Raw genomic sequence first — 139,765 nt, forward strand, 5'->3', positions numbered from 1 at the left:
AAAATCTCTATGGCGTGAGCACTTACTGTGTTGTGCTCTTGAGCCTTGAGCCTGCAAAAGGAACAACTCTTCAAGGCCACCTCAAAATTTGTCTGCTGTGCAAAGAAGTGCTTTTGTAATCACTTCAGCACTCTCTTGGCTCCTGAGAGAGTTGATGCCTTTGCACAAGACAGTTAATAACAGCTAATGATATCGGGGCCCTGCCAGGAGCCTAGACAAGCACCTGGTTGCGTAACTCTAACTTGATAGGCACTCTTTTGTTTTGTTTTTTTCCACCACAGAGAGTACCCGCTGGCTATGCCTATATAATTGGTTTGACCTCATGAGAGATGAGAATTGTCTCATTAATTTCAGTGGGTAGTTCAATTTTGGAGCACAATGCAAAGTGCAGCAGGATTTCGTGGCTGATCAGTTAGCAATGTGCTGAATATGCTTGCACAATGCGGTTGGATAATTTAGATGTCTGAGATCAAAAAAAACCAATTAGGTATTTTTATCTATTCCCTGGGGGCTTCTGAGGGATTGCGCTGTGTTACCTCATCCCAGGATTCCTCCAGTTCAGTTTTGAATATTCCCAGGATGCATTATTATCTCTTGCTTTGAAAGACTATGGCATCGATTAACAGCTCTGACTCTTCAGTATTTTTCTCTGCTTCTTTCAATTTGAATTTCTTTTTTAATCCAGGTATGGGCCTCGTTTCTAGGTGAAAGGAAAAAATAGACAGATGTGAATCTCTAAGTATGGAGATGATGACAGCAGGAGGAAGAGGAAGAGGAAGAAAACTGGAAATCAATTAGAAAAGCAGTATGTTGCATACAGAATATTTAGACTGCTGTCATTTCCCTCTTCTTTTGCCCTGCTTTTAGACTTGAAAGGCAGAGTAGTTGTGTTTTGTACCTGCACTGTAATCTAATACGCACCTTATGTGAGTGATACCACTTCACTCCTTAATACAGCAGCAGTCACAGTTTTCCTGCAGCAAAAAGTCCTTGATTGATGCTATTAAGGGAAGGGCTCGGGGTGGTGGATAGAGCAGAGTGGGACTAGTCACGTGGGCTGCATTAAACCCAGCAGGGATGCATTCAGACAAAAGCACCAGTACTCCAGGCAAAGGCAAGGCTGGGGAAATGCCTCACCTAAAGAATGGAGAGCTTTTTCTTACTTTAACTCCTCGGCCTTCAATAAAATTGTAGAAAAGGTTTTCAAGAGCAAGCAGAAGAGCCATGCTGGCACCGGAGGAGTTCATCCTCTGCCAGTGAGGGTGCATGGTGCGGGGGTGCTCCTCCTTCCTCTATGGGCACTTGGAAGCATGAGATTTTCATCTGTTTTCCACTGTGACCTGACTCTGTCTCCAAAAAGAGAAAAGATGATGATGCAGACACAAACCTGAGCTGTGAGTGATATTGAGAACGCAAGGGATGGCAGCCAAAGCCTGAACCACCACACATGCGTGAGCCACCACACTCCAGCCTGCACCAGCCCGAGTCTGCAGAGGAGCAGGCAGCAACTGTGGACAGAAAGCCTGCTCTGCCAAGCGGGGTCACCTCTGGGAAGCCCTGGAGCCCTGTGGCTGTGAGGCAGCGGGGGCTGCCAGGGCTTGGGCAGGTGCTGAGAGGAACCTTGCGGTGCCGCGGGCACCAAGAGGGTCAGAGCTGGGGGTGTCACAGGCACCAAGGGACCCTGCAGAGCCATGGGTGTCACGGGCATAGAATCATAGAACAGTTTGGGTTGGAAGGGACCTTAAACATCATCCAATTCCAACCCCCTACCATGGGCAGGGGCATCCCACTGGCTCAGGCTGCCCAAGGCCCCATCCAACCTGGCCCTGAATGCCTCCAGGGATGGGGCAGCCACAGCTTCCCTGGGCAGCCTGTGCCAGTGCCTCACCACCCTCATGGTGAAGAAATTCTTCCTTATATTTAGTCTAAACCTGCCCCTCTCCAGTTTATAGCCATTCACATCATCCCCCACCCTGTACCAGGGAACCCTGCGGAGCCGGGGGTGTCACAGACACGGGGGATCCTGCGGCTGGGGGTGTCACAGGCACGGGGGACCCTGTGAAGAAGGGGTGTGACAGGCACTGAGAGGGTCAGAGCCGGGGCTGTCACGGGCAGTGGGGACCCTGCAGAGCCAGGGGTGTCACAGGCAGTGAGGGCCCTGCGGACTGGGGGCGTCACAGGCACCGAGAGGGTTGGAGTTGGGGGTGTCAGGGGCACTCAGGACCCTGTGGAGATGGGGGCGTCGCGGGCACCGAGAGGGTGAGAGCCAGAGGTGCCACGGGCAGCGGGGACCCTGCAGGGCCCGGGGTGTCGCGGGCAGCGGGGACCCCGCAGGGCCGGGTTGGTGGCGGGCGCGGGGCGGGCGGTGCTGCCCTGACCCGGCGGCGGAAGCGCGGCTCGCGGCGCCCACTTCCTGGCCGAGCAGCGCGGCGAGCCCAGAGCCGGGGGCGGCGGGGCCAGCGCGCCCCGCGCCCGCCACCAACATGCCCTTTGACCTCCGGAGGTGAGACCGGCACCGCCTGGGCCGAGCCCCGCTGGGGGGGGGCGGAGGGGGGGGGGGGGGCGGGAGAGGGACGGGGGATGGAGAGAAGATGGATGGAAGGGTGAATGGAGGGGAGGAGGGAGGGATGCAAGGAGGGATGAAGGGTTCGGTGGATGGATAGATCGAGGGGTGGATGGAAAGATAGGTGGATGGAGGAATGGATGGGTGGATGGAAGGAGGGATGGATGGGAAGATGGATGGAGGGGTGGGTGGAAGGATGGATGGAGGGAAGGATGGATTGATGGATGGATGGAAGGAAGAAAGGAAGGATAAATGGATGGGTTGAAGGAGGAATGGAGGGAGGGATGGAAGGATATCTGGAGAGAGAGGGAGGGAAGGAAGGATAGGTGGATGGAGGAATGAATGGTGGGAGGGACGAAGGGATGGATGGAAGGATGGACAGAGGGAGGGAGGGAGGGAGGGAGGGAGGGAGGGAGGGATGGATGGATGGATGCGTGAGTGGAAGAAGTAGGTCTGGGCAGCAAAGGGACATGGGAAGCTGAGAGTCTTTGCCCAGTGAGCGGCTGTTGTACAAAACTGCTGTCGTGCAAATCAAAAAGGAGGGGTGAGGAGTCTGACAGGAGGGGTGAGCAGTGGGAGTGAGGGCACCGGGGGCTGCACAGGCCCTGCGGTGGGGAAGGTGCCGGGTTCCTTCTCTTCCCACAGCCCCCCAGGTCCCACTGCATCTCCAGGAGGTCCCTCTCTACAGTGAGGCTACACATGAGTGAAACCACTTGCCCTGGCTCTGATGGCTGGGAAACCAGGCTGGCAGCTCCACCTTGGCATTTGGAGCAGGTGTGAGCCATGGGATTTGGGCTTGTTGCGGGGCTTCTGCATCCTGTGTGCCATAGCAGTGCATCGCCGGTACCAAAGCACAAACGAAAGAGGCCTCTTTGACTCGAATAGAGCTGAAATAGTAACTGCAGATTTGTTTCCTTTTTGAGCCATTCCAGCAAAGATTTTTAACTTTCCAAATTCGTAGGTGCTCTGAGGAAGACACACAGATACCTTTTCTCACATAGGTTTTACAGGAGCATTAGTATTGCAATAAAGAATTCACACCTTTTGGGGAATTGAGAGGCACAGTTGGTGCTCCTTCTCATGTAGGAGCATCGTGAACCGTACATTTGCACCCCTTTGAGATGATAGATGAATGGTGATATTGCAGTTTTTTTAGTTCTCCCAAACAAAAGCTGTGCATTGTATTTTTGCTGTAATTCTAAATTGGGCCTCTCATTTATACAGGCTAACAGGATCTTGTATGTGATCCATGGGGCACTGTTGAACGTGGAGGCAGTTGCTTCTGAATGAAAACTTGCTGAAGCTGGAAACAGCATCTGCTGGATCATGTGGGATTCGGGGCCCAGAGCCCCATGTCTGCTTTTCTGTAAAACTTGGTAGAAAATTTCTTCTCAGCTTTGGAGACATTCATCTAGCTGCAAATCCCATTGCCGTCTATTTTCAGACTTGTGCAATACATGAACAATAAGGGATTCCAGGTTGTGTCTGTCACTTTATAATAGCAGATAAGTGTTATTTCAGATATCTTTGAAAATGTTTTTTTTTTGGATCTCAGAACGTGCACGTGGAAATAGTAGCTCACCAAGATAAATCATCTTAAGAGACAGCACTAGTGCTTCACTCGGGATGGAAGTAAAGGCATTAAGTAAAGGCTGAGTTTGCATAGTTTGTTTTAGTGAGTTACAAAAAACAGAGGCGTCAGTTCAGATCTGCATTTTAAAGATTCACAATTGCAAATACTGTCTTTGTCATTCAGGTTGAAGGGTTAGAAATAGATGCTTCAAAGCACCTTCTCAATGATGTAAGCTTACTGAAGTTCTGCTTTTCTGCAAAAATTAGTTTTTAGAAGACTGCCAATGACAGCAAGAACTTTATATTGAAAAGTACAGAGACACTATTGTCACACGCAAAAACCACTTTCCTGTTTTAGGAAACATGAACAGAGTTCAGGACCAAAATTTTTGCAAAGGTTAGAGACTGTTTTTAGCTGTTGTGGTTTTTGTTCATTTGTTCATTGTGCAGTCAGTGGAACAAAATCTGCTGAGGTTGGAAAATTTTACTGTCGTAGGTAAAGAATGATGCATACATTAAAAAAAGCATACAGTTACTTCCTGACAAGTATAGAACATATGATACAGTTCTCTTTGAGAAATAAAGTTACCGATTGTAGTAGGTCTCTGAATGAAGGGGTGATGGTTTTCATCATGTATTACAGAGATTTCAATTGGACATTCTTTTTGGTAGGTCCTGTTAGGCACCCTGTCTTTAGCAAACACTTAAAGAGAGTATTATGCCTGTGCATGGTTAGATGGTTGGTTATTAAGAAACTTTTAAAATTGCCCCTACATATCTTCTAGAGTCCAAGATTCAGAAGTTCCAGGTTGAAAGGCATTGTGTTCTGGGTGCCACAGATTTTGCAGGTCTGTGTTGCTAATGCACCTGAAGAAATTGCTGTCCTTTACTGCTCTGCTAGAGCGTTTGGGAAGGAAAGTTCTTTTTTTGTTGTGTCCTCCCCTCACTTAGATCTTCTATTTTTGATGTTTTAGAGTGACAGGACACTGACAGTTCACATCAGTTGTACAGAGGGACAAAGTAGACCAACTAGCAGTTTGAGACTTGAGCTCTGTTTCCACAAAAAATAGCTCCAGAAGAAACAAGTGGCCCCATCTGGAGAAGACAGAAACACAAATGGCAAATAATGAAAATGGCCCATGACCAAACAATCTCTATTTTTCACCAACGCAAAGTTAAAGAAAGCATTTCCATCCATGTGACTGAATCTCTTTCCTATTTCCCAGACGTAATGTGTTCCTATTTGGTCAGACTGAAGGACCCAAAGTGCTTGAACATGTTTCTTGAAAGTTGTCTCCATGGGTCAGAATCTGAGGCATGTTGGTTGGTATCAGATATGGAAATAGCTTCTTTTGTTACTTGTACTTTTTTGTATTGTACTTTTTTTTTTTCTGTAGGACTCTTGTTTTCTTGGCTTATCAATGGCTCACTTTGCTAACTATAAAATTAATTTAATTTATAAATAAAAGAATCTTTTCACAGTAAAGTAATTTCAAGTGAATAGTAATTATTCTGTCCCAAGTATCTTTAGGATTTTAATAATCCTGAGTACTTAATACTTTTCATTTTTCAAAGCATTTCCTTCACATTAATCTCTGCAGTCCTGCTGTGATGTTGGTAAGGAACCAAAGTTTCAGCTTCCGGATTGGAGCCTTCAGTACAGGTCTGTTCAGTCCATGTCACGAGGCACCAGCCTTCCCCCAGAACTACTAAGTCAGTTTGTATTTGCGGAAGGCCTGGTTCTTTCTGATTTTTTAAAACCTCTTTGGCTGCAAGACAGAGACAGATTTTACCTTATTGCTTCTCCTCCTGGTGTGTTACAGCTTGTGTCAACAAAGCAGCTTCATACCTCTTTGACTGAGGATTTTGAGGTATATTGCTGGAGCTGAGTTTTTCCTCCTTGAGCCTCTAAGACCTGGTGTCACCTGTGTATTTGCAGCATCTGTGGATGATTAAAATCATAATTAGATTAAACTGTAAGCCTGGGTCATCTTGAGTGGTGATTGTGGGCGAGAAGGTTTCTTACATGTTGGGTGATGCAGTTAGCAGGGAGGCTTAGCTTCAGCAGTGAATGCCAGTGCTGGACTTCAGACTGCTCTGGTGTTGAGAATTACAGAAGTAAAAATGAAGTGACTGCCTGCAGTGGACGTGGACATGGTAGAGAGAAATGTTGCTGCAAGTTCTTGTGATTCTGTTGGCTTTTCTTGGTGTCTGTTTGCATGAAAGAGTTACTGAGGGCTTTGTCACAGATACTGAAACTCCTGAATTATTTTGGTAGGTTTAACTGGTTAAACTGAGAAAAACTAAAATAGACCACTCTGAAATCAAGTTTTTGTTCTAATTCTGGGCAGTTCTCTTTTGTGCCCTGGTCATGTTTTTGGCATAGAGTGGCAGACACCTGTGAATCCTTGTTTTTATATTTGACTGAGAAATTCAGAATACATTTCCCACATTTAATCATCATGGTGTTTTCAGTAGGTTTTTTGGTTGGTTGGTCGGTTTGGTGTTTTTGTTGTTTTTTTTTATCGGCTTGATAACTTGAATGAAGTAATATTATATTGTACCTGGATTTTGGAGGTCATGGGAAAAGAGCCAGGCTTAGAAGAGATTTAGATTTAAATGCTGATTTAGAGTGGAAGTTCTTTGCAGCAAAGGCTCTTATTCTATCTGCACAGTGCATGCCCCCCCCCCAGTCAGCTGTTCTTTGGCACTTCTGTGATGAATTATACTTTTTATGTGTGTGATTCAGATACAAACAATATTTTTACTGTTTCGGGACACAGGCAAGTCTTTGCTTTGGTCTCCATATGTGTTTTTTAAGTCAACCAGTCTTAACCAACCTTGTTTCTTATAGGAGAGGTGGTATGTTTGGTTTTAATTTAGATCTAAGAGTTGTGATACACAATACACAAAACTGATGCTCAAGACATCTGACCTGGCATAGTTGCAAAGCTGGTGATACAGACTGCTTCAGCAGCATCAGAGAGGTCTATTTGTCTACCTTCAATTCCTCACCAGATTAGTGAGGGCAAACTGGTACATCTTAGGCTGTTTGGAGTCTTAAGGAGAAAAATCTTTTCGGAACTAAGCAACCCCTTGGACAACAATTTCTCATTCACTTGTGAGCCTAAGGAAAATAGGTTTATTTTAGTCTTCAGCCTTAAGAAAAGAAGGAACAAAGCTCTCTTTCATAATCCTACCATTTATCTTTCAACTGGTTTGTGAGGGGCATGACTGAAAAATCTTTCTGTAACCCCTGAAATCTCACTTCAACTTGTACGGAAGTTGTTTGGCCTCTGTTTAAACATTAAGCAGAAATGGTGATTGTGTGTTGTTTTAGCACTGCCTAATAAATATCAAATGTCAGTGGTAACGTACACATTTGCTCAGGAGCTTTAATTTGGAATCTGTTTGTGAAGTCTGAACCAGCTTTGTGTTTCTCATCGGATCGTGGTGCTCCGTACTCCATCCCCATGCTTGCTCTCTCCCCGGGCGTTGTTTAACTAGCTGCATTAACACACACTAGTTCATGTGGCAAAATTACTCACTGAACTTACTTTACAAATGAGCTCATGGTGCCTCTCCTATAGAAGGTACACGGTGGTGATAGCAGCAGGTAGGTATGTTCCTGGCTGACCCACTGTAGGGAGGACAAGAGAGAAGAATGAATGGCTAAGGTTGGCTGGTGTGGCTTCTCCTGAGTGGATAAGTTGTGCCTACTACTTTATGTGTAGCAATGGCATATCATAAAAGTTTGGTTGTGCCCTGTACTGAGCTGTGCATGATTATGCTCACTTCCACAGCCATAGATGATGCCATTTGTACAATGATTTTGTTCAGAAATTTAAATCACTTAAGTGATGGAGCTGGCAGCCCTTGCGTCCTAAATTGACATCTACATTTGTCACTGGTGGCTGCAACGTTGTTCTGTGTTGGTTAGATAGTTGCCTCTTTACCTCTTGCAGGGACCTACGCTTTTTCTCTCTACCTACTGAGTGATCACTGACCTCCTCAGAGTGCCTGGTAACTCTGCAAGCATATTTCCATCTCAAACTGCAGCCGCGTCTGGCAAGCATGTTCCACTTTGCATTGTGCAATGTTGCTGGTAAACATGCCTTCCAAGTGGTATTGCTGCCACCTTACGTAATTACCAAAGTTGATTTCAGTGCCAGGCAGTACCATGACTAACTTTGTTTCAACAATAGCCCTTTGAGGGCACCTGAGAAATTATTCTGCAGTCACAGCAGTCAGATAGGCGAGCAGAGTTGTACAGAGAGAGTCTGTTGATGTTTCTGCCACAAATAACTGATTATACATAGTGAACGTATTTCTTCCTTAATACGTTATTGCTCTTAAAATGTAGTTGGAGTAGAAAACTTTTCCTGAGTAAGTACAGAAATATTAAGGTTTGGCTTTGTAGGAAAGTTTTGTATTGTTCCTTCTGAACTTTAACTGTTCTCCTTTGTTCACTCATTGATGACACAGATGCTTTCTTCATGCCATCATAGTTCACTGCTCTGAAAATGACTAAATCACACTGTAAACAAGAGTTGAAGCAACACGACCAGTGTGGATTGAGAAGCTGTGGAAGTTGTTAAGCTTGTATTTTGAAGCGTGCATGTGTATTTTTTAGGCATGTAATTCATGGTGGAGGTGGTGAGAAATGAGTAGTCTTGGTATGAAATAAGAAATAGTGGAATCATCTGGGGTTTTTGTTTTCTATCCAAGCACAAACCCTGAATTGTTGTCTAGGTATTCCTGTATGGAGGCAGCTGTCTCCAAAGTGGAAAACTTGTTCTGCCAAAAAATTAACCACAGCGTTGCCACAATCTGCAAAATCTTCCTTGTGCTGAAATGTTTGAGTATTTTAGTGGGACTCTAAAGGCTCCAGTTAGAAAGGAGCATTTGAATTCTGTGTGTTTGGATGTGTGCTTTTTGTTTGTTTGTTTCATTTTTAAGGATGTTTCCAAATAATATGTATCTAGTTTAATCCAGAGAAGCCAGAAAGATTGGCCTTTACTAGAAGGGCCTTCAAAATGCTCTGTTAATATAGACAGGCATGTGTTAGTGCTAGCAGGATTACAGGCAGTCATGGTTGCTCAGTATTTATTTAATAGTCATATCCTCAGGCTTTTTCTGTCCATTTCTGTAGACCACTGTGTGCTGTGAATGAAACAAAATTGGAGAGCCTGCTAAAACACCAGTGCAACCAGTAGTGCAAATATGACTGTTTTCTGAGAAAGGTGAATTTTTGGAGCCTCACTCGGATTCCACATCACTGTAGATCAAGCTGAACTGAACTGAAATCTGAATCTGACTGCTGCATTATAGCAGGTTATAGCTGGACTGATAAGTGCTGGTAAACCTGGTCCCCAGCTACAAGTTGAGGCTCTGCATTGTGTCTGTATCGGTCACCTTTTTGCAGTGGGGTAGCATCAACATGGATTTTTCTGGGAAACTGAGTCACAACCAGGAAGTTCACGTGGAAGCCAGATGATACATTTGAACAGTACTTGGTTATGTGTGATACAGTTATATGCAATTGAAAAATAGGACTGAGTTGGAGAAATTCTCATCTCTTAGAATGGAATATAAATAGGAGAACCTGAACTGGTCACTGCAGGTTTACTGCAAAACTACAGTGTGTTTGAACCCCTGCTGGGCGCTCTGGGAAGCGTACATTTTTGCTCCTAAATCTTGTGTATTAAGAATTAATTTTGTCCTATATAGTTTAGGAGGAAAAGGAACACTTGGTGGTGTGTGTACAGCAGTGAGCTTCATGGTCTGCTATTTGTAACTTTTCGGTTTCAGGCAAGTAGTGATCCCTTTGTGAGCTTCAGTTGCTGGTTTGTTTCAAAGGGGCCTTACTTCTCTCACTCACTTAGCAGAGTAGAGGCTGAGTTTTGACTTGGAGTGGTTTTCTTGGCCTGGTCCAGCATGAGGTGGTGAACCTAGCAGGCACCTAGGAGTTTCTCTTATTAATGTGGAGAAATCTCAGTCGTGCAGTAGGGTATGGACTGGCCTGTGTGCTTTTGAGGGAAGCCTTAGGAAGGTGGAACTATTTTCTTCAGACATCTCTCTTTTTTTTTTTTTTTTTTTTCCCCCTTCCCTGGGCGTTATATTTGTTCATGCTTTTTTGTACGGATCTGATTTATGTGCTATCCTAGTGCAGCTGTGACAAACCTTTCAGAAAGCAGCATCCACAAATAGAATTTACACTGTTCTGATGCTAAATTAATCTCAGCAGATCTTGTTTCAAGGTGTTCAGGAGTACAAGGCAGCAGGAGTCTTAATGTGTTGTGATTCCTAGAAGCTATGGGAAAGACTGCAGTACAGCTCTTTTTTTTCCATAGCTGTGTCCTTGTTTTAGCTCTAGGTTGGGTGTAGGTGATTTCTTGGAAATCAGAGTCCAGGTTTGAATTTTGTTATGTGTCTGCTGGAGGTCGGGACTTTGCGTCTGCAGAGAGAGCTGAGGAGCTGGCTGCTGAGTCCAGTAATGCTGCCAAGACTGGGAACCAGCAGCTCTGGGCAGTGGGATGGAGCTGGGGGGAATATGGCAGGAGGTAGAGGAACCCGAAACTGGCAGATAGAATCATAGAGTAGTTAGATTTAGAAGGGAACTTAAAGATCATCCAGTTCCAACCCCCCTGCCACAGGCAGGGACGTCCCACTAAATCAGGCTGCCCAAGGCCCCATGCAGCCTGGCCTCGAACACCTCCAGGGATAGGGGATCCACAGCTTCCCTGGGCAACCTGTGTCTCATCACTCTCACAGTGAAGAAATTCTTCCTAATGTCTAGTCTAAACCTTCCCCTCTCCAGTTTATACCCATCCTCCCTTGTCCTATCCCCACAAGCCTTTGTGAATAGCCCCCCTCCAGCTTTCCTGTAGCCCCTTCAGGTACTGGGAGGTCGCTATAAAATCTCCTCTGAGCCTTCTCTTCTCCAGGCTGAACAATCCCAACTCTCTCAGCCCGTCCTTGTACGGGAGGTGCTCCAGCCCTCTGCTCATCCTTGTAGCCTCCTCTGGACCCATTCCAACAACTCCATCTCCTTCTTATGTTGAGGATTCCAAACCTGGACACAGTACTCCAAATGAGGCCTCACAAGAGAGGAATAGAGGGGCAGAATCACTTCCCTCAACACTTTTTTTGATGCATCCCAGGGAACGGGTCTCAGATTGGGAAAGGGAGAGCTGCTCAAGACTAGGAAGCTCACAGGGAGGGACTGGATGAGGGACAGTGCTGGAGGACGTGTCTCCGGGAGCGCTGTGGTGGAAGGGACTGGAATGTGCTGGAGAGCTGCAAGAGCCAGAATCTCTGATCTTAGGGAGGATGAAGTCTCTGGGACAGGAAGGGTTACAGTTTGCTTACAACATTCAAGTATCTGAACTATTTTCTTAGCTTGGGGTGCAGCCATATGTTTCTGTTCTCTCTTTCTGATCTCCAGAACACAGCACTAGCGCTCAGAAGTACTATCACTTTTGCTTACAGTCCAGCAAAGGGCCGGATCCCTTTAAATGCCAGTCCCCTTACTTGAACATTTTTTCTTCATGACACATTTCTCCTTTTTTGATGAAGAAGAATATAGTTTGCTCACTTTATTAAAAATACATTTCTCTTCTATCCTTCATTTTGACACCTCTTCACTGCCTAAAAGGAAATAAAATGCTTTCTGGCAAGACTCCACCATTGAGTATCTGAGATTATAAATAGTTTCCTTCTCCTAATTACTTTGAAATATGTTTGAGCCTAACATTTTGATTTGAAAAAGAAGTGTAGTGCCGCTTCCTCTTTTCATACTTCAGTGCCACGTAAAATAGTTTGCACTTTTGGCGTATTTCAGCAGTAGCAATTGCTGTGTATTCCTGGGCAATATAGAAAAACTTACTGAAAGAATAAGAGCACGGAATTTAGAACATGGTTGACAGAAAGGTGCTATGCAGGACAGCACAGTGGAGGGGGAGGCTGGCAGAAAGAGAAAACGGGGCTAGCTCCTTGGAAAGAAATCAGTTTGAATGGGAGCAGAATCTATTCATTTTTTTGTGCCCTCTTTCTGCAAATGCTGTGAAGATTCATAGTCTTTTGTCCTAGAAATAAATGGGTTTGTTGTGTTTTCTTTTTTCCCCCCTATACAAATCCTGTGCCTAATAAGTAACTAGCAGACCAGATGACATAATGCCACAGAGGCTGATGCCTCCAGTGTTCTCTCGGCCCCTTTCCCTAGATGTCCAGTTGCCTAAAGGCTGCATTATATAATTACTGACAGTCCTCCTCGCTAACCTTGTTTTCTTGTTCTCAGTACTCCTCCTCATTTCAGAAACTTCCTCTGTTAGTTTCATTATGTTCTTGGAACTAGAATTAAGAGGGAGGAGCTGGCTGGCAAGGAAACCTATTCCTGCATTTCACTCCTGGGCTTAAAAATGTGGCACGTCAGCAGGTAAAAAAATATATATTTGGAGGATAGTGCCTTGAAAGCTAATGTGATGTTGGGAGTGAAAAGTCAGTCATACAGAATTTGAGAATTGCTGTCTTCACCCGTTTGTGGTATAGACAAACTGGTTTAAAACCACACTAGCCTCTCCGCCTCCTTGTCACATTCTTTGCATATCAGAGCTTGCTTAAAGTAGTTCAGGATTGAACAGTTTCCAATGTCATTTTGAAGCCTTAAGAGTGTGTCCATTCAAACTCGGCTTCTGCAGTATGTGTTAATACCCTATTGTGTGCAAATGAGGACTAGCTGATTACTTAATGATATTTGTATATTATCTGCTGTTACGCAGGTGTTAATATTATAAAATGTGTTAATAACTGCTTGGTATTTACAAGTATCGGCTTATTAGTCCTGCTTTGAATCTTTATTTGCATTGAACTCATATTCAGTGCCAAGCTTTGGTAGCTGTATATTCAGTGTTTGTTTTCCATGTAAGACTTGGATTAACAGGATCACTTATTTTACTTTCCATATGCTTTGAAGTTTGTGTCTCAATTCACAAAACCGTTCCCTATCAAGATTTTTCATAAACATGCACTCTAGGCACAGCCCTGTTACTGAACCAAGGCTTAGCTCTTGCTGTGCGCATCCAGTTTGTTTTCATAAGCTTATCTTCCTGGAGCTTTCCTTGTACAGACCTTCAAAGAAGTTAGAACTTTGAACAGTAATACTTCACGTTTTGCAGAGTTTTTCCATCTGTAGATTTCAATGTGCTTGATGAAAAGTGGGCAGATCTCACCAGGTGCCACTCTGCAAAATGAAGAAGCTGAAGAAGAAAGATTCAATTGACTGGAACAGAATTTATGCAGTCAGTGAGTCAGTGCTCAGAGCAGAACAGAATTCATGTCTGTTGGTTCCTAGTGCTGCATCCCGTTGCGGGATCACAGTGTGGCTGTCGCAGGAGCTGGCCTGAGCAGCTCTCTGAACATTATGTTCTCATCTGCTGTCAGACAGGAAACATAGAAATTTTGTTTAAACAAAGAATTAACAATCGTGAAATGAAGCTCTCAGAGTCAGTAGTTCCTATTTTCTTTCCATGCTGCTGAATTCCTGCTGTTATTTTCCCTCTATAAAACAGGGGGCTAGATTTCACCTGTGTTGTTGGAAGCAGAGTTACTACTTTATATCTGTGCTGGATGGTGCAGGAGCTAAATGTTCTTGTAGAATTGTCAGAGCATGCATTTGCCTGTGTCTGGGAAGAAAAGCAACATGATCTAAAGAAAGGATTTCAGAATGAAATCTTGAACTAATATTTCTCTATAAAAATAGAAGAAGTAGTGATTCCTATATATGTATAGAGGAGGGCATTAGAATAAGGCATCTCTACTTCCTTTGGACTGTTTTAGAATGAGTTTACTGTTGTATACAAATTCTTCTTTGTTTGGTACATCTGTGGAATGAAATTCCAGATTTTTGTCAGAACGGTTACAGCAAGGACCATAAGAAGTTGAAGAGGCATAGGGAGTTGGAACTCACTGCTTTTTTAGATTAAAGTAAGAGAGGTTTTACTGAAAAAGACATGCTGTTCTTGATGTTTCCCCAATTAAAACCAAAATAAAATAACCCAAGATAATTCGTTCTGACAGAATTTCTACTCTGTTGTTTGATTTTAATACTTTTCCCAAGTGTCGCTGAGAGAAAGACACTCTCTTGCACTCTGAGGTTACTCTCTTACTCAGAGGTTGCATCTTCTCTCAAGTCCATGCTTTCCTAGTTAAGGGACTTGTTCCAAATTGCTAGTCAGACCAGGTCTGACTTCTTTTTTTTGTAGCAGCTTTCAAGCATTTGCAGTACATAATCCAGCCCACAAAATTGTAGAGGAGTCTCCTGTGTCACCTGTCCAGCTGTCATCTCATTTCCTCTCTTCTCTCCCAGGGGAGTCTTATGTCCATCCCGTCTCAGGGTCACCAGGCAGAGGGGCGTCTTGCCCTACTTGTTCCGTTGCCATTGTTGCCCCAGATATTAGCTGTTCTCCAGGGCCACCTTCTTTATCATTAGGCACAGGGAATGAGGTAACTTGTCTTTCAGGCCATCTCTGCATCCCGTAGGAGTCAGCCTGCTGTTAGACAGTTGAATAAAATCAATTTAACAAGTAAAGAGGTTAATCTCTTTCTCTCTCGTCTTGGTCACAGTAGTTCTAGGTATGGTTTAAAAAACTGAATAAAAGTCCTCCCAACAACTTAAACACATGCTTGGGATTTTATTTTTATTTTTAAAGTAGATGGTCTTTTGTTAATCAAAGGAGTGCTCTGTGTGCAAACTTGACTCAGCTGCGCTGTTTGTTCTGCCTTTACATTTCCCTCAGCTTGAGCAGTCACACTGAAAATTAACTGAGATTAGATTTATCCATTATTCAAAAGTAGCAGTTCTTCTTTTAAAGATCTTACTGTGGATGTCTGTGCTTCGTAGGAAGTAACAAAGCTAGAAAGGTATGCCTTGTGTTAGAGGTACCTGCCTGCACTTGATGGAGTGAAGGGTATGTGTAAGCTTGTTTTTATTTAGAGTTAAATGGCTTCTGAAGAGGTTAAAAGCCACCACAGTGGCTACCTCAGCTGAGTGCCTGGTGGCTTGTGCTGTCCAGTTGGTGATGCTGGCCTGCTCCCACTGCCCTGCGCTCAAACACTGTTAAGGCAGCTTTGTTGATAAAGCAGGGATGAATTGTCCCAAAGTCATTATTTGAGCGCAGTGACCCAAGGAAACAGAGGAACAGCTGCTGCCTGTTAAACAGCTTCTTTTTTTTTTTTTCCCCCTCTAAGCTCTTAGGTAAGTGATTTGATTTTCTGGTTAGATATCTTTTGTTCTTAGAGTAGTAGTGGAGTATTTTGTCCTAGTTTCTCTTTGGTTTTGTAGCATCTTGTAATTTAATTTTTTTTTAAGTTAAAGAAGCATGGAGATACAAAGTGCTGGAGCAGTGATTTCTTCCCTTCTCAGTCTAGTAGCTACAGCTTGAGAATCTGTTTTACTTCATTTTTGTGTTGTGGAGAATGGAGAGGCAGACAGGGAGTGCCGGTTTACTACATGTTTCAGTGGGTGCTCTCTGCAAGCCAGTTATTCTGCAGAATTTCTTCGTGAAACGTCTAAGACATTGGAGAATATGGACCCTGCAAGTACCTTGAGCTGTTGTGCAGGCAGATTTTTTTCTTATGCACTTGTACTTCTGATTTTTAAGCTTTGGTTGGATGGTGGATTTATCTTTGCCTGAGCAGTCAGCAGATGACAAAGATGTACATACTCCTTGACACAAACCAGCATGCCTTTGATGGGAGGGTTTCTCTAGAAATATCACTGGCTGCTAAAGAAAGGGTGTTTCCCTTCTGCCATTAGTCTCCAGCCTGAACAATCTTGCTCTAACCACAGTCACTCCATTGCTTCCTTTTGGTTCCTTGGATTCACACAAAAGATATCCAATGGGACCTCTTTTTCTGTTTTTTCTTTATTTTCCCTTCTGCTGGACTCCTCTGCTGTCTCTAGGCATGCTTCTTCCACAGGTGGTAGCAGCGATAATATGAGGAAAGGAAGTTGTGCAGTAGCCCATACTGCGGACCAGTTGAGAGCTCTTCAGAGCCATCGTTCCAGCTCATTTTGTGTGCACTCCAATGTATTTCCTGAAGTGGGATTGATGTTGTTCATTTTCCTCTCCTCACTTCACACCCCACTTGGTTTCCTGAACTGCTAGTGCACCTCTTCTGTCGTGAAATGACAAACTTGAAAATAGACACAGCTATACATATCTTGTGGGAAGAGCTGATTGTCTGTCTCTGCATCAGACCTACAGCCCCTGTGGGAAACCAAGCAAAGATGACTGAACCAGCCTTCTCTGATGTCTGAATCGTGTGTTTGTAATACAGCAATAAAACAGTAACGTTTGAGGAGGCAGGTAGGAAACGGTAAGAGGAAGAATATAAGTGTGTAAAGTGACAAACCCCAAGGTTATGTCCTTGTTTCCAGGGAAAATTAATCCTTCTCAAAGTTAAGGATGCTTTGTCTCTTCAGTGGCAGCTGAACAGAAATAGTTGGCTGAATTCACTGATGTCTACATTAAGTAAAGAGTCTGGTATAATTCAGAAGGATGTGGCTTAAGAATGAATTTATTCAGAATGTCTAAAAGGTAGATGCTCTCAAAGAAGAGAAGACGCTGTATGTTTTCTAACCTGTTATCAGACAGAGCTGCCTCAAGGTGACTCCAAGGGAAGATGAAATGGATACCTCCATAGGCTTGACTATCCAAGGTTATGTTTGACAGCTACCGTACTCTGTGTACTTTCCATGGTGTATGTAGTTTTCATCAAAAGCAGTTTGTGGTGGTTGTTTTGAATGAATATACGTTATTAGAAACGCACTGTGGAGCTGAAGTTTTTTTTCTATCCATCTGAACACCATCATCCCCTCAGTATAATTAACATCTTTTAACAAAAAGCACCTATTTTTTCAAAACAATGAGTTTCTTAAGAGTTAATGTGTGTAATCTGCGTGGATACCTCTGTGGTGTTGTGTATCTTGAATGTGGCAAGTACAATGTGTAATGGCAGTAATTCTCTTTACCACATTGTAACTCCATTTTCTGGTGGGTACGTAATGAATGGACTTCGTAAGGAACAGGCCAGCTCTTTGTTAGTCAGGAATTGGCCTGGGTGGAGAAATACTGACATCAAACCTTCTCGGATTCTTGATATTTGAGGCATGCAGCCATACTCTGATTCACTTTTCTTTGGTTTGCAAGGAGGACTTGACAAATAGGGAAAACCATCAGCAATATTGCAGTTGAGTATATCTCCAGTTTACAGGAGCTGTGCTACTTGTTGTTAAACTGGATAAGGACATTGCCAGCACGTGGGCAGAAACAGAAGGGGAAACAAGTTTTGAAAATGCTTTAACTGGCTTGTATTCCCCTGTGCAGTGGCAAAGAAAAAATTTTCACTTGAAATAGTTCTTAAAAGGCCAACCTGATCTTGTTTTGCTTTGTAGACCAGAGAGCTTGGTCAACAAAATCAGCATTAGCGAGCATGCCAGGTTTAGAGCTCGTGTTCCTGGTATATGAAAGGGTCAGTGGTTTTAGTGTGACACAGTTATGGTTTTGAAAAGGTTCTGAAAAGACAGACTTGCTCCTGCTTTCTGACTTAGCAGCGCTCCTAGGAGGAGTGAATTAACCTATACTGCAGATACGCAAGTACTGTGTGAAAAGAAGCAATTTCAACAGAAATTGAGTGATAAGACTCCATATCAATGCCCCACAGCTTCCCACTGAAGTGCTGACTGCCGCTGAAGACAGAGTTTATTATTTCTTCCGCTCCTTTGTGCGGTATGATTTAACCTTGACATTATGTTTCACCAGGGGCTTTTGTTGATCCAGGAAGCCATCTCAGCTGAGGAAGGTGTATTATTCTTCATTTCTTCAGACAACCAACCTGTCCCTCTGTATACGTATGTTATAGATGCCTCGCCTTACTCCTTTTCAGTCTGCAGCTCCTCTGTTTCTCAGAGCAGAAAGATTGCTTTCTTACCAAGAAGATAGCAATCGGAGATGGAGTTTTTGCTGGCCCTAAAGCCCGTTGTGACAGCTCATGTTGTGAGGCTTCACCAGTTGGCTTTTCTCATCCAGGTTTTCCTCTGTATCTTGGAAACTTCTGGGTCATCGCCCCCTCACTGTTTTTCTTTTATTTGAGAGTCATTATGGCATCTGATAGAGGTGATGGAAATGTTACTCCCTTCTTATAAGGAATGAGCACTTGTCCAGCACTGGGTCTCTACCACGCAGCATGTTGGAATACAAGCATTGGCTCCGCAGTTCTTCAAATTTCTCATTGTAGCAGCAACATAATCTTTATAGTTAATTGTATCTGTACTCAGTAATCCCCCCTTTGTCTAGTTTAGTGAAATCTGCTGTAAAATTTTTGGTTATTTGGTTAATTTAATAGTGAAGTTACATTTCTGCTGTTAAATGTGTTGTTCTTGCAAGTTACTTCAAGTAGATTTATTTGGTAATGAAGCAAATTGGTTCAGCTGCACCAGGCCATCTCTTTTTTTCAAACAGATCTCAAAGCTACTGATGTGTAATAAAGTTAAGGTAGTTGTTCACTGTGCTCATTATTGAGAGTGAGTAATGTCACCAGGAATTAGCCATCTCAACTCCAAATGTGGTATCTACTGAAAAATAGATGCCACTTCTGAAAGCTGGTTAATACGGGAGTGGAGAATCAAACATTGTTTCAACACCCACATTCTTCTTTCTGAATCACAGCCGTGGACCCTTGCTGCTAAGATAAGATTACATGATGTATTTACGCCACTACTGACCTGATAAAGGTGGAATGTCAGACATGATACTGATTTTTTTTATTTTAATCATCTTTGACATTAGAAATTTAATTTGCTGTAATGAATTATTATGTCCATCTCCTTTCAGTACATGCTGCAGCTGTACCTACGATAGAGCCAGCATGCTTCAAAAAAACTGTTTCGATATTCCGTTCTTCTGGGGAAAACCACAGTCTGCCTGAAGAACAAAAGCATTTTTCCTAGTCCTTGCGCATTAAAGCTAAATTTCTCAGTCATTTGAGGAGTGGAAAGGGATGAAAATTAGTCTGCTGCTGGCTTACAGTGCCTGAATTCTGTTCTGTGACCATGTGAACATGGGGCACTTTTGCTTGACTGCTTGATTAATTGGAATCCAAAATACAGTCTAAAAGCTGCAAATTAGTCTTTCGCTTGCCTCTTTGTTAAATCAGGAAGAACAGACCTTGCAGAAGGGTACATGAAAGCATCCCGCTGCTCCTCGCATCGAAGTGGTGTTTCAGTGCTCCACAGACAGAGCTGAAGCATCTGCTTTCTCTTTGCAGTGACTCCAGGCAGTGAGTCAGTAGTATAGAGAGGTTTATAAGCTGTGTTCTGCATGACTGCCCTATGTGACAGGGCTAGTGCATTGCCCCTTTGTTTTCTCCCTATTCGTGTACAAGGGATAGGTGGGCATGCTTGAGGGTTGCAACCAATGCTGTAAACTAAAGGAGGAAATCATGTTCTTCCTTCTCTGAGCTGAACTCCTTTATATCCTGCAGTTTGCCTTTGCTACAAGACACTCATATTTATCCACTGTCTAGTTAGGTCTGTGTACAAATATTTTTTTGTTTTTTAATTTCCTAAGGTTCTTTGCTTCTTGCTCATGAAAAAGTTAACAGCACTTTATGGAGGTGTTACTATAGTATTTTATTGAAGCTCTTTTCCGACTCCAGAGATATCAGAGAGGATTTTTCTGTTTGGGGACCTGGGAATCTTCAGTGAAATTATGTATTTATTACTTCATTTCCTGAAATGTTTCATATCCAGACTTGAAACTGTTCAGGTGTGTATAAAGCATGCCCTGGCAGGAAGCCCTGCCCATGGCAGCTCCTGCTGAGGGAGTGAGCTCATCCCTGCTCTCGGGGCAGGCAGTTGAGGTATCTGCTCTAGAAAAAAATGTAGTGTTTGGGTAGACATCTGCCCTTCCTGTCACCCATCTTGCGCTGTCGATCAGACAGATTTGAGAGGAGAATCGGGAATCATCCGTAGGGCTGCTGATGTCAACATTCTTTGTCCTATTGGGTTTGACCTTCTGCTTAGCCAGCCTTGGACGTGATTTTTTGTGGCTATCCCACTCAGATGAGCGTTGCTGCATCTGCCTCTGGCTTATTATACACTTTGCCTTCTGTGGCTCTAGGAGATCCTGAAAAGTGAACATGAAGAGCATATACTTCTGTCTGAAGGAAAGAAGTGAATAGCAACAGCCTATATTAGCCTAGATATAGTTTTTGAAGTCATTCTAATGCTTGCAGGTGCTTGAAATGTGCCATCCTTTTGCGTAATTCAACTGGGATGCACCCCTCTGAAATTTTACCTCACTGTCCACTTGTGCAACTGCAATAAGGTGAGACCAGACATGTAATTTCTGTATTTCTGAGAGGACTATTGCCTGCCTGTCTGTCAGACAGCCAGAGTTCTGCCTCAGACCTCTCTTCATCATGCTAAGGTTTGTGAATTCTCTGTTTAAGCCTATTTAAGAATGACCCTGTGCTGCTGCTGCTCTTTACAATGCTGTTTGACTGGTTTTTTGGCATTTCTGTCAGGGAGGCGAGAAAGTCTTTGGTTATGTCCTTTCAGCACTGGATTGAGGAAAAAAGTATTGTAGCGTTCCCTCATGTTATTTAGGAATGCTGGTTCCTGTAAAACTCTGACATTGCCAAACAGCCTTTCTTTATTTCTTTGTTTGCATCCATGTTCTCCATTGAAAGAAAAGACAATAGATACACTAGATGTGTCAGGAAATTCCTTTGTTATACTGATGACAGCCTAATTCTATCTTTAGCCTTTCATTCTGATATTGCCAGGTCCAGCCCTTCCTTTATAAGGATGTGTATGACCTGGAGGAAGAGCTTTTCTAGCAAAAAAGCTTGTTGTTCCCATTGTGCAACTATGTCGGTTGATTGACTCAAAGATATTGCTTCAACTCACAAGTCAGTCTTGGGTTTTGGAGTGAAGGAACAAAAGTGCCAAAAGCTAAATATAAATAATGTGCTGATCATCCTGTGGAAACTGTAAATGCGTGTGCTTTGTAAGTCTAAATTAACGTATCTCTGTGTGAATGCAGGATAAACTGCTGCACGGTACTGCAGGTTGAGAGAGTTCATGTAACAGTTACTGCAGTGAACACGCTGTAACTCTACACCCTGGCGTCTTGTGGTCGTTTTGGCTATGACTTGCAATACTATCAAAGTGGGTATTCAGAATGCAGTACAGTATGTCTTGCTGTGTCATGAGCTGGCTGACAGAACCTTTCTGAACATCTAGTCTTCCTCCAGCGTTAGTAATATCTTCCACTGCTTTGAACGTGACAGTGTCAGAAATCTGTAAGGGATCTTTTGCAATATATACAGCACAAGGTTCTCTGTTCCTAGGGTGCAGATACTCTTCCAAGTGACCAATGCCTCAGGGACCTGGAGGCTTATTGGAATTTTTACTGTAGGTGCTTGCACGAACATCTGACCCGAGGGCAAGTAAAACCTGTTCCCCTTCACCATGCATACAGCTTCGTGGCCTCCTCCCTTATGTATTACAAATCATGTGTGGTGTCTAATTCTCATTCTTTTCTCTTCTTAGGCTGGTGTAAGTGATCCCCTGGACCAAGAAGCCAGTGGGAAAAGGAGAGAGGATTTCCTAGTGGAATCTAGAAGTTAATGAGATTTTTAACCCTTAGGTCTGCTAGGAGCTATGGCTTTCACAAATCTCTGATTTCTTGGGGCTGAGGGTCTCCTGTTACAACAACTTGTGTCAACTTCATTAGTTTGTTTGAGAAGTTTTCTTGATTTACGTGTTTATTAGAACTGTACGTAATTAATGAGGCCGCCTTTGGGGTTTAGTCTTCTATTTACTCCTGGAATCTTATCACTTCTGGTGTCTCTCAGACATACTTCTCAAGCTGTCATTGAACCCTCTGCTACTTTTATCTTCTTTTAACTCAGAATTTAAATCAGAGTTAACACGGTAGCCCTGATCATGGCCATGCCAGCATCTCCTTCATTCTCTTCAAAGTCTGATGTTGTGCTATCCTTTTGGGCTTCCAACTTGCTCTTCTGCGAATGCATAAACCCAGCTACCGTTCTTGCCATCTTGGAGCAGACTAAATAAATTGTATTTTCTCAAGCTGCAGCCTGTATCAAATACTTCATGGGAAGATGGCTGGTACCCTAAAGAGTACTTGTCCTTTACCAAAGCGTATACCCTCCTAATCCTGAGCAGGTATTTTCCAACCAGATGAATGTCCTCCCAGGATACATGCAAGTACCCAGTCCTTTTTCTTTTGGTTTTGTAATTTCTTGGACACATTGGTATTGCATGTCGGTGAGCAAAAGCTAGTCAGAAGTGTTTCTCTCTTTCCAAACCTGTCTCTTCCCTTTCTCTTGCTGCTAATGTTAATTATGTTCATCATTTCAGCATCCTTCTGCAAGCTTAAATACACTTTCCCTGCTCGCCTTCCTTTCTACTGCCTGAGTCGGGTTCTTCAAACTTCTGCCTTCATCCATGAGATCTCAACTGAGCTTTCCTCCTCCCACCCTACCATCCATTGCCTCTTTTTTATATGTTGTCCACTCCTGATTCTGTTTTATTCCTTAGTGCCTGTCATTATCTGAAGATGTGTTAATTCTACAAAACAAAGCCATTAAGATTTATGGCGTCCTTCTGGGTTGTTCTGTACTCTTTTCGTATGTGCCTTTGGACGGTAAGTTCAAGGCTGGGACACTGTTTGCTGTTCTTTGCCTAGCGAGCTGGGTATGCTCACTGTGCTCATACATTAAATGATCCTTAAAGTGCTTTAAGGCCCTCACATGATAACTGTGGCAAATGTGCTCTACTGTGCTTGCAGGGAGCCTTGAGCCTCTTAAGTGTAGACCCAAGAGTTCTCCAAACTCCAGTCAAATCAGATCCAGAGATATGCTTAAAGCCCTTTCTAGATGTGTGTCATGGTAGTAGGAGGGAGAGGGATTGTATCGTCGTGGTAGAAGAGATGACAAGCAGAATAGCACAGAGGGGGTGGGCTGCCTTTTAAGCACTTAAAGCCAGGCAGTAAATGTGATTGGGAGCCTTTGATGGCTTTTGGTAGTGTCTTTGCCTAATCCTAGCTTACTTACGCCATGTAAAGCTTAGTTTCTAGGGTCTGGGTGCTACTTATGGCATTAAAGAGGCAGTGTGAGAGGAGAGAACCTTACCATGACATCAACTTTCCATTGAGGCATTTAAAAAGCTAGATTTTTTTTTTTTTCCTAATCCTGTGATGGGTCATCATTTTAAAAGCTAGTAAATATTTCTCATTGTAAGAACAAACTTCCTTTTATAGTATCCACATGCTGCTGTTTTGACTGAGTCCAGCACAGAGCTATTTTCTATTTCTTATTGTTCACTCACGCTCAGCAGTGCCTGTGTGTTCATACGTGTGCTTGCTCTCTCTCTCATTTTCCTTCTCTCTCAGCTTTTTTAGCCTTGTTGATCTATTATTTTGACTCTTGTGAGACGATGCCAGCTTTCAGCATTTTAATGGACTGTGAGCAGGACCGATCGACAACTTCCTCTGCCTGTGACACTGTGATGTCATCAGCTGCTTTGGGTTGCTTTACCATCTGCTGCTGCTGTTGCTTTGGTGTATGTGGAAAGAATGTAAACAGTACTTTCCAGATGTTCCCAGGGAAGCTGGAGAGCCATAAATGGACTGTTTTGTTCAGGAATATTGCTAATCTGTTTAGGAGATGGCAGTGGATAGTCATAAAAAGCACAGAGCTCCAGTGCGTATTCTGTGCAGCGTGCTCTGTCAAGTGTATCGCAGTGGGTTATTGGAATGGTTAAGTGATTACATATCATGTTCAGGACTTGAGCTAGGGGATGAACTACCTTTATACCCACTCTTCTTCCCTCTCTTACCCTTCCTTCTTACAGCTTCAACTCCTGAACGAAACACAGCAGCAGTGTCCTTCTTATCTTACACAAGGCAAATGCTGTTTTGTTCACCCAGAGTGCCCCCAAGTTGTAAGTTATATCAACAGATGATGAGTGAAGAAAAGAAAGATGATCTAGTTTTTAATCTCTCAGTATAATATTTGGTGTAGTTGGCACTACTGAGTAAACATGGGGGTGTTTCAATATAGAACAGGAATTTGGAAGCCAATCTCTCTCATGCCTCTCTAGGGCTGGAAAAAGCATCAAATCTCACCCACTTGTGGCATATCCAAAAAAACTCTATTTAAGGGGGAGAAGCAGTCACTTCCTTCTTTAGGGTGTGTGTGTGTTTTTAATGCATTAATTAATTTTTATTGAGGGGTGGAAAAACTGATGTCAGAGCTGCATTGCGGCTAGGCATGCAGGAACGAAAGGTTGTAGGAAATAATACAGCTAACATCATAAGGGCAGTGAAAGTTTAACCATGGAGAGCTTAAAATAGCAAAGCTGAGCCTTATGGATATTAAAAGATATGACTGAATCAAACCAATGGTCTAACATTAAACTAGATTTTACTGAGGGAGTAGCAAACTTCTTGGGTTGATTCCTCTCGTGTATCCAGTGTCAAAGGCTAGATTTGTTGTCTCAACACCTTGATTTCTGAGTTTGGTATTGTCACTTTCTCGCTATTGCACAATGCAGACTATAAGGGACAATGTAGTTTGTCTCTCACTGTGGTTTTGCCTGGTGTCTTTATTCAGGACTTTGTAGAGCATCCTTCCCCTTTTACGGTGGTCTGTAAACTTGTCCAACATGACTTCTTCCCTGGCACCTCTCACAGTTCAGGTTGCACAGATCCATGACAGCAAGGCGGAGGGAGGTGGACAAAAATGCTTTGGAAACTGGATCCAAGAAGGAATGCAGTTACATAATTGTACAAAAAAAAAAAGATTTTTTGTTTTGGTTTGGTTTTCCTTCTCATACTCTTCAGCAAACTGAAAAAAAAATTGTTGGAAAGCTGGATGGAAAAACGTCAGCTTCATTCATCCCTGTGGGGACATGAAATGAGTTGAATTGTTCCACTTGTTTTATGGCTGTTGCGTTTCCTCTTTCAGGTTTGACATCTACAGGAAGGTGCCAAAAGACCTTACACAGCCAACCTACACAGGGGCTATTAGTAAGTAAAACTTCTTTTTTATGTCCTTGCATACCCCTGGTCTAAAATTAAAGATATTTTGGCTTCTCTGTCTCCAGGGAATTTTTGTAAAGGGATATTAAACACTGAAAAGGGTACCATTTGTTGCTGAGAAAGTTCATTTTGCCTAATCTGTCAGGTTGTACTAGATGATGGAGTAGTTTGCCTGGATTCAGAATCTCAATACCGAAAAGTAGTAAAGATATACTATAATGAAAGGGAGCTCCTAAAAGCTAGTGCTGAAATACCCACACTGCTAGCTACTAAAGTAGCTAGAGAGGTTTTTTGCTAGTGTCTTTCCATGAACAGAAGCGGTGAGTCTGCTTCAAACCCCTTGATGACTGCAGATTTTTTTTTACCCTTTCCTGATAGGTATCCCCTCAGTCACCTGAAAACACCTGGTAACAGTTGCATTCGCAGTTCAGAAATAAATGTTTGGCTTGATGAATAGACTTCAGGAACCAAACTACTGCAAACAGTCCAGATTCTGGATTCTGAATCAGAAACGAGCAGCGTAGGCGCAACATGCATTGTGTGGTGGTGAGGATGATTTGGGAAACGTGTATTTCTCTCAGTGTGCTCAAGAGATTCGTCTGATGTTGTAGATGGGACTAATGAGCATAGTTCTTGTTTTGTTGTTATTTGTCATGCTTTTAAAGAAGAAAAGTTACTTTGTCAGAAACCATCGATAGCGATCCACTCTCACTCCCAGGTATCAATGCACAGAGTTTGAATGATATAAATCTCTTGCCTTGGGCTCCTTTTCCTTCCTTCCTCCTCCTCCTGAGGGAGGCTGTAGGCTGAGTAATGCAATTTGACACAGTTACATGCAGTGAGCATGCTGTATGGAGTGGTAAACATTGATCAGGTTGATCCTGCCAGGCCTGCAATTAGATGCCTAACGCAGCTTTCCTGTTCGCTGAACAGTGACTTCCTTTGATCGTGTAGCTGTGCTCCATTCATCCATTCTGTAGATGGGTCAGTAGCCTTGTATGTCATTGCTGACGTGAGTGATGTCATATCCCTTGGTGACAGCAGGCATCAAATGGAATTGAGTCAGTAGCAGTGAATCAGTGGACACAAAGGAAAGCCCTTTGTGAGCCAAAGAAACTTCTCACTCTTTACTGTGAGGATGGTTGAAGACTGGAACAGGTTGCCCAAGGTGGTGTGGAGTCTTCATCCTTGGAGATACTCAAAGCAACTACACCCACCTCTGAGCAGCCTGCTTTAGCTGACCCTGCTTTGAGCAGGGGAGTTGGACAGGGTGATCTCCAGAGGTTCCTGCCAGCCTCAACTATTCTGTGTTTCGGTGAAGATAGCACATTACTTTAAATATTTACTTACAGAGAGTCCTTGTTCTCTGTGTTCTCCTGAGCACTGAATTTCTTGTATGTTGTCTCCCTTTTAGGTTTGCTGAAACTGTGAATGAAGGGCTTGAATAAAACTGTTTGCTAATTTAAAGGCGTATGAGAGTGAGTGTTTTGAAAGAACACTTTGAACTTGTTAGTGATCCTGCCTTTTCTTCTGTTTTGGAAACTAAGAGTTCCCACACTATAACTGGGCTCCCTTTGAGAGTTTGTCTTGTTATGAATCACCTGCAAAAGAGTATGTTTTAGAAACATAAAAACCATCAAAGGCCGTCCAGTGCTAGTTTTTCTGATCTGCAGTAAACAGCTCAAGCGATAAGTCTCTTGTGGGAAGGCTTGAAAGCTGTGACTCTTACTTAAAATTATTAGCTGACTTATTTCTCTCTATTGTTATTTGCAACTTCTCAGGCTTTGATTTTCTTCTCTAACTGGTTCTCCCTCTTTGTCAGTGTTTTTAGACGGGCTGATATAAGCTTTTGAACCACACAGGCAGCCAACGCGCTGTGGTGGCTTTGCATGTGAAGATCTTGTGTGCGGCTTTCCTAATAGGCTTTCTGTCTGACCAAGCCTGTGACTTGTAATTTGAAAGGCAGTAATCTTGCATGTTGTAGGAGGCCATGAATGAGACCAACCCATTGCCATGCTAGTTTGAAGCCTGGGAACGCTGCATGATTTCAAGATAAATGCTTTAGGAAAGTCAGCTTGTAATAACACTGGGGGCTTGAGGATAGGGGAGGGTTCTGTCTCTCAAGGAATCTTTTAGGGTCTAGTAAATATGTGAAATGACTATGGCTGCAACTGTATTGTGGCTTTCTTTAAGTCTGGCAACTTTTACTGAGCAGATGTAAAATAGACCAGAGTAGCCAACTACTAAGTCGGGCCCTTCCAATGTGACTTCTGCTGAAACTTTAGTTCAGTATCACTTCTAGTACTGAAGTTTTTCAGGAATAGGAATGGATTTACTGCAGGATTCCTATGGTTGCTTTTGGATCATTAAAAAGGCCTTTTTTGAGAAGCGTGAGGATTATTAGGGAAGAAGGCATAGATCAAATTACAGAAGAAAGGAGATGGAAAGTACCAGCTCTTCTTCTGGCCACCAAGAGTGAAGTGGCCAGCCCCTTTTAGGAAAGAAGCATATCAGGGAAAGTAAACGTTGAGGGTATTTGTAATTTGTTGGAGGAGAGCAGGCAATCTTGAACACAAGCAAGTTCAGAAGCCACATGGAGGGTTATTGAGGCTTTCTGTTATGTATCATTTTGTAATTTCATAAGTTGCAGTAAATGCGGCATGCAAGGTACTTCAGATCTTCATAAAAACCCTTCTGGCTACTAAAAATTAGTAGGAATGAAAGAACCGAAAACAGTCCACTCTAGCTCACTAGAGTGAGGTTTGTGTAGAACAACACACTCGCTGCTGTGGACTTCTCTGAGAAGTGTGCAGAAGTTACTCATTCCTTTTTCTCAATAAAAATCTCTTCTTTCAAGGCAGTGTTGTGATCTCTGTGCCACCCAGCCGGTCATGCCATTGTTGTTCCTCTTCCACCAGATGCTTGTGCCAGTCTTTGCAGGCCTTCCCACCCCTGCTTAGCCGTTTAACAGACCTGACTAATGTGGTGACCACTTGGTCATGTTTGGGTATGTCGGCAGCAGCAGTACATGCCCTGGCTGGCTGACAGTTGGCCTCTGGCTGGACAGGAGCAGTCTGACTTCTGGCGAGTGGGACCTGCGACTCGGACAGCTGCTGTAGCAATCCTGCTATTTAACAGTCAGTCTGGATGCATAGTTTGCATGCGCATGTTGTATGCACACATGGTAATGTTATCCAGAAATACTCTGTGTTGTTTAGAGACTGGAGTTTTAAATACACATCAGGAAATATCAGAGTTATGATTCACATGGCATCTGTAACAAGACCCATTCCTTGCACTTTGTAGTAGTTTGCTCCATTGAACAATAAATACTATTAATTTTATGCCTTAATATAGACATAGATCCACTTTCTCAGTCCGTATAATGTGTTAAACATTTTGTGTGCCTCATTTCTTTGTAGGGTGAGGAAGAAGGGTCAGGAATGTGCATAGATGGGGTATGTATCAGAAGGGAAATGTACCAAAAGGTGAGGTTGTCAAAGTTAGTGTAGGGAAAAAAGCTCAGGAGAATTTCCTATACTTTTGGGATTACTGATTAGCCAACAGCAGTGCATTCCAGTGTCTAACACCAGCAACCTTTTGATATATTGATTGTATTGTCATATTAGATTTTTAAGAAACCTATTGTAGATGGTCCTCTGAGCTCTGTGGGAAAATGACAATGCTCTTGCAGTTAAGCTAAGGTTTACCCATGAATTGTTCTGTTCTCTCTGATCCTAGCCTTTAATCTGCTTTCCTAAGTATAATACAATTGTCAAATGTGGGTGGCAGGAACTGCACATTTGCATGGAAGCGAGTCAAGGCCTTCACTATGAAAGAAGTAGCTGATAGACTGTGTGTGTAAATTCTTATGCTGGGAATATCGTGCGTGCCTGCAGCTCCATGCTAAGAAGAGGAGCTCACGCTCTGTGTTTGAAAAAATGTTGGCTCAAGAGACAGCTTAGCACTTAGAACTTTCACGTAAATCTCATGCTAAAGACAGGACCCTGCCCTGAAAATGTGTGTGTGCAAGAAAAGTTTAGCACAACAGCGGCCATGCTAACTAGGTCAGCGCAAATGTCCGTGTAGCCCTGTATCCTCTTGCCAGGAGTGGTGAGCAGCAGATGTCTGAGGAAGAGCGTGAGGACATGTTAAATGCATTGCCAGGCTTCGATCAGTTGCCAGTTCTGAACTTCTTGAGCTAGAGGTGGTTCCTTTGTGTTTAGTAGTCCTCAATGTATTTTTTCTTCAGAGCATGTCTAATGCCTTTTTGAAATCCTATAGACTTTTTTTTTTAGCATCTCCAACATCCATAGCCAAGAATTTCCAGAATTTAGCTAGGTGTTGTGTAAAGAAAGACTTCTTGGTTTTAATCTCCCTCTTCCCCTCCATTCCCATGCTGGAAGAGATAGTGAACGTTGTTCCCCGTTCATCTCCTTCAGGCTGCTTGCTGATTCTGTACACCCCTCTCACTTACCCTCAATAATCTCTTTTATAGGTTGAAAACTTACTGCGTAGTTTGAAGACTGACAAAAACATTGAGGAACTTTCAAAGTCAGTCCCTGCCAGGTGTTTAAGGACATTCTTACGGGATTTTTTTAGATATAGGTTAGTGGAATTTTACTGTGCTGTATTTGGTAAGTATTGTCGCAAGCCTTTACTGCAAGAGTAGGATTGGAAGATGAACCTGAGGGAGCAAGTAACTTTGTATGCTGGAAAAGAAGATGATCATTTAGTGATGGAAGTGGCAGAGAAGAAAGCTAAAAAATTGGAAGAGAGAGAGAAAGCTCCAGGAGGGAATTTATAGTTAGTAGTACCAGGCTTGCATAGAAGTGCTGGAGAGCAGAGAGGTCTAGCTGGTGCTGTGGAAAGCCTTTGCAGGATCATAACAGGCAGAGAAGAATGTGGGAAGCAATTAAAGAAGAAAGGGTTGTCTCATCTCTATGTCAAATGCTCTCCCCTGCATACTGCCAGAGATCAGAGATCTTGTTTTTCTGCTGTTTGGTGTTCGGTAAGAAACACTGGATCAACTAGTCTTGTGCCTAGGTTGCTTTTTTTTGTCCTTCTATGTAGGTGTATATATTCCCATAAGAATGTACTGCTGTGCTTTAAGCAGACTTTTCTTCTCCCATACGCTGCGTGGTGCAGTCCCAGTGGCTTAGCTGGGTTACAGCGATGTTGTTCTTTGTGTCTTAACTGCCAAGACTTCGAAGCAACTGTGTGACCGTCTGAGGTTCCTCTTTAGAGTTTAATATGCCCTCTTGTTTCCCATTTTCCTACTGGCATTTTACTTTGGGTTTTTTCCCTTTTATCTCTTTCTTCATCCTAGCTAATAGATTTTTTTGGCATCTCTTTTAATCCCTTGCACTCTTCAGAGGATCGGTAGATTAATCCACTGTTGAATTTACTCTGATGAGGAAGAGGAAGCAACGCGTTTCTCTTTCCTCAGAACTATAAACTGACTAATGTGAAGAATAAGGCACAAGGCTTCAGGTCACTCTAGGGTCTGTCTTGGTATTTACCTTAAGTACCTCCTCTTTCCTTCCCTTGCCCCTCGCATTCTCTACCGAGAGAGTTTGGACAGGCGTAATTGTATGATAAAATTGCTCCCCAGCCAATTGTTGTTTGTTGCTTGCGTACCCGAAGGAATGGGTATCCAAGCTGTATAGGTCATGTGGAATAAAGTTGAAGAACAGGGTTTTTCTTATGTATTTCTCAATCCTAATTAGTGGCTGTGGTAAAGTGGTCGTTTCCAAAGAACGCTTGCTCATTGTAACTCTGCTGGGATTGAGAGGTAAAGACAGATTGTACTCCTGTTGTCACAGCCCTGGAATAGCATACCATTTCCTGGTTTACTCTTTTGTATAATGATTCGTAGTGAACGTGGGTGTTTTATTTAATAAAAATACACATTGCAGCCCTGTCTCCTTGAGTTGGCGCGTCTTTGTCTACTCCAGTCATCTCTACTGAAGAGAGTTTACAGCTGTCCATCCTTGCAGCTCCTCCTGTGTGGGTCGATGACTGTGTCATCTGCTGCATGAATGCACTGAATAATGTTTTGAATAGTTTCCTGCGAAGAGTAACCAGCAGTATGCCAGTTACTTTGGGTTCTCTGCTTTTACCTCTAGGTTGACCTTCTTAGAAAAGACATGGGACTTGTTGCCCAGATACTTCGCATTTCCTTCATTGGGAATTTTCCCACTCTGAAGAGTCTATATATCGGCAAATGGAGAAATTAGGGAAGTATCAGGCATTGGCTCGACTAGTCTCCTATTGCCATGTCTCTGCTGTATCTAGTGGGTAGTGTAGGCTGTGAGATGATTTAAGTGTACCCTTAAACCTTGACAAAGAACCAAAAAGTCTCCTGATCCACAAACACTGCACAGCTGTATGCTTTTCAAGCAAAGAGGTGTTGATTTTTCTTCCTTTCTGAAGGTTTTAGTAGTAATAAAATTACATTTGGAGCAAGAGCTCCAAAGAAATCATACTGTCAGCTTTGTTGAGAAAGAGCTGGTGTACCAGCAGTGTCTGCTGGAGATGGAGAATGCAGGAGCCCTGGGGAAATGGAAATGATGAAGAAGTTGGCCTGAAGATTAACATATCCTGCACCATGTTGGGTATTGTCATGCCATGGAAGTCACTTCTCTGAAGGCCTTGTCTATGTCACTGTCTCTAAAGAATGTTAGTTCTCAAGTGTATCTGGGTGGCATATCCATGAGGGAATAATATGTCCATTTGAAAGCAGTTTGTCTTTGTTAGAGATATGAAACTAACCTTTTCTCTCTTGCCTCTTTTTCAGTCTCTGTCTGCTGCTGTCTCTTCATACTGTTTCTCTTCCTGTCTGAGCTCACTGGATTCATAGCCACTGAAATGTAAGTAAAAATCCTGTTTTACTTTGTTTGAATGATGTGTATGTATGATTCTTTACAGCTTTACTCTGTTACCTTGAAAAAATATGGCTGTAATTTCACTAGGTCCATTAGTTGTCTAATGAGTTTTGGATTCCTTTTTGTTTACTCTGAATTCTCAGTCAGTCATTGAGCTTTTTAATTTACTGAAGTATGATAGGCAACCTTGGTTCTAAAACACTTCTGTTAAGGAAAACTGTTCCAGACCTGCTTGATCCTTTATTAGCTGTATGCTGGATTTTCTCTGTTGAGCACAGTGGATATTTTTCATCGGAACACAGATCGCATCAAAAGCTTCTGACCCTTTTCAGTTCTCCGGTGATCAGGCGTAAGGTAGCATGAATACTTAGAAGATCGGTGCCAGTCAGTTGCAATTTCCCTCTTCCTTCTTGTTGGTTTCTTCTCTTCATCTGAGATTTGTTCCCCCTCTTCTTCTGAACAGGCAATTTCCTCTGTACTTGTTTGATTAAAAGTGATTCTCAAAACCTAGTGTGTTTTTCATCAGTGATACTGTATGTTTAAATGTGTGGTGCCTGCTGCTTGAATCCCTGTGGTCTGTGCTCTGAGACTGGCGGGTCCCTTTGCAGATACAGTGGGATCTCTAACAAGATGTTTTCTTTTCCCCTTGCTTCCTTGTGGGAAAAACGGGTATCACATTCTGCCAGTCTTCACTGGTTGTTTTTGGAAATGCTTTCTGGAAAAATGAATTGCAGAAAATATGAATTATTAACATTAAACTAATAAGGTCAGAGCTGAATCTCTGCTATGTGCAGACAGCTTTACTCATGTGTGAGTTTTATCTTCTTTCCTATCTGTTGAGCCTTACTTGGAAACAGTTGACAGATTTTGTGCGTGACGACAAGTTGTCCCAGGTAACCTCTTTGGGACCTTGCTTTGAGCAAAATGGAAATAATTTCCACTTTAAAAAAATGTTCATAGAACAAGTATTTTAGTTAATCATATTTTTTTTCCCTGTTCTCATGCTCCTCCTGCCTAGGAGTAAACTTTTCTTAGTAGCTGTTAACACAGATACCTTTGTTTTGGGTTCTAGGAAACGTTTTCCATCATCCTGCTGATGTGGCAGTGAGCTCACCAGGCTGTGATGCACAGTTCCTGGATAGTTAGGAAGGGTGGAACTTCTGTCAGACTTAGGTGATGGTCCAGATAGCAACAAATGTCACTGCTGAGCAAAATAGCTCTGAAATGCGTTTGGACTCATGAGCCATACTGAGATTGACCACCCTTTCTGTGGCTTCTGATAACCATGTCACTTATTCATTATTTTTGTGCAGCTTTGACTTGAGTCAAGAATATAATTTCAAGAATTATCTTAACCTTGAGTAATGTTTAACCTCAAGAGAGTAGTGTAATCTAGCTCTAGGCAATTTTTTATGCCCATTGCATGTTTACTTCAGAGATGGTGTCTTAGGTTGCTTACTCACTTGCTGTTTCTTTGAATTCAATTTATGCATTTGCTTGTAAAATACTCGTGTTACCTCATCAGCCCACTTTTCTCAGGAGCTGAGTTGTCATGGTTTTCTTGTTCTAAAATACAGAGAAAAGGTAGGCAAATTGCTTCAAGCAAAATAGTACTTTTCCTTGCTCTCCTCTTGATCTCATTCTTTCATCTGGTTTTCTTTTTTCTTTAGTTAATGCCTTACCAGAGCAATCAATAATATAGAATCAAAATATAGTTTGAGTTGGAAGGGACCTATTTTAATCCAGTTATTTGAATGCACCTGCCCTCTATGTAGTGGTAGTTTCCTGACTAGAGATTTCTTTTTGAATAGCAATATTCTCTGAGGCCTCTTCGTGCCTTTTTCTTAACAAGATGATGCATTTTCTGCACGGATATGAGAGGTGCTGTAAGTTCCTACACGCTCATTAAAACCTCAGAGAGATGGTAAACTGCCTTTCCTAGCAGGAACTGTGTGGGGATGTCATGGAAGAGACTGAGACGAATGCAGGAAACTGATTTGTCATGGATCGTCCAACACAATAGCTTGCAGAAGATGAAAACCTCCTTCTGATGAGTTACAAGTTGTCAAAGTCTTTCTTGCTGGGAACAGGTTACCCACAGCATTTGTGAATCGGCTTCCCTGTAACAGTGGAAATACTTCAGAGAGTCACATAAAAAAGAGCTTCCCGGTTCAGCAGCTTCTAAAGTAGAAGTAAACTTTTCTATTTCTTACTCATTGCTTTCTCTTCTGAGAAACCTAGTACCTTAAAAGTGTTCAAGGATGTTGCAAACCTCTTGTGCTTCCCTTTCATGTGTGTTACTGGCAGTGTGTTGCGAGACAGTATAGTCCCATCATTAAGAATAGGGGTGCAGAAGTGTGGGGCTTTAAGTGGTGGGGAACAAACAGTATGAGAACTCTGCGCCACTGTTTAAACTGGGTGGTAGCAAATAGCAGGGGAGGTATTTTCTCACAAAGATATTTTGATCCTGTTTGCCCATGAATCGAATACTTTTGAACATATGGAAGATTTCTAATGTGCAAACTGTTCAGTTCCCATCAACTTCGAGTTTGTTTTGTATTAAGAGTCTCCTGCAACAGATATCTCTCCCAGCTTTAAGTTTCCTGGTGTCAACCAGGACCTGAATGATAAACCCGAGTGTGCGGTTACATAGGGTGAGCTTTCCTGCTTTGCCGGTGCCGGCTTTACTATGAGGCAGCATCAGTCTTTATCCTCCTGTGTCATATTTTCCTTAAAGCAGTCGTGCACTTGACAAAGCTGGATTGCATGGGGATAGCTGCTCACTGTTGATGGCAAGGTGAAATCAAGAGCAGCTGGCCTGGTGCCTTACATCAGAGACGTACCATGCTCGTTGATGTGGACTCATGCTTACCTCATAGCCCTATTATGCCGAGTAATTGTGCGTGGTGTGCGTGCATTGACAGCCTGCTTCAGGGCAAGTCAGCAGCAACCTCAACAACCATGGCAGCCACAGGATTAACTGTCTAAACTCACCAGCAGGAGGTTTCTTATGGTATCTGCATCTAAGTGAGAGGTTGGTGTGGTTTGTTGAACTCGTGCTGCACCACGAGAAAATAAGGTGCGCTCCATGCCACGCTAAGCCCCAAGACTTGCTAGCTTCTACCCACTGTTGCACTTTCTTCTACATTCACATGACCATAGCAACTCAAATTCCTGGTATTACTAGAAATCTCAGTTTGATGACTGTTGCCCAACTTCAAAGCTGGTTTTCCTTGACCAGTCCATTGTCTGTTTCTAGTCTCAACTGCTACAGACTTGCCTAGGTGGAAGACAGCCAAGAAATTACACCCTCATCTTGAGGATAACAGCCATGACACTAAAACCAAACATTGCCTATGTGAGGAAGACGGCATGCATCATATTAGCTATCAGAAGTCATGTGAGCATTTCTAATGAGCACAGAGATTGCGTCTGGGCACGGGAGCTTACTTCAGTTAAGAAGCCAAACTAAGGCTCTGTGTGCATTGCAGCGGACACACGGGAAGTTCATGTGGCATAGGTAATGCACTATAAATGCACATCCTATTTTGCCACCGACTAGCTTCCTGTGTAGATGAGCCCTGAGTAGAGTAGAAAACTCCTGGTTTCTCATCTTCTGGATTTATTGTGTGAATCTAACAGGCAGTCCTCTGCGCAGCCACAAAGGAAATCTAAGCTTATTTCTTAGGTGGGGCTGCATCCTTTTCAGGAAAAGCACAGTGAAGGGCTGATGAGGGAAGAGGTTTTTCTTTCTTTCCTCAGCCACAACCCATCATTGTAGTTATGGGGAGGGTTTAACTCTGGAAGTCAAGGATTTGATTTTTTTTGTTTGTTTGTTTTTGGTTTTTTTTTTGTTTTGTCTTCTGTCGCAACTGGGAGTGACTGAAGACCTAGTCCAGAACAAGAACTTAGATTGACCTCCTCGATTCTGTAACAGACAGATAAAGAAAAGGAGGCCCATGTTCCACATTTGAGCCTCTGTGAAATTAGTATCAAACACTGTTGTCCCACTGAGCTAATGACTCAAATGGCTGAAGAAATGAAGCTAAAGTGTTAAATGTGTCTGGTATTTCCTGGGCAGGATCTGTAGTAGGTTAAAAGTTGAGAGTAGATTGAGGGCCAGAAATTGCTTGGCATGCCTTTAGCAGCCTTCCTCATTCATCGTACTGTTATGTTGCAAATCAAGAATGTAGAAATCACCTATCTCTTTTCTAATTAACTCCGCTCAGCGATAGAAGCTAATAGCTGGCAAGATGATAATCTTGCAGTTTTATCACCGTAATTAGGTCATGGATTATATTCTGTAGGATCAATAAGAGTTTTCAAAGTATTCTATCATAAAGGAGGAAAGATGTAATTAACTAATCTAGTCTGCCTTACCCTGGGAGGCAGGGGAAGGGGAGGAGGGCATGAATGTGGTGCTCGTGGTATGAATGCAGCTGCTCAACAATAATTGCCACAGCACACTGTAGAAAGCAACAGACCATTCCTGTGAAAAACAGTGATCTGTTTTTCTTTCTTTTTTTTTTTTTTTTTTTTTTTAGTGTAGTGATAGGCAAAGACAGTCTGGAGTGACAAGTTTGCCACTTGGAAGGCTGTGCCCCACTGCAAGGCAATTAATTACTTAAGCAGAATATCTTTAATAAAAATACTGCCTCTGCATAAAAACATAAATCATGAGCAGTGTGCAGATAATTTGTTCATTTAAGGTGACCAGATCATTCACTGGTGATACCTGCTTGCTTCAGACTTTATAAAAAATACGATTCTATGAAAAATACGTTGGCTAGTCTGTGAACATCATACAGCCCAGCTCCCATGCTGGGGCCACATCGAGTGCAGCACAGCTTGACCGTTCGTGCAAGCTGTCATGTACCCTGAATGCAGGAGGACGTAAAACACCGGGAGCTTCCAAGACCAACATTGCTTCTTCTCACTGGATTCATTTGCATGCCCAAGACTGATCCTGTAGTGAAGCAGAATTGTTGTCATACCTGTCTTCAGAGTTTTTTAGTCCTTTATCTCTCCAAGGGATATGGAATGTATCTTGTGGCTCTAAGACCCATGAAAATATCTCATAACAAGCTGCAGGGTCAATCTGCACGTGCTGCAAGCAGCAGAGTGTAATCCTGGTGCAACACGAGTTCCTTCTGCTGTAAACTGTAACCTCGGAGTGTGAAGCATCTGCACCAAGAGTGCAATGCTACAGCTTGTACGTTCTGATGCTGGGCTGGAGATGCAACTCAAACTCCATCAGCACGTCCAGTTGAGGCAGATGAAATGCTGGAGCAAACTAGATCACTGTAGGGAATATGACCTAGTAGTCAGAGGGGTATGCGAGTTATAATCTTGCTCTTGCTGTGTACTGACCTTGAGAAAGACACTTTTCTGTAGAAGGATGTAATACTTAGCTGACTACCTCTCAGGGGTGCTAAGAAGCTTAATTAATGTTTGCGTAGTAACTTGGAGATTACCTAATAAAGGTGTTATATATTTGTGAAGTGTTGTTATGCCGTTTGTCCTAATGTACGTGTGTGGGTTAGCAGGAAGCGGAAGGTCGTGTCATGATGTCATTTGCAATTTCTGACTGAAATCTACCTTGACATCTTTCAGACTCTTCTCCTTCTTCCTGCCTCCTGGAGAACTGTAATTCCTTCCTCTGTAGGACAGTGTTTTGTGTGCTTCGCAGCTGAGCCAAATCTGGGATAAAGACCTTCTCAATGAGGAACTGGTTGAGATTTAGTGTACAGAAGGAAGATTACAATTGGCAGCACAAGAGAGGTGCACAATTTATTATGTGGTAGAGAATTTGCTGACCTGCTTGTTATTTCTTTGCACAAATTGGGAAGATGGGTTGTTTGTTCTAAGTTGATTTTTTTTCTGATCTGGCACAACTGAAAATACGGTATTGCAGGAATCTCAGCTTCACATGGTTGTGTTTCTGAAAGGTGGTTTATTAGAGCTGAAATGGCAAGTGGAGCCAAGAGAGTTCACTTGAGAAAGTCTCTTGACAAGCTTTGAGCTCCCTCAAGTAAGAATATTTATTCTCTTAGGCCTAGATCAGAGAGTGACTCTGGGAGTTGAAGGACAAAGTAAAATGCAGTTTGTTGGAATAAGTGGTTGTGTTTTCTGTATGGCTGTTGACTTGGGAGGAGGGTACCTGATTGTTTGCTGTGTAAGAGGTAGAAAAAAGGCTAAAACTTGAAGCAGAGACTAGAAAGGGGCCAGAGGACAAGGAAGGTGTGTTTGGAGAGCACCCAGGCAGCGTGTGAAGCTTTGAAAGGTCGATGAGGTGTGTCTGCCCTTGCAGTCAAAGGGCTGCAGTCTGTTCAGCTGTTGAAGTGATGAAGTGTCTGATGTTAGTGGGCCAGGGGTGCTGGGTGGACGTAAGTTACTGGGGAAGTTTTATTTCTGGCAAATCAAACCTGTTGTGTCATAAATCTAAGTCCTAAAGTATGGGGGACAGGTCTCGCTTTCTTTGGATAAAATCTTAAAAAAATGCTGAGCCGTCTTGCTGCTCTTTCCCCCTTTCATTCTCTCTCTCACGTGCCATTTGTGTGAGCTGCAGTCTTAGCCAAAGAGCCCCTCTAACTTTTTTCTGCGTACTGCTGCAAGTCTGTAATCCAACGGGATAAGCAACTGAGAAGTCCAGCAGAGCCACTCAGGAATGTGAAGAATTTCCAAGTTGGTCTTTCTAGAAGAAAGTAAAGCAGATTCTTTCTGTGTGGATCATGGCTCTTACTGCTTGGAGAAACTTTCCTGCCTTTTCTTGAACCAGGTGGGAGGCTCTGTGAGGAGAGAGGTCTGCCTCTCACCTGTCTTGTTGCCCTCATTGTACTTTGTGGCTCAGCACCTCACCCCTGCCTTGTTGTGCCACTTTACTCAAATAGTCTTTAACAGCAGCCAGTAAGATACCAGTTCCCACCTGCTTAGGGTCTTCGGAGGAGGTACTGTCTTTGGAGTCATGATACGACCCTATACGCTGCCTCTGTAAACAGCCATAGAAGCAACTGCGTTTACAGTGTCCTTCTGCTTCAGGTTTTATTTCCCTTGTGACTGTCCCAGATTCACTGTTAAGCCCTGTTGCTCCTTAGTGTTCCAGGGGGACAGCTATAAATTAGAGCCAACTTCATTTCTTCCACTGGAGATTTTATCCCTTCAGGGAGAGTTGCTCCTGAAAATGGTGCTTTTCCCAACATCCCAGGATTGTCTGATTAAATAATAGGAAAGCTGTGTGTAATGTGGCTTCTTGGCCCTGGGGAGGAGGATAGCAAGGAAGGAGTGAGTGCCAGTTCTCTGCCAGCTCCATCCAGGTTCAGGTGACGGTGGTCCACAGGGAGATCCTGGAAGGACTAGCCTTGATCCTGGAAGTTTGCTTTGCCTGTGAGGTTTCCAGAACCTATTTTGGGAGTGAAATTTCCAGTTTATTGAAAATGATGGCATTTCTTCTGAGGTTTTGCCCCCCCAAGCATAGCCTGGGGTGTGTTTTCATTGTGCCCTTGGTTCCCCAGCAGAGCAGGTCAGCACAAAAGGTGCACTTCAGAGCCCCTCATTAGAAACCTTACTGGGTTTTGCTAGCTTGCACCCTCTGCGAGAGCTCATACTGCCAGGAGGAGGCAGTGGCTGGAGCTGGGAGGGAGAAGCAGGATTCAGCCAGCAGGGATGCTTCATGGAAGGTGGTGCTCCAGGTCCAAGGGAGGGGAAGGAAGCACACACTGTCATGAGCTGTCAGATGTTTGAGGAGGGATAGATAGTCTTACCAAATGGGGAACAGGAATAGGAGAGGGGCAGGGGGCTATTGGGTAAAGAGGAGGAGGAGGAGCAGGAAGTAACCATGAGCCTTGCCCAAGGGACGGGTCAGGAACCATTGGTCCAGTGACTGGAGAGCAGGACAGAAAAGCAGTTTCCTTTATCTGCGACTAATGGGCTGTGTGACGTGGACAAAGCTGGCCTACTTCTCTTTGCCTCAGTGATCCAGTCTGCAACCGAGTGACCTCACCACTTGCCATCCTATGTAAGAGCTTCCACAGGCTTCCTGCACACAGTTTATCTTTTGACTTCTACTGGCAACCACTTCTTGCTCTCTTATCGCTGAAAGCCCTTGGCTTACAGACCACATCTAACCGCAAGTTTTCTGACATGTTCGGAACTGGAAATCAGCAAATACGAATGCTGATCTTCCCAGAGCTTTCCTGCAAAGAGCTGAGATATTTGGCTATACTGTTGAACCTGATGTGCTTTTCTGCCAGCCCTGGTGTGAATGCTCTCTGTTGCCAATAACATCAAGTTGCCCACGGCACTGGGTGGGCATGGCCCACATCTCAGATGGCAGGGACCTGGGAAGAAGCCAGGTGCTGTTATGAAATAGGTTGGCTGGCAACTGGGATCTTGATGGGAAGACTCGGGGCATGCAGAAAGGGGCATTGCTTTGGGGGATGAATCCCTGTCATGGCTGGAGCTTCTCCTCACAACTGTATTTGGGCATATGACTTAATCCCGATCACTAACCAATCTGCTAGTAATAAACAGAGAAGATTTAATGCGTTCCACCCAGGAGAAGAGGGCTCAGCCAAGAAGCTTCTAACTAGGTCACTGATGAGCAATCTTTCCCCTCCCTCTGTGTCATTTTTATTAATCACTTGAAAAATACGTTGAGTAATGATTGGAAGCAACTTGTCAAGCCAATTAAAAACAGAGAAAGGTAGGGCTGTGAAGCTGAAGACAAATGCTGTGCTGGTTTTAAATGAATGTCTGTAAACCCCACTGACCTGTGAGTAATTATCTCCAAAAAAAATTGGCAGCTGTGTGTTTCTCAGTGTGAAGGCTTGTTTCTTCTGAATCCACAGGGCAAACAGTTCATTATGGTCCAGAGATGTTGCTCACCAGAGCAAAATCACTCTGAGTCTGTCTTGTAGCTGCCCTTAGTCTGGTTTGTTTATTAGCATATAGACTTTTCAGCAAGAGCTTGTCAAAGGGCTTTGTGCACCTTGAACACTAAGTAGAAGCAATGCAGAGCACCTACTAGCGAAGGTAGTTTATTTTATGTAGCTTACCTGGATATTAATAAGTCCCTGTGGCCTTCCAATCTGTCCAACGGGAAGATAAATTGTCAAGTCTTACTTCATGAGACTGAACAGTGTTGGACTTTGAAGGAGAAAGAGCTGCTGGGTAATCCCACCATCTTCTCGGTTCAATGTGCTGAGTTTCCCCTGAGTGTGTTCTCTAGAACCATTCAGCTGGTTTGGCTTTGCTTGCATTGGGCTTTTTTGGTTTATTTTTTACATGTCAGATGGATGGCATGTGCCAACAATAAATATTTATACTTTTGTATTCGTTTTACTCTGTATTTCGTCTCTTGTGAAATATGTGCCAGCACTGTGGGTGCTATGAAACAACATTACTCTTTGAGAGGCTGTGCATAGTGTGTCAGATCCTGCTGTCCAGGATGTTTCTTCCCATCTGTTCCTGGCTCAGATCCTCTTCTCCTCAGTTTTAGTTGTTGCTTTTGGTTACCATTCATAGATTGAAATGAGATATTCAGGCAAGAGATTTGAGTATGCCATGCTGCTTTCTCTTGCTGCTGCTCTGTCAGCTGGGTGGCAATAACAGAAGCAGTTATACAAATAAGCTTTTTTGTGGGATAGTTGAGTAGCCTTTCTCTAAAACTCTTTATGAAACAAATCAAAAAAGCATATGCTTTCCTCTTTCCTAAAAGGAGCAAGAGCCCAGGTACGTGGTGGGCTGGCGTGCTAGCCTGCCACCTCTTCAACACGAGGTTCTCGTTTTGTATCACCTTGGGAACTTGGGTGAGGGACGGGGACAGGAGACATATATCATAGTAGGAGTTTTCTGCTGATACGAGGCACTTGTCTAAAGCCTTCTGCTCTTGCCATGCAAGTGGTAGAATTAAATTGTGATTTGCTCCCATGTAGGTGTGGAAGGCTTTTCCTGCTTTCAGTCTTGCAGTACCGTTGCAGCTGTCTCATAGTCAAACCCCATGCTGCAAAGTCTCCTTTTTCCCCTCTCCATGTGAGTTTCTGTTTGGTTTTTTTTTTTCCTGTGGAAAGTAACTATGTGCCTGAATCCACCTGTATTTTCTCCTTCAGAGTTAATGAGCTCTATGTGGATGATCCAGACAAAGACAGTGGAGGTAAAATAGAAGTGAATCTGAACATCAGTTTGCCAAACCTGCATTGTGAATGTGAGTACCCCTTTTCACTTATCAGTTTTTCGTAGTATTTGAAGTAATACTTGGAAATGGAAACCAACTGGTTCAGTGGCCCTTCTCCTATAACAGAGTAGGTGGAGATCAAGTAGCTGCAGCGTTTGCCAACACCCCATCGCTTTCTGTTCCAGGCCAGGACACCTGTTTTCTTGGACCTTGTGCTTGCTCTGCAGCCCATGTTAGTGGCTGACCTCCCTTGCTGGCTTTTTTCATGTCCTTTTTTCATGGCAACCTTTTTTGTGTCTGGGAGGAAAAAAACAAGTTTAATTTGTAACTCTGAATGCACCAGCGAGTTGTTGGCTTTTCACAGATCGCCTGCGTTGTCTACCTGAAGGTTTTCCTATTTCTGTAATTGAGATTGCAATCAGCTGGCAGGATATGCGAGCTGTATTAATGTCAAATAGGTAGTCTGAAAAGTTTGGTTATGAATTTATTTCTGAAGACCCGGCATTAACAATTAATATTTGACAAATGGTGTACCTAGCACAGTTTAGTCAAATGTCAGGAAAAAAAGATGTGGATTTTTTTCCCAGTAAAATCAATGCATGCTTTTCCTCTGTAACCTTCCTGTTTCTTTTGTTCTGATTTTTGTCTCCTGCCCATGCAGTAGTTGGACTAGACATCCAAGATGAGATGGGAAGGCATGAAGTGGGTCATATTGACAACTCGATGAAGATACCTCTCAATAATGGGGATGGCTGCAGGTTTGAGGGCCATTTCAGCATCAACAAGGTGAGTAGGAACGACAGTGGATGAGTGTGTGCTGGCTGGGGAAACGCTAATGAGATCCGTTTGTAAAATGCTTATGAAGATCTGTGTGTCAGTGTCTCTCTTGGGCAGTGTACATTCATGTCCCCAGTCAGTGGTAAGGTTAAGTCTCTCTGTGCTGCAGAACAGTGTGGGGAGAGGGGTCTGTGTAGTTAGACCCACAAAGAATGTGTTAGATCAGGCTTTTTCTTCATTCTGCAAAACAGGTAATCAGTTTAGCATTGCTGAAACAGCTCTGCACTGGGGCCAGTGATGTCTCTCTCAGCGCAGCAGCTTAATGTTTAGGGGTTGTACGAAGTCCCTACAAATGCCGCATGGCTTCTGTGTTTACTTGTCAAGACTTTTGCACCTCCAGAACGTGACTCACTGTGCAGAGGTCTTTGGCAATGTCTCTATCCAAGTGCTCTTTTGTTCTGAGAGCCGCAGAATGACAGGAATGTTCCCTGCTAGAGGGTGCCAGCATAACAGAAGCAGCTCCATGCTGAGATGTTTGGAATACATGCACGTGGCCTCTGCGCATGCTTTATTGAGATGCTCTGCTTCTGTCTCAAAAGAATGAAAATCCAGGCCTGGAGGAGGCTCCTCTCTGGGATGGGTGTGTTCAGAATTGAATAATCTTGCTATGTAATGCTGGAGATGACTAGCTGGGGTGGGGGAGGCCGTGGTGGGGCCCACTGGTGTCCTAAGAAGGGCGCACCCTTTATTCATGCCTCCTCATGTACCACAGGCTACAAAATCCTGCTTCCTTCTTTTCCTCCCAGGTCATGTTAAATCGCATCTAAAAATAACAGGCAGAAGCTCTTACTGATTCTCTGGCATGGAAAGGATTAGGGACTTAAAAAGAGGACGTTTCTTTCCTCGCCTCTAAGCCACCAAGATTACTGACAGCTGATAGTCCACAAAACTGGGAAAGGGCTCCTTGAAAGGTAGTTCTTTTTCTGTTAATTCCCCAAGCACAGAGCTGAAATACTTGGGGTTTTGTCTGCCAGATGTAATGTGCTCTGCTCACCAGAGCAACTCAAATGGAAGTTGCTGTGTGTGACAGTGAGGAACCCCCTTCACTGCTTCATCTGCGAAAGGCCACTACTGCGTTGTTCATATAGTTGTTGAGGCTGCTGAGAGAGAGAAGGCAACTGGTCCAGGACTTCTGGCTCTGAAAACCTGAACCTCTTGTTCTAGAAGACTGCAGATCCTTGGCAGAAATTGTTCAGGCTTTTTTTCTGTATGAGCTGGTATCTGGAGTGGGACGTGGCCAGGCTGTGGGACTTGACCAAGGGTTGCACTTGGGTGTTATTGTGAAACCTGAAGAGGGAGGACAAGGTAACAGTGAAATGATTGTGTGTACTACTTACTGCAGTCTGTCACCCTGTTTACCAAGCTTGCGTATGACACAGCTTGTGTCCACACCTGAAAGTGTCCCCAGGAGTGCACTGCTGTTCCTCAAGTCATTTAAATTAGCTTTCCTGAAAGCACATGGAACCAGCATGTGGCCTCCCATGGCCCTGCTGGCAAGGTGTCACTGCAGAGAGCACAATGGGCGCCAGTTGTATAACTGTCCTCCCACTCTCGTTCTAGGCCGTGTCAGATTGCTCTCCGGTGTTACTTGACTTTCCAGCCTTTTCTCAATAGGAAGAAAAAAATCTTGCACCCTCCGTAACAGAGATTGAGCTGAATCTGCTGAAAGACTTCACAGACTAGGCCTAATGACCTGAAAAGTGCGTGCATGCTAGAGTGACCCCATCAGAATGACACAAGGGCTCATTTTCTCTCTTGGAACCGAATCCTTAGGTGGAATCTGTATTTTTGTCAGAACTTAGTGTTTCTCTGCATTTAAAAAAGTAAAACCAGAAAATCCTGTACTTGTAAGGGCTTTTGACCAAGGCTAGAAGCTGAAGATCTAGCTTAGTTGGTATGAGAAGCCCCATTGGTTTTGGTGGGTTTTTTTTCCTCTTTTTATATAGAGAACCTCTCATTCTTGCGCACAATCTTCTCAACTGTAAGGTTGCTCATGACCAGTAGTAACACAATAAGGATTTACCCACAGCTTTCTTGGGTTGTTCTGCAGCAGTGGGCCCATTTATAAATGTGAGATGTGGGAATAAAACATTAATAACAGTTTATTGCTTGTCAGAGACATTAATCGTATTTTAATAGGGATGAAAGACATAACCTTAAGTGTTAGGAATCCCTAAAATTGGGAGTGATCCACTCATCACCTCCTAGTCAGCAGCAGTAGCAATGTAAGGGTGCCAGACTCTTGGGCTGTGGGATGTGACCGATCTCCGCTCTGCAGGCAGTATGATGGTGTTGGTCAAGTGCAAGAAGATATTTCAGAGCCTCCGTCCGACATGCCAGAGGTTGTCCATTGCTAAGTAGATAGAGCCTGCCAGGCTGGATGGATCCAGCTATTTCCACTTCATATCACAGTGTCTAGCAATGCCTTGAGGAATAAAATGTGAAATCCTGTCTTCCTTGTCTTGACTAATTTTAGGTCCCTGGTAACTTCCATGTGTCAACGCACAGTGCCACTGCGCAGCCTCAGAATCCTGACATGACTCACGTCATCCACAAACTCTCATTTGGGGACAAGTTACAGGTGAGTGAGTTCCCTGAAAATTCCCTGGCTCCAGGGGAATGAATGCAATGAGAGTGACTTTAATATTAGACACTTTGGTTTTATGGAAGGGCCAGGTACAGTGTGGGGAGGACATAAGAAAATGCTGCCTGGGTGAGCGAGCCCATCCCTTGCGTTCATGCAATGTACACTCTGTCCAGAAGAGTTCACAGAACTGTTTATATGCCACCATCTCAGGAAGGAGCCGCTCAGTCGTAAGAGTAACTTTGCTGTTTTCATCTGAAACTGAAAGTGCTTTTGGAAAATGTTGTGGCTATCTTCCCATGGGCAGTAGAAACAAGGGTTCGTGGCTGTAAAGTCCTATGCAGTTCTGTTTTCAGTATTAATACAGCAAATAAATCTTGACTGCCCTTGCACAGGAGTAGTGAGTGTACTAAGGGTAGATGTGCGCTCGCTACCGTCTTTACCATGACACCAGTCAAGTTCTTTGTAATTCTCGTTGCTGTACTTGTATAGCAGACAGCTGTTAGTCAAATTTTTTCTGTGAAAGGCCAGTTAGACTTAGAATTGCGAGTTCCCTGCTGGGGAGAAGCTGAATGTGTGCATTTGCCCAGTGGACAGTTTCACCAGGTGTTGCAAGTTATGTAATAATTCCTGATTTCTCAATAAGGAGAGATTACAGCACTTCTCTAGCCTACTTCCAAGGAGCTAGCATCATAGGTGGGAGTTATATATGTGCACACCCAGTTTGCGACTCACCCTAAACATTGCTTACCCATAGTCTCTCTGTAATCTTCTTTCCTCAGCACAGACGTCTCATTAGTCTGCTTCTTGTACACCCACTTCCAAAACCCTTTTTCATGCTAACAAGTCTAAGCGTTGCTTTGTAGTCTTCTGATTCTGCTCCCGGCTTCTTTTAGGAAGTATTTTGTGTGGGAACGCTGAAATATTAGCATATAAATAAGCTTGGCTTAATGTCTGTAAAGCACACTGAGATTATGAAAAATATTAGGTAAGTGCTAATGGGGAGTTCTGCAGTTTGCGTGGGAAATCGGTGCTCTACGGCAGCATTCCCACTGTTTTATCATGCAGTTTTTGAGTAATGGAGCTGAAGTGCAAATCAGCATGAATGAGATGAGAAGCCTGGGCAGTTAGGGGCAAAGGAGCAAACGTCTTCAGTTCTGATGGTGAGAAACCTGTCTAGCAAACATGTGGTTAGCTCCTGATTTGGACAAGTTCTGATTAGTATTTTCAAAGTTTAAAATGACTACTCATCATCCCCATACACAAGAATGAAGCATGTAGGTGCTGCTGGTCCTGCAGGCAAACATGAGTTCAACAGGACAAATTAAAGAAGGAGATGTTCACTAGACAGGCGTTACCAAGATTCAGCAAGCAGTGTAGAAAGTCAGCACGTATAGAAAGCTTTAAGTCTGTCTAGGTACACCTTTGAGTATTTTGGGTTGTCTCCACCTGCTTTGATGCAATATATGCTCATATTTCCTCAAGAGCATGAAGAGCTTCTCATTCACTTGTGTCATGTGCTGGGAGTTCGTTCTTTGTAGGTTGTTACAACTCTGCTTGTAGAGAGTACTCAACAGGTACTTTCTGTGTTCTCCAGAAAAAAACAGTCCATTTTAAATAAGAGATTTAAATCTTTTTTGGTGTTGAATCAGTTTAAGTTTTTCAGCAGTAGATCGTGCACAGTAGTGGCAGAATTTTTGTAGATTTTTCTCTCATGTAGATGCGATCAAAACTCAAATCAATCAGGTTCTTGCACATCAGGTAACCCAGTAAAGAAAGAGATGTGGAAAGCAGCTTATACATTTTTAACCATAGAATTCTCTTGAGTGCTAGATCATGCTGTTGAATAATCCTTGTTTCAAGCCTGTGAGAGGTCCTGTCTTCGCTTGATAGTTGCGAAGTTAGAAGTTATTTTAGCCTGCTGTTGGACTGCCTGAGCTATGTGCCCAGTTGTATGTCTTTGCATCTGTTTGTAGAGCATAAAGCCTAGGCTGTTTGAGGCCTTGGCAAGCATCTTTTTGAGGGCCATGTTGCAGGAGGATAGTGTTGGCACTGTTAAACCACTGACTAGCCTCCTGTGCTACTAACCCAAGCTCTAGATTTGGCCTTGGTGTAGTGCAGGACAGTCCTGAAAGTGTCTGGCTCTACAGGCTTGCTTAAGTTCTCTGTTGCAAAGCATTTTTGTGACTGTGGCCAAAAGCTTACTCCTTGTTCAAGTTCCTGCAGGCACTTAAAAAGGTACAAAAGAGTATGTTCCCTCAAGGAACTCACCTTGCGCTTCATAGAGCAGAGATTAATTAGCAATCTATGGACAGCAAGTATGGTCATAGGAGTCCAGAATATTCCACAAGGAAAATAATGGTAAAACGTCAAACTGGGAGTTACAAATGCCATCCATGTTGTAAAGGCAAGAGACTCAAATGACCCAAAGGACATGATGGCACAGAAACAGGTAGTTGTGCAAATGTCTGGTGGGTTTGTCCACATGGAAGCTCTGTAACTCACAGCTTTGCAAATTTGCTGTATAGAGGAGACAACTTTTACTTATAAATAGAAGTGGGAGTGCTGAGGGGCCAAGGACAAGAATTTAAGTCCAAATATACGGGTCTCTCATGGGATAGATAGTTGTTTGCTGGGTGGCCACTCGAATATTTACTGTTAGAGTGTTCAAAGTGGACCTTAAAGTCTCTGGCCCCAATGCACTATGAGAGACTCAGCTGTCTCAAGAATGGAACGTAATACTGTAGCCCAGTCCAGGGGCTTCTCTTTCTTTGTATGCTTTGTACAGTGAGTAGAGAATGTGTACGGTCTGCCTGGGTGGTTCGGAAATGGTTGCTGTTGTGTAAAAGGTTTGAAATGCTGGCAGACAGAAAGTCTCCGTAGGAGGTTCAGCTGTTGCTTTTGCTCTGTGTTTCTCTTCAGCACCTTGCCAGTTGAACTCGATGATTTTGTCTTTCTAGAATTTCCTTTCTTGGGAGAGAAATGGATTCAGTGGCCGCTTCCTCCAAAGCGTCATCTACTCCATAGCATTCAGAACAGGGAAACAGCCATTAGGATGAGCCAAATACGTCCCCATGCTATCAGTCGTTGAGAGGGCCTGGGAAGGAGATTGCATTGGTAGTGAGGTGAAACTCTGTCACACCCATGACTAAATTCTTCTTCCAAACTCTTCTTCCCTGTTGTCTGGCTTAAGGTCAGGAATATCTAGGTTGTGGAGTTTTTTGTCCTTCCTATATAGCTTGCTGTACATTATGTGTATGATGCAACCTCTAATCGACAGCTGTTGCTGTGGGGTTTTCCTTGTCTAGAGAGTTCACAAACTGATTATTCTGTTGGTGAACATCAGACTCCAGATCATAGTATGTGAAAGCCATGGGGTGGAAATCCTGTTATTCTGGGCAAACAGATACTTGCATGCCTGGGACCAGCTGCAGGAAGAGCTTTATGGATGGCAGTGGTAGCATGTGTCCTTCCCATCTCCAAGGGCATAATGTGTGTGGTGTGAAAGCTGGGCTGATGAGTTAAAGCTCTGATGTGAGCTACTTTTACAGGAGAACCTTGAGTTTTAACCTGAATATACTTCCCATTTATTTCCTTTTCAGTCTGAGAAATGAATTTCACAGTTAGCTATGCAGAGCTCTTAGGAAATACCATGAAATTTCACAACAGTCCTCTTCCAACTGCAATTCTTCTAGCTTTGGAGTGGTTTTGGAGTTTCATCGTGGAAGATGTTGTGAAATCATCTTTTTTCACTTGGAACCAACCTCTGTGGTGATGGTCACTGAAAGATATTTCAAGTCATCTTTTGCTGGGTTGAGGCTTTGTTTTTGGAAAGGTTGAATCAGGCTGATCTTGTTACAGGATAGGGTAGGGAAGCAAAGGTCAAGACTGCAAGTCAGAACATAGTTTCTTCATATGCCTTTTTGCTTTCCAGGTCCATAACGTTCACGGAGCATTCAATGCCTTGGAGGGAGCAGACAAACTCAGCTCAAATCGTACGTATTCTTAGTGATTACAGGTCTTATCCACTCCCTGCAGGAGGGAAAACAAGGCCATTCATGCAACGCTAGTGTATCCAGAAGTCTTTAATCTGCCTCTTGAACCAAAATTATACAGACATAGCCGACTGACATTTCCATTTTCTCCAGTACCATAGAGAAATCTTAGCCCAAAAGGTCCTTTGCAGCCCTTCTGCAGCTGGGACATTGTCTCCAGCTCCGTTATGATCATTATGACTGACTTGGAGTTACTGAGGTTTTTTTCCATATCCTATTCCTATGGTTTTCCCTTGCTGCTGCCACCACCACCAGAACTTTTCCTTGTTCTTTTGTTGCAAGTTAGCTCTTACCTTATATTCTACTCTGTGGTGGGAAGAACAGACATTTTCATTGCCCTTCTTTATCATCAGCAACACAAAAGGAAATTTCCAATGCATGCTGCAATTCATCATAGTTTTTCTCCTTGAAGAGCAGATTATGAGACCTCTGCTTTTTGGGGAGAAAAAATGTTTATGGCTGTTCCTGAAGTTAGACAGTTGTGGGATTTTTTCCCTCCAGGAGCCAAATATTGTGCTATACTTGGCCAAAGGATTCTGTGGCAAGATCATGTAGAATTCTGTTTTAGAACTGTTTCAGCAGACAGAAAAACTGTCACAAGCCGTTTAAATAGTGAAAAAAATCAATTAATAATTGTTAAGCAGCTATAGGATGAGGAAGAAGAGAAGGAATGGGACTACATGGGTTATGATGCCTCAGCTTTCTCTGTCAAAAACAGCTTTGTGAGTTGCTGCTCTAACCTTAGCTAGTTCTTGACTCAACCAGGACAGCTTTTTGTGGTCCTGATATGAGTCTTATCATTTATAGCTGTAAGCAGTTAAGAAAATTCAAATGATCCAAACTCATCTTCATGGGTCATGGTGCTACAGAAGTCTTAGAATGGTGAGTAGATTCTGGTGGCATCCAAGTACCTTGCAAAGTTTGGTACGAAGGACATAAATGTAGGATGTGAAATTGTCAGTTCAGCACAGGACCCGAGATAAGGAGAAGGGAAGTACCTTTTCTGTGACTTGCTTTAGTCAGTTGTGCACATTTACTTTGAAATGTTGTGTAGGCTGTGGTTCCTTTATGTGAGTGCTAACTTATTGTTTTCTTTCCTTTCCTTTCCTGAACCACAGCTCTTGCCTCTCATGATTATATATTGAAGATAGTCCCGACGGTGTATGAAGATATGAGCGGCAAGCAGCGATACTCATACCAATATACTGTAGCAAATAAGGTAAAGAAACAGGTAGTTCTCAGAGAAGCTCCCCATTGCAGCCCAGTGGATGCATGGAGGATCTTCAGTCATCCCTCCTCTTCCCTCTTGCTTCTCTGCTCTGCAGCCATGTACATTTGTTTCTAGGTGAGCAGTAGCCTCTGCTGGGAGGAGAAGGAACTGAAGCTCTTCAAAGTGGGGCTTCCTGTTGCTCCTGGTCCTGGCTTTTATTAGGGTTGGGATTATGAGGGCTTGTCAGAGCAAGTGGTGGTATTGTTTTAATTCTAGAGAAAAGTATTCTTACTCGTGACGTTCTCGTAAGTCAGTTCAACTGATCTAGATATAGAATAAATTGCGTGGAAGGCTTTTACGTGCTGCAGGATTTCTTGTGATTTGTGTCAAGAGGCATCTGGATGGAACCTGCAATCCAACTGAACATGCAAAACAGCACTTACAAGTGGTTTCATTAATGAAACGGTCAATTGCAATGGACGTATCAGGCAAATAAGTAAGCAGGGGTTTTAGCTTTTTACAAATGCTGATTTCAGATACTAAGCCACTGAACCTGCAGCGGCAAATACATAGGGGTTGACTATTTCACGGTCCCTCCTTTATTATAGTGGATTATGATAGTTATTGTAACTTTAGAATTCATAGTTTATGTTAAATGTGAAGGTATTTGTGCTTTAGTAATGCAATGTTTTGAACTTTGAAAACAAACAAAAGACCCTATTAACTTTTAAAGGCAAAAAGCCTCTTTCAATTTAAAATGATTTGCCAGTCAGGTGCTAAATGAAAGTCCAGAATCTGCTCATGATATCTAATTACTGCTAGTTTGCTGTAACTGACAATCAAACACATGCTCTCATGGACTACTTTCCAGATTAATGTTCCCATCCAGTGACTTTTGGACTTGCTTGTAGTGTGTCCCAATGATTTGGATGTCTCCCTCTATTCAGATTACAGTGTATTTGTTCTGCTTAATGTCACAACTGTTGTTCTGATAAGACCGCTGCGATGCAAGTTCTGAAAGTAATTTGGAAAATAGACAGCAGGAGCTTTTGACACTTCTGTGAGCAGGTTGGGGCGTTTGGCCAAGACTGACTCATTAGGGCTGGATTGCTGGTGGGGAAAAGGGGAGAGGAAGGAAGAAAGAAATGAGGTCAGTTCTATCAAAACTGAATTGCAGAGAAACGGTGCTGCCTTGGCATTTTCTTCTTATTAAAAATAAAAATACTTTTATCAGCGGTTTAGGCCTTGACTCCCATCCTGATCAGTGGGAAACGGAAATCAGAAGCCATTTGAATAATCTGGCACTGATTGCCCCGTGTGGAGAGATGAAGACTCTTAAGTGTGGACTGTCTGTCTCCTCTCCCTCCCCTCTTACACCCTAGACACTGTTTCCTCACTTCTCCAGGTATCCGCCATCCTAAGCTATGCTGCAGAACTTTTGCAGTAAGAGCCCTGAAAATATTATCACTAGAGATTCCAGCCATATTGTGCTTCTCACCATCCTTGGAAAAAAACACAATAGAGGGAAATTTAGGATTTATATGAGATTCATGAAGGAGATAGATGCTGTTTCACTAGTTCCCTCTGAACACACAGAGATTAAAATACTGTTTTGTATAATGCTCATGGGTGTCCAATTGCTTGTCTTTTCTTCATCTTTTTGAAGTACTGGAGGTTGTCTTTGCCTCTGTGTGAAGGAGAATTAAAACAGAAGAGATCATCTGAGTTGGCAGAAATGTTGTAGGGCTAAAGAAGGGAAGAGCAGCTGGGCAAAGAGTCAGTGTGTGCCGTGCTGGTGCTGGTGGCTCTCATTGGTTTCCTGAGTCCCAGCCTGCTTTTCTTTGATTTTTCTTCAGCCTGTCAATATAAATGTCCTGCTCCTTGAAAACTGATACATATTTCCACTGAGAGCACTGACAAAATACTAGCTCAAAAAGATGTGGCTTTTGACAGTAAGTTGATGTTAGTATCTGTTCTACACTGGCATTGTGCAGTATGGCTTGTTGGGGTGTTGTTCTGTGGCTGATTGATTGCACTGGATAATTAAAGAAACGGATTAAAGGAGAAAATCACCGGCGATCTCAAGAAGTCTCTCCCTAGCCAGCTTGGAATATTTTTTGAACTTTTGCCAATATTTTTCAGTATACAGTTTCATTTTGGCATGATTTTTAAACATGGCTCTACGTGATTCACACTGAAGGGGCAAAGCATCTGCGCTATCGGTCGCAGTGTGAAAGGGGCTTTACAGACGGGATCTGCCGCTTGCTGTTCTGAGTGCATGGACAAAAAGGGATTGTCAGGTTCCTGCAAACTAAATTCCATTTGTTTGTTGGTGTCCTAGTATATGATTTACATACTGACAGTACAAAAACTTCACCTGCAACCACTTAAAGACTGCTTGTATTTAGATAAAGCAGATCTAAGCTGGAGGAATTGATGACAGCCTTTCTATTTCTTTCTGTAATTTTGAATGAAGGTGAGACTGAGCACCATCACTCTCTGTTCCCACCTGTATCATTATCAGACTCTAAAGAACTTCTTTTCCCCTTTGATAAAGATGGGGGTGGGCAGTCAGGTGGTAATTAACTGTTTCTTTCCATCTGATCATTAGTACAGAACAGTGGAGTAAAGGCCAGATGATCCACAGAAGCAGTTTTATTGCATCCGCTGTATTGAATGACGTCACTGATATTTTCTGCTGTTTCCCCCCCACTTTCTTTTCTAGGAGTATGTAGCCTACAGTCACACTGGCCGCATTATCCCAGCTATCTGGTTTCGTTACGATTTGAGCCCCATCACAGTGAAATACACAGAAAGGCGACAGCCTTTGTACAGGTTCATTACATCGGTGAGTTACCTCTAATTCTCCCTTCTCCTGCTTGCCTTTCAATTCTTTTCTGAGCCTTTCTTGTCCAGAAGAATTGAGTTTCTATTTCAGAGCATTGTGACATGATTGAAATACAGCAGTACCCCACCGCAATTGTACTGAAGTGTAAGTGAGGTAACTGGTGAGCTCTATGCTCTGACAATTTGATTTAATAGCCTGGCACAAGAAGAAAGAAAATCATCCTATTTCAGAAGTGCCAAACTCTGTCTAGGGAGGATGGGCGCTATTGCAGCGTGTCGGAAACTTGGATGTAAATTTAATGTGGTATGCAGCAAAGCGTGCTGCAGTAAACTGTCTCTCTAATGATGAGATCTAACTTGCAGAGAATGCAGGGCAGTTGTTTTACTCAGCGCTGCTGCTTCACTTAATATGGGTATGCCAGTTGCAGGCACTTACTCCTGAGTAGAAGTGGAGAAGAGCTGCATTATTAAGTTCCAGAGGTGTTTTCCTGACAGGTTATGTTTTGATCTATCCAGATAAATCCTACAGTACTGATCTCAGCATCTATAACAAAGCTGTACTGTCCAAATTGCTAATTAGGCAAAGAGCTATTTAAAGATATTCCAGAACTTCAAAAAAGTGTGTCCTCGGGGAGTTGGCTTAAAATTTAATCTGCAGTCTGCTGTGCCAGGGAGGCATGGCAGAATGTGAAGTAGTTGAGAAACTGGTTGGAATGAAGACCTTAATTTTGATTTTTAAACTGTTGGAATATTTTAATTGGAAGTAGCATAAACAGTGTAGCTGTGTTGCACTCAAAAGATTTTGATTTTGCAGCTTCTGATAAACACCGCGTTCCCTTCACTTAACTTTAGAAATGCACGTGATCTCTAGAATACACAAATACCAAGAGAAAGGGACTTGAAGCAAAATCTAAAGGTAGTGGTTTTAGATTTTCTCTTCTTAGCACATATGTTTGTTTAAAAACATAATCCTAAAGAAGGTCAAACAGCATTTTATGCCTTGGCATCCCATGCTGCCTCTGCTTCTTTCCCTAGCAATATGCCTTCATAGGTTTTTTAGGTGTCTTGCAGGGGACAGGGGTGCAGAGGTGTTTTTAAGGGGAAACGGTTTGGAAATTATGTCTGTTGCTCGCGTTGATTAACTGCTGATATGCCATTATATGCATATAAATAGCATCTTTGTTGAATCTGATACCGTGCTTCAGAGTTTACATAAGGAGTCCACCAAAAAGGCTCTCCTCGCTGTCACGATGACCTTTTGAATTGGAGGTGGCCCCAGCTAAAATTTTGCCTCATTCTGTCTGTAAGGTTAGACAGGCACATGCTGGCTGCTAGTCTGCTGGAGAAGAGTTTTACAATAGACTTTTGTCTACTTTGTTTGGTCTTTTATAACTATAGTCTCCAGTAGCTCACTTGGAGCCATTCCAATTGAACACCCTCCCTATGGAGACGTGTGGATGACGCTGATATCGGCAGGAGCTGTTACGCAGTGTGCCAGCCAGGTGTGCCAGACGCGTGTCGGCCGTGGCTGACTTGGAGGCAGATCCTTGTTACAGATGTTATATTGTGGCTATCAGTCTGTACAATCTTTCCCTGATACAGACGACGTACTCTTGCTCTCATTTAGGCTCAGGATGTTTGACAGTAGGGCTGTGTACGTACTACACTTACAGCTTTACAGTGTTCAAGGTGGCATTGAAAAGATTGGAGGGGATGCAGTGCTGCAGAGGATCAAAACACCCTTTGTCCTAGGTTTTCCTTGCCCTGTTTTGATGACGTAATCTGTTCTGTTGTCCTTTCCACTGCGTTAGCCCCTTCCTGTATCTCTAGCGTGGCCTTTTGCATCACAGTTGCTCTGGAGACCAGCTAGCGATGATCAGCGCTGGGCTGAGGCCCAGACAGAGATTGTGCTGGGGCATCTAGAGTCATTGCCGACTGGAGCTGGCCATGGAAAGCATCAGCTTTTCCTGAGCAGCAGCTGCTTAGTTTAAAATCCAGAAGAGGGGCTCTGGGGCATGGGGGGGATCACCTGCAACTCCATTTAGCAAGCAGTTTTGTTTACAAGGACACTCCTATGACTTTCAGTAAATTTGTATGTGTCCCAGGGATGGGGGAGGATCCTATGGGCTTGAAAGAAACTTTAGAGGAGAAACAGTGTCAATGTTGGAGGGATGGAAACACTGTGGAGGGACAATGCCATGTGGAGAGATCGGATGAGAGAGTGGTGTTGGCTGTTCAACAGGGAGCCAAAGAAATCTTATTCTGCCGCTGTGAAGGTTATCTGGTGCTTTTTTTGTTACTAATGAGTTCGCGCCCCAAAAACTTCAGTGCTGCTAAAAGCAGCATCATAGCACCATAGCCCTGTTTCCAGGTCTTCTGTGTTCCCAACAAATCCACTGTAACTCATGCCCGCTCCTTGCGTTTTTTGTGGTATGAAGAATTATCCTAATTGTCTGTACCATGTGAGAGGTGCTTCCTATGCAGGACAAAAGGCATTGGCTTAGCATAGATTTTTACTTTATATATCATGCTTCAAAAAATTCAGTACTAAGTAAGATTTTGTATTTCTTGTAGGTCAGTGCTGCCACTGTCACTGTGCTATGAATTAGCCGTGGATCCTGGGGTTAACCACAGGCACTTGGCATAGGGTTAAACACAGTAATTTTTGCCTGTTAAACTGTGCTGCTTAAAATCAAGGTATCTCTCAATAAAGAGAAGCCTTTCATGGCCTTACGGTTGAGGTTGTGAAGTGAGGGGAAAAGTTTCACTGCTGAAAATTTATGAGTTCTTGTAAGTGGCCAAACTGAAAGAATGTTTTATCATGAGGTCAGTCTAGGGCCTGGGAGGGGAAAGCAAGCAGAAAACAAGTCAGAGTTCTGCTGAAGTATTCAAAATCGAAAGAAAATAATCATTATTTTTTCCTGATATGAGAGGACTCGCCTGCTCTCTAGATGTGAAAAAAGTTAAACTGGAAATAATGGGTGGAAACAGTTGCAGGGAGAATTCTTTCAGCCGTGGGATCTGTTAGTGACACGTATCATAGACTCGGTCCCATGGTGTTTTAAAAATGAAGACGGTGTTGTTTTGCAAGATGTGCTGCAGGTCAGCCAGACGTCTCTGGGTGGGATTCTGCAGGGGGTACCTTATTAGAAATTACCTGGGAGTCCTGCTGGTCTCGTCTGCCCTTAAAAGTAATTTTCAGATTTTGAGACATCCCAGAGGTCCACAGTTATGTATCTGATGCTTGCCTTTCTGTCGTCTCTCTTGCAGCCTTGCCTCCTCCTGCATATCCACTCGTGTTTTCCTTTAGACTTCAGCCTGCATCCCAGCTACTATCCAATAATCATATTCTGTTCAAAACTCTGGTGCCTACCTCGCATCACATGGTCTCTCACTGCTGTCATTGTTACACTTCTGTATGTCTTTTCCTTCCTCCTTTAATGGTTCAGCCTGCGTCAGACTGTAACCTCATGGAGCCAAACGCTGATCATTCCCAGTATAAAACTCCGCTAAATATAAATAAGTGCACGATGCCTAAATTTCTTCTGTGCTGCTAAGGAGCAATGCTCCATACGTATCAGAACTGTGATGATAAAGAAACACAGTGGTGCAGCTTCTGTGCTGACCTAGAGACCAATGGTGGTGCCGCCTTTTTTTTTGCCGCAACGAAACAAGAGGGCTGTGTGCGTGCTGGGAGGCAGGCTCCGAGGGAATGCCAGGTGTGTGTGACTCATCAACACTCAGCACTACAGAGCTGTGCAGATGAATATATTTTTTTTCTATTCTCCACTCCCCTGCACACTGCACTGAAATCAGATTTTCCTACCATATGATGCAAAAATCTTAGTGTTGGACGTTTTTTCTGTTATTTGCAGTGTAATGTCTCCTGTCAGCTGAGCTGCTGTGGACTGAAATAACCCAACTCCATTGTGGTCATTTTCCCTAAAACGTCACCACATGTCATGTACTGAGAGGGACTGCAAGGAGGGGGACACAGGAGGCAGGAGCTGAACTTGTCCCCTGAAAATACTAGCTTTGCCTCAGACTAGTGTTCTGGTTTTTGAAGCCTTTATCTACTGGAATGCCAACCGTCCTGCAAAAGCCATGTTAGCTGCAGCTCCTCATTTCACTGAGCTCACTAAATGCATATATCCCGGTGCTTTATTTCGTGCTGCCTTCACTCACCATTAATAAACTGTTTGTTCTGTTGCCACTGCTAAATCCCTGCTCAGTGCTGCTTTTATGTTACTCTTATGTCTGTAACCTTTCCGTTGGGATGTAGTGCTGTGTGAGAGAAGAGACGTGACACAATTGGTCTAGTGTGACACCGCTTTCCTCTGTGTCAGTTATATTGTATTTCCGTGATACCTGCTACATTGCCTTACTGATTTTGGGTTCCTCTCTCTTGGTTTCTAGCTCACAGCAAAATCCCGCTTTTCCTTGGCAGGCCCTTCTCAGGAGATAAGCACCATATCTTGTCCCCCTCAGTGACCCAGCATCTCTTATTCTCAGAGCCACCTAATCCTATGTGATGTAAAAGACGAAATCAAAAGAGCATTGCAGTTATGATGTAAAAAATGTGGGAGTTAGGAAATGCCAGGTCCTGTGTAATTATAACGCAGCTGTTAGACGTTATTAAGTTACATTACTGTGTATCATCCTTTCCATGTGAACCCTGCCATATATAGTATGCGGGGTGGGATGTCATCCTGTCAGTGGTGTTTCTTTCCATCCTATGGTATTTGACTGCTGCCTTGTTACTATTGACCTGGTCCTGAGTACAAGTCATGTGTTTCCACAAGGAGACTGTGAGGCAGCTATTGTCATTTTACTGAATATTTCGAAGGTGTTTTCCATTGCACTTTCCCTGAGAGGCAGGTTCAATATTGCCCTGGTTTTGTAGGTAAGGAATTGAAGCAGTGTGTTGTGAAGTCCATAACAGGCACTCACTGATTTTGAGTGCTCCAAGATAAGGTACCTTTGGTTTGACATGTCAGAATACTTGTGCATTTTTCTAGTGTTTGAGAACTTGAAATAGGTTGTTGGGCTAATCAGGAGATTAATTTTTTCCCTAACACTGTTCTTGAAAATGATTATGTGGTTTTACTGGTGTTTAAGTAATTCAACCCAAGACATCTTGCATGGAAAAGTTTGGCCAACAAAGAGTAAAGTTGGCAGTGCTTTAGTTAGCAGCCCTTGTAATGGAAAGTGTTAGACAGGCTTAGCTGCAGGTGTCACTGGTAGCTTGGTTTCTCTGTTAGTCACTGTCCTTCACATCCTATTTAAATGTCTTTTGCCTGTTTGCAAATGCTGTGTCTTGTGAAATAGGGAAAAGGCTACAAGGTCATGGTATTTACAATAGAAAACAGTAGTTGGAAGATATGAGCAACACAAAGCTTCTAGAAGGTTTTGTTAGGTGGAGTTTAGCCCTGAAAGGAGCAGCATTCATGCTGTGGGCTGCTAGGAACTAGGTTTTATGATTGGCTCAGGCTGTGAAGAGTTGAGGATAGCACTAAGTTATTCTGCTGTATGGAATGGCTTTCCTGAATAATTGTCATGCAATTACATGCCCAGTACTGTTACCCAGTTCTCACTATGCTTCCAAAAAATACTCTAGCAGTAGGCAATAATATCCTTCTCCCCAGTTTCACGCTGCATGAAAGCTTCCCTCGTCATTGACAAACGTGTTTCCTCTCTTTACGTTTCAGATATGTGCCATCATTGGAGGAACATTCACAGTAGCTGGGATCCTTGACTCCTGCATTTTCACAGCATCAGAGGCCTGGAAGAAGATCCAGCTGGGGAAAATGCAGTAGCAGCAAAACTCTACCCTAGTCTTCAAGGACAGGAGGAAAGATTGAGAAATCTACCACTACCTGCTTTTGTCTTTATTTTCTATTTGATTGAATCAGTAAGTTTTTCTCTAATCAGGCTGTTCAGTGAAGACATCTTCAACAAATCAAAGAAATCTCCATGCATTTCAGAGCTCTGAGAGTGAATAATCAATGGAATCAGGGTGTGGATTTCGATTCTCTCCCCCCAGAAAGAGAGGTTGAAATGTTGTATATGAATTACACTGTCAGATCTAAGGATGGCAGCTTGTTCCCTGGGAGGTTCCTATGGCAGTGTACAATCTAGGCAGTAAATTGCAAAGAGTTGAGCTGTCTTGTGGCACTTTTTAGAATTCTGCTGGATTTGCATGATCAGACAATCGACTTTTGTATAAGGCAAAATTATATGTTAGGAAGAAATTCCACCCATGGTGCCAAAAAGGTGATGTGTCTGTTGGTTAGGAATGGAAAGTGTTAGTCCCTGTAGCAAACTTTAGAGATGGAGGGCAGAAATAACATCAAGAAATGCTTTGTGCTTTTATTGAAAGCTCTTTTGTTCAGATATGACCTTTCTAATGAAGTGAGCAAACAAGAAGAAGCAGCCTTCCGACAGCTACTTTTTCCTGGGTAATCCGTGACCCAGGCAGCGGAGGGCCTTTCTTTTACTCTGGATGTAAAAGTGGTTTCATTTCTTCCCAGAAACTGAGTATCCAGTCTTGTGTTTACAGGTGGCAAGAAGTAAAAACCAAACTGAGCAACACAGTTTTATGTGGCCTTTGCTTTGAAAGGGAATAGTTGTCTTTAGAGCATTAGCTTTTTTTTTGTTATGCTTTTTAAACACAGACCACCCAGCAGTCTAGATTCTGCACTTCTGCTTTATTATTATTGTTGTTGTTATTTTGAGAAGGAGTTGTATATTCTATTTGTTCAGAAAAATAGTGCAGTCTTCTGGGTGGATGATGAGCACAGCTTACTGTCCTGCTTTGTGCGTGGATATCGAATACACCTGTCAAACGCGGGAAGTCTGTTCAGGGTTTAAGGTGCCCCCCTTTTCTTTTAAAATCTGATTGGGCATCTTTTCTGAGCCCTAGACTGACACAGTTCACCGACAGGTATACTAGGAGCAGGGCAGGCATTCCCAGAAATTGGGCCCTGCTAGTAGTTGGTTTGTTTTATTCCTTAAAATGGTACCTTAGCTTCCACGCCCATGAATTCAAGCCTTGTCTTCTGGGGCCTCCAATCAGTGGAGGTGTGAGGGGAAAACTACTGCCAGTTATGGCTTGCATGTAATGGCAGACGTGAGTTGACTAAAATTAGACCGATACCCACCAGTGCGTTTTCCGTAGCCTCTTAAATGTTCCTTGAGTAGTAACAGTCTCTGCATGCTTTGTAAATGTCTGAGCTAAGGATACACAAATTTTAATTGTTCCAGGATGGATAAAAATCATAAAGAATCTTTTAACTGAATCAATGCTGTAAATTCTAAGACAGGTGCAGGATTTCTCTTGGACACTATCTACTGCCCCCTGCCATTTCCTGGAGGCAAAAGTATTCAAACGTTATACTGTAATAAAATGAGTAGTTGAATATTCAGTGTTAACGCTAGAGTCGGATGCATTTCAAAAGTATTCCTAATACTTGTCTGTAGAAAATGTCTCATTGCTTTGGAAGTAGGGAAGGTAGCCAGTTTTATCTGCACACCAAAAAGAAGCTGCCAACCACCCTCCCCCTGCCGTCCTCTGCCCTGTAGTGATTTGGGAGAAATTACAGCATCGGAATTTTTTCCCTGTTCTTATGATGGACTGATTGCGATTACCATAGGTGTAAACTGGATTGTGTAACTTCCTGTATCTGTTAATGTAGATTTTATACATTTTTTTCCATTTACAAAAATCAACTTGAAAATGAGATGCTTGTCTTCATTTCAATGCGTGTGTCCGTGTGCCTGGGAGCGGTACCCACTGGATGGCAGTGGCTGCCCTGCGGGAGCTGGGATTTTCCATTGCAATATTTTCTCTTGCTGGCCGAAGGATTTCTTCTAATCCACTGTGACCAGCTGAAGCTTCGAACAAAAACGTCCTAGTTTTTCCTCTGGAATTTGTTGAGCTTGGGAACCCTGTGAATTACAAGGATGTAATTTTTAATATCTTAGCAGTGGGTCGTTTTCCAAGGGAAGATCTGTGCAGTGCAGTCAATTGTACTGTTAGTTTTCTGAAATTCCTTCCCTGGTTCAATTTCTTTCACACAAATAAGCAAAGCTGTTTGCAGATTCCTTGTGTCCCCTGGCATGTTATTTCTGCCCTTCTCGCCATCCTCTGTCCGAATTAAACGCTGCCTTCTGTGCAGCCCAGACCAATTCTCTAAATCACACCAGAGAAACTGTTTGGCTTTTATGAAATAACAATTGCATACTTCAGCGTGCCTGCTGTCTCTGCCAAAATATCCACTGCAATAACCTAATAAATCACATTTTTTTGTTAGATGTGGAAACCAAATTGTACTCAAGTTCTGGCAAAACTCGGCTGAAGAAACAGTCCGCACCTTAGTTCCCTAAACCAGCTCTAAGCCTGTGAGTGCTGCCAAGCCAAGGCTGCCTTCTGGGTCTGCTGGGAGTTGTGGCAAGCTTGTCCTTCAGACGTGGCTGGCTTCAGTCGTGTCATGATGCTGCATCACGTGTTTACAGAAGAATCTGCTCTTCATCTCTCCAAATGTGAAGGCGAGGTAGTTACTGTTGGAGTAGTCCTGCCCTGTGCATACATGCCTCGTTAGATATCAGTTTTATTTTCAAACACAAAGGAAAAATGAGCTTAGCTATGCTTTTAGACATCAATGCAGACAAAAATAGTTTCAAGCCATAGTGGAAGGAAAACCAGCAGTCGTAGGTGTGCGTATTCCTGACTTTCCTCTTTCATATTATCAGTATTTTGACAGAATTATTTGTGCTTTTCCAAGGCAGACATCTCTGTAGGCAGTAAAATATTTAGAGCTTGAATATATTCTGGTTTAAGTAAGTCCCTCTAAAGCTGCGCTCCATCATACGGGGAGAAGTTGTGGGGTAGGAGGCTTTGCAATGGTGAAGTTAAAATTTTTAGCTCTAGGGAAAGCTGTGCTTAGGTTTATTCCAGGCAGTATGTGGACGGAGATGAAAAAAAAAATGGAAATGGGGTAAGAAAAAACGGGAAGATAGGCATTTGTGAGTGTTTGAGCTGATGCATCAAATACTAGCATTCAACTACTGCTCTGTAAAAAGTGAAATACGCAGCATAGGTGGCAATGTCTGTGGTTAATTTCCGATTTCTCGTTTGAAGTTGGTTTTTATTTGTGTGATACACAAAGTGTTTGGGCTAGAAATGACTGTGATGAGTATCTGCTTTGGAGCAGTCGTTAAAAATGAAATGTGTGAATGAGGTATTTCTCAGTAGTCCTTGGAAGAAGGGAGAGGGATGGGGAGGGAGTCTTGTAGCGTGTTATGGCAATGTTTAAAGCACAAGTATTTTGCATTTTTTAGAGTGGAGATTATTAAGGAGTTATGGCATTTCTCTTATAATTTGCAACCTCATTTTAATAAAATATTAGCCTTTTTAGTTCTATAATTAAAAATAAAACTTGTCATGTTTTGATTGGCTTGTTGTTGCACTGCTGTTGCAAAATCCATCTAAAAGGGCTTTTTTTCTTTTGTTTTATTTATTATTTCAGTGAACTAAGCGTTATCGCACAATGAAATGACTATAAGCCAGGTCACTGTGTAGAAAGTTAACACGAGGCTCTTTTGTAATCGGCACTGAGTCATGTCTGGACATTCAGTGCTTGGTTTCAAACAGTACCAAGTGTCCTAACCTCCCTTTTTTAATGAGAGGTGAGTGGACTGTGCTTGGAACTTGCTGGCTTTGGCTTCAGTCTCTGCACCACTTGGTGTATCAAATAACCTGTTTTTTTTCATGTCCCCTCCTTTAATTTCCTTTTAGCCTTGCTTCATCAAATATTTAGAAATAAGTGTCTTGGGCAATTAATAAAGATTAAATCATAAAAGGTTACAACAGTGAATTTGGGCAGTACGTATCCGCATTGTATTAAGAAACCAATTCCTTTTAAGTTCTGGTATTGCTTATGTTGGTGTCTGCTGCACATCTTTGTGAAGGAAGAGATCGTACCTGCTTCAAATCAACCCCAAGTGTAGATTGGAGCAGAGGTTTCAGAAGTGACAGGATGGTGCTGGAGGTTCCTTACTCTGCGTAAAAGGTGCACTGGGAAAGGCATTTGTCCAACTCGGCCTGCTGCAGCTCGGCAGTCCAGAAAATTTTCCAGCCTACCTTTCCAAACCAAAACCCAACTGAGTGTGCTGCTTCTCACCTCATGGATTGGTTCATTTCTACCACCAACACGTTCTGTCATACATAGTTTTCCTTGAGGATAAATTAATCTGTCCCCTGAAAAAAAAATGTTGTAGTACCAAATCTACCTGAAACGCAAGCGGTTTGTGCAGGTAAGTGAGTTTACAGAGGTGGGAATGCGGGTGATGTACACGTAGGTGTGGGGACAGGGTCTAGGTTGAGGAATCGGAACTTGGTCGAAGCCCCTAGAAAGCCACCTGTCTTTTGGCTGAGGACTGTGGGCTTTCTGAGCTGGGCTGGAGGGGAGGAAGAAGCTAGCTAGAGGCTTCTCTTTTCATCCACCTTCCGGGAAGGGATGGATTTGGAGAGAAGTAGTTGCTCTGACTTTGGGCACGGTGACAGGAGGGGGTGCAGGAACAGAAGCAGGGACACACCAGTGGGTAGCAGGAGGTGTCTAAGAGGGTAATGAGGGGCGTGATTCCCAGGTGAGTACTGGAGGATGCTGGCAGGGCAGGTGGTGATACCTGGTTGGGTACCGGAGGATGATGGGAAGCTGGGAGTGATGCCTGGGTGGGTACCAGGGGGTATCCAAGTAGGTACTGGGAGGATGATGCCCGGGAAGCAGCGGTGGCGATACCTCCTTGGTTACAACGGGTGATGCCCTGGTGGGAACCGGCTGGTGGTGATGCCCGAACCGGGTACCAGGGGGTGTCCCAGTAGGTAGCAGGGGGAGATGCCTGGGTAGGTGCCGGGAGGATAATACCGGGGGAGAAGCAGGGGGTGATGCCTGGTTGGGCACAGGAGGACGATGCCCTGGTGGGAGCCAGAGGATGCTGTCCCGGTGGGTACCGGAGGACGATGCCCGCCGCGCCGCCGCTGCTGTGTCCGCCGGCCGCCAGGGGGCGCGCGTGGCTCCAGGGCAGTGCGCGAGTTCTCGCGAGACTTCGGCGGCACCTGCGGAAGCGGAAGCGGGTCCCGTTCCTTTTTCCGGGCGTCCGTCGCGGCGGCAGCAGCGGGGTAAGGGTGGTGTGGCCTGTCCTCATCCGCCGCCATCCTGCGCCGGGGTGGCGGGGCTGCTGCGGGGATCCCGGTGGGGCGGCGCGGGCTGGGCCCTCCTCGCGCCGGGGGGGCCGCTCGCTGCCGCGGGGAGAGCGGGGCCGGCGGCCGAGGGGCTGCGGGGGGGCCCGGCCGCGGCTGCGCTCGGCGGGGCCACTGGGAGCGCGGGCTCCAGGCGCGGCTTACGGGGCTGCGGGCCGGGGCTCGGAGTGGGTCGTGAGGCGGATCCCGCGGGGCTCTGGTTGTGGAGGGCCCGGTTTGCCGCGCAGGAGGTGGCGGAGCTGAGCAAAAGCATCGCTGGAGGGACCGGCCTTGGGCAGCCGGGAGGGGCCGTTGTGCCGGGACAGGCGATCCGTGCAGGCACAGAATGTCCTGCGGTGGAAGGAACCCATAAGGATTGTCAAGTCCGGCTCCTATACCTGCATAGGATAATCCCAGCATTCACACCATGTGTGTCAGTGCCTTGTCCAAATGCTTGTTGGATATTGTCAGGCTTGGTGCTGTGACTGCTTCCCTCGGGAGCTGTTCCAGTGCCCCACCACCCTCTGGGTGAAGAACCTTTTCCTGACATCCAACCTAATCATCTCCTGGTGGATCTTCCTGACATTTGTAGTGATTTGAGGAAGACCAAAGGTATCTTGTGGTTACAAACCTGTTGTGTGCACTGGGCTGGTATGATGCTTTATTGGAGACACTTTAACAGTATGAGTATCTTGTCTCTGCCTGTCCAAAATACAGGGTCACTTAATAAATAAAGCAGTGCCTGCTGCAGTGCAAAATTAAGTCCAGTCAGTCAGGTGTCCTGACTTCTGCCATCAGTGAGCTTTGGATTAGAAGAATGAGCTGATGTGCATGTGTTGCAGCGCATCTGTCAGTTGCAGGGTCATTGTCATTTGGGCAAGAGGATTAAAGCATGCTTGAAATCCAGTTTGTAAAGGTATATAAACTGAGGTGGGATTAAAAAGTTGTTTGAATTGCTTCTTTACATCTTAGCGTGCTTTCTGTGGGTAGATGATATAAAGCAGTGTAAATGAGTTATGAACATCTCTCAAACTATTGTTTTCCTTTTCACAGCCAAAATGAAGTTCAATCCATTTGTGACATCAGACCGAAGCAAGAACCGCAAACGACACTTCAATGCACCTTCTCACATTCGAAGAAAAATAATGTCCTCCCCACTCTCTAAGGAGTTGCGACAGAAATACAATGTCCGCTCTATGCCCATTCGAAAGGATGATGAAGTCCAGGTAGCTGTGCTCTCTTTGTTTCAAACTGCACTGTCACACGTGAACTTCTGTCCGTGTTCTGCTTTTCGTGTGTAGCCTGTGCAGAAGGGAAGGGTCAGGCAAATGCAAATCGATGCTAGAGCTTTGCCACACATCCTGCAGAAATAATACAAATTGATGTAGTCATAGACTTGGCCTGTTGAGGTTTAAGATCACATTGTTGAGATGAAAATATGGAATCATTGAATGGTTGGAAGGAGCTTCTGGAGACCATCCAGTCCAAACCCCCTGCTAAAGCAGGGTCATCTGGAGTAGGTTGAATAGGAACAGGTCCAGGTATCTCCAGAGAAGGAGACTCCACACCCTGCCTGGGCAGCCTGTTCCAGTGCTCCATCACCTTCACAGGAAAGAAGTTTTCCTCATGTTCAGGTGGAACTTCTTGTGTTCCAGTTGGTGCCTGTTGCTTCTTGTTGTGTCGCTGGGCACCACTGAAGAGTCTGGCCCTATATAAGGGCCATAAGGAACACAACCATGCTGGTCGCTCTTCTGCACTCAAGTTAAATGCATTGAGTATCAAAATGGATTGAAGGGTTTTAATAGTAAAGCACAGAAGAAGAGGATTGTTTCTTTTCTTTTTTTAGAATGTTTACTACGTGTAGTACTTAAAAGATCTGTTTAGAACCGGAGTTAAGTGGCTTTTTTTATTTAAAATGCAATGATAGTTGAAAAACCGATGAAAAACTTGAAGTTGACCATTATCCTTCTGACTGAAAAGATACGGAGTTCCTTCATTAGGGTTTACTGCAGAGAAAATGAGAGAAAAGTAAGGTTCTGCTCCGTTATATTTTCCATTTTGGTGATCACTGAAATTGTCTGGTCATTGATTTTTTTGTATCACATGTATACAAAGAGCAGAGTTGAGATTTACACCTGTGCAGTTCTGGTTTCCTGTTGGGGTAATTACATGGTGTTTCTTAAAGCCTTATAATGGTTGAAGGGATGATTTTGATGTATGTGACAATGCGCTTCTTGTGTTCATGCTTAGGTTGTTCGGGGTCACTACAAAGGACAGCAGATCGGCAAGGTGGTCCAGGTGTACAGGAAAAAGTATGTGATCTACATTGAACGTGTTCAACGTGAGAAGGCGAATGGCACAACTGTCCACGTGGGGATCCATCCCAGCAAGGTACAGCACAAAGTGAGATCTGAAATGTGTGAGGAGGCCTTGCTGTTGGCATAAGTAGAACCTTCTTATCCATATGGAATAATGGAGTGAGATACTACAGCGTTGCAGGGGGTAATAAACAAGGAAATGTTGCAGTATTGTGATAGTAGAGAAGCAGCAGGTGAAACCAAGAACAACTCACTGTTTCCGGGACTTATTTGATGGAGAGACTGCTAGAGATTTAGGAGTCTTACTAAAATACTGCTCTGTCAAACTTGGTGTTTTTAAAGGACAAAACAGATAGTTCAGAACAATCCTTCATCTTTGCTCTGTGGCATTTGCACTAGTTAAGAGGAGTTAGGAATGTTTAGGTAGATGCTCAGAATCATAATTTGTTCTTTTGGGCTGTTGAACAAAGTCCACCTGAATCTGGTTTTAGTCTGTTACAATGTTTAGACTTCATGAAATCCAGGCGAAGCCTGTTTAGATCATAACAGGAACACATTTCACCCTGAACAGAACAAGCCAAAGCCTGGTTTGAAGCAGATGAAATTCGTCTGCTTCGGCCTTGCCACGTGAGCTCACATACTGAAGTGCTGATGAAGGAAATCCAGTTGTAACAGGTTTTCTGAACTAAAGTTTGGTATGTTCAGCAGAGAGGGAGCAGAATTTTTCCAAAACAACATAATGGTTTGTGTGCAGTAATAACATTTGAAGAACAAGGTGACATTGCAATGGAATCTGTGCACATACTACTTGTCTGGTAAATAGCAGTGAAAGAAATTGAGGTTTGTGCTGGTCCTTCATTTCTGTGAAAGTTATCAAGGTTGGACTCCCAATTAGAGAAAAAGCCTCACGTAAAGGTTTTGGTTAATAATGCAGAAGGAAAGTGTTTTATTTGCTGCAGACTTGCAGTAGGATGGATGAACTGTTTCTGCCTCTCCTAGGCAAAGAGGTAGGAATTAATTACAATAAAGAGAGACCTGAATGCACAATGGAGCTGAGCAGGAGTGTGCAGCCCTGCTGCAGCCTGTTTGGTTTTCCTAGGATTTGATTGTGTTAAAGGACTCCTTTCAGTAACACCAAAGCATTTATTTCTTGGCCAGTTCTGAGGGCACAAGGGGCGCTGAAGGCTGCTGAAAATCAGAGCTTCAGTTTGTTGCTGCTTTGATAGGAAGTGTCATTAGAGCTCTGGTAGCAAGTGGTCTGTGCAGATTACCTTTATGTGCCCACGTTAGTAAGAGCTGATAACTGCGTGGCCACTCCGTAGTGCCTCAGTAGCAGATGTGTTCTTTCAGGTGTCGTTTACATGAGTCACTAAGATGTGTGAACTTTCACTGTCACCTGTAGTTTAGCCAAATGTATTGGCTATTCCAAGCCAAACAGCAATGGTAGGATAATGGCCAGCAGCAGCATGATTTTCCACTATTCTGAAATTTAGATAGCACTGCATAAAACAGGGAGAAATTAAAATATTTATCTGTTATTTGTCTTTATGCTGAACAAGACTCGGCTGTATGCTGAGTTTAGAGGGATGTCGTATCCATCATATTTCAGCAGCATAGTGAGAATTAGATTTACTTCAAAGTAATTGTTCTATTAAGTAGATGGATAGAAATTTGGCAGCTCATCAGTTTGCCCAAATGTTGTGGTTCTTCATTGAAAAAACTCCATCATCAGTTTGCCCAAATGTTGTGGTTCTTCATTGAAAAAACTCCATAAGTTCTATTCCTTGAATGTATTGAGAAAAATTAATAGAGCTCAGTATTTTGAAATACAGACGTCAATGCAGTATCTTAAAGTTAAGAAGTAAAGCTTGAGTGGTTTGTTCAATCTGTCAGTGGTGATCTTCCTGTTACCATAGTTCTGTCAGGCTGCTGTACTTTAACACTGAACAGGTACTAAACTCTTTGTCCTTTCTCCAGGTGGTGATCACTAGGCTAAAACTGGACAAAGATCGCAAAAAGATCCTGGAGCGTAAAGCCAAGTCTCGCCAGGTTGGCAAGGAGAAGGGCAAGTACAAAGAAGAAACAATCGAAAAGATGCAAGAATAGATGGTTTTCTACTTGATACCATTAAATAACTGCTAAAAAGAAACCTATTGTTATGTCTTCTCCTTTGGAAAGTCTTGATGTGGCGTGTCAGGTTAGCATTTAAATATTCATTCTCATGTTTTGATGTTGGCTATGTAAAAAGTACTTCCACTGCATTAAAAAGCTTTTAATACCTTTAATGAAAACTAAAGACGTAAAGGTCTTAAAGGAACACAGTAATTCTCTGCACTGTATACAGTGAATATTTTATCAGGCGTTTGAGGTTAGCTGTTTCTGACCACAAATCTCCCTAATCCTGTTAAATGACATTCTTTTTCAACTATACGATGTATTTGACAGTAAACGATGATGCTTTAGAGGTTCACCAGCTTCGCTGTGCCCAAACAGTGCTGAACTTGCTGTGTGATGTCTGCGGGTCTTATGTTGAGAATGGAGGTTACCTCGTGAAGTGGAGCTCTCTGGTTAGAAGGCTGTGGGAGGGAGGCCAAGGCAGTTTTGGTACTGGTTTGGATGAACTTTTTCTATAAGGGGAAATGGGGCTTTCAGAGTTTTGTATCTATATAATTGAGAGCGCATTGAAAACAGCTCTGCAATGAAGTGGATTTCTGGCTTGGTGAATGACAGCAAGTTGTTACAGCAAGTCCACAGGAGGCCATGAAGATGATCTGAGAGCTGGAGCACCTCCCATAGAAGGACACACTGAGAGTTGGGGTTTTTCAGCCTGAAGAAGGCTCCGGGGAGACCTTAGAGCAGCTTCCAGCACTGAAAGGGGCTCCAGGAAAGCTGGAGAGGTCTCTTTATCAGGGAGTGCAGTGATACTACGAGGGGGGATGGGTTTAAGTGCAGAAAGGGGAGATTTAGATTAGATATTAGGGAAAAAATGTTTTCCTCCGAGGGTGGTGAGGCACTGGCCCAGGTTGCCCAGGGAAGCTGTGGCTGCCCCATCCCTGGAGGTGTTCAAGGCCAGGCTGGATGGGGCTTGGAGCAGCCTGGTCCAGTGGGAGGTGTCCCTGCACATGCCAGGGGGGTTGGAACGGGGGCTTTTAAGGATCATTCCGTGATCCTTACCCTGGGGCCGGTCGCTCTGTTGCCCGCGCTCCGTTCGTTTCAGGGCAGGGCCGGAGGGCTGAGACACCGTTTCGCTCCCCTCGAGCCGCGAGGTTCGCGGAGCGGGGCGGGACCCCATGGGCGGGGCCAGGCGCGCGGTGGTAACGTCTAAGACGCTGATTGGCGCAGGGCGAGGACAGGCGCGCGGCGCTGACATTGAGTGCGCTGATTGGTGCGGGCGGGGCCTCGCAGGAGCCCTGTGGGCGGGGTGTGTCGCGCGGCAGTGACGTTGCTGGCGCTGATTGGGGCGGGGCGGGGCCTGGCGCGGCTCTGAGGCCGGCGCGGGCGGCGCCACTGGGCACGGGCAGTTCCGCCGCGCGCAGCCATGGCGTACGGTGGCCTCACGGTGCCTATCATCGTCATGAGCGTTTTCTGGGGCATGGTCGGCGGCGTCCTGCCGTGGCTCGTTCCCAAGGGGCCCAACCGCGGGTGAGTGGCGGGGGCGGGGAGGAGGAGCCCCCGGGGTCCCCGTCCCCTCTTCAGGCTGGGCCCCGCGGGCTCCTCGGCGCGGTTGAGGCCTGCGGGGCCCGTCCCGTGCCTCGCCTCGAGCCGTGCAAACGTCCTTCTGTGAGCTCGGGGCGCGTTTGAGCCACAACGGCCCATTTTTGTCCTTATTTGTCGCTTTCTGACTTGTCCCAGCGCCCTCCAGTCCCCCTCAGGCCGAGACTGGAAAATTGGCTGCGGTAGAGCTCCGTTCGACGCTTAAACGTGCGCTGGTGGCCTCGTAGCGCTGGTGGCCTCGGCAGGAAACGCCCGGCAGGGACGTTTCTCCTGCAGTGATTGTATCTGCTCGGGTTAAAACATAGACAAGTTTTTGTCTTTCTCTTTTCCCTAGGAGATAATGACTTCTTAATCTCTCTTCCTCTCTCTGACATCCCCTCTACTCCACAGGTACCAACTGTCTTTTCCTGTAGTTGTTTGTCTAAATTCGGAGAGATTTTCCTCGAGTTCTATTTAGCTCTGATATTTACTGCCTTGGTTTCAAGCCTGAAGTGGTTTTTGTGCTGGGAAACTTGCCTGTCCTCAGAAATGCCTTGGAAATGTGTCTTCCAGGTGTGTCCATAAAGTATGTGGGTTACCAACAGATGTCCTGTTGTTATTCCAAAATGTGACTGTTTAATAAATGTGAGCACTACTGTCTTTTGATTCTGTAGCACATCTATAGTGATGCTGTGTAGTCTGTTAAGCTCTCCTCTGAAAAACCAACAAAACTCACTCTGTTCAAAACCTGTTTCTGAGTAGGATTGTTTGTTTTCTAATAAAATAAGTTGATGCAGACTTTAACTGACCTAAGAATTCACATTGCGTAAGTTAGAACTCCCAAACGATGACTCTGGGGCTCCTTGGAAAGGAGGGGGTCCTGAAGCTTAAAGCAGGCTACGTTAGCTTTGTAGCGTAAAGCGTTCATTTGAAAATTGACAAGGTGAATGCATATTGATAGATGAAAAATACTGAGTTCTGTGAAGGCCACAAAAGGGTTGGAAGTTGTGGACCTAGCATGACTTTTTGTCAATCAGTTTCAGTGGGGAGAAATACACAGAGAGAAAACCCTCTTTTATAATTAAAAAAAAAGGAAGTAATGAAAAAACCCTCTACTTTGCTGTTAAATTCAATGACCTGTCTATATCACTGGCTGTTAGGCAATCTCATTTCCTTCCTCCCATTTCAAAATCATATGTGTCTATATCTGCAGTTTTACCATTTTTAGTTTCAAGAGCTTGCTTCTTTTCAGCTTCGTTATGGTTTCTGTCTCAGTTTTCTTTCAGCAAAAACCGAAAATCTTATTCTGCAGATAATTTCAAGTGGCTTTGAGATTTTGTTTTATATTCAATTTGCAAAACCCTCATTCATGATGTAAAATTAAAGCGTATGTTTTGATACTGAAATTTTCTCTAAGAAGAATTTTGCAAATCAGGAAAGTGTTTATTGTTTACTGCTATTAAGAGTAATTGTGTATGGAGTAATTGTGATATGAAGCAAGGACACTGCTTAAGATTTTGCTCCTCTTCCGAGTTATTTTTAATAAATACAGCTGTATACCTCCAGTTGCCAGAGCTATCTTGGTTCTTTTGCAGAGTCCTAGCTGTGGCTCTGCAGCTTACCCAGCTGGAGGAAGAACACTCATGCTGAGTCACCTTCCATATGATCAAAGCTGAACTTGTTCTTGTTTGCTGGGTGTTTTTTTTTTCCACTGTATCTTATGGTCAGTCATAATGTGACACCTAATCAGCTGTTTCTCTCCTTCCTTTTTGCAGTGTTATCAACACAATGCTGGTGACATGTGCTGTTTGCTGCTACCTATTGTAAGTATAAATAGTGTTTTGACTCTCAATCAAGGCACAGTTCTGATGGAATCAAAAGTTCAGGTTTTACATCTTCAAGATATTTAGGAAGAAGCTTTTCAGATGTGTCATAGAGATTTAGGCACATGGTAGTCTTTGGCAGCTCTTAGAATTCTTAGTTCTAAAGACCTTTAGCGTGCTGAGGGAAACATTTTCTTGCTGATGGATACTGAATTAAAACAAACCTGAATTCCTCTTGTCTTCTGACAAAAACTGTTGAATGGTGCTTGACCTTGCTCCTTTCCAGTTCACTGGCTTATTTGCTTACAAGCATTACGGCAGTTTGTCAGTGCTAGAATTTTTCTGATTCATAGTACAGCAATGAATTTGCCTTTTTCGTTCTCCATTCCCTTGCATTTATTTATAAGCTAACTTAAACTTCCTGCTGAGTTTTGCTTTACTTAGTTTGGTTGAATATATTCGCAAAATCTGGTAAAGCAGTGGGTAGAAAACTTTATACATGGATTTTTTTAATATATGGCATAATTTTTGTGACAAACTTGTTACATTATAATTGGTGTATATCTGATAGATTAAGACCATTCTTTTTTAAATGCACAGTATGTTTTGAGGCTGCCTTTTTTCTGTAAGAGGGTTAGTAGAAATAACAACATGACTTCTTGAGGAATGCCTCATAACATGTTTGTGTTTTGTGAAGAGGTAAGCCAGCTGTTGCTGGACTCCACAAAAGAAAGCGTGTTTATTGTTTTCCCAGTCTCTCTCTTTAAAGACTGTAGAGACTGACCTTGCCAAAGAAAGTGCTATGCAGAAATTACTTTGAAAGGTGTTTGGGAATAATTAGTTATGGAGAGTAAATCGGTAAAAATCTGGTTAGATAGTTAGGCTTAACTTGTAATAAGGGCATTATTCAGAGTTCCACTTGAACCAGAGGAGTATTTGTACCTTCCTGAAGCATTTAGGCATTATTTATGCTACTCTAAGGAGCTTAACATGAGTATTTAGAGAAATGCATCTATGATCTCAAGACTCATTCTTAAGAACTGGCAGCCGAAAGCCATGCTGTCAGTGTTGTGTGTTCCAGGAAGGGCCCGTTGGTTCCGTGTTGGGCTGGTCTGGGAGACAAGCTTATGCAGGTTTGAACCAGATTAGTAAAGTCATGTTTGGCTTTTATACAGGTGAGGCCTATTAATTTCTTTTTGTTTTATTCAGAGTATTTGACAAGTGAAGTCTTAAGAAATCCTTCTTCTGCATAGTTGTAAAAGTACAGCAAGCGTGGTTCTGTGTTTTGTATTTATGGCAGTTTGGTTTAAAATTTTGCTGAGCAGGTGTAGAAATGTGAGAAGAGCTTTGCAGTGCCAACAGCCTGAATTTGGAATTTAGGAATTGCAGTGATACAAAGGCCTTCTTGACTGCACATAAGGTGTGTAGCTGCCCAGTCTTGTGGTAGGTCTCAAATGCTTGGCTAAGAAAGGGCAACTGGATACTCATTTTCACTAGGAAAGTGTGTGTGTGTAGTGCTTTGGGATTTGTTTTGGTTTTGTTTAAAGTTCTCACTTAAGTTGATCATGCTCTATATTTTAACAGAAACAATGTCCTACTCTTCTAAAATCCTTGAAGCGTAGGGTTTGGTTTTTTTATTGTTTGAAGAAGGATGGCTTCCTTGAAGTCGAGGCCACCTGGCAGCTGCAGAATCCTCTGGATTATGATGTGGAATGTAGTTGTAGAATTTTTTTAACTGTGTCTGAATGCTGTGAACTCTTCAGATATGCAGTGGAATCTCACTTGTAAGTTTAGTGATATTAATTTTTTTTGTGCTGAAACAGACTTATTATAGATCTAGTATCGTGAATGTGATTTATAATCTGTTCTTGCTTGTCCAGTGAGGGTGTCCTTTCCTGATCTTGTAGGTTATAACTTGTTTTCTGTATTACCTTTGGTTTTCTCCAATTACACCTTGAAAAACATGAGAAGCAGCAAATTCTTACTATGTTTTAAACCATCAGTAATTATACCAACCCACATAAATAACAAATGTAGTGTCTGCTTGCCAGAATACAACAAAAAGCAGATTTTTCTCCTCATGTTCCAAGACAGAACTTGCCTCACTGCATGGGCTTTTTTTTCTGTTTGTTTTTTGTTTTGTTTTATTTTTTCCCCCCATGAATTCTGTATAGAATTATAGAACAGCCCTCGTTGGAAAGATCATGTGGTCCAACCTCTCCTTCCTCTGTTTTATTCAAAAGTGTGCAAGTTTGTTCTTGCCATATCCTTTTCCTTTTTGGGGATAGGCATTGAAAAAAAAACAAATCTTAATTTCAGTGACTAAAGAAAGAGGTTTTTTTTATCATACTAGTCTTGCAGAAAGCCTGAAAGAATGTTTTTTGAGGATTCTTCGTTGGCTCCGTTAGGATTAAAATACCTTGTTGTGTTGTCCCAGGTGTGGCCACCTGTATCTGTGTGTCCTTAGTAGGCAGCTGGTGCTGTTACCTACTTCTTAGAATTGTTTAGAACTCTGCAAGACATACTTCTAAACTCTTCGAGTTACCTTGCTAGTTGAGAATAGGGAAAAAGCAATTTCTTGTCTTTATTAAACACCACTTGATTGATTAATTGATTTGTATAAGACTGAATTTGTGCTACCTAAATTTAATGTAAAACACATTTCAACTTACAGCTTTGTTCTGTATTTAGATTTAACAGCGATCATTTTGAACAACCATATTGATCACATGGTGTTAATTTGGTTGTTCTGTGGAGAATTTTTGCATGGGTAGGTGCATAATTTGTGTACAGATACTGCACCCAGCAGCCTTCTGGCGGTGAGTGCCTGAGCCTCAGGAATGTGATAAAATGTACGGTAAAGTAGAAGGAGTTACTGCTGCAGAAACTATAGGTTACACAGTGTTATACGGTACAAAGTCTAAATGTGTTTTGCTGTTTAGAAAGCTGTTCCTGAAACAACACCGTGATATTCTCCTAACAGAGGACAGCATGCTTGAAAAATTATATTATTTGCTACTGATTCTAAAAGGGTTAAAATAAGTTTGCCCAAACTGACATTTAAACAGAGACAGCGGGACCTTAATTTGTAATATGCAGCATAGACAGATGGCAGTTATGGTAGAAAGACCTTTTAAAAAAATCTTTCTAGTAGAACATAAGGGACTTTAATTATCCAGCTCAGACAAGGAAACTGGCACTGACTGTTGCAAGTGGTATCTGATAGAATGTAAGGACTTGTGGGTGGCTCGAATGCCATACCTGATTTTAGCAACTCCAGAACATTACAGGTTGGATAGGGTGGCTTGCTTTGTTTTAATTGAGTGCCACCACGTTTTGCTTTGCGTTGTCATGATAGATTTTTTGTATAAAGCAGCATTGCTTAAGCAAAATGTGGGAAAAGCTTTTTCATGACTTATCTTAAATACAAGGGAGTCATAGAGCTCAGTGCCTCGGTACTGCTTTTAACTATTAGGCCCTAGCAGAGCAGGGAGGAGGAATATACTATTGACCTATAATGCCACTATGGCTCTGAGCTTAGGTATCCAGCATGGTCCTAACAAATAGCTTTTGAAAACTGCACAGTGCTTGCCTGAAGCATGGTTATACGGCTGGGACACGTCAATATTTTGAATGTGCTTCCAGCTCATTTAATTCACAGCCATGCTGTGTCTGAACTTAGGAAGCATAGAGAGGTGAGATATTTGTGCATAGAGTTCCTTCCTTCTGTACACTGAGAAAGAGAATAATGTGCTTTAACAGGCTTTTAGTGTTCCTGCCCTCCTCCCACTTCTGTTAGCTCAGGATGCTAAAGGCAGATGGTACAATGCTCTGGCACCCCTTCTATCTGACTCTTATATCTGAAAATTAACTCTTGCAGATAAATTCTATGGTATTTTTAAAACCTAATATACTTTTCTTTTAAGTGACTTTTACATAATGATAAAGGTGGTTTAAAAAATACATTGTTGTCATTGCTTTGGATAGCAAAATACAAACATGTTAACCTAAAGGTTATTTGCTCGGCTTGGTAGTGTCTTGCTGATGTTTTAATTGCTTTGTGGAGCCTGATATGCATTTCAATGCTCGCAAAATTGATAGACTGTTGCAGGCTCAGCCTTGTTTTATCTGGAGTCCTACCTACTTTGTGCAAAACTGAAAGTGGCATTGAAAATAAATGTTTGTAAATTTTAAGAGGATTGATGTGTTTTTGCGCACATCTTTTGCCCTTGGTTGTTGTAGCCATTTTGCAGCCAACCTACACTTCGTCTGCTGGTCACAGCGTTAAGGTTTGTGTGGAATTTTCCATGACTGCCTAAGCACTCTGATACATTTGTGGCAGCTCCCATTACAAAGCTGCTCTGCTTTTTCTCCTCCTTACAAAGCATTCTAGAAATAGCGGACAGATGAGCCAGTGTGTTCACTAAATGTGTTTATATAGCTAGCATTTAACATAGATTAAAATCCATGGAAGCATCCATCCTTTTTTTCTGAACCTTACACTATTTATAAAGTAAATATAGCTTTTAACAGTGGAATATTTATTTCTGTTTAGCTTTCCTGGATATTTTCCACAAACTACATTCCTCTTGTTCTCTGTTCTGGCTATATCTTCTGGAGTGTTAGTTTGTGAACTGCTCTGATGACAAGGCTGCTGTTGCTGATGATCTGGGGTTTATTATCATATAGGTTTTGTAGTTGTATTTGTTTGTTTAATTTGTGTATGTTCCCGTAGCGTTGTACCCCTTTGCTTCAGGTCCCTGTTTCTTGACCTCTGTGCCAGCTCTAAATTCACTTTTATTTAGTCTCTGATGAAAATATACGTCTGCAAGGGAAGGTTGTCATACATTGAAAACAAGAGCAAATGAGAGAGAGCATGTTTCTCTGAGATTTCTGTTTAAAGAAGGCTTTGAAGGCACTGAGAAAAGGTTTCTCTCTCTTATGTTTATCTTCCAAGCCCACAAATACCTGAATTTCGTATATCTGAAAACATTTTCGCATCAAAGGAAAAGTACAAGAGAAATGCTGTCAGTTCTTTTTGTGTTGTCTTAAATTGAACAGGACAATTTGTTTCAGTTGTGAAATGATTTGGTACCAAACTTCATTGCTGGTATCTGGTCTCTATATGAGCTTGAGTAGAACTTTGATTTGATACTAGACCTTTCCGAAAATTGTTTTTTCTCTGATAGTCCTTGTGCTTCAGAGAAGCCTTTCCATTATTCAGAGCTTTCTAATTTGCTGATGTTCTCTCTCTTGGGCTGGGGGGGTTGTCTTTCAGTTGGCTGATCGCGATTCTTGCTCAACTCAACCCTCTCTTTGGGCCGCAGTTAAGCAATGAAACAATCTGGTACCTTAAATTTCACTGGCCTTAAGGATGTCTGTCCTCTGCTGCAATTTATTGACTAGGTGAGTATGATCAGATTTATTAATAAATTTGGTATGCTAAAGCTTCAGGAGAAATTGAGCAGTAGCCTAAGCAGCGTGTTCAGAATTGCTAGCTGTTTTGCAGGAGAACTTTTATCTTTCTATAGGCTGCAACAGAACATGTTTTGGATGTTAATCTTGACCGAGTACTGTGAGAAGCTTGGACTGAATTCTTGGACAGTTATTTTTCTCTGCTATTGTGTCATGTGGTGCTGTGTTTAGTAAGCAGGGGTTTGTAAGGAGAACAGTACATTTCTTCTTCCTACCAAAAAAAACCTAATCAGTCTGGGATGTCTTTTAATAGCTCATAGAAGTGGATTTCCTAATCTAGCAATGTTAAACCTCTCTTCAAACTTACTAGCATTTCATCCAAGACCTGTCCTGATTTCCAAGGCAACGTAGTTACCCTCATTCATCTGGAAAGTCAGAGTGAGACCTGCAATTAGAATGGTTCCTTATCTCCTGTCAATGTAGAGCGCTAAAAAAAAAATATAAATCATTCATCTGTAAGCTTGGTGTTAATGACAGACTGTGTGCAACCTTAATCGTAGATGAGCCTCGTGGTTGTTACCTGGGTAGTGCTGCTGGAATGTTGCTGTTGCAGTTCTCAGGAGCACTTTCTGACATGACCTGCAAAAATACAGCGTCTTGTACTAAAAAGTACCATGATGACTTCAGGTTTCTCTAGAACAGCAGTATTTGGAGTTGGAGGTTCAAATGAAGGGTAACTGTGGAAAGAAGTACCCATTGTTTTACATTTTATGCTGGTAACTGAATAATTAGCCGTGCTTGGGTTTTTACCTGTTTTTTGTTGTTGGTGGTGGTTTTTTTCCTTTTAGGTTTAACCACCTATCCCCTTGCTGTTATTACTTCTGTTTACAGAACTCAAGTAGCAGCAGACAGATGATAGCTGATGTTATAGCTCAGTTAAATGCTGTCTGTAAAGCATCCTGAACATTTACCCCAAAGCAAAGCTCCACTGCTTCAAAGCAGGCTTCATCTGAACTGCAGTGTTATCAGACGGTGGCGTGTGTATGTGTATCTGTAGCTTCTCTTTTAAGCAGCAAGCAAAAGCTAAAGGTAGACTTGGCCCTGCTTCAAGTTAAGGCCTGTAATTACCTGAGTCAGTCAGGCTGAATTTCCTAGGTGCATTTTCACTGCTCTTATGTTAACATGTAATTAGTTAGCTAAAACAGAGACCTGTGTGTTCTGATAGTGGGCATAGAGATTGTTGAATTTCGTAAGATAGTTCAGTTGCCTGGGCTCTGAAATTGAAACGTAGTTATCTGGACAAATAGATACCTTGGATATAAAAATTAGGCTCCCCTCTGACTGATAGGTGGTCTGTGTGTTGCCACCAGCAGGGACAAACTGGAGATGAGATAAAACTCTCAGACTCTAGGAGACTGCTAGAAGAATCAGGGCTTTGCCTCTCTGTTTCAGTGAAGGATTTTCCAGAGAACTGGTGGTAAATTTGTACCAAGAAAAAGGGAACTAATGCATTCTAGGATGGCCAGACAGTTCATGTGAGGAGCTGTCATTTTTAAACTTAGTGATGGAGAATGAGACCTATATAATGCACACTGTTGTGTCCTATGAAGCAGTTTCTTTTAACCTTTGATAGATCTGATTTCATTGGCTTAATTTTGCAATAAAATTAAGGTACTTGTCTTTGAGGGGAAAAAATGCTTTAGAAAAGAAAAAGTATATAATAATCCTCAGATATCATAGTTAAACATTATGTTCTTTCTTACTAGAAATGGTCTATTAGAGGACATACTGTTCTCCACAACCTTGTTTGAATTACTGCTGTAGTATTGAGTGAGCAGAGTGGCAAGGAGGTGGCTACTTTAATCAGGCTGCAGTCTCCTGTCTTTTGTTGTTGTGTGCTTCAGCACTCAGGCTCCTATAGAGTTTCTCACTAGGCAGAAGCTGTGAATTGGATTCCATCTGAAAGAGGTGTGATATAGCTGTCTGGCTCTGTGCGAATTCCTATAAATATAGTTGCCATTTCTTGTCTGACTAGTTAATGGTTGAGTTTAAAGATGTGCTTTTCTAGCACTCTAGGTGCATGTACTATACATTTTTTTCCTGCTTCACTTCTCTTTCAGTTGAGGTTTGGATGGTAGTATGGACAACGCAAAGAGTTAAATAGAATAGAATACTAACTCCCAGAGTGGACACATGTATTTAAAAATGAGGTTAATCTAAGCAAACCATTTTACTTGACAAACAGAACAGGCTGGAAATGCATGTGAAAGGCTACTGCATTCTAGTGAGGAGATTCTACAGATGCTGATTTGATTGATCTACGCCAAATTACAGAAGTTTGGTCTTTCTTTTCAGGCAGTATCCCTGCAGTTCAAGTGATTATGGTGTGTCAGATAACTTGCCTATTTAATTGAGTTAATGGCTTGAATAGCAGTGTGTAAGAACATGCAAAAGTCTGTAGTTGTGGTGCCTTTTCTCCTTAATTATGTCAGTTTACAGTTTGTGTTCTTGGAGCAGGAGCCTTCTCCCTGCAAGTGCAAGGGCTGTCATCCAGGTGGCTGGATACTGTTACAGCATTGAAAATTTCCTAATAAAATGGTGGTTCTACCAGCCTGTAATGTAACTAAAACAACTTGCAGTAACCTCAGAAACTGCTAAGAAAGCAAGAAAGTAGAGATTATTCTTGAAGCTCCACAGAGATGAATTATCTACTGTTCTTGACCATTTGTCAAAGTATTTGTGGAACGGAAATACTTGTGGTTAACAACCAGGTCTTCAATTAGTGAATTGTCTCCATGGAAAGGAATAATTAAGTTGCCTCTTGCTTTGCAGGTAAAGAAGATATTTCCTCAAGATGAAAAACTCCACTGACCCAAAGATGCCCTTAACATAGCTGGTTGGATACCAAGCCTGCGTTAATGCCTTAACCTTTCGACTGTGCTTCGAATGGCTTGTTCAGAGCCCTGTATTTTTTCCTACTACACCAATTGCCTAAGGCAGTTTATACTCCTCTTTGGTACTGTAAATTTTTGTCTGTTAATTTCAGATCTAATGAAAATTTCTGAAATTTTTATGGATTATAGAGTCAGCTTTCCTGATCATTTTACTCACTTTCTAAGAGCACTGTATATATTTTACAGGTCCTAGGTTATCTGTTACTGTGCTGCCCATGCCTGTTCTGTTTGACTGCACTTGAGAAAAAAAAACGTGCAATGAAACTGTATGAGGAGAGGAGAAACAGTGGTGCCACATGTCAGTGGCGTTTATTTTTTAAAATTAGCTGTATTCTTGGGAAATTTAGTCTTAAATTTCTCATGCCTGGAAATAAAACTAATCCTCTGCTTTATACAAAATGTTCTTGTGCCATGTTTAACTGTTACTATATGCTTTTCTGTAGTCTTAATCAGACAATAGTTAGCCGGAGTTGAGCTGAGGAGACTTACCTGGTGTGAATGAGCTATAATAAAGTCATACTGTGTGATGAAATGAGCTTGCTTGATGCCTGTATCAAGACATCTTGTGGAGTTCTAAAATAGGACTAAATTTTTAATCTAAAATTGCTGAAAAGCAGTTGTTTTATAATGACTTGACACTTGCATGTGGAGTTGCAGACCTGATAAAGCATATGAAGCGTAGATTAGAGATGAAAAATTGCTGGGGTTCCTTGTTGCCAGCAGAGTCCATGGGATTGGGAATGAATCTAGGAGGGCATTTGCTAAGGAATAGCTTCAAAGGACATAAATGCTGCTGCATGCACAGGAGTCTTCACGTGTACTTTCTTTCCTCCTTACATCATGTCCAGATAAATTGTAATTACTCTTTACTGTTTTACTGTTATAGACGAAGACATGATGGAGTGGTTAGTTGTTTTCCTCTTTTCCTTTTGGACTGGAACTTATCTTGTTCAGTGGGGTGGGTTCCGAAAATGCCAGCAAATACTCATCCTATGGGGGAAATTCCAAGATCCTGACAAAATGCTGTAACTTGCAGTGAGTGAAAACTGGACAGCAAGGATTGCCTTAGAAATACAATCGTGTTCATTAATGAAAATAAGCGTAGCGACGAAGCCCGGAACAGTGGTTTCTTTTTCAAGTTGCCTACTACTGAGAGCTGTATTTTGACATGCAGAAGCTGTGCACCGTAATGCTGTATAGTCCGTGTCCAATAATTCCTAAAGAAATGGGAAACAAAATGACCTTATAAAAACTTAGGCTGTTGTTTTATTTGGGTTTTTTTAAGTGTGTGGAGGATAGGATATGTTGACATTGTATGAGGAGGGGGCAGAAATGCTCCAGGACATTGTTGTCAATTTTGAATGTGTAACTTCTTTAAATACCAGTCTGCCTGTGGTATTTACCTTAAAACGAGACATCAAAAAAGAAGTCATTGTGATACGCAGTGGTACTGCTATTTTTTGCTATTTTTTGAATTGCCGCTTTTTTTAACAAGCTTTTTCTTTTAGGTTCTAATCTGTCACTCGTTGTAGAAGATACAGGAGGAATTACACAGAGTTCACATGGTCTGTTTCACTGTTGGTGAATTTAATATAAAGGACTACTCAAAGCCCGGAGGAATGAGGCACCAGCCTATTTTTATTTAGGTGCTTCCCAGATGAAGAGATGTGCCTTTGTGGGAATGGTGAATGTTTGCTCTGAAGCAAATGCCAGGTGATAGCAGATTGAAGAAGCTGAAAAATAACGTTTTGTTTCTGTTCTGCTGAATGCTATGTGACCTTACTGTTTGCAGCGTGATTACGGAATGCTCTGCTCTGTGTGTGCCAGGAATTAACACCGCTTCAAATAACTTTTTTTTGCATGGCTGCAGGAAATGAGAGCAGACGGATTTAGCCACTGGTGTTTAACAAACAGTGCAGGTACCAAAGCCTCCAACAGTTTCCTCTTGCTTCGTGACAACAGAAGAGCACGCAGAGTGCTAAAGTATGCATGAAAGAAGCTCGCTAGTCATTGAAATGGATGGGAAGGCTGGGTCTGCAGGGGAACAGTCTGATCTTGGTACTTGCGTTGGTATTCTGGGGAAAGGTAAAAGTGAGGAAGGTTGAGGGAATTGATGCCATAGTCAAGTGTTGAAGACTTCTAAGTGGCAAGTGTTGGCAGCATGTAGAGCCAGTGTTTAGATCCGGGTCATTTCATAGAATCATAGATTCAAACACCTTTAATTTCTTTTGTTCACATTGCTTAGGAAGTTCGAATATCTGCGCCCTTCACAGGAAACTGTTCTGAAGAGTTTATGGAAGTTTGCTTTTCCTCTGCTGGAAGTCATAGGAGCATTTTGCTGATGTGAAAGGCTCCGAGTTAGTTGCCAGAGGTGGGTGGCTGGTCTGTTGTTTCCAGAACCATGTGTGATGATGTCAGTGGGGCAAAAAATTAGTTTCTTTTCTCTGCATTGTCAGGCACAAGGGGCTTTAGGTGCAGTGGAAAGAAGTCTCAGTACTGCAGAGGAGTGTGAAAAGCAAAAAAAGTTGCATAAACAACAGCATAAATAATTTTTACCACTAAAGGAGAAGGGCGAGGGGCGTTGAGCAGCGATTGCTGGGTCTGAGATGCCGCAGACGCTACCGTGACACCGGCAGAGCGCGGCGGGAATGCTAACCTACCGCCCGCCTTAAATAGGCCCCCGTGCCATCACGTGACGGAGGCGGCCCGGCGCGCCATTGGCCGGCAGGGCGGCGCGCGGCGATTGGCTGACGCGGCCCCCCCTCCTTCCCACGTGAGGGGGGCGAGTCACGCGATTTCCGGGAACCCGTCAGGAAGGGACATAAACAAAACAAACCCCGCAGCCGCATGGAGGGTCCGGGCCGGAGCGCGCGGGGCGGCGCCCCCTGCTGAGCCCCGGCCGCCCGGTGAGTGCGGGGGCGGGGGGCTGCGGGAAGGGGTGTGTCCGCCGGGCGGGGACGGTGCCCGACGGAGCCGCCGAGCCCCCTCTGCTGCCCCGGCCCCGCCGGGGGTGTGGCTGCCGCGGCGGCCGGAGGGCAGCAGGGCGCGGGGGTGCGCGGCTGCCGGTGGCCCGAGGGGAGCCGCGGGGGCGGCCGCGTCTCTGCCAGACTCCATCCGTGGGGAGCGTCCCCGCGAGTCTCGCAGCCGGCGCCGGGGAGACGAAAGCGCCGTCCCGCCGGCGGAAGACCGGTCGTGCCTGTTGTGCGGGCTGCCGGGCATCGCGGCGGGAGGGTCCGCTCTCGCTTTTCAGGCTGCTTCGCTTTCGACCTGCAGGAACGGCTGACGCGGGGGGGACAGCCAGGGGCTGACCCGGGGGTTCCCGGCCGGGGTCCCGGGGGTCCCGGGAGGGGCGCTCCCCGCTTCGACACGGCGCTCATTGGGGCGGCGGAGGGTGTGGACGGTGTCACCGGCGCACGGGGCCGGTCCGGTCTCCCGGGCAGCGGGGGAGGCAGCGAGGGAGGCGAAGGGGGCTGGGCGGGGGGCCGCCTCCCGCGGGGCAGCGAAGCCCTCCGCGGCGCTAGGGCCGGGGTAGGGGCTGGCGGGGGCTGCCGGCGCCCCGCGGGAAGGCGAACGCGTGCCGTGCCGGCGGTCGGTGCGGCGGGGAGCGGCGGAAAGAGGGGTTTGTTTACATGTCGCCTCGCCCGAGCTTGAAAGGGGCGCTGGGCGGGTGAGCGGCGCGCTCGGCGGCCAATGGGCGCGCGCGAGGCCGGGGCGTGAGCCAGTGGGCGCGCGGCGCGGGGCGGGGCGGGGCCGCCATGTTGGCGGGGAGGTGTGTTAGTGGGTCAGCGGCGGGGGGCGCCCTGCTCGCGGGCCCGGGCCTCGGGGCGCCTCTGGCTGCGGGGGGGCGGGCACCGAGGCAAGGGACCCCCCCGGGACCCCGGCTGCAGCCCTCAAAGCCCCATGCCTCTTGGGGTCGCGGCTCGGCGAGGTGCCCGCGGGGCGACAGGTAATTCAGCGCTCAAACCCTACCGTGTTTCCAGGCTCGTGTCTGGGCTTCCCTGCCAACAGCCTGAACTGCTCCAGTCATTCATCCATGCCAGCTAGAACGCTCGCTCCCTGCTTAAAAGAAGCCTGATCTTTATGTTGTGAACACTTGAGGGTCACCTGTTGAAATCGGGCAATACCCAGCATATAAAACTCCTTCCCCTACTGTCTTTCAAATACTTTAAAATGTTTTAAGGGTGATGGTGGTTGGCCTTTGGTCTAAGATCACTTAACCAGGTGCTTCAAAGCATCCTCGTGGGGAGAGCTGTTGTTGTTATTGTCATTATTATTGTCGTTGTTGATGTTATTATTATTATTATTATTACATGTGTGTAATAATAATAACAAGAATTATGGGAGGCCAAATACAGGTGTTTTAGAAACTTGGTTGCTTTTTGTTGTTGCGAACTTAATTGAGAAGTTAGAATTTCTGTAGGAAATATAGTGGGTGACTGCTTTAGGTGGTTTCCTGCAGAAATATCAGTACGCAGTGACAAACATAATAAGAAATTTCTTCACGACGAGCATGGTGAGATACCCAGGCTGCCCCATCCCTGGAGATGTTCAAGGCCAGGCTGTGTGGGGCCTTGGGCAGCCTGATCTAATGGGATGTGCCCCTGCCCATAGTAGGGAGGTTGGAACTGGATGATCTTTAAAGGTCCCTTCCAACCCAAACTATTCTATAATTCTATGATAGGACTTTTTAGAGGCGTGAATAATAACTCGGAGACGTTACACGGTGCTTTGTAGCAAGTAGTTTACCTGAGCAAAGAAAGAGTTGTTCTGTGTTTGTTGGGAGTATTAACCAATACGAGAAACTTGCAGCAGAGGCATCGAGCCAGTGAACATCCTTGCCGCGTTTAAATAGTGAGAGGGGCAAAAGAGCTTTTTGAAGGACTATGTTTTAAAGTCCCTTGAGTGTTAGCGGGAATTAATCGGGAATAAATAGAAGCTTTAGTCCACCTAATAGGCTGATAGTGTGGTATAAATAAGGGAACACGCTGGTTTGGATTCCTGTGATTTGCATGTTCCCGCTGTGTGGCCTGTGAAGCCTAATTAAATGATGTTTTAAAATAAAAATTTGATAAGGGTGTTTGACGCTTCATAAGAAGTGCCTGAAAGCTAGTAATGGCTTGAAAGTCAAACCAAAAGTTTGCTGAGAATTGTAGATTTTAAGGTTTAGACCTTGCTGTGATAGCTTCCCTGGTTATATTATGTTAAGACCCCGTCCTTCTGATTTTGAACTCCAGAGGTTTTGGGTTTTTTTACTTTTGGACTATTTTGACTCATGCATTTTGCTTATTTGTTGCTGGATTAGAAATATGCAGTACTGATAACTCATTTTTAACAAAAGTGCAGTGAAACATAGAATATGAAGAGTAGACTATGATTATGCCGCTCCCTTCACCGTAAAAGGTTTTTTTTTCTGGGAACTATGGAAGTAATATTTTTTTAGCCTGAAAGAGTTTGCAGGGTCGAGGAAAAAAAATATAGAACCAACTGCAGGGATGTAGAACATTACTGGAGATTGTAAGCTAAATTGTTGTCTAGCTTTGCTTTTGTTTTCTGTCTTTGCTTTGATCACACTCTGCTTCAGGGGAAATCTCTGGCTCAAAAAGACATTTGAATGTTAGTCTTACTGCTAATTCTCTTACACAAACAACACTCCTAACTGTACAGTGGTATTTTAATAAAAGTTTATGTAATTCATATTTTAACTATAAAATTTTTTTTAATTAATGGAAGCATGTTAATGTAGTTCTAATAAGATTAACATGCAGCATTTCCCACTCTTGGCACTAAAATTATAATAGAATCTCAGTCTTTATTCCAGAATGTGTAGAAAAGCTAGCACTTCCAGTAGGAATGTATTATTAAATGTGCATAGTTGTTACAAAATACGTAGATGCAATATATTGTCTGTTCATTTAAAATTAAAAAAAAACTTACTTTCTTCTGCCTCTTGCACGGGCATCTGCCTGTTTGCTTACGCAGTCACGCTGGAGTGGAATACCCCTCCAGAGCTGAGTAGCTGGCGTTGTCATGTTGGGGTATTAATTCAAACAAAGACTGTAGGACTATATTCTTTTCGGTACTTTTTCAGCACTTTTACCTGCGGTGCTGTGTGTGTGATTGGAACCCAGAGCTTCTGTTCAGTGGTATCACTTCCAGATCTTGAAGCCTCTCTGCTCTGGGCAAGTAGGATTAGAAAAATTATACTGAGGGGGAAGGGAAGGTCAGCAGAGGAAAAGGAACAAAGGCAGTGAAGTAGCAGTTTCCCCTCTCCTGAAGGCTTAAAAGAAGTGAAACAGTCCTCCTATCTTTAGTTCTTTAAACTGGCAATGCTCCATCAAACTTGGGATCTGGCTGTCTTAAGCAGCTACTATTTGCTTTCCAGCGTAGAGAAAGTAAGGGGCTAATGTCTTAGATGCTTATGCTGGCATTTTAGTACAGATATATCACTGAAAAAGCAGAGAAACTTGGCTTCGAGTGAGCAGGTGAATGAGGCTATAGTGGGTATAAGCAGAGGAAGACCTTTTACAAGACTGTCTTTGCTCATCAGAAAAAAAAAACAGAAAACCCCACAACAGAAAACTTAGTGTCTTTGTGGTGGGGGAGAAAAGTAAAAAGATTATATTTAAGTCTGGCTGGTAATTGAAGAATCATGTAGAAAGAAGGGGAAAAAAAAGTAATAAGAGCATTGCGTTTAGAGACAAAACTAAGGAAAATATGTTCACTCAAAGACTGCACTGAGCAGAGTATGTTCTGTGAGAGGAAACAAATTGGCACAAACTGCAGAAGGAAAAAAAGTTTTAAGAGAAGCGTAGGAGAACTTCTTGCTTCTCTAGCTGCAGTACTTCATAAAATGTCCAGGTACAGCAAACACTGCATAATATGTAATGGTTCTTTTAAAATAAGGGGCAGAGTTTTTGCACGTTCTCCGAAATTCGGAGTTCGTCATTCTGAATGTTTCAACCTGAGTTTGTGGGTTTAGTATGAACAGACTCTCATGATGTGCTGTTTTATTATCTGCATCAAAACATGTAACTTAAACAGCTGTGCTGTATGATGCACAGCCATCATCATGAAAAGTGCAATTGTTCACGTAACGTATTTATAAAGGGTATTTAGCTGCTGTGATAATAAGCACTGTACAATCAACCAAATGGTACAGCAGCATGCTGTGTGCTTTTCAAATTGTACAAAATACACATCTGAATTGAGACAGAAATAGCAACTTTAGTTATAGCTAGAGTACAAATGATTCATACAGGTGACCGAGGAGGACTTTCAGAGTTGTCAAGCTGAAAGGTGGCAGTTTAGATTCTTCTCTTACAGGGGCTTCTGTGGAGGCAGTGTATTGTTGCAAAAGGGTGTTTTGCTTGTGTAGGGCAGCGGCATGTGCGTGGTAACTGCCATGTTTTTCCTTAATGCTTTATGTTTTGAGTTCAGGTCCTGCTGCCTGCTAGTTCAAATGTACTGCTGCATCAGCAGTGTCGTGTAAGAAGCCTGCCGTTGGAGTGTTTGAAGTTCAGTCTTCCCGGGTGTCCTGAGACCACTATTGAACTACTTCAAATGCACATTTTCGAAAAATAAATATAAACGCAGAAGATTTTTTTACTAGGATTTGTCATTAGATTAACGAATTATTAACTCTGTAGAACTGGGTTTGGTTACTTATTGATGACTGACAGGGATTTTAACCAATATATATTTGCATGTCTCCATATGCTTAAATGTGATACGAACATAGGAGATGTCTTGCTCTTCCTTATGCCCATCTGAATGAGCGAGCCTTCTCCCAGGAGCAGGGTGCAGTTCTGCACCGATGTGACTCAAGAATCTGCAGACACAGAACCAACTCAGGGACTGGCTCCTTAATCACCTTAATCTGATTTAAATGCAGGCTGCTGCCAAAAGGAGTGGCAGCACCCTGCCCTCGAGCTGTGTATTCCACCTGCTATTCGGTTGCTGGGAAGCAGCTACAGGATTTCAGCTCTGTATCTCTGCATTTGAGAAAGGCTGACGTAAGGTGTTCATGAAAACTGTTCTGAAGTAGCAATTCTTGCTATGTTTGTCTTCGGTATTCTTATACTGCTGTTCTTGAGATCTACAACAGATCTTTGAATTCATTCAACTCTGTATTTGTTATAGCGAACATAACAATTGTACTGTTCTGTTCTAACTCAGTCTTGGGCTGAGAGTCCCGATAACGATAAATTCTGTAAAAAAAAAAGGGATTTGAGCTGCAGTCTGTGAAGTTACTTTCCTGCACGGCAAGTTCAGATTCTGCATCTGTGCTTCCATGTGTGTAATTGACTTCTACTCTACATCTTTATTTACTGTTACATTAAAAAATAGCAGTAGTTACATACGAACAATGTGAGTCCTTTAATGAAGATCTTGATGAATCTGGGAAATACAGAAAGCTGTTAGGTCTGCTTTGTTGGGAGTGTGAAGTGTTGGAAGCTTGTGCGCTTAGACCGTGCAGCTCTCTGAGGCAATGTCATGGCCTCACCATGTTTCTCCGCTCCATAGAGCTACTAAGAAAAATCTTACGTTGTAGAATACTTGAATAGATCCTAATGGGATTCTAACAACATTTGAGTATAACTATTATAAAATTACAAGAATGGAATATAAATAGATAAGCTGATACACTGCTTTAACCTGGTAGGGCATACACTGTCATTCTTAAATGGTGCTAGAAGCTTATAGCTAAAAGATCACGCCAGTCTTTGAGATTGTAAAAGTATTTTGAATGTTTAAGGTCTGTTCTGAGGATTTCTAAGTGTTCCAGAAGATCCCTGGTCCTGACACTTGGAAGCATTGGTCAGTTGTTACTGGAGGCTGTGTTAGTACAGATGAAGTTTTACCCCCCTTTCCTGGTTGTGCATGAAGCACAGCGGAAAGGCTTGAGGTACCTTTTCAAACAAAAACATAATGGACAATAACCAGTAAAGAAGCAGCAGACATCTCCTTTCTTGACCCTTTGTATCATGCAGCGACGGAACTTTGATAGTTTCCCATGTGAACGCAGATGGTGCTGGTGGTGGTCTGGTGTTGACGTCAAAGTACTAATCTGATGTTCTGTTGAAAAAGGCATCAGTCTCCGCCACTCCGTATGGAAAGAAAGATACTACTCAGGTGTCGGTTGGTATTAAAGATTATATTCTCCTTGCCTCTTTCTTTGTGTATGAGAAAATGATTTGTTTGTTTTAAAGAACAAGTCCTTCCTCCTGGGTCGGGCCAGGCTGAAAAGTGAATTAGTTGTTCATACCATATTTAACAGCGTAGGCAGGACAAGTTCTGCTGCGGAATGGCCTTTGGTGGGTGAAGGGAAACAGGGGTTGCTGAGGCACGTTGCCCTGCAACACAAGCTTAATTTTTAATGTCACTTTAAGATACATAAAAAGAGTTCCCTGGAAGTTTTAGAGCAGAAAGATTTTTCTCAAAGGATCTGGCTCTTACTCGACACAGGGCCCTACCAGGAACGCCTTGCTTTGGCAGTGGTAGCATGATTTTGCTGAGAACTTGTGTATAACCGGACTCGTGGTTGTTGTTCTTTATATTCCAGCTGATATTTGAAAAGCAGTATGGTTTGATAAGGAAAGACTTTTTTGCATAGTGCCTGTTTTTACCACAGTTTGATGGTTTATATGCTGAATATAACAAAATAGCTGAGATACTATCTGCAAGTAGGAATAATCACGGGGATGCTATCATGTGCTGGTGGGAGGAGGGTTCTGAGCATAGCTCCGCTGTAGGAGAACACTTCTAATTTACTTTACTATTTGTTTTCCAGAACGGGAGGATAAACATAGCCTGGGCAGATTGCATTAAAATGACTGTACAAATATGATGGTTCGTTTTTTTGATCATGATCATCTAATGCTGGTTTTTTGTTAAAGGGGCTTTTTATACAAGGGAAGGGAACTTGCAGGCAAGCACAACAGTAAGAAACCAGCATCCTTGAAGACAAAGTAGTTACATTAGATACTAAGGTTTGATACCATGGATGATATTTTTTTATTACTGTTTTTGATGTAACGTTCTTTTTTAGTTCCTGTTACTTATTTTATGAATCTTTTGTCATACTTTTAGTGTAGATGTAGTTACTGACATTTGTGCTAAGGTGCTTGCTTTTCTACAGTTCCGTTTTTCCTTACGTTGTTAAGGAATGCAGGATTAAGCAGGATATGAGGCTTGGAAAAGTTGTCAGACACATCTGAAGTAGCAGCAGGTCTCTAGAAACTGTTACACTGGTGAAATTACTGATAGGTAAATCAGACAAATTTCAGCACGTTCCTTACTTGAAGCTAATAAAGAAGACATTTTATTAGACAACTCTGAATTTGGCACAATTTTTAATTAGTGCTGGTGGGGAAGGCTGTCTGTTTCCTTCCTTTACTGCTGACAGGGACCATGCTTGCTGTGATCCCTCTACCACTAGATGTTGCTGTCTGAGTGATTGATAACACTGTTATCTCAAGTTAGGTGGATTAAACTCTTAAGAAAAGGAAGAGATATCACTGAAACAGTATCACAGCCTACTCTGAAATTAGTATTTTCAAACGTTTGTCTGAGACATTTTTAGAATTTATCGGCTCTGTTATATTAGTCATAAAGATTGCTTCTCTCTTGTACACCCAGCAGTATGCCAGTGATTATTTCCAATTAGGCACGCTTTTTTCGTATGTCTGTAGAGCTCATGGTCTCTATAGTGAGGAAAAAAGGCAACAAAATGAAACTCATCCAAAAAGGTTTCTGCAGGAACTCTGTTCTGTAGCATCTGTGGGTTTTAATTCAGTGAAATGTGGCAGAGGAAGAAAATTACTGTACATTCCAGAATGAGGAATAATCACTTTTCAGGGGAAATTTTTGTCTACTTCACTTTGGCTGTTTTTTAAGCACCACCTTTTTGGTGAAGGAATACTTACCGCCTTGGGGGATTGCTGTGTTTCTTCTGCACAGAAGTCTACAAATAGAAGAGCTCCATCACGGTGAACTGAAGTTATCCTAAGGAAAAATTTCATTGTATGGATTGTGTAAACTCACTGAGGCTGAAGTAAAGCTGGAAAGGAATCCACAAGTGAATAAAACAAGAAGTTTGGAATTGGATTTGGGGAATCTGGGCTTGGAAATGCCTCAGGTAAATCTATTATGATTTTGTTTACTTCTGTAAATAAGTTTCCCTCCTTGTTTTTTTTTTTTTAAAAAAAAAAAAAAGCAGTAGTTTAAGAGCAAATATGACTGGCATTAGCAGGGATAATTTAGAAGAGATTAAATGGTGTATATTTTTAGGATTCCGGTAGTGCCTGTGATGGAAGCTGTGTTGCTGCTCTTGGTGCTGTATTCCTTCACGCAGCAAGATTCAGCGAAGTTGTCGTCTTGGTGAGGGTGGATGCCTGGAGAGCAGCCTTTTATAACTGCAGTGATTCACACATCAGCACACTGAATGACTTTCAGCAGTACAGTGTTTCTCCCTTCCCAGCCCTCAGGGCAAGTCTAGAAGAAAAGTAGAGGTCTGGAATTAAATGCAGCAGAAAGCCTTGCTGTGCATTCCCTGCATGCCCAGTCATCCTGCATAATGGTTTTTTGCAAAGTTCCACTTTGTTCTTGAGAGATCTAACATTCTTAATTTAGTTGTAATAAATTTGCTATTGTTCCAGTCTCAGGTGGAAGTTTTAGGAATTCTAATGGTTCTAAAAAGTCAGCACTGCTTTAGTGTAAATGATTTGCATTAAGATGAAGGCCCTGCAAGCATGTAGTGCCTATTGATACTCGCAGATCTTGCCAGTACTCCCTCTCCTCCTCTGTGAATACTAACATAACCCTAAACTTGGCGAACTCATGAGAATTTCAAACCAACAAAACAGAATGAATAAGCAATGCTCTTACCGCTATATGACGAATACAGATGCGACCTTTGATTAAAGAGCTGCATGTTGTTAGCTGCTCTTAAAGCATTCTCTCATTCTGAGAAATGGCATGCTTATCTGTGTAGGTAAAAAAAACTTCAGATGCAAGTATAGCACATGTTCAGAGTTGGATGAAATGACAATGTTCTTTATGTTTTATTGAAGAAAAGAATATGCCTTTTTATAGCATGCTTCAAAGGTCAGTATCAATTTTATTGTAGCCCAGTGTGAGTGGAATGGACCCTCCTTTTGGGGACGCCTTTCGGAGCCATGTCTTTTCAGAGCAGACTCTGATGAGCACGGATCTCTTGGCAAGCAGTTCAGATCCAGACTTCATGTATGAACTGGTAGGTCATCTTTCTGTGTGTGTACGTAGCTCCTTCTCCTTGACTAATATGCTGAGTTCATGTATTTATAAAGGAGTATTTGTTCAAGAATGCTAGAGGATTATTCGTTACTGCTAGCTACTGATTAGGGAAGACCCTAATTGCTTGTCCAGCAAGTATGGTGCTTCCTAAATAGATGTGTTGAAGCTGGCCATCAGAAGAGGCTTGATACGCAAGTCTCAAATAGAGCTGTGTTGATGTTATGCTATGCTGCTTGAGACTCTTCCTTACAATCTTTTCTGCAAGAGCAGCTATACGCTACTTCACCCAAGCTGTGAATGCAGGGAAAGCAAAATAAAAGTTGACTCATGAGCTACTTACACAAGCATTTTTTCTTTTTTTTTCTTTCTTCCATGCATCAAAGTCAGTGAGGTAGCTGGCAGTTGTTAATTGGTCATAGTACAACAAGGTTTTCCAGGGACTGGTAAACTTTAGCATATACTTTTAAGCACGCAGCAAAGATTGACCTAGGTTAATCGAAACTAGACTAGCTTGCTTGTGATGTATTTTGTATTTTAAATGTGTGGATATTGGTACAAATCTAGTTCCTGGTGACCGGATGAACTTGCAATAGCAGAAAAAGAATTCAGTGGCATTTGACTTGTATCTTTAGCAATCTCTTCAGAAGGATCTGCTGCTGAAGCACAGGAGCTGGATTTCATTCTGACCCTCCAGAAGAAGCTTTTAGTTGGAAGTTGAGTTATCTTCATGTTATCACTCTCTTTCACTTCACTGGAATTAAGCTAACAATACTAGATTAAGTAGAGGACAAAGATGATTTTTTTTAAATTGATTTTTATCTTGTCTTATATTGCACAGGACAGAGAAATGGACTATCAGCAAAGCTCCAGAGACAACTTACTTTCAATGGAGGACTGCAAAGACCTTGAGAACTTGGAGTCTTTCACAGACATCCTGGACAAAGAGGCTGCTCTCACCTCAAAGTGGGAGCAGTGGGACACCTACTGTGAAGACTTAACTAAGTACACTAAATTAACCAGCTGTGACATCTGGGGAACAAAAGAGGTGGATTACCTGGGCCTTGATGACTTTTCAAGCCCATACCAAGATGAAGAGGTGATAAGCAAAACACCAACACTTGCTCAGCTTAACAGTGAGGACTCCCAACCTGTTTCTGATTCTCTCTATTACCCTGATTTGCTCCTCAGTGTAAAACAAAACCCTTTAAATTCTTTGCTACCTGGCAAAAAAATTGCAAACAGAGCAGCAGCCCCGGTCTGTTCCTCCAAGAACGTTCAGGCTGAGGCACCTTTGTCGGACTGTGTTCAGAAGGCAAGCAAACCTGCAACTCAGCCTGCTTCCAGTACACAAATCATGGTGAAGACCAATGTGTGCAATAATGAAAAGGTGAACATTCATGTTGAATGTAAAGACTATGTTAAAAAGGCAAAAGTAAAGATCAATCCTTTACCACAGAGCAGACCAGTGCTGAGCCAGACTCATGCTGATGCAGCAAAGGAAAACACCTGCTATTGTGGTGCTGTAGCAAAGAGACAAGAAAGGAAAGGAATAGAGTCCCCACATAGTCACAGTACACCTCCTGGTTTGCCTTTTAAAGAGACTCAAGAGCTGCTCCTCAGTCCTACCCAGGAAACTCCAGGACTTATTGTGGGGGAGAGCAGTCTTTCTGCCAGCGCATCAGTGTCAGATTCTTCACAGAAGAAGGAGGAGCACAACTATTCTCTTTTTGTAACAGACAGCTTGGGTGAACAGTCAGCCAAAGGAGACCCTGAGGAAGATGAGGATGATGATGATGATATTGAAGATGAGGACCATGATGAAGGATTTGGCAGTGAGCACGAGCTGTCTGAAAATGATGACGAGGAAGAAGATTATGAGGATGATAAAGATGATGACATCAGCGATACTTTCTCAGAACCAGGTACTAGCAATGTTGGGGTTTGTTAACGTGGAGGTTAATGGATTTGTCTGCTAAGCAGAAAAGAATGCTTTATAGTTACAGATGAGCAGCACTGATCTTAAATTATGAACTTTCATCCTAGATTTTCTGAGTGCTTTGCAAGATGCAATTAATTAAAACTATCCAAGGTGTCTGTTGCCCTGTTTTGGGAAAACCTGCCTAAACTGTGGTCATACAAAAAACATAATGATGGAGAATACAGGAAACCTAGTTTGTAAGCTAAATCATAGAGCATCTACATGCAATTGTTGTCATCTGGTTTTGTGACTTGACAATAGGATGTGCAGAGCTTTCTAGTCTTCAGTAGGTTGCTGCTTTGAATTTATCCAGCGTTGTATCACTTGATAGCTGGTATGAAGTCATAGCCTGAGTGAAATGATTTCATGATTGCTTAAGTCCTACTGTAGGTACAGTTTTCCACAGAATCCAGAGAATACCTACCACTGAAACTAACAGAACTGTTTCTTGGTGGTTTTCAGCAGTAACACTTAGTGAGTCTTCAAAGGATACTGAATTCTTCTCTTCTGCATCTAGAAATGGAGCCTTAACAACAGAAATAAGAACTAACCTTCACCTAGAAGGTAACAAAGCGGTAATGTGCAAAAATAAAATCCAAAGGGAAGAAAGGGACAGGACTGTAGCCAAGTATTAGTTTCATTGTAGAAAGTGTCATAATATTCACATTTCATAAGTGCTTTGTAGTAGAGTATAAAAATTAAGGTATTCAGACATTTGGCAATATGTAACTTCATGGGGGAAAGCAGCTGAAATTTTGTGTTTTTAAAAACAGCAGCTTCCCTAAAGCTTGTCAGTGTTTGTTATACTGAACTCTCAGATTAAATTATTTTCTAAGTAGATTTCCTGAGTTGGTGTTGAACTTGTTAAGCATAATGCTCTTTATGTTACTTTTACGTGTGCATAACACATTTTCATTAGGATTTCAAAACCTCTTCCTCCCTTCTTCTGAATTGAATTCCCTCTGCTCCCTGGGGCTTGGAGTAGCTATTACAGCTTTGCAATGATTGCTGTACTGCACAGTGCTGTGCAGCCCACGGAGGCACATTGCACAGAAAGCCTGGTAACCTTGAAGAAGAGATGTCGTATGAAAATATTGGGGTTTCATTTGGTGGAGTTACATTAACTATTTGCCGTTTGTTCAGATTTTACTCATGAGCAATCTCTTCTGCCTTCTAAACAGAATTACATTGTACGGAACAGAAGCTGAGGAAATTGGCTCATATTAGGGTGCTAGAACTTTTAAGTGAATGCAGCCGTTCACCTCGAGTATGGTGATATTAAAATGTCACCATAGTTTGGTTATATGAGAAGGTAATCTCTTCAGGGTTTGTTTGTAATTTGTGTTCCTTTTTTTACCTGTAGAATAAAGGTAAATATTATGGGTAAAGTTTAAAAAAATAAGCCTATATTCATAACACTAAAAGCGAAACCAGTTGATAAGTTTAGAGCGAAGATATAATTTACTGAAAGGACAAAAACTTAATACTTATTGCTGATCCTCTGATGTATTTTATACACAGTGTACTTTTGTTTATTCTCCTTCATGTATGTGCATGAAATGTTTTCTTAAAGCATTTGTGTTGTCTGAGGAAACACTTGGATATAGTAAAATTGAGGAACTTGGAGAAACAACTAAAAAAGGGATGGGCTGTCAGGAACATTTGGGCAACAATGTTTTTATTATTACCATGGCAGGGATTTAGCAATTCTGTTCTCCTGCAAAGGGGAACAAAATTACCAGCCCAGGCTTTTTCTATCACTTCTTTATTTTGTGCCATTACTAGAATATTTTGCCTATCTCATTTAATAGAAATATTTGTAAATGACTGCTTCTTTGATAAGTAGTCAAAAGATTCCAGAAATGGAAGATGCAATAACTGATTCAGTTTTCATTAGCACTGGAGAAGAAAGAACTGAAAGAGAAAAGTACTTTTAGAGACATGGGGATTTTTTAAGAAAGTTGCATTGCATCTATTCTGAGCATCTGCACAGTTTGGGGGAAAAAACTCAGATGGTTTGACAGAGCTCGCTGTGATTCAGTCGTAAACAGAACAGGGTTTCTGGTTTTGTTTTGGTGGGGCTACTTTTGCTGTTAGTCTGGTAACGTGCAGAAGTCGCATCTATCCTCTTCTCTGTTTTACTTAATTTAACCCTGGCAAATTCAAACCTAAAACCAATGTAAGGGATGTGAACCAATTTTTTTTTTAGGAGATATCTGCAATGGGAGTAAATACAAGGTAAATACAAGAATTCTTTCAGATTTCCTAGTCTGCCAAAGAAAGTGAAACGGCTACATGATCTCAGCTAAAAGGAGAATTCAAGGAAGATGAATGCTGTGCAGGAAAAAGCTAAACAGATTTGTTTCACTCCTGTGTGTTTTGGACTAGATTAGGACATTGCACTAGACTATTTTATGTAACTAAAATGATAGCAGGTCAAATGTTAGAGTTGCAAAGCAGGATGCATTAAGTCAGCATAATTTCAGTTGCTAACTTAATTATGGTTTAAGTAAGCAAACAGGAAGTCTTCATTTTAACCTTGTTTTACATTTGTGCACATTAACTCTTAAAGAGATTTTTTTTCATTGGTTGGCTTAGTTCTGTGGTATCCTGAAGATGGGCTAAATTTATACACATCTTGACATGTTTTCTTCAAAAAGAAAGTAAGGGTTTTTTTAAGAGTATTTTATTAATAATTATATAAATATTTGAAACTGTCAGAATCATTTTGGCTGTACAAGAAAATGTTTTATAAAGCATGTTTCATTGTTTGATTTGCCTTTAAAATCCTGTCTTCTTAATCAACTAAAGAATCAAAGTAAATGAGTTGATGAAATGATTAGAAACAGAACTTTAGAAGTGATTTCATACTTCTGCCCACCTAACTTTTATTCATACTTTAGGTTATGAGGTGAGAGTCAGACCAGAGTAAGAAAGTTTGTTTATCCTCTTTCAACTGGTTTTTCAAGTGCAAAGAGACTAATTGAATGGACTATTTTAAAAAGAAGAAAGTGTTCTTTGTGCTACTGTTAAAAGATGAGGCAGAGCTCAAGCATATGGGGTCAAGGCTTGTTAAACTTGCAGTCTGTTCAGTGGTTGGCTTTGCTTTAAGCTTCATTGGTGTGTGGGATGTTTTCAAATCCATTCCTTTTTAAGTAAATGTAAACTATCACATAGTATTTTATTACAAAAAGCAATGTAGTGGTTTGTGGGTTTTAAGCTTGGTATAGGTTGCCTTTATTTTCTAAAGCATGCATAGGGTTTTAAAAACTGTGGTTTATGTTTATATAATTGTGGCATAAATATTTATGCAATGTGAATAGTGGCATTACAGTTTCTGTGTACTTCACAAACAGTTCACCATATTAAATGCATCATAATATACCCCTGAAATATTGCGTAGCTTCACTGTGGATCATTTCTCTTCATCCCACTAGAGGGGCAAGGAAGAGATTGGACAGCTTGTGTCCAGATCCCTCCAATTTATACGGCCTTTTCCAATGGGCTTTAGGTCATTGTCCTGATAGCAGAGGCCCCTTCATTTAGTCTAGTAGAGATGGCTGGTTTGATTTGTTTCCTGAAGGTGTTCAGATTCAAGGAAGAGCAGGAGTTGGATTCAGTGATCCTACTGTGTCCCTTCCAACTTAGAATATTCTACAATTGAATAGTTTGTTAGTGCTTTGCTTATCTATCTTTATTATCTGCTTTTCTTTCCATGCTTTTTGATTAGAGATTGATTGAAATGTAGAGGCACGTTAGGATTGTGTTACTACAAATTCATGGAGAAAATTGTCAGGATGAAAGACTGTTCTCCAACAGCTGTTGTCCATACTCTGCAGTGGTGGGATTGTCGGGGGCAGGAGCAGTAGCGCTTAAGGGGTCAGAGAACAGAAAGGGACTTTCAGTGCATAAATAATTTGTCTCTATTTAACTGATGAAGCACCATCGGTAGCTCCATGTCTGTCTGTGGATTTAAGGGAAGTATCCAGTAGCAGTTGACGCTGAAAACCGAGTCCATTATATAATGTAAAACAGGCCTCGTCTGTGGTTTTGCTCTTAACTTGAATAATCAGTCCACCGTGAAAGGGCTAGAAACAGTTTTGTCAACATTATATAAAGAATGCAATGCATCATTTTAGGCTATGAAAATGATTCTGTGGAGGATTTAAAAGAAATGACTGCAATATCCTCTCGGAAAAGAGGCAAGCGAAGATACTTCTGGGAGTACAGTGAGCAACTAACACCATCACAACAAGAAAGAATGCTGAGGCCATCTGAGTGGAATCGAGATACATTACCGAGTAACATGTATCAGAAGAACGGTCTCCATCATGGTAAGAATAGAGTCCTGATTACAAGTGAATGTCTTTCATTGTGCCACCTTCAGTAGGCAAACTCCCACACTTGCAAGTGCTTAGAAGTTGTGTTTTGGCGATGAGCATAAATCAATAAAACACTGCGAGTCTGTTGCTAAATTAGCAGAGTTCTGCATGGTGTCCAAGGAAGGCACAGTGAACATACAGTAGTAACTTTCAGTGTGGTTTCCTCTAGAGGCAAGTGGATGAATTGAGAATTGTAACTTCCAAGGGTGTTTAGTGGAAGCCTGAAGTGTTGGTAATTTTCTCATTGCAGTACTGTAAACATTGTGGATGGGTTGCTTGACTGATATTTGCTCCTCATAGCTGTTAGTTTCAGTCCTGCTTGTGTTAGAAGTTAGCTGGAAGTGTTCTGAGGGGCAAAGTTCACATTAACCGCAGTATGAACTATAAGGTTTAACTGTCTCTTTTTGCTCCTCCCTACTTGTTCCTCCCTCCTATGTGAATGCAGCTCAGTGAAGCAGTTACACTTCTGTGAATAAACTATTTCTTTAAAATATCCTCCTAGAAACTTAAAACTAATTGGTCTTAACAGCTGTGGTTTATTCACGTAACTTTTTGATTAGCAATTTGCTGTTCCACACACATGATTAACATCACCCAGAACAGACCACTGTTAGGAGTAACGTTTGTTTTCTTGTCTCAGGACCTCTTTGATAGGCTGCTTCATTTGAGTTTGGCTTTGAATGAGAAAATGAAATCAGCTTCCCTGCTTGTAATGTTTACATTGCCTTACAATTGAAAATTACTGTCCTTAATGTGGCAATTCAGCTTCTGTTAAACCAGAATATTTTTTGACTGTTGCTACTTGTTGATACCCTTGGAGGTATTTAAAAGACAGGGAGACAAGGCGCTCAGGGATGTAGTTTAGAAGTGGACAGGTAAGGTTGGACTCAATGATCCCAAAGGTCTTTTCCAACCAGCCGATTCTGTGATACCATGATTTATTCAGGGAAGAAAACTTTTTTAATCTCCTTAGTTTTTTATATGCTTATTTATGTTGTTGTGAAGTATCAGTACCTCAAGTCCCTATCACTGCTCCTTCTTATGAATGCTTATATCTGTATTTGTTACTAAACAACAAATAATCAGACATACCTTGAGGACTCAGTCCTACTGGATGCTTGGAGAAATAAGTGGCCTTTAAGTCAGGCGTGCGTGCTAGGGATTTGAAGGCTCAAACACTATTCAACATCCAGAAGCTACAGTATATAACACATGCAAGATTTTTTAATTTTCATATACAGACATACTCAGGTCATCTATGACCTCAGATAAATCATGCTAGATTATCAGCTCTCTAATAAGTACTTCTGGAGCAGATTTTGTTAGTTTTATTTCATGCAATTATTTGTAACAAATGGCATTTCTATTAAAAATCTGGGAAAAGGCACATAGCAGTGTCAGAGAATCTTAAGAAGTAAAGATTTTGTCTTTATGTATGTATTTCATGAGGAAAGCCAGACCTTAAGTAGCTTCAAATACATATAAAAAGGATTGACCAGCCTTTTTGTGGATTGTTGAAACTTGATATCACTGAAGGTGGTTTCAGTTCCAGGCCTCGACACTGAATACAGAAATTTAACAATAAGATTATTTAGGAATTTATTCAACTCAAGTGTGCAAGAGGATATATTGGCTGAACACATGAGTTAGAAGGTTACAGTTGGGACAAAACAACTGGGTTTAACTTGTAACATACATTTTTCAGCACAGTTGTGTGTATACTATCTGTCACATCTGCTTGGCCAGCAGTATTTGCTCTTATCAGATCGGAATATAATATGAATTGTACAAAGTAGTGTATCTGGAAATGCTCCTCCTATTGTGAAAGGCCGCAGGGATCACACGATTCCATTCCATTCTTTTGTAATGAACAAAGGAACTTATACTGCACTCAAAAAATACATGTTTAAGAATGTTTTTCTTTGCAAGTTTGTGTACCTATTGTGTCACTTCTCAACCCAATTTTCTGCATATTTAAAACAGGAAAATATGCAGCAAAGAAGTCACGGAGGACTGATGTAGAAGACCTGACTCCCAACCCCAGAAAACTTCTACAGATCGGTAATGAACTGAGGAAGCTGAATAAGGTGATCAGTGACCTGACGCCAGTCAGTGAACTTCCCTTAACTGCCAGACCAAGGTCAAGAAAAGAAAAGAACAAACTGGCTTCCAGGTAGGTATTAGATAAGGCTACATGGGTGAGTAAATTTGGATTGCTACAACTGGACAATTAGATCTAACTAATTTTTGCCTCAAGAGATCCTGCTTCATTGTGGCAGTTCCTGCAATGGCCTAATGACCAGCTTATGGTGAAGCAGGGCAACTGGCACTTTGAAGCTGTAGTTTGCCTGTTTCCTAGATAACAGTGTATTTCCACGGGGAGCTGGCATACTTAGCTGCAGGGCAAAAGATTGATACAGTGATAGAATCCACCAGTGTGAAAAGTAAGCAAATATAGGTAGCAGAGTGATTTTGGTGAAGGTGAGTGAGTACACAAATGATTCTGTATGTCACAGCTCCATGAGTGTGGGTTGATAAGTTTGTGTGGCAAACAAACAGATGCTCTTAGTATTCTGGCATTTTTGTTAGTGTTCTAATTCTTCCCCTCTTCTTACTATAGGGCTTGTAGGCTAAAAAAGAAAGCCCAGTATGAAGCCAATAAAGTAAAACTCTGGGGTCTCAACACGGAATATGGTAAATACAACTCTTCACATCTTAATTTTTCTTTTGTTCAGACAAGCCTGTGTATTGCACCATCGTGTAACCTGGGTCATACTTGATAGTTTATAGAAAAAAACAGGGTTGGTACAAATTCAGCATTTTTGTTGGTACAAAACCAGTCCACTCTATAAAGTGTACGTAAATTGGGTTACCTGCAGCGTTGAGCTACTTTACTGATAGAAATAGTGTAAATGTATACATGTAATGTAAACATCTTTTAAATATGTTTACAGATGTAATCTATTACATCTTAATTTTACAGTAAGTGTGATGTGACACTTCGTGATGCTTACAGATAATAGTGTATGGACAACTGTGGATCTCTTTGGCTCCGGGGAAAATGTGCTGTAAATCCAATCCATTTTTTTTTCTTTGCAGATAATTTACTGTTTGTAATCAACTCCATTAAACAAGAAATAGTCAATCGAGTGCAGGTACCTAAAGATGATAGAGGAGTCAACATGGAACAAAAGTTGAACGTACTTATTAAAGACACTATTGGTAAGCAGTAAACTTAATTCATTTGCATATATGTGAAGAGACCTGTCATCTATGATACATTGGATTGCAAACAATATCTGATATAGAGAAAAGAAAAAAGGGCTTTGTAATTTCAGTTTTCTGTGCCTTTTGCTTGGTTCATTGGCTTTGTATTACTTATAGGAATGTACATGTAGGTGCAATTAATAGTAAGCTTACAGCACATTTTCTTACTCTCCCTTTGTAGGACTACCTGTGGCTGGACAGACATCAGAATTTGTGAATCAAGTATTAGAGAAGACTGCAGAAGGAGACCCCACCGGTGGCCTTGTAGGGCTACGAATACCAATGTCAAAAGTTTAAGACATTACTTCAGCTGTTTTCATAGGTCGCGTTCTTCCTGTGTTGTCAAGTACTTCATTGTAAATCCCATTCTGGTCTGCATGTCGCTTTAGCGTTATGTGAACACTTACAGTTAGGTTCCATTGTTTTTAAATAACAATGTAGTAAATCAAATCAAAGCATGATATAAAATGCTTAATAGCATTTTTGGAGCATAAACCAGATAGTTTCAAAGCTCCTTTAAGCTTAAATGCAGAGATGAGGGTTCTTTTTAAAATTGTTATCTAGGACCAGAATATCTCACCTTTGTTTTAGGAGCAAACCCGTGGTTTTGCTAATAAAAATTTTTAGTATATGCCAGATATTGTGACAGGTTTATGCTCCAAGTAAAAATAAGAGGAAGTGGGTTTTTTTGGTAAAGCTGTCAATTTAGGGAGCTTTTGTTTTGTTTTGTTTTTTAATAATTGGATTTTCTTTTGTTGTTCTTAAAAACACAGTAAGCTTTCTTTGCAACCATTAACTTGTACATAGCACACATGGCATTAGAGCTAGTGTGCCATATAAGACTTTAATTTTCTGAGCTTAATATAGTATTTAAATGTCTGTGCAAGCAAGAGAAAAAAGTCTATTCTTTGTGCCTTGTATTTTTGGGGGAGAGCTATCAGTATAAGCTGGTAAAGTTTTGTATGAAGAAAACCCCAAGGGGAAAAACCAAGATGTATAGATGGTAAGACTATAGGTTTTAATGTATTTGTTCCAGCTCTTAAAATTTTTGAATGTATATAGGAATATGTTGAAAATGTAGATATATGCCACAGAGTCTATGTATTGTATAAAAGATGGCTCTAGAAAACTCAATTTCGGTACTTTGGCCGGAAGAAAACAAATACTTGCACATTAATGCGATTGTTTATTTTTGTACCAAAGACAAATGCAACTGATATGGCGAACTGCCAGTCTAAGTAAAGTTTTGCACAGCTTATATGATACTGTACTGAATGTAAAAACAAATGAAAAAAAAAAAACAAAAAAAAAAAAGAAAAAAATTAAAGGTCAGGGTTAGGGATCTTACTGAACTGTGAATTTTTTTGTTTGGGTCCAATTATCTACAGAAGGAGCATTCATACCTAACAATATTATTTTGCTGTTCTTGTAGTTCGCTTCCATGGTAGATAAGTTGGTGGCCGTTTCAAAGTCTTTAAATCTTTTTTCTCTGCACTTACTGTAGGAGATTTTAATATATTTGGATTTTAGTAAGCTATTGGTAAAATAGTTTTCGACTTCGAGAATTTAAAAGAAATATTTAGCTTGTTGTAGTATACTTCCACCAAACAACCAAAATATAATTATTTTTATTGTAATGTGTACATATGTAAAGAGAAAAAAAGAGCTACAAATATCTAATTCCTTAGTTGCCACTTTTCCAGTTGATGTATTATTATGCATGTGATGTTTCCAAGGATCAACACAGGCTTCAGACAAAATGAAAAAAATTTATAGACTTTTATATTTTTGTACAGGTATTTCAAAACTAGCTTCTTCAAACTTATATGTGACTTATTCTTGTTAATTGAGTAGTTTCTATGATTGAGGAATATTAACACACAGTTCTTATTTGCTCTTCTGCTAATAAGAGTTGGCTTTGTAGTCAGTGTTAACGTACAGATTAAAAGCTTTAGCCTTTGATGAGAAAGTCTTTATCTGAAGGCAAGATCATTCTCTGGTTTCATGGACCCCCCCCTTTTCCTCCCTGTTCTTTCTCTCCCTATTTAAACATGACAAAACACTGTTTACTGAAAATAGAAATACCAAATATTTTCAAATGTAGCTGCTGAAAAAAAAATGCAAAAGTCCATGAAGGCTTTCTCCCCACTCCCTTTGGGGAATTTCTCCACTTCATTTCTAGTATGTCTGAGTTTGTTTGTACTGTGATTCCTTTTTTTTATAAGTAGATTATTTTTATATCCAAGCTTGTACTATAAAAAAAAAAAAAATCTGAGTCGGTAGTAGTGCAGTAAGAGTGGCCGATGAAGGTGGCGGTCCTGCACCTACTTGTGAATGTGCACACAGCTTACTTTGTATCTAAATATTTTGGAAGACTCAAAAGGGAGGAGGAGGCCAAAATACCACTACTGAGTTGTACAGAAAGTCTTTCCTGCAAGAGACTGAACAAATACCCAGGGCAATTTAGGCAAAACTTCGTAAATCCACTTAAGACTTGCAAAATCTGAGTGGAATGTGGGTGTTTTTGTTTCAGGTGGTGGTGTCGTTAGGGTGAGGTGAGAGTTGGCTGCTGCTTTATATGGTGGGTCAGATGTATTCCTGTTGTGATTATTGCTGATGGTGCAGTTATTCCAGAGATGCTCATGGCCCATAAAACCCCGACAAAGAATGTCTCTTGTGAAGTTAAGGCCACATCTGTACCAAGATTTGAATACTGTTGTTCCTTTCTGATGAATAGTGTTAATGCACTGCTCAGATACGAGAGCTCCCTGTGCTACTTACAAAGCGCGTAGACAAGGCAGTGCTTCTAAACGTTAAGAGAGCAGTTTTGCAATCAAGTAAAAACTTCAGTGACAAATTAAACTGACAAGGTATTAAAAAGCCCCTTTTTTCCCGCTCAAAAATATTGGGCAAATATAACTTTATAGCTTTTTATTTTTGTCTGAAAACCAGAATATGATTTTGGTCGAGCATTTCAAAGTAGACTTTGAATCTTTAGTGAATTCCATACCCTTGCATTTCAGTGTTTTCTATGTATTATTTTAAGTTAAAGCTTTTAAATAGTTGAGCTTTTTAATGTTGACACTTTATTTTGTACCTATTTATATGTATGTATATCTTAGAAAAGCACTTTGTTTAAAAGAAAAAAAAAAAAAAGAAACTGCGTTTTATATGATTCCTGCCACTTGCTGCTAACTCTGGGCTGGTCAGAATGCTGCAGCGATACTTGATATAAATAAAACCTGGCAGTAAAATGTAGAGTAAAGATAAGACCTTTTGCTGGTTTAACTTTATCATAAAGGTGACATAGGCAAGCTGTGCAGCTTTACATTTTAACCAGGGGACTCTGTGGCATTTAAACCGTCTAGAAATGGTTGTACTTTAATGCCAGTAACAATCTGCTTCCTCTAGTGTCATTAAAATATATACATTTAGTGTATACTTATCACAAACAGAAATCTTATAAGGGTATAAAAACCAACAAATGTACATGTTCTGTTTTTTGGCAATTGTGGCATGCATTTTTGGATGATCTTTAGAGAACACTGTTTTCTAAAGATTCTCAGTGTTCATACATGGTATGTGGATCTTAAAGAAGTCCTGTTTTTTTCTGTTTGTTTTTGAGTGTAGGCATTGTGAATATTCACTTTTACTCCTATATCCAAAAACAATTATACATTTTTGATTTAATACAAACAAAAGCTCTTCCTTTTTCTGATACACTGGATTCTGTAGAATTTGTTTCCATATTGAAAGCATGCTGTCATAACTGCTCTTGTTGAGATCTTGTCAGTCTGAACTTAGGTGCCACACTTTGAATCGATGGACTGCTTGTTCTGCTGTACCATGTATGATTCTCGTCCGTTCCTCCTTCCTTCATGACAGATGATGATGTGGCTTTATATTGTGCCTTACTTGTACATCTAGAACTAAATGTTTTTCATTCCCTCTGAACCCTTCTGAAATGGAATCAGAACTGATAAAAGCATCCTGAAGAAAGTCTGGATAGATCTGATTTCAGTTTCTCTCAACAGTAGTCCTTTTGTATTTATATGGAAGACTTGTTTTTGAATGGCCTTGCAAAATGTGGGGGTGCTCACAAAGGGTGTTTTTTAGCCCTAAACCCCTTTTGCTAACGCTTCTTTTTATGGTTTATTGAACACATTTACTGATGCTTGGTGAGTACTTTTTTTGGATGAGAGACTTACTACTAAAGCTGTGTTTACGTGTGGATAGGCTGGATTTTCTTATCATACCAGTGGAAATCATTGTGATTTAATGAAGTTGCATTGCTGTAAAGCTGATGTGGGAGTCAGGCTCAGCTGTGTTCAGTTCCTAATTCTTCATAGAAGAATTTTCCATACTAAGTGCGCCAGGAAAATGGTGTTTTTTAAAAAAAGAAAACAAAGCCACCAATGAAACAAACAAAAAATACCTAAATGGATGAAAGGTCTTTTAATTAACTTAAAAGCAACCAGACACTTCTGAAATATAGCAGTGTCAGTTTTGATTTTATTTTAAAAAGATCCCCTCCCCATAACATTTACCTGGTATTTGCCTTCATTAATAAAACAGTTAGCTTCTTCACAGAATATAGAGACTGGATGTGCTTTTCTTTTCCATAAATCATTTAAACATAGCTATTTTTTTAAAGCTTTAAAAGGCTTTATCAGGAGAATTTCAAAGGGTTGTATACAAGTTGCCTTCAGCAGAAAATAGCAAATGCAATTATGTTCCTCAAACGTGCTTGCTAGTCTTCCTGAAATTCTGTTGAGGCATAACCCGGTTATGTACCATGAATGTTAGGATCTGTATTTGGCCTTGAGACCTGAATTTCAAGAATGCATCTAATCATGATTCGATTTTCTTTTTAAGTCGGAGGCTTCAGTTGGAATCATCTAGTTAAGCGTGCTGCTAGATGTGTTCTTGGCTTATTGACACAGCCTTGCACACAGCTGAGGTTTATTTTGTTTACCCCAGGGATGGTGTGAAGTACATTTCAAACAGTCACTGCTTCAGTGACTGATTCTTCTTGTAACTGTATCAAGGGCATTAGTATGTTGAGAAAACACCACTCTGTAATATCTCTCAGTATAAATTGGGATTCTTAAATGTCATTAATGAAAGAGAGCACTTTTATATTCTATCTTCTTTGCAGCATACAAAAATATCTCTGTCTTTCTACAATTTACATTTCACAATATGCCATGTTTTTTCCCCCAATGCTTCTAGCATGATAAGGAGGTGTGTATGCGCACTGAATTATAATCCTCAGCCTCTTAGACATTCATGAACTGCCACAAGAGAAAATACTGACTACGCATTTATTGTCTTTCTAATGAGCTGTGGAGCTAAAAGTGGAGCCAGAGCTATTTTAAGCCACGCTTTTTTTTTTTTCCCCCCATTATAAGAAAGGCTCCAGAGTTTTTAGATAACATCAGTGTTCAGAGTTTCTCTTGAGTTAATACTTTGTAGTTAAGTATCTGTGTAATTTTGGGTGAGATAACTAGCTGCTGTAAGGAAAACTTCAGGATTGGATTTGGTATTGGCAAGAACACACTCCACCCTATCAAAATATTCTGATTAAGAACCAAAACTTATTAGTAGCACTTAATTTTACTGATATTTCTTATAATGATGGATAGTCATACGTTCTGATTTGAATTTTCTATGTTCTCAGAAAATTATGTCCAAGTAAATCTTACTGCTCAGTATTTGTGGTTGGCTGAACTCTTAAGGCTGATGAGACGTGCGGATGTAGGTGGTTGACAGGCCAAAAAAAAAAAAAAGGCATTTTAAACAAAACATGGCATCCTGTTCTGCCTGTGCTTGGGGTCATGATTGTAATGCTGTCCTTGGTATTCTATAATTAACTTCCAACTGGAGCTCAGAAAAACTTACTGAAAGTCTTGTCTCTGTTAGAAAACAAATTTACCTTGTTAAAAGCATGATCTGTTAAGAGTTGCAATGTTTAATGTTGGTTGATAGTTGTGCAGTTTTTATTTTTTTGAAAAGAGGCACAATTAAACTTTTGACTTTGTTTACTCTGTCACCCTTGAGCCCTAGCACTTCTGTTCTGATACAAATTCATCAATGTATGCAACATCCTTTGTAATTTAAAATAAAAATTGTGGAGGAAATACCGTCTGGAATCATTGTACGCGTGGAGTGACAGTGAATGCCCTGTGTTCCCCTGAAGTAAAAGCTCACGCTCTCCTGGTACTGCCAAGCAACTTCCCGCTGGAAGGCAGCAGAACCAGGTATGGGGATCCCTGGTTTCCCTCAGCCAGGGCTCGTGCTAGCAGCTGCCTCGCCACGCTGCTGGGTCGCTCTGGTGGGAGCAGGAGAGCCTGGACTGCAGCCCACCAGGACCTTGCTGTGATCACAGTGGTGGTCTCCATCTCCATTACAGCCCACCATGTCCATTGACTGCCCTCCTGCCGTGGGCATGGTGGTGGTCTCCATCTCTCTACAGCCCACCAGGTCCATTGACTGCCCTCCTGCCATGGTCACAGTGGTGGTCTCCATCTCTTTACAGCCCACCATGTCCACTGACTGTCCTCCAGCCGTGGTCACGGCGGTGGCCTCGCTCTCCGCCCCTGCTGGCAGTGTCCCACCCGGCGTGCCGGGGGCAGGGGTGGCAGCATCCCAGGAGCGGGCACGGAGAAAGGGGAGGGAGCAGGGCTCTGCTCTCGCCCCCAGGGGCTCGGGAGGTGCCTCCTGCTGCTCCTCTGCGGGCGCGGGCCGACCTCATCCCGCAGTGCCCCCGCGGCGCCCGGGCTGCTGCGGCCCCTCCAGCCCCGCTCCGCTCTCCAGCCGCGGCACCGGCAGCGCGAAGGGAACGTGGCCCTCGCTGCTCAGCCCTGTTGCGCTCCGCAGCGCCGGGCTCAGCCCCGGGGCGGCTCTGCAGAGCAGGGCCCGCTGCCTCCGGGGGACTGGAGCTTCGCTCCGCGCCCCTCCACGCTCCGCGGCCCCTCTGCAGGGCGGGGGCGCCGCTCCGCTCCTCGGAGCCCACAGGGGGCGCGCGCGGGCCGGGCCCCCCCCTCGGAGCGCCGCAGGGCGGGGGCGGCGCTGCGCTGCTCGGAGCCCACAGGGGGCGCGCGCGGGTGACCCCTCCCCGCCCCCTTTCTCTCCCCCCCCCCCCCAAGATGGCGGCGGGTGCGTGCGTCCCGGTGCGGGTCTGTCACCAGGAGATCGTCAGGTTCGACCTGGAGATCAAGGCGGCCGTGCAGGTGCGTGTGTGTCTGTGTGTGTGTGTGTCTCCTCGGCACCGGGGGCCGGCCTGACCCGCTGTCGTTGCAGGACATCCGCGAGTGCCCGGGGCCGCTGGGCGCCCTGGCCGAGCTCAACGCCGCCGTCAAGGAGAAATTCCGCCAGCTCCGCGGCCGCATCCAGGTGCGGGACCGGGACGGGAGGGACCACCCCCCTCAGCACCGGCAAGCTCTTCCTAATAGCCTATATAAATTCACCCTCCTCGTCCTGTCACTCCCTGCCCTTGTAAAAAGTCCCTCCCCGGCTTTCCTGTAGCCCCTTCACAGGGATAAATTTCTTAGAATCCTACAATCGCCAGGTTAGAAAAGACCTCTTGGATCATCGAGACCAGCCGTTCCTATCTGCCACTAAACCATGTCCCTGAGCACCCCATCTACCTGTCTTTTAAATCCCTCCAGGGACTGTAACTCCACCCTCTCCCTGGGCAGCCTCTGCCAGTGCCCCATGACCCTTTCTGTGAAAAATTTTTTCCTTATATCCAGTCTCACCCTCCCCTGGCACAGCTTGAGGTCATTCCCCCTTGTACTGTCCCCTGTCACTTGGGAGAAGAGCCCAGCTCCCTCCTCTCCACAACCTCCTTTCAGGTAGTTGTAGAGAGCAATAAGGTCTCCCCTCAGCCTCCTCTTCTCCAGGCTAAACAACCCCAGTTCCCTCAGCTGCTCCTCATAACACTTGTTCTCCAGCCCCTTCACCAGCTTCGTTCCTCTGCTCTGGACATGCACCAGAGAATAATCTTCCTAATATCTCATCTAAATCTCCCCTCTTTCAGCTTAAAACCATTTGCCTCGTCCTGTCCCTGCACTCCCTGATCAGGAGCCCTCCCCAGCTTTCCTGCGCTCAGTACTGGAAGCTGCTCTGAGGTCTCCCTGGAGCCTTCTCTTCTCCAGGCTGAGCAACCCCACCCCTCTCAGCCTGTTGTCCTTCTGTACTTAGCACTGGTGAGGCCACATCTCAAGTCCTGTGTTCACCTTTGGGTGCCGCACTGCAAGGATGTTGAAGGGCTGGAGCGTGCCTGGAGGAGGAAACATGGCTGGGGAAGGGGCTGGAGCCCAGAGGTTCTGGGAGCAGCTGTGGGAGCTGATAGCCTGGAGAAGAGGAGGCTGAGGGGAGACCCCATCACTCTGTACAACTGCCTGGAAGGATGTTGTGGTGAGGTGGGTGCTGGTCTCTTCTCCCAACCTATAGATGATAGGATGACAGGGAGTGTCCTCAAGTTGCACCAGGGGAGGTTCAGATTGGATATCAGGAAAAGTTTCTTCACCAAAAGGGTTATCGAGCACTAGAACAGGCTGTCCAGGGATGTGGTGGGGTCACTATCCCTGGAGGTATTTAAAAGACAGGTAGATGAGGTGCTCAGGGATATGGTTTAGTGGTGGACAGGTAGGGCTGGATTCAATGATCTTAAAGGTCTTTTCCAACCAAGCAACTCCATGATTCTGTGCATTCCCTCCATGGCCGGGGGTGGGGAGTGCAAATGGCAGCAGTCCTTGATTAGGTTCTCGTGTTTGCGGTTGCTGTCCAAGGAGCTGGAACAGATGGCGAAGGAGCAGGATAAAGAGTCGGAGAAACAAGCCTTACTGCGGGAAGTGGAAAACCATAAGAAGCAAATGCTCAGGTGGGTCAGGCAGCCAGTGCTGTGCACAGGTCCTGGTGACCAGAGGTAATCTGGCTTCTGTGTGGCATCTTTCACATTCCATTTTGCAAATGCAGCTGCCGACATGTTGCTGTTTTCCCAGAGACCAAGACTGGGTCAAGTATGGAAGGGGCAGGACTCCCATCTCCTTTTCCCTCTTCTGTCCTGACTCTCTAACCATGATCTGCCCCTCTGAGTGGTTGAGCTTGTCAGTGGTGACTCGAGAGACTCATTTGATGGCTGGCACGGCTTTCTTCTTCCCTTCCTCCATAAACAATACACTTAAGAGAAGAGGTGACAGGACAGTGTGTTGTTATTCTGTGGTATAATGTAGAGAAAGTCTATGCACAGATCTGGGTGACTGGTCACAGTGGTGACGGCTTTGTGAAAACTGTTTTCACTTGCAGTGTGTTACCATCATGTTAGAATGTTGTATTCTTTGTGATTTCAGCAATCAGGCAGCCTGGAGAAAGGCAAATCTAGCTTGCAAAATTGCTATTGACAACTCTGAGAAAGATCAGCTGCTGCAGGGAAGAGACTCCTTAAGACAAAGGTATTGGAACGTCGCACTGTATGATCTGCGGTTTAGACAATGTGTGCTATATTCACTAATTTTAAATAGAAATTACATCGTGTTTTTAAGTTAGTTGTGTCTGGAATATAGCTTTGCTTTTATGAGTGCATTTACCTTTTGTGGAGATTTAAACTCTTAAGGGTTGTGATAATTTCGGTTTTCTTGGCATTAGTATGTCTAAGAAGAAAAGGGGAAAAGTCAGCCTTCGTAGTTTTCCTGACCGTCTTTTATGTTAATTCCAGTGAGGGTGATAAACAATTAATGGATGACGATACAAGCTGTTTCCACATGCAAAACTGGGTGTAAGCTTATGTAATTTCTTTATTGAAAAGTTCTTGTGTTTATCATCATGAAGCAACAAGTGGGATATCCAGGATAGCAAAGTTATCAGGGCTTCCATACCACCTCATGAAATTGTACAGTTATGAATGAGTCAGTGGTGAGATATGGGCCCTTGTGAGATTCTGAGCCATTAGCAATTGTTTTGGCTTATGACTTAAAAAAAAATCACACAATATGATTGTTTAGTGAAGATAATCTGAATTTTTCATGCGGTAATAACTAGTGTCTTCTACACATTGGCAGAAGTGTTTGGTGCCAAGCTCTGTTCTAAGTTCCCTGGCAGCAGCATTTTACCTGCAGTACCCAAAGACATAATTTTATCCCTTCCTGCTTTGCTTTTCTCCTATCTTTTTCAGGAAGACTACAAAGGAAAGTCTGGCAGAGAGTGCAAGTAACATCACGGAGAGCCTGATGAGCATTAGCAGAATGATGTCGCAGCAAGTCCAGCAGAGTGAGGAGACTGTGCAAACCTTAGGTACCGATGTTATTTGGTTTGGGTATGGACTGGGTGATTGAAGCACCTTTCACTAGCTCTGTTAGGATGGGCAGAGGCAAGCTGACTTGTGGAGCAGGGTGGAAACCTGCGTGGCTGTAGGAGAACACACTACGATGACAATTAAAGGACTGTCCAGCAGAGCTCTTCTAACAGTGGGACATAAACAGAAAATAATAGTGGACGTTTTTTGGAGTTGTTTGCTAGGGTTTCTGTATCACAATTATGAGTAAATAAGGAAAAGAGGACAGGATAAGAAGCTCTTGTTTTAGTTTTGTATAAAAGCATAGAAGCATTTGTAAAAGCAATGTGAGTTCACGGGGAGAGTGTGTTTGGTGTTGCTGCTGTCCTGGTATGCAGTGGGTAACAGCAGAGTAAATAAAAGCATAGGTATGAGTCCATACACAGAGGAAACTTAGTAGGCAGACTGTTTTCACCCAGTCTCCAGCTGGGACGTCTGGGAGACGAGGAGATCAAGTGACTTGAACCTGAGGTCACTTGCTCTGTCAGCAGTGCATCAGGGACTGTGAAACCAAGATTTCACCCAGTTCTTTGGCTCAGACTCCTAAGACAATAAATCAAGTGAGCTGTCAGAACTGGTGATTCATGAAGCCTGGGCCTCTTCCTAGCTGTGCTTTTAGGCAGAAGAGAGAACAGCTTAAAGATGAGGATAAATAACGCAACTTTTGCCCTCCTCGTTTTCAGGCCCTGTCTCAGGGTGGCAGCTGGGCATGGTTTGTTCATGCAGAAGTAGTGTGTTTCTTCTCCCATTAAAGAGGCAGTTTGGCAGACAGTTTGTCACCCTGTTTCTGATGGAACAGCACTTGGAGTTCGTCAAGAGAAAAACTATCAAAGGTCATTTACAAAACCAAGATGCAAATTCTGAATCAGTTGTTAGAATTTCCTTTCTTCTGAGCAAGTCCTTTCCTCGCATGCAGCACCCATATGTGGCTGTGGAGTAGGGAAGCTCTGCTTTGTCAGTAAAGATGGGAAACAAGTTTTCCGTTTCACTTGGGTCAAAAAGCCTCTTTACGTTGGGATCTAACATTTTACAAAATATTACAGACTTATTTTTGCTATGCTTGTTTTTGTGAACCAGACAATATGCTTGGAGTTTGACCTTTCTTTAATGATCATCAGTTCAGTGTAGAATGATAAATCGTTGTATGGGGTGCGTAAGAAAAAGGGGACTTATAGGCTGTTGCTTTCATTTAGTAACTTGAAAGGAGGAAGGCTGAGGAGTTTGGAACATTTGATTGTTTGCTCGCTCCTTTGTTTTCTCACAGGAAAAGGAAGTTGAATGGGACCAATGTTCCATCTTGCTGTTTGGTGTATTCTCGGGTTCTGTCTTTAGTTGAGACCAATCAACACACTTCTCCTCTAGTAGATTTTCCCTTTTTTATTAAAAAAACAAAACAAAACAAAAAGAAATGAAAAAAAACCCAGAGAATTCTGTTTGTCAGAAAAAAAAATTGTTTAAATTATTTGACCTAATTAAGGATCTCGTATTGCTGCATCCTGCTTTTTAATGCTTTGCAACCCCATCTGATTCACACTGGTTTACTGCTGTCTCTTGGGGGAACAGTTTCAGTCATGCAGTTGATGCGTTCAGATACTGACCTGTCCTGCTACTGCTAGCGATGCTGCTAGTGATGGTGATTTCTCTCTCTTAAATCCGTGGTTCTAGCACCATTTTTCATTCTGCTTCCAGTGAGCTCTCAGGTAGCACTAACTTTGTTCATGAAAAATGTTAAGTGGATTTGATCAGGTAACGTCAGAATTAAAAATTCAGGAACAGGATTTAGGGCCTTTAAGCCCTTCAGTATTCTTATTTTGTTTTGTATTTTCCCTTAGCACATCAGGGCTACTGAGTTGTGAAAGGTTCTGCAAAAATGCAGTCTGTATTTGTCTTGCTCGTAAGTCAGTCTGACCCAGGAGGGTCTCACAGGCATTGTCTTTGTTGCCAAATATTGCATGCGTTTATCTTTTATCGTGTAATATTGAAGCACAACCAGTTGATTATTTTTTTTCTTTTAATTTCAGCCAATTCTTCACGAACCATCCTGGAAGCAAATGAAGAATTTAAGTCTATGTCTGGGACAATTCAGCTGGGGAGAAAGCTAATAACGAAGTACAATCGCAGGGAACTGACGGACAAGCTGCTCATCTTTCTCGCCCTTGCCTTATTCCTGGCCACAGTGCTCTATATTTTGAAAAAAAGACTCTTTCCATTTTTGTGAAATTCCAAAGCTAAACGGAACTATTACAAAAGGTCAGAAAGAGGTGAACGGTAGGGTTTTGAAATAAAATAATAAAGGGATATTGCAATAGCGGAAAGAGTGTTAAAGCAGGCATGACTTTATACTCTCCCCATGGAGCACGCTACCTACCTAAGAAGAGCTTAAATGAGCATGGGAAGAAGCAGGTAGATCAAGGTTTGCAAAGAGGAAACACCAATTTACCTGTAGGTCTGAGGAACCAGGCAAACACTTGAGAAATGAGACACTCAAAGGTACCAGTCTTAACTTTCAATCTCTCTTTGTTTTGCCTTGAAATTAACTTTTGTTCTCCGCTTGGACTGGAGCTGCTTTGGCATCTGTTTGTAAGGTGCTGAGATTAAGAGGAAGGATGGAAGAGAAAACTTGCTTACATTCCATTAATACACTATTTATTGTATCCATGTAACCTGAGTTTTATTTAAAAAGAAAATCTAATGGATTGAAAGAGCCTGAATAACTGTAAAAATTCTGCTTAATACAGAATCACAGAATCACAAGGTTGGAAAGGACCCATTGGATCATCGAGTCCAACCATTCCTAACACTCCCTAAACCATGTCCCTAAGCACTTCATACTTAACAATAATGGTTGCTTATGGATTGTTTTTTCTAGGAGGACAGCACACGTGCAGTCTGGTGCTCTTCCTCTGGCATTGGGAGGGCTCTGGTCTAAAGCAAAACCAGGAGCCTGTTGTGGTTAATTCATACAATGTACTTGAGAATTACATGGCAAATCAGTTGAAATCAAAAGCCTTTTTGCTTCTTTTCTTTATAGAATTCCACTTAATACTTCATATTTGCAAAATACTGACAAGTTGTAGATTTGGAAGTTTTTCTTGCTCATATTGTTGATCTTTTCTCAGTAAAGTCTTTTACAATGATTGCCTTCCCTGTCTTTTGTGCTTTAGTAATGAGAGGTAATGTGTTTTAATGATGTAAATACGAACCTGCCACTCTCCATGTAGTACCTTGAAGTAACAAAAACTGCACTGCAGTGTACTTAAAATGGATGTTGCCTTCCTCTTTGGAAACTGTTTCATGGCTTCTTCAGAGCTTGGCGTGAAAGCTGATGCTCTGTTTAGGAGATTTTCACAGAATGGTTAAATACTGCCTTACTTTAGTAGTTGAAATTAACCTTTTTTAAAAGGTAGGGCTACATACGTCATTAGGAAACACAATGTCAGGCAAGTTGCAGTTTGTAAGTTTATGTAAAATTTTAGGCTGGGTTACCTTTAGAGTTAATTCTCAATAGTAGGTTAAGAGAGACAAGTGACCAGGTAATTATCATGTCATTGTAGTATTCATTTACTAGATCTTAACCAGTAGTCACAATTTACCATTTTGCTAGCAGCTGCTTGGTTAAATACCGAAGTGGCAGTGGGTTGTGGTAATCCAAGCTGGTGTATACATGTTGAAGTGGTGATTGCGTGGCTACGTGCACAAGCAAGAAAAGATGGAATTTGTCATCAAGTTCAAAATCAAGGGCTCTGCCTGGAGAGCTGATACCTGAGCCTTTTTTCCTGGGATAGTAGGAAAGGATGTGGAAACCTCTGCACTTGGACTGGTACATCCCGCAGAGGGCACTACTGCATGGGAGTTGGGAGCGGTTTTTTGCCTTGGAAGTCCTGTAATAGCCAGACTAGATAGACTGGATGTGGCTTTTTCCAAATCGTTTATTCATTGTATTTCAGTGCAGCATTCCTAAGAGCCTTTCCTGAGAGACAGAATTACACAAAGATTGAAATAAATTGATAATGTACGTGCTTTAGTTTTGAATAGGAGAGAAATTACTCAGCTTAAAAAAGAAAACATTGCACAAAGTCAGTGCATGTGTGCTTTTAATAATCATAAAAGCGTTGCTTTGGAAGAAGTTTTCTGATGAGCAGGCTGCTAACCAAGGAGAGTGTTGTGTAGTCTGCAGGTTGGGGTCACAGTGGAGCAAGTTTCATCCAGCTCTGCAGTAGTGGCTGTTGCATTCACACCCATCAGGCTCCCTCTGGAGCTGGCTCATCCCTTTGCCTCTCTCTACAGACATACAAAGGGTGATCAAAACACATCCACCTGTCCCCCCAGTCTTGGAAAATATGGCTTTAAATACAAATAATATTGAATACATGAAGATTATTTAGATTATAAATACATTTCAAGTGAATGGCTGTGTAGCAGTTCCTAGTTTACAAATCAATAGTGTGGTGCCATTTTATGCAACTTCTGAGCAGTGAATAAACTTCTCTTTACAAACTTCTTGCTACTCCTCGGCCAGCTGTAGCAGTGGTGCTTTGTTTTTTCAGTTAGCTCAAACCCAATATTGTCTTTCTGAAACACGGCACCTCCAGGTGTTTGAACGCTGGCGGCCTCAGTATTTCTTCCCTCGTGTGGATGCAGTATAAAAATAGGTTGTTTGCTAAACCTTTGAGATACTGAGACACTAAGCAGAGGCGAGAGCACTGCTGTAAGCAGCGATGCAGTGTGACTGTCTGCAGGAAGTTTCATGGGGTTTATCTTTGCTATGTGTTCCTGTCAGAACATAGATCAACCTTAAAAAAACAGTGGCTTTCTCAGAGTGCTGAGAAGTACAGTAAAGTTTGTTTTAAAGGCAGGTTCTTTTTGGATGGTGATTGTAATGTAGCAATTTGAGGGATCATAAAGGGTCTCTTGCTGAATGTCTTGGGTTTTGCTTGTTCTTATCTTCTTACTTAAATATTAGCTTTCAGACCTTGACCTGCTAGAAGACTTTGAGAGCACAAAATAACTGTTAAGCTTATGGCATTTGTTTTCTGTTGCATCCGCCTTTCATTAAAAAAGTAATCCTGTTGTAGACATACCTACCTGCTCTGTAGAAACTGAGTGACAATTTACAGTCCTTCAAGACAAGGGGAATAAGTGAAAAAAGATCAAGGACAACTGGGCCTTTTGGGAGAGCAAAAAGGAGAAACTACTCCCAGGATGTAACAGGTCGATCTGCAGCACTTGGTACTTGAGCTGTTTCCTTCTGTAGGCAGCCAGAAAACATCCAAGCTCCTCGTGCATCACAGACCTGGAAAGGAATAATCAACAGAAACAGTGACATAAATGTTATTTGCTCTTCAGGGTAAGAAGAGTGATTTGGTGAAGCACCATCTCTTGCATGTGGGGCCAAGTAGTGCCTCAGTAGATACCCTGGCTTGGCAGTTGTGTGCTGGAGCAGAGGTGGAGCTCATAGCAGGTGTCTTGGAGCTATCCTGGGATTTCAGTGTGGGTGCCTCAATCAACCTATATGGCCCACAGCTGGGGCGGTGAGGGGATATGTTCAAACATCATCTCTCCAGACTGCAGTGTGGTGTCTGCCCTGTTGGGAACCTGTGGACTTGTTCCTGGTTTAAAGGTATGTTTCTATATCTTGTTATTTGAATAAGTGAGTGGCAATGGTACTGTGGGAGGAGGAAGTGCTTGTACGTGGCTTTTTTTGTCTGATGCTTCCAATGTTTATCTAGGGAGTGTGGAAAGTTGGGCCTGTGCAGTTCTCCTGTGCCTGCAGGGGGATTTACTTTTGCGTATTCTGCCTTTTGAGCATCCCAGTGGTCTTGGTGGCCACCACAAGGTGAGGCTTGAATAGCAGGATGGTGGGTGTCAGTGTCTTGCTTCTGCTGGGTGCCTGAGGTCATGTTGTTAAAGGTGAAAACCTATGCCACAGCAATTTATCTGAAAGGGAATGGCCTTTTCTTGGGTGCTTCACTCTCCAAATTTGTCTTGGCAAGCATAGCAGATGCATCAGGGATGGAGAAGAGGATGGTTTCTGTTCCTCTGCTCATTTAGGCTCCCGTGTGACTTGGGGACTGAAAGTCGGAGCTCTCCTGAGACCAGGAGCTTCAGGTCTGGAGAAGGTATTTGAGGAGCTTTAAAGTAAAAAGAAAGAGGGCTTTGGAGATGTGCTCAAGGCTGCGCTGAAGGGTTATTGCTTCTTTGCAAGCTGCTGTGTCTGAGTGCAGGCAGCTCAGCTCTGTTTCAAACCCACCTAAGAACCCTGAGCTCCCCACTGATTTTGGCGCTTAGGCAAGCTTCCAGCGTACCAGGATGGGATGTGTTTCTGTGATGGTTCATACACAAGTGAAAGCAAACAGGAGTGCTCCTGTTGCTACCTGGACCCTTCTCGCCGGGGCAGAGGGTGTCGGGTGTGGTTGCTGCAGGCTGACAGCAGGGTTCATTGCTGCAGAACAGGTGCAATAAAAATCATTTTTCCCTTCAAAGAATAGCACTCTTAAAACAAAGAGCAAAAAACTACTACAAGCTTAAAAAGAGACTGAACTCTCCTTGCTTTGAGGTTCAGGGGCTGAGACAAGCAGCTGGTGGCAATCAAGTAGCTATGGGTTAATGAACTCCTCATCAGCTGAGTGGTGGTTAATTAACTGTGTCTTCCCAGCAAAGAGGGCTGAAGCCATTTAAAGGACTGATGGTGGTGTGCTGTGCAGCTGGAGATACTTGGGGAATCAGGACGGGGCAGTTCTGATGCCTCAGCAGATTCAGATCTCATTTATTAAAGAGCTTGCTAGTTTGTGAGAGTTGGTGTCAGGTCCTGTCTATAGAGCCCAGCCTTCGGAGATCAGCATGCTTTTTCTGACCACCTATGGAAAGGAGGAAAATGCCTGGGAGTTGACCCTCGGTGTGGCAGGAGCCACACAGCACTGTTGAATATTTAGCTGTGTTGCCAGCATGTGGTTAGCAGGCTGTGGATACAAATGTGATCTTGATCTCCATTCTTACGTGGCCACAGTGGAAAGCCTGTGGGCAGGAGCAGGTGCCTGTTGGGGGTCTGTGTTGCCGTAGCTGGGGTTATGGACATCTCCTCATTATATCCCTGAAACGTACAACACAAAGGTCACTTTCTAAGCATTTAGTTAGATGTATACTTCAAGGAAAGCCACCTTTTAGTGACCGCAATAAACCACGGACCTGAGGGAAAGAACAGTTTTAACATACAGCATGACTGTGCTGAAAAGACTGATTTTATTTTGCTTGTAATTGTTTTTTTTATTGGTGATGGCATCAACAAATACAGAAATATTACAGAATAATTCTCTGTGGGAAAATAAGAGGATAATGTTATTTCTCTCACCCACCCCAAGAATTGAGGAGAAAAGAAGTGTATTTGTAGTTCTGCTTTTGAAATGCTTTCCACATAACTGGCTTTACCAAAATGGAAAGGTGAATTCATAGCTTGGAAGTTTCTAAAAATGTCTCAGCCAAATGTGTGCGGCTGCTATCGCATGCCAAGTGGTCCAGAGCAAGCCAGGCAAGTCAGGCTGGAATCTTTGGGGGCTGAGAATATCCAGGGGGCATGTGCATACTTGTCTGTAAATATGTGGGGCTCTTTGGAAGGGGTGGGAAATCAGCTTAGTGTTGCATCGCCTTCCTGTTTGTAATGGTGTGATTCCACCAGAAGATAAATCTTAAGCAAATATTTCAGTGAGATGCGGTGCCTTTGTGAGTCTGTATTGCTGCAAAGTGCATCGAGCCTTTCACGCAGTTGGTGCGCAGTGCTGACTGTGTTTCTCTCCCGTGAAGGTGTGATAACCCTTCTCCGAGCAGCCTGTGTACCACAACCAAGTGAGCTCAGCGCTGCCAGAGCAGAGTGGCAGCTGCAGCGTGGGCTGGCCGGGATGCTCTGCCGTGTAATGCGAGTATCTTGCAATGGATTTTTTCTAATTGCTGCAAAATTGGTGCAGTCCTTTCTCTGAGGGTGTTTGGGGAGAACAAGAACCGTGCTTGGAAACTTAGCACATTTAATAAGGCTGAGAGTTTTCTCTGTTATTGTCCAGTTTCCCTGGTTATCTGTGTTTCTGAAGAGTTGCAGACTGGTTGAGGTTGGCAGGGACCTCTGGAAGTCATCTGGGCTGAGCTGCTGCTCAAGCAGAGTCACCTAGATCTGTTGCCCAAGACTGCGTCCATGTGTTTTTTTAATATCTCCAAAGATGGAGACTCTACAACCTCCTTGGGCAGCCTGCTTCAGCACTCATTGTGCTCACCACTTATTCACTGGGTAAGTGCTTCCCCAGCTGCCAGTCAAGCAGGAATGAGCCATTCCTGAAAAGTGATGTTCTCCTGCTTGCAGGCTGTGCTGAGATCTTTGACTCAGGGACTAATTGCAACCGAGAGTCATGCAACCAGTTATTGCTCCATCTGCTATCTCTGTATCTGTCCCGTTGTGCCGTCGGGTTTTCAGCTGTACAAAATGCATCCGGGGGCTCTTGCATCATCGTACGGCGCTCCAAAGCTGTTTGTGGACGGGCTTAACGCAGGTGTCTGTCCCCACAGCTGATGACAGACTTGTTCGATCTGAGGCGGCTACACTGAATAAACTAAACTTTATTATTATCTGCTTGCTTATATAAAACCGTATAAATAGCATCTCGGATGCTCTGTGCAACAAGGTGAATAACAGTCCCGCTGAGCTGTGGCTTCAGTTCTGTCACAGGAACGTGTGATGGAAGAGTTTGTGCCAATTTCTTTGGGTGATGCATCAAGAGGGGTGTTCTGGATGCGCCGGTGCACTGTAACTGTGCCCTGAAGAGCTGCGCCTCTCCCACGTGAAGACAGCTACAGTCGAGGAAGGGACTGGGAATCTTTAATGACTTAATTGGGCTTAGGGCTGGGTTCTTTGTGTGGCGTATGCTGATGTCTCTACTCAAGTCAGCACAGACGTGGCACATGTGATTAATATTGAAGTCCTTTCACGCTTCTGCAAAGTCACTGGAAAACATGACTTAGTCGCGTCTGTGCGTCTTCATGTAAATGCACTTGCTTAAGGGCAGTGAAGCAGCGCTGATTTCCCAGCTGAAATCCCTCCTCTGCGCCATGGGCTGGGGGTGCTGGTCCCGCCAATGCGAGCAAGATGTGGAATGAACTCCTGGCTTCCGGCACCATGTGATTGTGTAAAGTGTCAAATTCTACACAAGCAGAGATACAGGCTTCACAGTAGCAAACAAGCACATTAAATGTGAACCCTGTAGAATGCTTCATAAAGAAGCAACTTCTAATTTTCTTTGCCTCTGGCTTGGGGTTTGCTTTTAATGTCGTGATTTTAAGTGTATCGTGTAAGTGTAAAGTGCCAAAATCATGGCTTTGGAGCATCTGCAACTGCCAGGTTTCCTTTGCCTAGTTACATCCTCATCCAGTGTATTTGCACTTGCTCCTTGTAAGCAAGAGGGGCCCAGTCTGGCCTTGCGGGGCGCGTGTGGTGTTGAGGAGAATTGCATGGTTCCAGCATGAACCATGGGTGCTCCTGTCAAGCAAGAGCTGGGGTAATCGTGGCCATGTGTCTGCCTCAAAGTGATGTCTTGCGTGCTGAAATGATGGATGGATCATGAGGCTCATGCAGCCATACGAAGTCATTAAAAATCATTTGTTAGGAGTTGTGAGAAGCAAATCTGGTGAAGGTTTCTCCCTGGGGTGCTATGACATCTTGCCATACCTTAGACCACCGTAGTCTCTCTGTTCCACTTGGGCTTCCTTTTATTTTTAACCTTGCAATGTGAGACTGATCAGATGTTATCGCTCCTGACCTTTGTCTCCGGCTGCAACATCAGAGCTGACTCGGGTATCCCGCTTATCTCCCGCTTTTAGAGGCTGCCAGGCGGGGCGGCGGGCTGTGCTGCAGCACTGGGGAGAGCTTTGCCCTACAGTTGGTGTCAGTGGCTGCATGAAAGGAAAATGCCACTCGGCTGCTCTGAGCCTGGCCTGGTGATAATGCTGCGTGTGTCCCTCTGGTCCCGCGATAAGCGCCCAAAGGGCAGGCAGGGAGAACGTCCCCTTGGGGATCAGTGCACACCAAGCCCTATAGATAGAACCACATATATATAGAACAACATGAAAGCTTTTTGCTTTCTTCTTTTCAACAGTGTGATGGCTAAGCATCACATCCAGGGACGCTTTCGGACCTGACCCCTCCAGGGCTCTGGGCTTGTTGTACCCACAAATTCTTTGGTTTGCATCATCCCAACAGGAATGAAGATTTGAAACCCAAACCCACACGGATTGCAAAGCGTTATTTCATAGTTCTGATAAAAACACAAAGATGAGGAGGGGTGGGTCGGATTCCCTTTATCTTCAAAATGGACAACGGGACAAAGTTTTCCTGTTTCAGTCATTGGCTTTTCGTAGGCGTCACGCTGCTACCAAACAGTTATTGCTGCTGGGAGATAACTCTGTCAGTGGCATCAAGGTGCTGACATTATGGCTAGTTAGTCCCAAAGGAAGATAAGATTTTTCTATATTGAGTAAGTCTATTGATCCAGTTGGCCTCCTGTCCTCTGCCTGATAATAGCAAATACTGGATGTGTTCAAGAGAAGTGACCCTTTCCCTGTTCTGTATTTTATTATATATTGTGTATGTACACATATGTATATAAATGATCTATTATATGTATATAAATTCTGTATATTTTGAATTAAATGAAGAATTCCTTTCTGAGCTCTGTTCCTAAAAGCTTTTTCTTCTCTTCATTTGGATATGAAATTACAAATGCTGCATTTCATAATGTTATTGCTGTTTGTTTAAATGTCAGAGATGAGATTTGAAAGTAGCTGAATCAAAAACACAAGTTGCATTTCTCACAATTTCGCTGACTGTTTTGTGCCAGCAATCTGTCTGCTTGTTCAAAACCAGTCAGGAAGAAAAAGGAGAGGGCAGAGCGGGGGAAAAAAAAACCCCAAAAACCGCAATTCTATTTATTTTCAGAATTGTATAAAATAGTTTCATCATTGCACCAGTATTTTTGGTCAACTTAGTTCCTGATCTTTCACAGACTTAATGGTAAATAATTTTGTAGATGAAAGTGTAATATTCATTCTGAAAGACAGCAAATGGCAATTTACAATCTCATTACTGCAAGTTAATTAATGTCTATAAAGAGGTGGGTGGATGTTTAGGTTTGCAGATTTCAACAAGAGCTTCTGCTCTTATCGCCTTGTCAAAAAGACATTGCATTACATGTCTGCTAGCAGATTCCAGAAAAGATAGCAAGCTTCGCGAGAGAAGCTGCCAGTTAGGAAGGCGTAATGCCTGGAACAAGAAGCAGTAAATATAGAATACTTCTCTCCAAAAAGAAAAAGCTTTTATGTTCAGCACTCAACTCTAAATGAAGGCTTCACCTTCTGCCTCTGCAAGAGGCGAGTGGCAGCAGAGCTATTTTGGTGGATTAAAGCCAAAAGATATTGTAATGGCAGTCCTTCCCCTACTCACCCCCAGTGCCGAGGGCTCTGGGTCCAGTGCCATTGTACTAATAATCACGCATGTATTGCTCATTAACATATCTGAACCTTATTCCTGTGAGGTACCTTGTTGGTGACCCCACAAGAGAAAAAGTCCCCCCGGGTGAGGGGAGCTGCGGGGCCCCTCGTATGCTCCAGGCTCAGCTCCGAGTTGCTGCAGCGCCTCTGGAAATGTGTTCATCAGCCCCAGACGCTGCTGGTGACAAATGACATTTTCTTTGCCTTTGTACACTAGGGCATAAGATGTGACGTTTACATTCAAGATCAATTATTTTTAACTGAAGAATGATAGCCCTGCGTTTAAGTTATCTCGGGGCTTAATTCACATCAGTTAAAGCTTTTCAAAGGCTTATTAAAATTCCTTAAGTGTGTCCAACTTATCAGCAGTTGAGTGTCAATGGCATTATACAAATGTTGCTATTGGAAATAACTTAAGTATTGTTTGACTATATTATTCTCATATATATATATTACACCTGTGACTATTAATACTACTTAGTACTTACATGACTCCTTTCATCTGGTGATCATAAAGGCATCGCCCAGGGAAGAAAGTACCATTCTCCGCTTTCTAAATATGGGAAAAGTGTCATGTCCAGCAACTGTGTCTCATACTTGGGTTTAATATCTTCCACTGCACCCTGCCAGGCTTGGCTCTCAGTCTGCCCTGTCGTTTTTTAACAGGACTTTATTTGTGCTGCTGTAGCACTTAAACCTTGATCCCCGGTACCCGGGCAGTGCTGGCTTCTTTGTGGGCAAATACGGGGTGAGGATGCTGCTCCTTTGCCGAGGCCCTTGTGATGCTGGAAAACGTATAGGTCAATATAGACCGACAGATGCCCGGCAGGGAGGAGGTGATACGGAGCGGTGTAGAAACAGTTCAGCAGCCGCTGTCACTGTTACGGAGCAAAGGAAAGTTTGAGAGGAGCGTGGAAGGGTTTTGCATGATGGAAGAGGCTTTGTTGCTTTTTCTGATAAACGTCTCTATGCTGGCGGGAAATCCAGGAAAATCTGATCACAGAGCCTGGCATTAATGTTTTGGTGCTGTGAGAGAGGATGAAAAGGGGAGGGACAGTCTCTGAAGGGCCATGAATGCCCTTAGCTCCATGTTCCTGGGCTAATCCCCAGCAATGGTGAGGGAGGAAAAATCCTGGTGGTTGACTAAAGGTTCTGCCTGTCCTGGCGCTTGATGCAGCTGCAGGAGGTGGGGATGGGGTGGTCGATGTGCATGTGTGTGTGAATATCTGGTCGGAAACACTTGGGATTAATTCACAAGTGTCCTTATTCTTGTGTTTTTCCTTCTTGTTTTGCCCCCTGCAGTATAAATATGCAAATCCTACCCATCTCGGGCAGTGGCGGAGACTTAGATTTAGATTTTATACACGCTTTATTTACATCACATTGAGGTTGTACATGGAGAATGCATTTTGATGAACTGGTCGATTATTCCAGAAACCACTAGGTAGCACTGTGAAATAAAGTTCTGCACCATTTCCCAGTTCCTGCCCAACTGGCCTCAGCGGCACAAAGACGCGGCAAATTCCAGCACCTTTGGGCTCAATATGGGTACAGGCTGCAAGGAGGGGCATTAAAACTTTCTCCAGTATTGGGTCCACAGTCACGTGTGGGAGAAACCATCCGAGATACAAATGTCACTACAAATGCTCTTGGATGTTTCAGGCACTATTTATCAAAACACTTGAGCACGCACCTACCTTTGGTGCGGAGCTGCTCGCGCTGGTGAGGCAGATCAGAGCCTCACACAGATGAAAGCCTCAATTTAGAAGCACAAATACCTGTTACGTTTTATTTTGCTTATAAGTGACTGTTAGCACCGAAACTCTACAACACGGATGCTACAAACTGTTCTGAAATTAACCTCTGTGCTTTGATGGCGACAGCTTTGTGTCTTAGCTGAGATGTACTGTACTTGGGTTTACTGTGCATTATTCTCATAATGAGCATTTTAGTCTCATAAAATGTCTCTTTACTGGAATATAATTTTCTAATTTTTATGAATAAATTATGAACGATGTCCAAGATATTAGTTTTCAGTTTGATACTTTATTATTTTTGGTTAAACTCTGAGTTTCTTTTATCTCAATAGGATTTATTAATTCTTATAAGAGCCATTACATTTCTAACCTTCACTGAAATATACCACAGAGGAAAATGCATTTGCTTGATTGAGTGCATTAAGGGTTATTTTTCCAAATGAATGGAGTCAGGTAAAAAATGGGTTTCAATTATTAATTTGTTTTTATTAAAATTACTTCAGTTAGAGGGTATAAATACTTTGGATTATTAATCCCAAAATTACTTTATAAATAAAATTGGCAAGATATCTATTTTAACTTCTGAGCTTCAATGAGATAGTAAGCTAACTTTCTGCATTTTATTTAACTTCACTCCATATAGTCAACTGTGTAATATCCTATAGAGCAGCTTATGTATGTTTATCCTTAAATACCCAGCAGCTAACTGCACCGGGCGCGACTGCAACAGCACCATATCACTGCTTTTTAAAATTAGACCTCACTCTGGCTGCCCCAGGGAGAGGAGACATGATAAAAGGATTGAGCATCACGCTCTGCAATAACTGCTGGGCTTCAGCGCTCGAGTTACAGAAACTCTGAGCTGCTGCCAGAAAGGTCCGCGTGGTCCCTGGCTTTAGGGATTGTGGTGTGCACGCTGGTCATCGCCAAAACTTCAGAGAACTTCAGCATCAGTGTTAGCTGAGGAGCTGGGAATCGGGACAAGGACCTACCTACTGTGTCTGTACCTAATGTAGTGGGTTTTCTACCAACAAAACTGGGCAATTAGACCGGTGATCATTCTAGGTCCCTTCCAACTGAGCTAAAATAATTATGTTCACAAAAGCATTTTTTGACTTGCGTATAATTCACAGCTGTGGGGGAAATGCACGGAAAGTGCTGACCAAAAAGGGCAAAGTGTGCTCAAGGCTGCCTCTCACCTCTTCCAGCCAAAGATATCCCAATTTAAGCCAAAACAAATGTTCTTATTTTGCTCTGACAAGGGCCTGATTTGTTTGATGTTTTCACCTTTTTATAGGTTGGGCCACCCTGGCTTACAGCAAAATAACACTGTGGTTCCCATGTTGCTCTAACGGTGTCTGTTGACACTTGCAGGGCGGTTGCTTTACCTTATCTGGTTACTTCTGCAACATCTGCGAGGGTGTTGTGCGGTGTTTTCATCCCACTGAGGATTTATTGTGACCTCTCAGGGACCTTAATCATTGGATCAATACGCTCCTGACACCTGTAGATCAACATAAACTTGACCCTTGGTCTTGACAGATCTATCACCACAGTGCCCTTTATTTTAAAGCATCCCCCTTGTGAGGAGCACCGGAGATTTGGGCTGGATGGAAATGGTTATGGTGGCAGGGCAGAACCCCCGTCCATCTCAAGGTCAAAAGCCAAAATGATAAAGTAGGCGCTTGCCTGTGGTACCTCTGAACAGTGCTGGGAAAACGTGGAAGCAGCTTGGGAAAGGTCCCTCCAGGCTTTTGGGGTAGAGCCAGGTGGCCAGCAGGACCGGCGACTCGCTGGGATGCTGGCCCTGTGGGTGACCTCAGTCTGAGGAAGAGCTCTGTAAAATGCCGTATTCGGTGAAACCGCTGTTCCCCTCCTTGAGGACCTCTGATAAGAGGAGATGTGCTGCTTTAAAAAGCTGCTGGTTGTGCTCATCCTATCTTTAGCTCTTTTGAAACGTTGGTTGCTCTCTGTGCAAAGGCTTTCCCTGCACTCACTGCCCGCTCCATCCATTTTTCCATCAAAGCACTCCGAAGGAGGGATTTTTCTTTGTGTCTTTGCAGCCTGCCTGTGTTCAGCAGGTGGTGGAGGACCCTTGTTCCTCACCTGAACTCTGTAGTGCAACGCGTGAGGCTGAATGACTGTCTCGAGATTCTGCATCAAACGAATGTCAGAATTAAAATACGATCTTCCCAATTGCAAGATCTCAGCAACTCAGAGTTTACTGAAAAAAGTGAAGCAGCAAGCAGTATGCACTGCAGCAATAATAAGCATGGATAAAGAGTACTCTTCGGAATAACTAATTACAGCAAGGCTTTATTTTCAGAGTGATTTTCCTATTTTTTCCCAAAAAAGTTGTCACTGACACAATGTGACTCAAAAAATTCACTCAGTGACTCAAAAATTCCGGAGCCATCGGTTCTGTTTTCAAGAAAAGAATAAAAATATAGAATGAAGTCCTGTAGTTTACATTATTTACAGGAGTTTCAAAATCGATTGAGAAATCTTTTTGATTTTCCTTCAGGAGATGTGTGCTGCTGCCCTGGCTTATCCAACAGGAATGCTCTCAAAGGAGATTTTTCATTTGAGACCGTCTATCTAATGCACTTTGAAGAGGATGATGCTCTTCAACTGACACACACCAAAACCTGAAAAATTTGAGTCATGTTATTTCAGCTAAAAAAAATGAACAAGGTGGTATAAGTGGGAATTAAGTGTTTGAATGGCCTCTTTAGACCCAAACACCTGTACCTCAGTCTGAACTTGACTTCTGTCATTTACACGTCATGTTGACTTCCAGATGAGAAGACCAAGTAGAGCTAATGAGTCTCAATGTCTAGATTTCAACTGCAATTGGGAGCAGCTGCTTGAAGGGAAGGAACCTGCCTAGAAAATGAAAGGAATGGCCATCTGGGAGGCAGGAGGAGGAGAAAATAGTCAGGACACATTTCCTTCTACTCTGCAGTTAATCAGTCTTTCTGTCATTCAAGACAAATCTTGGAGGGTCAACTTGGCTTTCGTGGAGAAGAATCTTTCAAATCAATTAATTTTGCACCAGTAGTAAGGGTGTGTTTTACTGCTGGGAACAAGTAAGCGTCTGACTTTGGCAAAATATCCCCTTTACTGTGTTTTTATTACATACTGAGATTTGAATGGATCTACCCCCAAAATACCTTTCTACAGGAGACAAGTTGAGCATAGCAGTATTGACATTTGCCAGAAGAGCATCCTGTGTTACCAGAACTGGGATCGTGGGTTCTCAGTGCTGTACAGCTGGAAAAAGACCCTTAAACTTAAGTCTGGGTGTCAATTACATGACACTTAGAAATGTATTTGTATCCAGCCTTGGCTTTGGGAGCTCCCTTGCTCCATCTAAAGGCTTTTAGTGCCAAAAACTACTAGTAAAATGGTTTAGCCTACTCTCTTCTATGATACTGTCCAAAGTGTCTTCCTCCTTATGTTCTCCTAACCTTTCTCTCTCCACTCTAAAATAGCAGTGCGGTTTCTACTATCCAATACAATTATCCTTGCTACAAACTTTGTGTAACTCTTGCCGTGACCAAGAAGTCCAGAAAGCCAAAGGTATCAGAGAAGAAGCCTTGGTATCATGGTGATGATGTGTATGTGTATTTGCTAAATGTAAGCAGTTAGTCAGATAGGGTGAAACTGTACAGTAGAGGTTCAAAGCACGAAGTTGTTATCTTCTAGGGAAAAATAAGGGGAAAACTGGGTGTGTACAAGGAAAATTATTTTTTTAGTGATTTTTATGGGATTGAAAATAAGATTGGAATCTGAAATGGATTCTCTTATTCAGAAACCTTCACCAGGGCTCAGCTTTTGGTGCAGGAGCTTTGATGTCAAACTTTGGGGCTTCACCACTAATGCTTCCTGATCTTCAAAGTAACTTGAGCTAAATCCCTGTTTCTGGATGTATCATTTCACCGACATGTGAAATGGTGGTCCCGGTAGCTTGTGTAGGGATGGTGGTGCTCCGATAAGTAATGCTTCTGTGCGTGGTGCTTTGAAGCGCTAATGTGAAAGAACTGAAGAAACGCACTTTATTATTTTCTAATAGGACCTAAAACGTATTTGGTGGCTGTAGCCATCAGGTGTTGTTTGTGCCCTGCTGATCCCACAGCAAGGTTGATTTCAGCCTGTGTAATCTGGACGTGCACTGCCAAAAGCCATCCGTCATCTCCTGTTGTGGCTTTGTACCACCTGCCTGTCCCGTGCAAGGCCAGCAATTAAAACGTAAGGTAATTAAGACAGCAAGACATGAAAGGGCTTTTCACTAGCTGATCAAAGGCGCAGAGCACAGTGTTTTCACAACTGGAATATTGAGACCAATAGGACTGAAAATGTGGTTGGGAAAGAAAGAAAATCAAAGAGGATATTTGGGAATTAGCCTACAACTATCCTTGTCATTTCAGTGTGCTGCACTAGGAGTGCTTCTCTCGTAACGCTCTTATTTTTGGTTTTGTCGGGAAAAATATCAAGTACTTCCTTTCATCTTGTTACCTGGGAAATAAACTCTGCGAATACATATGAAAAGGTAGTGTTAGTGCTGAGGACTGCATAAGGAATTTGGTTTCCAGTTCTAACGCCTCATTGTGTAAGAAATCACTTAGGCTTAAATTCTCAAGGTGAAACACTGGTGGGCTTTAAAGCGATGTCTGACCGGACACAAACATAATCACTCTCACTGATTTTTTTTTTGTGCATCTAAAAGGAGAAATTAGCCTGAGGTCCCAGACGGGCACACTGGATGCCTGTGAGTGTTGGGTGAGAGATATGGCAGAATGTCTCTTTTTATAGCAGCAATTCCCCTTTCATATCTTCAGAACCAGGGTTAAGTAAAGAAATTTTTTGTCATTGCTTGGAAAGGGCTGACTATAAAGATGCCAGTGAACACCCTGCGTTCTGAGCATGGCACATGCGTGTGCTTGGTGGCTATAGGAGGGGGACTCTTGTGATACCTGTTGATATACAGGGTAGGGATTGCTTTCTGGGCATTTAATTGAAAAGAAAAACTCGGATATAGCCCGGAACCCAGAACAAGCATAAAAATTGCTTTAATCCTCATAACCAAAAATAAATAGCACAAGGATACTAGACTCTTAGCATGGGAGGATGCCAGAAATGTAGCTGGGTGTCAGCATGTCCGTCTACTTCCACTCCGAGCCCTTATACACTGCCCGTGTTGGTATGAGAATCTTCAGTGGGATTAACCATGTCCGTAAAGTGAAGTGTGTGTAATTGCAGGGTGGATCTAGACCCGTCTCTGTAGGTCTGTGGCAGAGAGGGAAGCAGCAGCTGACGCTGCACAATGCGTAAAGCAGTACATGAAACCTCAAGTCAACCAAGATTTATATTTTCCTTCCTTGAAATAGCATAAATCATCTCACTGATATCATTGCAACTGAGTTGCTGAACCCAGGCAGTAGGACTTCATCCAGATTTTTTTTGTACTTAAAAAATAAATGAAACTTACTTATTTGACTGAGAGGGGTTGGTGTTGGGTATTTTTTTGTGATTTATTTTTTAACGGCTTCTCTCAATGACAGCCAGACAGCACTGCGCACATGTCTGTACACTGCACCTCCACTGACTGCTCTAAAAGCAGCTTTTATTTTTCATAGATAGTAAGGAGTAAAAAAAAAAAACCAACCCTGCGAGGAAGATGGGATTTGGGGGCAATTTCTAGGAGCCAGTACTATGACTTACTCAAAGCTTCTGCTGGAGGACAATGCAATCTGTTTAGGAAATGTCTGCTGTGCTAAAATAAACTATGGTATATTCTTGCAGCAGCAAAGTGCACTAAATCCTATTCCCAATGCACAGAACACCTAGAAAAATGTTTCTGAGAGTAGGTGGTTTTAACTGTGGAAGTTAACAATTTGTTCAACAACCAGGTTTGTTGGTTTTAGGACTAAAATTCTATAATGCCTTTCTGAAAGATAATCGTAATGTTTCTGACCAAGTAGTAGTTAGAGCAGTTCACAGAATTTGAAATACTTGACAAACTTGCTTTTCTTTTCCTGTTTGAACCTGATAACTCCTGACCTTGCCCACTGTACATTAGTATCGCTCATGTTTGTTTCTCCTTCAGCCTGTTCCTTTCCACAAATAGTAATTTAGCTCCAGGATGTCTCACTGGAACCCATAAGTGTTATCCAACCCTAAGAAATAGAATCACTTTAGCCACTAAGAGATTCCACCTCTTGGCATGGTAGATTTTCTTTTGGACGACCTTTTTTTCCAGCACATTAAATTAAGCAAGTGTTGAACTATCCCTGCAAATCATGGTCAACCGCTGTGCTTGCGTAGCCCCTGCTTCAGTTATGTAGGAGTGAGTGTGCTGATGCTGACCCAACTGTGAACACGATGCTCCTCTCTAATGGAACTGGGAAAAGTGCCCAGATCTCCTGACTTACAGAATTGTGTTTTAGACATTTGCCCATGCTGTTTTGACACGCCACAAAAAAAAAAAAATGTTATTTTAAGCAGAGATGACTTAGCGGGCACGTTATTGTCTTGGTGGAGTTAGTGCATCGATTGCTCAGCACGCAGAGCTGGTTTAAGAACGCCCCGCTTTGCTTTTTTTTAATTTTCATCTCTTCCTGGGCTTCTTTCAGCTTTTCCTCTTGCCCAGTTTCTGGGAAACGGTTTATTTTCTGTCTTATCCTGCTTCTTACTGTATTCATGCAGACTCTGTTGATGGGGGAGATATGTGATTTGCAGTTCCAGTAACTCCTTTACTCAAAGATGGAGAAATTCACCTATTTTCACTCATCCCAGCTGGCCCCTCAGGTCTGGTGGCCATTTCAGGCAGCAGTCTGGGACAACTCTATGCTATGCAATACTATGATGGAAATGGTAGAGAAGTCTTAAAGCTGCTTAATTATCTAAGGCACAACGGAACAACCTTCACTATACCTAGAAGCAGCAGCAATAATCTAGTTTAGCCGGTATTTTGCTCTGTGTTTTCAGCTGACTGCAGTGGGAAGGGAGAAGAGGGGAGTTTGAGATCCTTAAAGATCCCTTGTTGGTACCTAAAAGGAAAAAAAAATCTGTGTGGATCGGTGCACTACCCATGAAGCAGAAAGGATAAGACCTCTCTTGAGGCTGGACTGGGGGTTGTACTGAAATAATAAAGCAAGCTGTTTGAGAGAGGGAAAGCTGGTGGGGAAAAAGCCCTTCTGAAATTCCCTTTGGTGTGGAAGTGAACTAGGGAGAGGTTAGGAAAAGCTGACAGACTGCTCTGAGGATAATTTTTTTGCTAAATGGGACTTTCTCCTGAACGATATTTTGGAGTGGCTGGGTTTAAAATGACTGCAGAGAGAGGCAGTAATTTTCAAGTAACTTATTTCATGTCATTTCGCTAAACCTTAACTGATTAACTCTCACGAATGCATTGCCAGTGCTCGATCCTCCGTTAAGAGAAACTTCCACTTCCCACTCTTTCTACATCAAAATGTAGCATCAAGTTCGTGCTTTGGTCAATAACTAACCACCCAGGAGAGAAAAATCAGGCTCCAACCTGAAAGCCTGTCCCTTTCTCACGTTGGAGACGACATAGAGTAGCATTTTAAAGGTGTTGATTCTTCTTAATAATCCCCATTAACAAGAAATCACTTACTGCTGATAGTGATCTAAACTGTTGTCAGTGAGATGAATTGGGAGCAGGGGGCTAGGGAGAGAGGGTTGTTGGTCTGTTGTTTTCCTTCTGGGCTTCTCAGGGACGTTAAAACATTTAGATAATTCCTGCCAGGACCCTATCTCCTTGTTTTCAGACTCCAGAGAATAACTTTTTATGTGAAAACTGCTTGATCTTAAGACATTAAATTCTGGACACAGATGCACTTTAGGAATTACAGGGATGGGGGAAAAAAAAAAAAAATTATTCCAGTTCCTAAAAACCGCTACAGGCGAGAGATTTGGTATCAGTCCCTCTCAGCTGACAACTTGTTCCTGTACAACTTGTGTGAATTCCAAATAGTTTATTCAAACCTACCATATGCAATTTGTCTCAGGAAGACGAGTGGTGCTGAGCTGCACTTGCCCTGTTACCTTCAGGTAGAGTTGAGACACTGAATGCTTCTAAAAAAAAAAAAAAACAACAACAAAAAAAAATTGGTCTAAAGCAGAGAGATGACTGCCAGGACATGCAATTAAAAAGAAAAAAAAAAAATCTGAGGAAAGGATGGTAAAATCAAATCCAAGTGGAAATCTTACTAAAATCTCTTTCCTGCACCACTTAACATGCCTCCAAACACAGAAGATCTCTGATTTCAGGTTCCTTGGGGAAATGCCGCTACCCTGGACGTTCAATAATTTTACAGGCTTTTGGTATTGTTCTATAGGTTGGGAAACATGGCAAGTTTGCATTCAGTTTTTCCAAGCATTTGAGAGGACTGGGTTCAGGAGAGCACACCTCTGTGCTGTGGTGTGTGCCAACAGCCTGCGGGAGTCCTGGGGAGACCTTTTTCCACCGCCTGCCCCCTTGGCTGGACTGGTTCTGGAGGCTGCTCTGGCTGTGCAGCTGCAGCTGGAGGGGAGGCACAGCTGCAAGAGAGGGACTGGCAGCAATGGGGTGTTTCAGCATGGGAAGGCAGCGTGCCCCCCTTAGCCAAACTCAGTGTGCTGGGGGATAATTCCTACTGTATATCTCTCTTCCACTTTCCCCCCCTAATCCAGCAAAGGAAAGGTCCTCGATGGAGCCCCGCTCTGGGTGCTGTGCCTCTGCCAGAGGCTGCTGGGCTTGGCCTCCGCCAGCTGCAGCGGTGTCCTCTGCTTAAACCGCTTTCTGAACCGGCTCCAAAGCTCCGGCTGCTTCTCCAAGACCCTCTGTCTTATCCTGCCCTGCATCTGCTCGTGATGCAATTCCCACAGGAATGGGGAAGCGTGGGGAGGAGGGGAGCGTGTGAGCAGCGGTGTGGGCAGGGGCTGTGCTATGTCCATCCCTCTCGAGAATGAGCACAATGCGGTCCTGGAAATCAGACCCAAAGCCAGTGCCCAGAACAGCCTCTGCAGAGCAACAGCAGATACCGGATTCCTTGATAGTTGTAGCTTTGAAACGTAACGGGAGGAAAATAAGCAGATTCAAGATTCAAAGAAATTTAAGAGACCGGAAGAAGGGAAAGGATGTTCAGAGTAAAAGGAGAGGGGTGCCGTGTTGATACGTGGAGACAGGTTTTCCTGTAGCTGTTCCTGGAGTGGCAGTGCAGCCCACCTTGGTGGACCACTTAATAAGGCACCCTGCTCAGAGCCAGCTTCTGAAAGTAGTAGTTCAAGTTTAGCTAATCTTAATGACTTCCCTTACGTTAACTCGGGACTTGTCCTGCCCACTGAGGGCTTTCTGTGACCTCTGATCCTGGCCATGCTCTGCAGTGGCAGGATCCAGCTGCTGGTGTTGCCAGCATCCGAGTAGGATGGTAGCATTGTGCCCATAGATGAGACAAATTGAGGCACCAAACTGTGACTCTCCCACAGCATCCAACAGTGTCAGAGTTGGGACCTGGAACCCGGCTCTCTCCTGCCCCATCCCGTTCTCTTTGCCTGTGGCTCCTGGAAGGTAGGAACCCTTGGCCCTCTTGAGGCAGAATATTTTCTGGCTAACTTGCTGCCTCTCTACCACCTGCTGAAGTCTCTGAGTCCTTCCAACTCAAAGACTGCGTGGGAAGAAGGCAAAAGTCAACATGCAGCCAGTGATCCCGGGACTGGAGAGGTTTCCAATGAGAAGGCGAAGCAGCCCTTTCTTCTCCCCGGGCTGCAGAGCCGTGGGACTGCGCCAGCTCCTGAGCTCTTAGGGACTGTGTCTGTGATTCAGGCTGGTGGGCTCTGGCCCACTCTGTTGTGACAGATCCGAAGTCCCTCTGCCTGTTTGGGCCAAGGACCTCCAAGACAGAGCATCCTTGTGGGGTGGCAGGCCACCCTTTGCCCAGCCCTGAGCCTCAGACAGGTGTCTGTGCTCCGCACTGCATTAGGGGCTTTGTGAGCAGCGCTCAGGGCTCTTCTCCCATCTGTAGAGATAGGAAGGAGGTCGGAGCTCCTTATCTGTGCAATCCTACCTCGGGGGGTGTGTGAGGTCGGTCCCCTTGGGAAGGAGGGTAGAGGCTGCAGGCAGCTTCCATTCACCGGCAGCCTTTCATCCAGTGTCCCAGGGCCACAGCCACCCTGTCTCCATCCCTGTTTACTGATGGGGCCGATATGGCCAAGGCAGGAGAGGTTGCAGGTTCCCCTAATCGCCTTATCACCGGGCCGGACAATCTCAGACACTCAGAGGATGTTTTGACTGCGCTGAATTACAATGTTTGTTGTTTCTCACTCCAAATAATTGACATTTGATAGCGACTACTGTAAAAGCGGCCGAGAGGCTGGGGCTGAGACAGAGAGCCGGGCAGTGGGGAGCCCCACGGTGGGTTTGGGGGGTCCCCTCTGCCCCTCCAGGGTGCGGGAAAGCTCCTGCAGATGCGGGCAGTTCCTCTCCAGCAGAGCCCGATCTCCTTGCTTTATGGCTTGGGGTGTTTGTACCCTCGTCGCATCGCTTTTCTGGGCAGGGAAGAATCCAACCGCTCACTCCTGGCGACTGGAAGCGATAGGGACACGGATGGGGACACGGGACATTGCGGTGCATCGCGGTCCTGTCCGCGCTGTGACCGCAAAAAGCAGCTTTAAAATTAGGTTTGAAAGACATTAAAATACAATCACCGTTTGCAGGCGTCGAAACGGGAATTGCTGAAATTACAGGAGGGGTGACAGGCAGGGAAAGGCTCCCGGGAGAGGAGGAGAAGGAGGAGGCTGCCGTCCCCAGGGGATGTTGAGGGACCCGGAACGCACAAGGAACGCCAGGGACGAGCCGAGGTTAAGCCACTCACTTTAATTGACAACTGGCTGATCTCCATCAGCTTGTACAGCAAAGGGAAACACGTACGAAGGGGCGGCGGGGCCGGGGGCGGACAGTGCATTTCAATACTAACTCACGTTTTAGTGCATCACCCTACGGGGACCTGGCAGGTCGGAGTGTCCGTATTCCTCGGCTGGAGTGGGGTGTGATGGGGTGGAGGGGTCTGTCCTCGGGGGCCCCGGCGTTGCAAGGGGGGGCTGGCAGGATGCTGAGCTGACCGACCAGCGGGGAACCGTACGGGCAGTGCAAAAATTAAATGTGGATCTCATTAATAATTAGTTCGGAGTAAATATTAAAAAGGAAAAAAAAAATGTAGTAGGACTTGGGTCGCTATTGTTGGGAAGAACAAGTCAGGCAAAATGACTTGGAAGGAAGGAAGGGAGGGAGAGAATCACCGGGATGAAGACCCCGTTGGAAGGGGGAGTGAGAAGGGTCGGGAGGCGCGGGCAGTGCTGAGTTCCCTGACCACCGCACGAAATCATAGAATGGTTTGGGTTGGAAGGGACCTTAAAGCTCACCCAGTTCCAACATCTCCCACTAGATCAGACTGCCCAAGGCCCCATCCAGCCTGGCCTTGAACACTTCCAGGGATGGGGCAGCCACCACTTCTCTGGGCAAATTCTGAAACCCTCCCCGCTGAAAATGGTCCCCACGCCAGTGAGCTCCGCCGGGATGCTGTATTGAACTGTCCTTATCCCCCCGCAGCCTGGAAGTGTCCCCAGAGCGGGTCGCAGGTGCAGCCGGAGCCCCTCCACCCCCGGCCCCGCGGAGGGGAGCGGCTCTACCAGGCTCGGATCCCGTGCAAGGTGGAGATGCCCGCGTTTCCCTGCGGGATGGGCGTCTGCACTGAATTCAAGTCCCCTACGCTGAAGTTCATGAAGTTGTTGCCGGGAGCCGAGGTCTGCATGGTCTGCATGGAAGGGTAGTTGCAGTTGTAGTTGGCGTTGCAGGCCGGGCTGTTGTAGTTGGTGTAGGCGGGGTAGGCGTTGTAGCTGTAGGGGTTGATGCTGACGTTGTACGGCGAACTGTAGGGAGAAGATTCCCCCAGGCAGGGCTTCCCATCGCGCACCAGCACGGGCACCGCTATCCGCCGCGGGGGAGGGATGCCCACCATTTCGAGGGTCTGATCCTGTCTCTGCCTTTTGCATTTATACCTTCGATTCTGGAACCAAATTTTCACCTGGGTGGAGGTGAGCTTTAGGACATTGGCTAGGTGGTCTCTCTCCGGAGCCGAGAGGTATTTCTGCTGCTTGAACCTTCTCTCCAGTTCGTAGACTTGGGCTTGAGAAAAGAGGACCCGAGGTTTCCTCCTTTTCCTCTGTCTGGGGCGCTCGGGATCTTCCAGGTCTCTCTTCTCCTGCTCCAGGCTCTTGTGCAGGGAACACAGTTCTGCAGCAAAACAAATGGGCAAAGGAAAAAAAGAGGGGGGACGGGAAAAGGGAAAAAATAAAACCAGTGTTCACTAAACCACGTCCCCGGCTCAGTCCTGGCCCCGCAGGTCACCCCGGTGACCCACTCCTGCAGCAGCGGGGCGGGCACCGCTCTTTGGGAACCTCTTTAGCAATTTTCCGTCTTTTTTTTTTGTTTGTTTCTTTGTTTGGGTTTTGTGTTTGTTTTTTTTGTTTTTGTTTTTTTTTTTTAAAAAAAAGGATGCTTCGTACACTGATTTGATTCGCTACTGCCTGGATTTATCACGCTTCGCCTTTGTACTCAACCCCATCCGACCTCACGAGAGTACGTATTAGAAAAAGAGATTTGTTGCCTATTTCCCTCTGGACAAGGCCTCATGTACCGCCTCGCATCCCTGCCCGTCCCGTCGGGCTCGGGGAGCCGCGGGGGGGTCCGGGTCGGATGGGTCTGTCCCGCTCCTGCACCTGGGAGGGGATGAAGATGCTTTTGCTGCCTCCTCTATCCGAGGTCGGATGATGTGCCTCCCGCACTGTCCCCTCCCGCACCCGGGCAGCCCAACCTGCCCTCAGCCAAGCTTCCAGTCCCGAGCTGGGGGTCTCCTCTCAGCTCGACTTGCTCCAGCCCTCACCACCGT

The 139,765-nt window shown here is 43.2% G+C and overlaps 6 protein-coding genes across 16 annotated transcripts in view; 5 read left to right on the forward strand and 1 right to left on the reverse strand.

Moving 5' to 3' along the window:
- Positions 1–2,230: 2,230 nt before the first annotated feature.
- On the forward strand, positions 2,231–63,660 carry ERGIC1 (endoplasmic reticulum-golgi intermediate compartment 1). Of its 2 annotated transcripts, none has more exons than XM_054079505.1 (10): positions 2,231–2,503; positions 25,196–25,257; positions 32,069–32,141; positions 42,263–42,357; positions 42,989–43,113; positions 45,641–45,745; positions 49,683–49,743; positions 50,922–51,022; positions 53,739–53,861; positions 59,569–63,660. In XM_054079505.1, the coding sequence occupies exons 1-10, from the start codon at positions 2,484–2,486 to the stop codon at positions 59,674–59,676; spliced, it is 873 nt and encodes a 290-aa protein (XP_053935480.1). In that variant the 5' UTR covers positions 2,231–2,483; the 3' UTR covers positions 59,677–63,660. The 2 variants fall into 2 exon arrangements, with proteins under 2 accessions (XP_053935480.1, XP_053935479.1); XM_054079504.1 differs by lacking the exon at positions 2,231–2,503 and adding an exon at positions 3,276–3,337 and having other exon boundaries at positions 59,569–63,659.
- A 1,261-nt stretch (positions 63,661–64,921) lies between these two features.
- On the forward strand, positions 64,922–78,341 carry RPL26L1 (ribosomal protein L26 like 1). 2 transcript variants are annotated; one of them, XR_008452206.1, is made up of 7 exons: positions 64,922–65,039; positions 66,153–66,325; positions 67,350–67,490; positions 69,395–69,614; positions 71,522–71,683; positions 72,886–72,933; positions 78,212–78,341. XR_008452206.1 is itself a non-coding variant. In XM_054079506.1 (4 exons), the coding sequence occupies exons 2-4, from the start codon at positions 66,158–66,160 to the stop codon at positions 69,521–69,523; spliced, it is 438 nt and encodes a 145-aa protein (XP_053935481.1). In that variant the 5' UTR covers positions 64,922–65,039; positions 66,153–66,157; the 3' UTR covers positions 69,524–69,713. The 2 variants fall into 2 exon arrangements, 1 of the variants encoding a protein (XP_053935481.1); XM_054079506.1 differs by lacking the exons at positions 71,522–71,683; positions 72,886–72,933; positions 78,212–78,341 and having other exon boundaries at positions 69,395–69,713.
- On the forward strand, positions 70,889–81,683 carry ATP6V0E1 (ATPase H+ transporting V0 subunit e1). 2 transcript variants are annotated; one of them, XM_054079507.1, is made up of 4 exons: positions 70,895–71,059; positions 72,886–72,933; positions 78,212–78,339; positions 81,181–81,683. In XM_054079507.1, the coding sequence occupies exons 1-3, from the start codon at positions 70,956–70,958 to the stop codon at positions 78,303–78,305; spliced, it is 246 nt and encodes an 81-aa protein (XP_053935482.1). In that variant the 5' UTR covers positions 70,895–70,955; the 3' UTR covers positions 78,306–78,339; positions 81,181–81,683. The 2 variants fall into 2 exon arrangements, with proteins under 2 accessions (XP_053935483.1, XP_053935482.1); XM_054079508.1 differs by lacking the exon at positions 81,181–81,683 and having other exon boundaries at positions 70,889–71,059; positions 78,212–78,341.
- Positions 81,684–82,724: 1,041 nt separating this feature from the next.
- Positions 82,725–109,348, forward strand: CREBRF (CREB3 regulatory factor). Of its 8 annotated transcripts, none has more exons than XM_054079495.1 (11): positions 82,725–83,673; positions 92,262–92,439; positions 92,592–92,681; positions 93,430–93,555; positions 94,414–95,497; positions 96,016–96,117; positions 99,693–99,887; positions 101,919–102,108; positions 102,556–102,629; positions 103,035–103,157; positions 103,384–109,348. In XM_054079495.1, the coding sequence occupies exons 2-11, from the start codon at positions 92,431–92,433 to the stop codon at positions 103,497–103,499; spliced, it is 2,109 nt and encodes a 702-aa protein (XP_053935470.1). In that variant the 5' UTR covers positions 82,725–83,673; positions 92,262–92,430; the 3' UTR covers positions 103,500–109,348. The 8 variants fall into 8 exon arrangements, with proteins under 8 accessions (XP_053935470.1, XP_053935471.1, XP_053935473.1 ...); XM_054079496.1 differs by lacking the exon at positions 82,725–83,673 and adding an exon at positions 84,084–84,208; XM_054079498.1 differs by lacking the exon at positions 82,725–83,673 and adding an exon at positions 84,084–84,208 and having other exon boundaries at positions 96,019–96,117.
- A 995-nt stretch (positions 109,349–110,343) lies between these two features.
- Positions 110,344–118,548, forward strand: BNIP1 (BCL2 interacting protein 1). Its single transcript, XM_009568034.2, has 6 exons — positions 110,344–110,434; positions 110,505–110,597; positions 111,998–112,089; positions 112,559–112,660; positions 113,380–113,498; positions 115,560–118,548. Exons 1-6 carry the CDS (start codon positions 110,351–110,353, stop codon positions 115,754–115,756), a joined length of 687 nt encoding a protein of 228 aa, XP_009566329.1. The 5' UTR covers positions 110,344–110,350; the 3' UTR covers positions 115,757–118,548.
- Positions 118,549–137,662: 19,114 nt separating this feature from the next.
- The window catches only part of NKX2-5 (NK2 homeobox 5), a 2,711-nt gene continuing 608 nt past the window's right edge, over positions 137,663–139,765 (reverse strand). The window contains exon 2 of the mRNA XM_009568036.2: positions 137,663–139,110. Within this exon, the coding sequence (XP_009566331.2) occupies positions 138,503–139,110 (608 nt within the window). The 3' untranslated portion in view covers positions 137,663–138,502. The remainder of the gene's footprint in view (positions 139,111–139,765) is intronic.

Source organism: Cuculus canorus, chromosome 14 (genome assembly GCF_017976375.1).
Source record: "Cuculus canorus isolate bCucCan1 chromosome 14, bCucCan1.pri, whole genome shotgun sequence".
NCBI classification, from domain to species: Eukaryota; Metazoa; Chordata; class Aves; order Cuculiformes; family Cuculidae; genus Cuculus; species Cuculus canorus.

What these genes read in the sequence shown, in the direction of transcription:
- ERGIC1 (XM_054079504.1), top strand. Translation starts at nt 3,291, where the DNA reads ATGGCTGGGAAACCAGGCTGGCAGCTCCACCTTGGCATTTGGAGCAG. An exon ending in AACCTACACAGGGGCTATTA is followed by an intron (nt 25,258 to 32,068) that starts GTAAGTAAAACT and finishes CCTCTTTTTCAG; the next exon opens with TCTCTGTCTGCTGCTGTCTC. An exon ending in TGTACAGGTTCATTACATCG is followed by an intron (nt 53,862 to 59,568) that starts GTGAGTTACCTC and finishes TTTACGTTTCAG; the next exon opens with ATATGTGCCATCATTGGAGG.
- RPL26L1 (XM_054079506.1), top strand. Translation starts at nt 66,158, where the DNA reads ATGAAGTTCAATCCATTTGTGACATCAGACCGAAGCAAGAACCGCAAA. An exon ending in GAAAGGATGATGAAGTCCAG is followed by an intron (nt 66,326 to 67,349) that starts GTAGCTGTGCTC and finishes GTTCATGCTTAG; the next exon opens with GTTGTTCGGGGTCACTACAA. An exon ending in TGGGGATCCATCCCAGCAAG is followed by an intron (nt 67,491 to 69,394) that starts GTACAGCACAAA and finishes TCCTTTCTCCAG; the next exon opens with GTGGTGATCACTAGGCTAAA.
- ATP6V0E1 (XM_054079508.1), top strand. Translation starts at nt 70,956, where the DNA reads ATGGCGTACGGTGGCCTCACGGTGCCTATCATCGTCATGAGCGTTTTC. An exon ending in CCCAAGGGGCCCAACCGCGG is followed by an intron (nt 71,060 to 72,885) that starts GTGAGTGGCGGG and finishes TCCTTTTTGCAG; the next exon opens with TGTTATCAACACAATGCTGG. An exon ending in GCTGTTTGCTGCTACCTATT is followed by an intron (nt 72,934 to 78,211) that starts GTAAGTATAAAT and finishes GTTGTCTTTCAG; the next exon opens with TTGGCTGATCGCGATTCTTG.
- CREBRF (XM_054079495.1), top strand. An exon ending in CAGACTTCATGTATGAACTG is followed by an intron (nt 93,556 to 94,413) that starts GTAGGTCATCTT and finishes TATATTGCACAG; the next exon opens with GACAGAGAAATGGACTATCA. An exon ending in AAGAACAAACTGGCTTCCAG is followed by an intron (nt 102,109 to 102,555) that starts GTAGGTATTAGA and finishes TTCTTACTATAG; the next exon opens with GGCTTGTAGGCTAAAAAAGA.
- BNIP1 (XM_009568034.2), top strand. Translation starts at nt 110,351, where the DNA reads ATGGCGGCGGGTGCGTGCGTCCCGGTGCGGGTCTGTCACCAGGAGATC. An exon ending in AGCTCCGCGGCCGCATCCAG is followed by an intron (nt 110,598 to 111,997) that starts GTGCGGGACCGG and finishes TTGCTGTCCAAG; the next exon opens with GAGCTGGAACAGATGGCGAA. An exon ending in AGAGACTCCTTAAGACAAAG is followed by an intron (nt 112,661 to 113,379) that starts GTATTGGAACGT and finishes TATCTTTTTCAG; the next exon opens with GAAGACTACAAAGGAAAGTC.